The 121,141-nt window shown below is 39.8% G+C and overlaps 3 protein-coding genes across 16 annotated transcripts; all 3 read right to left on the bottom strand.

Moving 5' to 3' along the window:
* Positions 1–3,189: 3,189 nt before the first annotated feature.
* LOC121953223 (eukaryotic translation initiation factor 5A-1-like) lies at positions 3,190–15,268 on the bottom strand. The gene is made up of 5 exons (XM_042500181.1): positions 15,129–15,268; positions 14,000–14,170; positions 13,762–13,866; positions 10,565–10,696; positions 3,190–8,047 (listed from the first exon to the last, which is right to left on the bottom strand). Exons 2-5 carry the CDS (start codon positions 14,162–14,164, stop codon positions 7,988–7,990), a joined length of 462 nt encoding a protein of 153 aa, XP_042356115.1. The 5' UTR covers positions 14,165–14,170; positions 15,129–15,268; the 3' UTR covers positions 3,190–7,987.
* Positions 15,269–19,618: 4,350 nt separating this feature from the next.
* On the bottom strand, positions 19,619–29,893 carry slc2a2 (solute carrier family 2 member 2). 2 transcript variants are annotated; one of them, XM_042500204.1, is made up of 12 exons: positions 29,817–29,893; positions 29,143–29,238; positions 26,103–26,311; positions 25,069–25,193; positions 24,755–24,870; positions 24,489–24,651; positions 23,526–23,632; positions 22,572–22,652; positions 22,208–22,312; positions 22,022–22,123; positions 21,018–21,221; positions 19,619–20,920 (listed from the first exon to the last, which is right to left on the bottom strand). In XM_042500204.1, the coding sequence occupies exons 1-12, from the start codon at positions 29,829–29,831 to the stop codon at positions 20,720–20,722; spliced, it is 1,524 nt and encodes a 507-aa protein (XP_042356138.1). In that variant the 5' UTR covers positions 29,832–29,893; the 3' UTR covers positions 19,619–20,719. The 2 variants fall into 2 exon arrangements, with proteins under 2 accessions (XP_042356138.1, XP_042356139.1); XM_042500205.1 differs by lacking the exons at positions 29,143–29,238; positions 29,817–29,893 and adding an exon at positions 27,697–27,842.
* Positions 29,894–31,026: 1,133 nt separating this feature from the next.
* Positions 31,027–114,344, bottom strand: tnika (TRAF2 and NCK interacting kinase a). 13 transcript variants are annotated; one of them, XM_042500191.1, is made up of 35 exons: positions 113,936–114,344; positions 97,007–97,072; positions 73,162–73,218; positions 71,689–71,814; positions 69,965–70,075; positions 68,075–68,165; positions 67,366–67,496; positions 67,216–67,270; positions 64,792–64,870; positions 64,486–64,661; positions 62,792–62,858; positions 62,480–62,678; positions 61,041–61,154; positions 59,783–59,869; positions 57,400–57,624; positions 55,725–56,270; positions 51,477–51,641; positions 50,927–51,229; positions 50,231–50,337; positions 48,827–48,942; positions 46,818–46,915; positions 45,745–45,813; positions 44,361–44,467; positions 44,057–44,159; positions 43,676–43,825; positions 42,934–43,033; positions 42,632–42,802; positions 42,385–42,528; positions 42,143–42,277; positions 40,776–40,876; positions 40,227–40,376; positions 39,417–39,434; positions 36,979–37,138; positions 35,789–35,928; positions 31,027–34,710 (listed from the first exon to the last, which is right to left on the bottom strand). In XM_042500191.1, exons 1-35 carry the CDS (start codon positions 113,990–113,992, stop codon positions 34,627–34,629), a joined length of 4,608 nt encoding a protein of 1,535 aa, XP_042356125.1. In that variant the 5' UTR covers positions 113,993–114,344; the 3' UTR covers positions 31,027–34,626. The 13 variants fall into 13 exon arrangements, with proteins under 13 accessions (XP_042356125.1, XP_042356127.1, XP_042356124.1 ...); XM_042500193.1 differs by having other exon boundaries at positions 50,969–51,229; positions 61,041–61,157; XM_042500190.1 differs by having other exon boundaries at positions 61,041–61,157.
* Between the last annotated feature and the right edge of the window lie 6,797 nt (positions 114,345–121,141).

The following is a 121,141-nucleotide window of genomic DNA, read 5'->3' on the forward strand; positions in this document are numbered from 1 at the left end:
ATGGCCCATAAAACCTTGGCCAATCCCCTCCACAATCCCTGCTTCTAACGCCACACTGACCCTTGAAAGAGTTCAGACGATCCCAGTAAAACACTGTAGGAGTAGAGGAGCACTAAGGGTTTCACTGTAATGGCCATGAGGGCCTTAATGGGTTTTGGAGTCTGTGAGGGCTGTAGTTTCATGTCCCTTGTTCACTGGGGTGCATGGGAGAGCAAGTGAGACCTGATGAGCGCAGAGAATGTAGAGTTTCCTTCACAACATATTTTCCAACATAAATGATTTGCATAATTTGTAAGAGGCAGGGCTGAGAGGAGACAGCTGTGTTTGAAAAGGGGCCCTGTGATTATTGACGCAGTCCTTCCTAAATGGAAAACCTGGATCAGAACGCTGTATGGAGGGTTTCATCATTACTAAAAGTCACAAACACTGCATGATCACCAGGTGCTTGAGTCAAATTATCGAAACATTTCTAAACTCTTCTTGCCACCAGTGAATGCTATCATGCACAGCTGCAATCCACACGTTACTCCCTATGCATTAGATACTTCAACGTCAAAGCACGTGCATGGCTTTATGAACCTCTTTGACTACCACTACTGTGCAAGGAAAAATCAGAGACCAAAGATTTGAAAAAAAAGCATTATAGAGAACAAACTCAGCAATCAAAAGTGATGCTCTATTGCCACCTAGTGAGCATTTAACATCAGTGCATCTGGTAATTACTGACAAATTCCAGAAGTTTCTTGTAGTGGTGGTGCTCATTTTAATTATTTTATGTACTGCTGGCTACCTTAACCTAGAGAATGTAATTCATAAAGTGATTTATATTTTGCATAAACAGCATAAATCTGCAAAATAACTAGCTACAAAAGCTATTAAACAATACACTTTAGCAAAAGGACAATATTTGCCCCTAAATGTAATGGAAGTATAAATTAACATTCAATGGAAACACTATAGTAAAGTACAAGTACCTCAAAATTGTACTTAAGTACTCAAGTAAATGTACTTAGTTACTTTGCACCACTAGAAGAAAGTGGTATGAGATTAAAATGCTCAAATTAAGAACAGGTACATCTATTTTTTAAGAACAGTAGTTGCTTATTCAATGTACTTAGTTACATTCCACCATAACATGATGTAGGCCTGCACAGAAATATTAACTCTAGGATAACCCAAACATAAACACGATTTGTGGGCCTGTATTGGCCTTTAATCTGAAAAACATAAATGAATAACTGGCTGCAGCTAGAAGCCAAATAACAAACCAGAGTTAAGATCAATGTCATTTCCGGGGGGGCAGTGGAGCAATAACTACTTTAGACAGATGCAAAACCAAAAATGGCACAGCGTGCAGTTTGACAGTACCTACGATTTCACACAGGTGTTAACAGGACTGGGGCACATACCTGTTCTCCTCCATTTGTTGTTATGTCACAGCAGTTTCGCCACGTTGTCCTGCTGCTTTCATGTTTAGGAATCCTCTCCAAAGTCTCCTTTTGAACTCCAAATTAATTCCTCCAAAAAAATAAAAAAAAATTTAAAAAAATCGTCTTCTCTTATGTGGTGGTGGTTTCCCTGGAGACCCACTCAGTAAATCTCACGTGTTTTTCAACGAGCGTTTTGGTTTATAACATTATCCGGCGGCAGGTGGACATTGACGTGTCCAGTCTTGAGTTTTTCTTCAAGGGGTAGACTTTCACATTTGTATTGTGAAACATAATCCATGTTGTTCATGATGGCCAGCGCCATCTTTTCACAAACAAATAACAACTTCCGTTACCTGCAAATGACGTCAGCAGCCATTTGGTAAATAACCAATCAAAATGCAGCTGGGTAACAGCTGGCATTTATTTTGCCTTATTTGGTAAATACTTTGTGGGCACGCTGTTGTTTTCTAGAAAGTAGAATTAGGGTCATATTAAAGAAAAACAAATCTTTTCTTTTTTAAAATATATTTCTAAAATAAATTCATATTATTACGAGGATAAAATTTTAATTTCGAGGGAAAAATGACATAATACTGCGATATGAGGGGTACATTTATGAGAAAAAAGTTGTAATATTATGTGATTAAACTCATAAATTTACAAGAAAAGAGTGATAAAATTACAGGATTAAACTCGTGAATTTACAAGAAAAAAGTTGCAGATTTAAACCGACAGAACCTTCATTCTCATACAGTTACAAGTTTAATCACTTAATATTGTGACTTTCTTTTCAGAAATGTCTAAGTTTAATCTCATAACATTATGAGCTTTTTTTCTTGTAAATTTACATGTTCAATTTAACATTTTTCTCAAAATTATGTCATCGTATTTTTTTTCCTTTAAAGTACGAATTTATTCTCATATTATTTTGCTCTAAAAACTTACTTTGTTGTTGTTGTTTGATTTTTAGAATGGCTCTGATCTTCCTTCAGAGTTTTTCCCACTATCTGGAAAGAATACTGAAAAATAACAGCAGCCACATCCGAGGATTTTTACGTCACACATCAGTAATATATCAACTGCTAAATGACTTAATGAGTATGAGTAATGAGTAATACTGAGTATTACCTTTGTTTTCCTCAACGTGCCTCCACTGTGATAGCAATGGAAAACTTATAAAATTTGTATTTGTATTTGTGTATAAATTAGTATATCCAAAGTTAATACATTTTGGGGGGTTTTTTGTTGTTTTTTTTGTATTTTTATTGTCCTTTGTAAAATCTAACAGAAAGTTGTTGCACTATTCCTAGTTACTCTATGATTATGGAAATCAGATTCTAAATACATATTCCACAATTGGGGCTTCATATATATCTCAAGTGCAACATTCATTGTGAATTCTTCAAGTTCTTAACTTTCTGTTGTCACAAGCGAAGTCACATGTTCAGCTGGACTTATAAATGTGTGAAAACAGGTGACATTTTTTAAGTTGTTTTGTTACAGTGCCTATTCCTCTGAATCCCTCTGTTGGTATAGATGCTTGACTGATAGCGACACAGTTCAGGTATTATAAAAACATGCGGTTCTGCTTAAAGTCAAACATAACCAACCCTCACTGCTTTGTTTAGCAAATAAGCTCACCTTATTATTTTCATGACTATACAGTAAATGGCGCTGCTGCTTAATGGTCCATTTTATCCCCGGCGTGGAAGCCGTTTGCCATTTTGGACAAAATAAGAGAGAACAGCTGACTAATGTAGCCAGTAACATCTTAATGAACTTTATTTTGCCTATACAATAAAAACAGACAGTTGTGATTTTTAAGACAGCAGCCATACATTAGTTAGGATAGAGGAGCCTGTGTTTCTTTATGTTCTAGAAGAGGCTCAAGGTAACATTTTCCCTCGAAACTTTAGCTAAAACAAAACGAAAAAAGAGCAATTCACCTATTCCGTTTTTACTACAACACACTGTACCTGTGGTCGAAAACATACAAATAAACCAGTTTCTTGTAAGACAACTGAAATAGCAGATAGAAGTCAGAGAAAACTTAACGCTGACGATGTCTGATGAGAGGTAACAGAGATGATTAGGGGCAAAAAAGAGGAAATGTAACTCTCCAATACCAGAATATTATATATGTGTGAGGCAAACTACTCAAAATAAAATAATTCTAATCTCATTTCGTATCCTCACTGCTGTCTGCTATTTGGAGCCCTGAGAAAATCTGCCCTCGTGTGTAATTTTTGCGGTTGTATCCCGAGCAGTCTCTGATCCCTCCTCAGCATGTGAAGCCAAAAAGGACAGCACATCTTTCTTACAGTGTAAACGTAAACAAATTCAGAGGTCAGTCCTGTTACTCGTCTCCATGTGAGAGACAGCTGAAGGTAGAGGATCATCGGCAAGATGTGTGGTCGTAATCAGTGCTACATGAGAAGCAACGGGCAGTTTAATAATCGGAGGGTGAGAAATGAGTCGAATTCCCCTGCGTCTGACCTTGGCTAAAGACACATGTAACAGGGCACCCATATGGCTTAAGGAAGACATTTATCTTCTATTAGGGAGAATAATTTCAAAACCTCATACCATTAAAAATGAAATATTGATTAGTAATTAGGATGAAGATACTTCTGGAAATCTAACCATACGTGTTAGGAAGCAGTACTGTAGAAACTAAATGTTTGCAATCAAAATTAAGGACGAAACACAATGCCACAGTGTGTGTTGACTCACTGGTCAAACTGGTTTACCCAAAAACAGCATTTCCCGCACTTTTTATGCAAAACGTTACACACTCCTTAGGCTCATTACTCCCCCTAAAGTGGTAAAATCAGATTGAGGCGCTATGAGCTAAAGCTGTAAGAGGATTTAAGTGCTAACAAAGGCAGGCAGGGACCCTCTTTTGCAAGAAAATGCTGGACATTTCAACTGCATGCACGGCACAAGGTTAGTTTTAACTGTACTGTTGCCTTTAGAGCCTTCAAAGTCAGCCAAAAGCTTTTTCCTCCTGCTTATAGAAATGTATACTCAATAAGAAATTTAACATTAGTACACTGAGTGCAGTTATGTGGCTTCTACCTTTAGTTTTTGCAGGTCTATTATTGTGCCGTTTGGTACCATAAGTGAACATCTAGATGGCCAGGAGAAAAGACCAGAGTTGTTAATGCCATAGCTCCTAATGTGATATTTTCAGGGAAAACACCACACGTTGAACAAGAACGGAATGCTGAGAAACAAAATTGTTAAATGCATAAAACAACATTGACTAGATTACTTTGGTGTCTTGACAAAATTAAGAAATACATGAGCTGAATTTAAGTCAGAACAAAAATAACAGACCGGCTGCTGTTGTACAAACTTGAAAGCTGGACACAATACCTTCCACTGTCAACATAAAATCAGTGTTTACATGCATTTAACCAATCTGATCTGATGTTGTAAAATGTCATACAAACACCACTTGCCCGGTGTACAGGACTGAGAAATTTCTGCTAAAGAAATCAGACTTCTCAACCAATTATACGCTTAACTGTGTTTCTAACAGGGTTTTTACACGAGCACAGGTTCATGACCAAAACTTGAAATAGGAAAAGTATTGCTATGACAACAGCGCAGAAGATCCAAGAGCCAAAATCCAAAGTTAGACTTAGAAACCCCCCCTCCCAAAAAAAACCTAGTCTAATAATAGTATTAATATACACAGCTAAATAGCGCATGCATTCTTGAAAGACTTCACTACAGTCCATCCCCCTCACTGCACCAGCAGTGCAAATGCTCAAATCAGAAAAACAAGAAATATACTCAGGCTGCAGCGCTTCAAATATATTGCAAATACACTTAAAATTGTTTTACAGTTTTAATTTTTATGGTAGGAGGTAGGGGAGAAAAACTGACTACCTACATGTAAATACAGTTTCTACAGCAACCGCGTTAACGCAGTGCATGTAGATGCATTCTGATTTCCTTGCAATTACCCGATGTCTCCCAGTAACAGTTTTTTGTGGAGGTAATCAAAGAGAACCATTCAGCATCATTTTCTAAAAGTCCACGTGAACCACAATCTGTTTTAGAGTGCAAAATGCACAAAATGCTTTAAAATCCCATTAATCTGCAAACAGAGCTAACACCCTTAAATTTATGTTCTACAACTAGTTTCACCCACCCGCAACCCAAAACATAGCTCAATGCTAACACTCATCTGTTCTGGTCTTGGGCACCAACATCTCCCATGACTCTAATAACCCACAGCGACACTACCATCTAGATTTGGCTACGCCTTACGAGACATAAAAATGGTTTGTTGTTTCCACTATTGTGTGCCAAGAAGTTATCATGATCTTTAGTATTGTGATGTTGCTAAAAGTTAAGGTTTTCAGTGTTTGTTCTTCCCAAATCATTTTCTGTACATTTGTCAGCTAATAAAAGGCCTCAAGTGAAAGGAAAAAAAATTTCTTAGCATAGAAGAGAAAATGGCCCCACCCAACTACCCCTGTCCAGGCCTGTTCGGCATCAGAACAGCTGAGACACCACAGTTCCCTGCTACAAAGGACTGATGTTATAATCATCTTGCTTGATGCAATAGAAATGCAAAGTAAATCAAATTCTGCTGTTTACATAGTGCTGGGCGGTATACCGGTTCATTAAGAACACCGGTTCTTATTTCCGGTATGATATGAATATTTCAAACACCAGTGCAAGGCTGAATCTTTTAATGTAACTTCTCTACAGGCAGGAAAGAGCGCTACAGGCGGTGCAGGCTGCGTAGAGTGAAGGAGGAGACCCCTAATAACTGCACACCCATCTTACCAAGTTATATTTTCATAGCACAATTAATAACCCGCACCAGCTCTTAAACAGGGCAAAACACCATGGCACCAAACAATTCGTGACACACAAAAAAAAAACCTATCACTTACTAATTGTACACTGACAAAAATACACAGCTAAACAGCATTGTGGGTAGTGGTACAAGAGAAGCTGACCGTGTCTCATTATAGAGAGTTTTTCCAAAAACAGAAATCTGATGTAATATTAAGTTTGTCGACCTACTGTTATTGCCGTGCGCAGCACTAACAATTTAAGCCATAATCTCAGCAGGAGAGATGTGGGAATACCACAAGAATGCGTGCAATTAGGATTGTCAAATTTGATGGTGTCACTGTGTAGTGCCTGTGAAAAAGGGAAGCCAAAGCGTCAGCCATTGCTTGAAGTAGCGTATGTTCGGGGCACTACATATGACAGGAAAAGCTGGTGCGACACTACGAACGCAACAACAATCCACCTTTGCAGGACATGATCCCTTTACATAGTCCACAAAGACTGGTTCAGAGTGATGATTAAACACTGGATTGGAAGTACGTCTTATCGGGGACAAAATACTTCATAACATATTGTGAATATTAGACTTGTTTCTAACTTGTGCATTTGAGAAATCTCTTTCAATACTCGAATACGCTGCATATAAAAGGTTTGTAGTGACTTATGGTGATCTATTGTCAGGAGTACATTAAATATAAAAACATTTTAATCCAAACTGAGATACAACACTCTTACAACAATCTTAAAATGTTCTTTTTAAGCCAAGATTTTTGGCCTATGTAATAATTTTTAAGTTCAGTTTTAACTATGCTGCAGTTTGAACAACAATATTTTTTTTTTAATTCTGCAACTGATTCCAATTCCTTTATTGGTGGTTTTTGGGCAGCCAAGCATAGAAGGGCTTCAACAGCCTTCAGCGTACATGATTACATTAAAATATTTTTAGATTTTATGTTCTGCTGTCAGAAGAATAAGCCATTATAAACCCATATAACAGCAAAGCCATGAAAAAAGTGATATACCATGAAAAAAAGTCTAAAAAATACCACGAGACAAATATTTGGTCATACCGCTCAGCACTATGTTTATATAAAGTCATAGCTGCTTAGGCATGTTTACACGAGTCAATTATGAGTGTGCATGCATATGTTTTAATTGTCAGAGGCAGAAAGGCATATTCCCACCATCAATGAAGTTATGTTTTTAGATTCTCCGAGTTGTGTACCAATTAGAACTGGCGCTTATGTGTGACGTTACATCAGCCAGTGGAGATAAAATCCTTTTGGGGAGAATTTCAATTGAAAGCAAGGTGAAGCATCTAAACTGTAAACAAGTTCACAGCAACAGCTCTGCACTTCATTAAGAGAAAAAGGACAACAGGAGAGATTTAAAAAGGAATGAATGTAATTAATTGCAAAAAGAAAACCCATCGCCCAGACTCTCAAAAGAATGTAATGGATAGCTGGAATGTGTTAGGAATTCCTGGAACAATATTAGTGGCCATTGCAAAGTTAAGCTGTGGTGGCTTCAGGTGGATAACTTCATTGATTGAAGAGAATGCCAGTCAGCCCCAACTCCAAGGTAAGGTTGTCGAAGCTGACCCAGTCCAGTTTCCGCATTTCAGTTGAGCGGCAGGGAAACTGGTGGAGATGTGGGGTGAAGGCCAGTAGCTTTGGTAAGGCTTCAAAGCCATGCTGGAGAACAGGAATGTGAGGTCTCCAAGCACTGTCCTGGACATATTAAGTCAGGGCCTTCACGCCAACTACATTTTCTTCGTCTATAGCTTTTAGCACAGTGACCTGAAAGGGGGGGGGAGAAAAATAAGATATTCAATCAGTTTTCTCACATCACATTGTTTCTGCTGAGAAATCATCCCTTTATTCTGCCTGGGCCTGAATTTCAATCGCTAACTTGCTAAATTAACTTGTCAACAGGTTTCCACTTGCAAAACACAATTAAAGACGTCTCATTTTTCTAAACAAACATTTTCTTTGCACAACTACTTTTATTTAAAAATGTTCTAGACTCCAGGAGCCGGTTGCACCATCTAGTCTTAACTAAGCCTGGTCCTAACTGTTAAGTCTGTCTTTAGCTGCATTTACACTGCCTTTTGTTCCAAGGCTGGAATATCACGCCGTTATGCCGCTCTGTATATAATGTCAAATCATGGAAAGGAGGGACAGAGTGGTCTCGCCTCTGAACTAGAAATGGATGTAGTAATAGAACTGAAACAAGGTCTGTGTAAAACATTAAGCCAGAGACACATGACCACAGGCAGAACGGGCGTGATGTTTTGATTGCGCATCATGTTGGCACCCAAACTGCAGGAGACTAAAAAGCAGCTGTTGGCAAGTAACCACTAATTCAAAAGGAACAGTGGTCGCAAATATAGACAAACTGGGACAACAATGAGATTCTGGAGCTTCTTATCCTCCGAACAGAGGACGAGATCAGCTGCCACATACAAGAAGGTGAATGATTGTGATTGACATGTTATGCAAACGCAAATGATGTATATCACACCCGAGACTGATGCTGTTGTGTTATATGTCACACCCAATCTGCCTCTGTTGATTAAAAGGTGCCACGACGCAGTGTATAATGACACACTAGAGTGAAATGATGCCGTCATCGTTTGGTTCTGTGTGAAAATGCAAGGGCGGTATAAAAAAGGGACTTTGTTGCAGTCTCATAGCGTGACCTGATCTGTGTGAAAGCAGCTTTTGCCAAGACCAGGCTTCGGGACAGACTTCACGTCATTGCACCAACCAAACGAATACCTAGTCTTAGCGATGCACGTTCAAGTGAATCCTCAGAGACTACGGCTGTTGCTGATCAGCACATTTGTTGCTAGGATACATCAACTTTTTCCTGCGGTCTTAATATGTAGCTCGTTATTTAATGTTTGCAGCAATCACGTAGAATCAGAAAAAGAAAAGTAAGTTTCACACTTGTAGTTTGTCTACTGTGTAGTAGAGGTGTGTCTGTGTTCAACGAAAAGCAGACGGCGTGTAAGGAGACAAAATGTAAACAAAGTTGGCTTGCAGCTCATGGACAGACATTGTGTTGTTAGCAGTGGTATCAAAGACTCACTGAACGGACACAAAGTGACATTTGCCAGCAAGTTTATATTATGCTGCTTAATGTGCTCTAGCTAATTAGCCAACATCTGTCTTACCTGATAACATACACTATATGGACAAAAGTATTGGCCCACCTCTTAATCATTGAATTCAGGTATTTTATTCAGTCCCATTTCTGCAGGTGTATAAAATCTGGATGAATGAACAAAAATTCCCACTGACACACTCCCAAATCTTGTAGAAAGTGTTCCCAGAGGGGTGGAAGCGGTTATAGCTGCAAGGGGGGGACGACTCCATATTAATGCTGCATATTTATGCATTTAGAATGGGAAATAATAAAACCTGCAGGTGTAATATGTAGTGTACATTAGCTGTGCACTTTTCACCAGTGAACCTTGTTTGGCTGCTCAGTGAACAAGCTGAGGTGAAGGACAAGACGTGTTTATGTTTGTATGTTATCTAGATAAAAAGATTGTCGCAAAAACGCAAATGTGGTTCGCTGTTCAACTTTTGTCGTTGTTGGGCTGTGAATCAGGCTACTGAAATATAGAAACAGCTGAGATACTGACTTTACGCCTGTCCCTGACTATGCATAAGATTTAGGCCAGGTCTTATTAAGAACCCTTAAGCCGAGATGTTGCAAAAAGCATAACAATGAGGGCACGTTTAGAACGCCGAGTTACGAACAACTTAGCTAAGACCAGGCATAAGACTTGTTGAAGCAATCGGCCCCAGATGCCTTTGTCACAAGCCCCAGTGAAAGGCAGGACTATTGTCTAGAGAAGCTGTCTGGAGTTAAAAGGTATGATAACAGATTTTCATAACTTAGTGGTTTCAGTAATGCCAATACACAAACTGAGCAGATAACTGCCAGCTTTTATATCTTCTAGTTTTACCTAAAAAGACTAGACAATGAAACTGCTTTATCAGCCTAACAGTGCTTTCTGCATACAGTTGTCCATCTCAGTTTACAGAAAGCACAAGCCTTTAAAGAAACTAATGTTATATCAGCTACAACAAGACAAAAAAACAACAAAAGCTACAACAGGCCAACAGTTTGAGGTTTGTGTACTGTCATGGGCATCTCTGGGACACTGTCAAGGTTTGAGTAAATATTAGACAACACAGCATATCTCCAGATATTTATGATATGATTACATGGAAGTGCAACATACGAAAAGATAATCAACTGTTTTCCCAGCCACCATTAATATGAATATTTTTTAAACTCACCATAAAAGTCTCATCATCTTTGAACTTCTTCTCAATTTCTTTGCCCAAGTCATTTTCTGGCAATTTAAGGTCATCTCTGGTTCCTCCAACGTCATCCATCAGGGACAAGAAACCGTCAATGATCCCTATCATCTAAATGTGCCACCATGCAAAAAATAAAAAAATGCTAAACTGTTAAAAACATTAAACACATGCACATGATATTTGCAATATATGAAGAAGTTGCTCAAGTCTGTCACAACAAATCTGGTGAGGCTGCTTTCCGTTTTTAATGGCCCTAAACTGTGGAACTCCCTCTCCTTAAGGCCATGACACATCAAGCCAACGGTCGGAAATCTGACCACGTTGGGTCGACGGCCAGTGCCTGCAGCCCTTGTCAACAATGATATTTTTACTGTTTTTTTTACTGGTATCATTGTTAAAGTTTTGTTATATTGTTACCAATCTTTTTTTCTTTTCCTATCACTTACTGTTGTAGTGATATTTGCCATTTTTCCTTTCCTTTTTTGCTACTGTTTATATTCCTCTAATCTTGTCTTGTTAAGTACTTTGGGATGCATGAAATGTGATATATAAATAACACCTGTTTTCAGTTTTTTAATCATCATAATTATTTAGACAGTTTAGTTCATAGGGTGCATCAAACTGAGGGTGACCTATACCAAACCCCCTGTATCACATGTGTACAGTGTGACACTTCTAACTTATTAGCAGAGCAATTACTTAGTGCACAGCAGACTACAGGTCAGTTAGATTTTTATCTTGAAATATTGTGCTCTATCATCACAATTTTCCGAAAAATATTAGGACACCAATGTTCAGACAGTTTTGAAAGGGGGTTATACATTATTTAAAATGAATTTATTTATCTTTGAGTTGAACAGGTGCTACATGCACATTTAAAGAGGTTACTTCCCCAAACAAAAGACACAAAAGAGGAGGAAAGAGTTAATCATGCAAACATGTGTGCTGACTAGGGCAGGATAACCTCATATGACAAAAGTTGATCTACAGGAGAATATTCGAAAGCAACAGAATATCTGCCGTTCTTCGTTATATTCAGTATTATGTTCTGAATTGTCAACTTGGGGCCTGTATTGTATTGTATTGTTTTCCTTTTAAAGTTGCAGCGGATTATCGGATGAACATTGATACTGCCCTGTCACTATCGCCCTATCAGCAAAACTAATGAGCAGGTACAAGAAGAATACAATAGCTGTTTGGCAAACGAGCTCTGTGATCTCACTTTTGTGTAATGAGATTGCTTAAAGCAGCAGGCATGGCTCATCCTGGAAACAATAGAAAACATGTCTGGGACAAACAGATCACCCCCTGGGACACCATCAGGACAAAAAGAAGCAGTGAACACGCAAAATGGGACGCACTCTATCGTTTCCCTGATAGTGTTACATTTCAAAATCTGTGTTAAAATCACCAGGAGCAGAGCGAGTTAACGTTAGTCCTGAGCAACCAGTGGGCGCAGCTTACAGCTCACGGAGGTTGCACTGCGTTACATTATGATGCGCCTTAGCTCTATTAATAAAAAACAAGTATTGGGTGAAGGTAAATTATAACATTCTCATGAGGTGCTCAATGTAATCATGTAAACTTTTTTTCCAGAAACTTGAATAAATACAGTCGTTTAAAAGAGGAAATATATATTATATATGTTAGGGGTGGGAATCTCAATGCAACTCACCATTTGATTATGATTCAAAGGCGCTCTGAACTGATGTCTCTAGCAATGGAGAGCAGCCTCTGTGCTGCGCATTGGCTCCAGGGAAAGCCAAGACTCTAAGTGGGTTGGACACTGGGTTTTTAGGTGAAACAGACTGAGCATAGTTATTTTCTTCACTACAGAATTGCTTAATGCTGCAGCGTGTGTTGGTCAGCATTTCTTTACATTACTGCTAACAGCTACTTTACTCAGCAAACAGTCTCTGAGTGAAGGTGAAGAAAGTATTAACATTACACTTCATGTTCGCCTCAACTGTAATTATATAGACATTAAATTAACAAGCTTGCAACCGCTGCCTTTTATGAAGCTTAATTTCAAGTCAACTCTATTTCATCCACACTGCTCTCGCAGTTGAGTTCTGCTGCTTTTCTTATGTCACAATCACATTATTAATGAACATTTAGATAATCAGTGACAATTGTGAATCAATGCCAAATCATCCACTCCCGCATCACGATGCCTCTAAGAATCGATTATTTTCCCCTACCCCTATATATTATATATAGGAAAAATGCTTTTTAATGTGAAATGTTATTTTAAAAGGTTTTTTTCAGAACACGTGTTTGACTGAAAACGTCAGAATTAGTAATTGACCTAATTGTTATTTTAAACATCTGTATCGGCCCAGAATTTTAAAATCATTGCATCCCTTATTTTTTAAACAAACAAAGACATTTCCACCATGATTTGGTACATTAATAAAAACATTTGATACTAAAAATTTTTGCCCTCCCTAAACACAACCTATGCCGTAGACACCACCCATTGTTTCCTTGTGTTGTTGAAGAATTGCTTCCCAAACTAGGCCTCTAACCAGGGCAGAGGAGACTGCTTATTGGCCAAGACAAAACCTGTCCAACCAGTTTAAAACCTGTATATCCTTTCACAACTACTAAAGAGACAGCTCAGCTCTGAAGCACGTGACACACCCATTGAGCAATCGAAAAAGCACTTATTTTTATGTGTCATACTTTTTTATTTGGATTAGGTACATGCACTATTTAAAATATTGTGGTAAATGGATGTACTGTTCATTTTAAGGTTTGCCAAAACACCCAATCCATAATAGGTAAACAATTCTTGGATTGCCGTATTCACTTGATTAACTGACACAATATCCAGTACACATTGAATACTTCTGTACATATCTTATTATTATTGTTATTTATTTTACTCTATTCTATTTTATTTTATTCTATGTTAAGGGGTAACGTTTCTGTGTGTTTTGTGTTTGTGTGTGTGTGTGTGTATATGTATATATATATATATTTTTTTTGCATTATTTTGCCCTTTTTAACAAATATTCATTCAGTCGCTGCTGTCCTCTTTGCTGCTGCAACAAAACAATTTCCCCCACAGGATTAATAATAAGTCTACTCTATTCTTTTCTACATTGCACATGGTACATACCCCTTGGTGCCCCTAGGTTACACCACAAGATCCAACAGCATCATCTCACCTGGTAGTCTTTTCTTTTAACACATGGGACATCCATGTTATGGGTAGAGGGGCAGATATCTTCATACTTTTTCCCGGAAAAGATGTCAATTCCGACAAGGTGAACCTGGGAAAACACCGTCAGTGAATACATCTGGCCAAGTAAGAATTGGGGGTTACTTGTAAAACTGAGAAACATCAGGATAACCACAAAAGTGCCTAAAGCTCTGCATTCCAAAGGATGCACCAGAAGGTTTTACCTTGGCATGTCCATGCTTGCCAGTCTTGGAGGTAGACATTTCGACGATCTTACAGGGACGTGATTTTATCATGACATGGCCATTCTTCCTCAATGCAGAGCACTGCATTGGAAATGTTGAGGAGGCCCCAGAGTCCCCTTGTCCGAAATCTTGATCATCTGCCATGATGGGCTGTTATATACCACCGGGATGAGCATAAGAACACAAAAACAACATGTGATTGACAGTAGTATTACTTATAGATCTGTATGGTGTTAAGAACAACATGTGCAAATACACAAGAGGAATAATACGATTTTTGTTGTGTGGTAATTGTTCTGGTGAAAACAGATTTGTAACACTGCATTTTAAACATAAAAACTAAGTCCAGCTTAGACTCCCAAACAGCTGTTAAAAGGGAAGACGATAGTGATTGGGTTAAGTGCTTCAAAATCAATAACCTGAGTCAGAGATGGAGATGGCTAACAGAAGTACTTTGCTGAACGCTGCTTAAATGTATCTTTCAAAGTTAACACACTTTAAAATGTTATTTCAACATTAATTCCCCAGCACACAAGTATCCAAGGTGGGGCAACCATACCTCGCTCGCCAACTATCCGAAAAGCTAACAGCTAATTGCTAATGTGTCAAATTTACTTGTACGCCATGTTGCTGCCATCTCTATTTTTCTTTCACACACTGTCACACAAGTTAGTTAAACGCGTTAGCCACCTCACGGCGTTAACAAAGTAATCTTTAAATGGCTCAAGTTGGCGCTAGAGTCTCTCGAAAGCTAGCAAACATCATTAACTAGTTAGCTCTGTTACGTGGCAGCTGGGCCAGATGGGCATCTCTCAGCTTGAAGCTAAGTTAGCTTCAGGTCCCCACCTCGTGTGTTTTCTGTTACTGGTAGCCGAATTAGCTTGCTAGCACGATCCACACCCATTGACACAGGCTACAGTTGCTAATGTTAGCTAAAGTGTTGTGCTAACTTCCCTCATCAAACGCCGCCTCACTACGTAAGAAGTTATTGATTAACTACCGCGACGACAAAAGCCTCTCGGTGTTACACAAGAGGAAAGGCCTCGCTACACCGCAAAACAACGGCGTTAGCTTCTTTGTGAAAACTTAGCTCCTGCGTTTCACTTACCTGTGTCTTTCTTAGCGTTAGACCAAAGAGGAAGAGTCTTTTCGCATGCGTAGAGCTTTTGTACCGCAGGAGGAGCAGACAGGGCAGGTACGAGCTCCGGTGACGAGGTGCGCGTGGAGGGAGGAGCTCACGAACTGTGAGAAGACCTCGAGGCTGCCTGCATGGGACGTCCGCACCGTCATGCACACCTGTTAGGGACTGTTCTGTATTTATCAGAGAAGAGGAAACACTTGGACTGTGACTTTGTTTTTTTTTCTCTCTTTGTGTTTGGTTGTTGTTGTTTTTGTTGTTATTTTACCCTGCCCGAAGCTACTAATATTTTTAACTCTACAAAAGTGTCAGGAGAACCGAAAGAGACGCTTATTTTCAGTTATGTTGAGCATGAACAAAGACATTAAAAACTATCAACAATAAAAAACAAATTACAGTTAAAACAGAAATAAAATCATTATATAAAAAACAACAACAATAGCATTGTAAATAACTAAAAAAAAAAAAAAAATAAGGATAACACACGTTATGGTGTAGAAGTATGTTTAAAACTGCTCAATAAAAATAAAAATAAATGGCAATGGCAAAATATGCAGAAAAGTAGTCCATTACAAATAGTACATTTAGATCTACTTAAAGCATTATAAAAGATAAGATAAGATAAGATAAGATAAGATAAGATAAGATAAGATAAGATAAGACACGATAAGATAAGACACGATAAGATAAGACACGATAAGATAAGATAAGATGTTTATTGTCATTGTTTAGGGTGTAACTTTGTTGTTTTTGTTAGTTTGTTTCTTTTTGCGTGATGTATGAATGTATGACCCTCCCTCCACCATAAATTATCATATTTTACAGTTTCTGGCTATGATAGCCTAAATGGTGTAATTTTGGAGATTTTTAAATAAACATGCTTTTCCAAACTGCTTGGAAAACCACAGTATGTATAAAAAAGTGATGTCACTCATTTGTCTTGGGACTGCCATTTTGAAGCCTCAAATTCAGCATAGGGCTGTTGCCATCTTGGTTTTTTTGTAGCTAGAAGTGACCATATTTGGACAAGAGGTTGAGGCTGTGGAGGAGCAAGGGGTGGATCTGACTCCCAAAATGCAACAACCTTGTCACTCCAGCGGCCCCACCTTTAAATATGCATAACATTGGGCCTTAATAAAATGTAAATAGATGACTTATAAAACAAATCATCCAACATACAGTTATCATGGATGCTGAAATTAACTATAGAGACCAAAAGAATCTTTGTACCAGGCTGTAAATATGTTTATTTCTGCTGTAAAGATGGGCATTTTGGACATTCGCACTGCCACTCACACATGTAAGGGACTGTTATGTACTTTTACAGAGGAGGGGGCTGGCTGGTGGTATGACTTTGTTGTTAGTTTTGGTATTATTATTTTAATATAGGTCCATAGAGTAGGCAGTGGATGGGTCAAAAAAACCCTGGGCTTTCATCTGGGAGTCTGCTGTTTGCTTCCCGTATGCCATTTTCTTTTTCTTTTGCCTAAACAAAACTCTTGTAGCAAAGTGTTTATTTTTAGCAGTTACTGCTTTTATTGAAGAGGATCCTCTTCCATCCATTTTCCCCTCTTTGAAGTTGGATATATAGTTGACTAAAATAATGATGTTGTTTTTAATTTATTCTGTCATTTTATTCTAAATAGAAAGTCAGGCATGTTATTTTTATCTTTAAGGCACAGAAAGAAGGCCAGTGTTTGTTTACACCAGAAAACTAAACAGATGTGATAATTGCACTGGAGAGACAGAAAATGTTACTGAAAGAAATTCTTTAAATTGTCTGCTTGGTATTTGTAATGAAAAAGACATATAAGACAACTATGACAATGGAAAAAAACGGTCCTCTTTAAGAGGTTCCTGTTTTTACCGTTGAAGATGAACAAAGACAACGCCTGTTTCCTTTGTTCCCACATGTGCAGCAACTCGCGGCTGTTTAGCTCAGAGCAAAAATGCAGCATTTATTGGCAAGGGCACCGCCACCTTGTAATTAGTCCTAAACTAGTCCGAGGGCGTTGCTGGGGGCTGTGTGAGAAAGACTGTATCTTTGGGTAAATAGACCCCTAAAGTAACTGTGAGCAGAGTAACTGTGCTCTGGTTTCAGTTAAACAGTCATTGCCACTCTCCCGCACTATGCTCTGCCTGATTTGTTTTTTTCTTACACGGATCTTCTTAACCCTTTGAAACCTGAGCAAACTGGTTTGATTTCTTTTAAAAACACAGAGAGAAGGCAATGAGCAACTTAACACATGGCCCAAAAAATAGCAAGAAGTTAGTAAAAAATTACAAGAAAGTTACCTGAAAATAGAAAATGATCCCCAAAACAGTGCAGAAGATGAGAAGATATGTTTACTTTTTTCCTGAAACATTCTTTCAAATCAATTATAATAACTATTATTATAATTTCCTGGACATTTTTCCTAGTTCTTGATATTTCTGAATAATTCTCCTTCCCTTTTTAAAAGTAATTTTCAGGTCATCATTTTTTGCTAATTTCTTGCTATTTGATGGATATTTATTGTAGGTCAGTGGCTTTTAATCTCTTTTTATCCCCAAGAAACCAAACCAATCTGCTAAGGTTTTAAAGGGTTAAATATCTAGTCAGAGGTGTCTGAACACAGCAAGAAAACTTCTGTTGAGTTAAGTTTTAAAGAGTTAAAGGCACTGGCTGTAAAGAAATAAGGATTCCCTAAAACTTAAGAAGATAAAAAAAGTTTTTGTTTTATTAAAAGTCCCTCTCACAGAAGTGATAAGGCAGGATACTCAACTTGCTTTGTGCAGGGGCTTCTGTTGCAAAATGACAGGAGGTTAGGGGCCATTTAATAAACAAACAGTGCTTATACTTATCAGTCAAAAATGAATTGCCTGTTTTGAACCTTTTAACGTTTGCTGTCCTCACTCATAATTGCCAAGAGGCAAATCCAGTTGCACAGGTCAGGTTTACACAGGGCGACTCTAAAGTTTGAGGACGTTCAGTGAAGGGAGTCTGGGAAATCTCCCTCTGGCACTTTTGTTTGATAAACAGTTTGCTTAGAATGAATGTCTGACATGTTAAAACAAAAATATGTCATTACCTTATTAGATTTTTAAAAATGAGTGAAATGAATTGAAAAATGGATCACGATTAGCTTCCAAAGTAGTTGTGATGTTAGAATGTTGTGCATACTTGCCTTAAACTACAAAACTAAGGTGATCACAGAGAAACTTTCCCCTTCAGCAGTTGAGCAAAACGCTCGCTGCACATCAGCAGTGTCAGGATCCCATAGTCCCACATCTTCCTGCTGATGTCTAACATTTTATTTCTCAGAAGTTCAGTTTTTCTGCTCAACAGCTTGTGAAAATGCACTTATGGATTCTTTATCATGTTAGTAGTGCATCCCCAAACAAATTTAGATTCAAGGTATTTTTGTGGTGTTTGCCAGCAGATGTTGATGACACAGAGTGACCATCGTGCAATACAAAGTCAGTGGAGAGTAATGAATTGTTTTCCCTGTCAGGGGCAGTGGGTTTTAAATGTGCTCTGTCTCTGTGGTGAATGGCATAGACATAATTGCTTTCTACTAACTCTGCCTGACTGTGCCTCTGATTGGCTTACCATAAGAGTAAGCGATTCTGTAACTAAATATCACTACAGTATAACAACGACTTTGCATAATATAAGAGCAATACTTCTCTTACATTTTGCAGTTTTTTAGCAATAAACCAGTAGAAACAAACTGTGAACACAAGCAAGATAAAATTGAACGCCAGAAGTTGCAAATTTACAAATCCAGCAGACATAGGACAAAGATAGCGCTTATTTAGAGCTGTGTGTTTGGGCACCTGATGTATGTAAGACCAATAAGAATTCTCCTTTTAAATAAGAAGCGATGATAGCAGTGAAAGTGAACCAAAGCAAGAAAGCCTGAAAGTCACACCACACCAAATCACAGATGCTGTAAATCTCAATAGAGCTGAGGGGAACATAACTGTCAGGTCATAATTTTTAACAGTACAAGCATCATTTCACTCCTTTCACATACAAATAGTCATGTAATCCAGTATTGACTATAGCTTCTTTAATTCAGTTCTGCAATGCATGTTTGTTTAATTCAATGTAAACGTCACTCCATATAACAGAAACACAATCTGCTGGTTTTGTGTAGTTCTCATATTTACGTTTTGACTTGTGTAAAAAAAAACAAACAACCAAACTCCTTAATTCATCAAATAATTATGATAATACTTCAATGATAAATGTGCATTACACTTGACTTTTGAAATACTGACATATGGAAACAACCTTGCACACACAAACAAACCGACCATGCAAATACACAGCTGTTATTTCAGTAAAGACTTCAGAGATTAAGTCTGAAGAGCACACAGACTGGAGGCAACACACTTTATTTAAGGTCCAGTGTGTAGGATTTAGGGGGATATGTTTGCAGAGATAGAATATTATAAAATAAGTATGTTTTCTTTATTATATGAGCACCTGAAAATAAGAATTGTTGTGTTTTTGTTACCTTAGAATGAGCCGTGTATATCTACATAAGGAGCGGGTCCTTGTCCACAGAAATCACGATGTTGCATCGTTATGTTTCTACAGTGGCCTTGAACAAACAGACCAAACACTGGCTCTAGATAGGGATATTCACATTGTTGCAATGGCCACCATAGTTAGCTGCCTCTTCGCGATGATACTTTTTTTTTTTTTTTTTTTTTAGCATGGAACTGTTTTATTCTGTGTTTTTACCTGTTTAAATCACAGAGTCCGTTTGTTTCAGAGAGAAAGGCTTCTATGGGTTATTTGGCGGTAATTTAGAGAAAAAAGTGAGCATACATTAGCCTGCGGTGGGGGGGCACCCATCTCTGACATGCCAAATAGTTTCAGAGAGACACTATTCAGCATTTTCTAAAATACAATTCCCAGTTTAAATCAACAGGTCTGTTTGTTTGTAACAGGAGGAGACCTCTGCCAATAATGTAGCGCTGATAAAAACCACCTGAATGTTCAGCACAGATTTGCAGGTACTGGGCAAGCAGCCCATCCCCAACATGCCAAACAGCATTGGAGAAACACTGAATTGTAACATGAAACTGCTTTATTCAGTGTTTTTATTGGTTTCAATCACCTGGTCCATTTGCTCTGGAGAGGAAGAGACCTCTGTGTATAATTCGGCTCATGGTAAAAACCTTAACAATGAACACTGAAGAAATTCTAACCAGGAGAAGTTTCAGCTCGTTGCAATATTATCAAATATTATCAGATATTATCAAATCCTCACCACTAGAGGCCAACAAAAACCACTAAATCTTACACATTGATGCTATAAAAAGACAAATGTTAAGATGCTAGATGTGTCTTTATTAAAGACGGATCTGGCTTTTCAATGTTTGGTTAATTTTTTACTAAAGTTTGTTGCCTCTAGTTTTTGTGCGCTAGTATACCTTGGACTCAATCTCTGAAGTATCTCCTGATATAAGACACCCTACTTTGAAAACACCGGACAGGCCTGCCATTCCCTTTGAGGGCGGATGAAGCACACTACACCCTTTCCTTCTTCTACATGGCTGCTGTTTTAAGCATCTGTAGTTTTGAGCTGCTGCAGTTCAGTTGCATCTTTGGGGCTCTGTGCCGACTTTTTCCGGCCCTTTTGGAAGACGGCAGAGATCTCCTCAAAAGTTTTGCCCTTGGTCTCAGGGACCCGAAGATAAGTAAACACAGTGAAGCCGAAAAGCAGCACAGCAAACAGGATAAACACATAACAATCCAACCAAGCCTGAAAAGAAAAAAAAAGAAAGAGTCAGGAATGACAGAGTGATTCTGTCTGACTTTGTTATTACAGTACATACAGTATGCGTGTCCCTTCTGCCTACCTGTATATATGGAAAGGTCATGCCTATGATGAAGTTGCTGGTCCAGTTGCAGCAGCCAGCTAGAGCGATGGCTGCAGGCCGAGGTCCCTGACTGAACAGTTCAGCAACGATGAACCATGGAATAGGACCAGGACCAATTTCAAAGAAACTCACAAAGAGGAAGATAGCGGACATGCTGACGTAGCTCATCCATGGCTGTTCAACCTGGAGGCAAGAGAACATCTGATATTCAGGGTTGTTTCCTGATTATTGAAATGATAAAATGCTGTTTGATGAAAAGAGCAAAGTTTTGGAAAAATGGTGCATGCCCCTTTTCAAGCAACTGTTACATTAAACTTGTGCTCAGTTTGCCTTGCTCTTATGTGAGCATCACTAACTATAGTAAATATTTGCATAAACAGTTTAAAAGATATTTTACACTTTCGCATCTATTCATACTGTTGTTTGGGTCTTGAGTGCATAGGACCCATACATTTAAGCAATGCAGATTGATAAATAATTTACTTTTGGGGGGTGAGCTACTGGATATTTTACTTCGTGTGCATTTTCTGCATTTATAGACTTAAGACATGTCAGTAAAGAGAATAACTTATTCTGAAAGAAAGTTTAGGGGGACATCCACGCTGATGTAAGTTTTAAGCACCATATATAACTGAATCATGATGGGAATACTGTGGTGCTGACGCTGTGGGATGCTTTGTTAAACTTTCCCAACTTCCCTCCTCACTTGGTAGTTATATGGTCAGGGAGACAGAAAGAAGGAAGCGGTGGGAACAGAGAGAGTGCAATGGGTTTGTATTAGGGTTGTAACAATACACATATTTGTTTTGAACAGTTCAGTACAATGCTTTTGGTTCCCTGCCCTTTTAAAAATGTTTTCAACAAGTATTTTCTGATATAGATAGATAGATAGATAGATAGATAGATAGATAGGACCCATAAACAGATGAAAGTTCGGCTCTAGATTCTGACAAACTAAAACTCCTAGACACAATAAAACAAACCTGGAGTTTGAGGCCCACTGTCATGGCAACGGCACAACAGCACATCCCTCCTAGACCAGCCAGAGTCAGCGTGCGCCTGCCAGCCCTGTCCACTAGAGCAACCTACAACAAAGAGAACACTGTTTATCTGTGTATATATATGTGTGTGTGTTATGCACCTGTATACATGTAAATGTAGCTACTCACAGACACCAGAGTGAAGACGGTGTTGATGGCCCCGACTCCTATAGTGGCATAAACCGGCTGACTGACACCAGCCAGAGTGAAGATAGACGTAGAATAATAAAAGATCTGAAAGCCAAAACAAATATAAAAGGAGCAGTTAGTTATTTTACAGTCATTTTAAAGCAGAGGAATACAGAGTATAGATATAGCTATATATTTTTATGCGCATAAATAAAACCCAGTTACTGCTGCACACATAATTTGCTCTGACAGAGAAACCATGATTTCCCTGATCTTATCATGCCATCAAAATCACTTTAATTTTAATTTAGCAAACTGACTGAGGAGCAGAAAAATGCAGAGTTAAAATTGATTTGCTACTCACCGCATTGATGCCAGATAACTGTTGGGAGAGGTGCATCATGAGGGCAACAAACAGCTGCTGCCTGTACACGGTGGAGCGGATCTTGGAGATAATACAGAAGTGTACAATACCGTCACTGCAATGGTTTTCTAAAACACACGACTGAAATGCAAATACATTATTATCTGACTTATGACCAGATGTGGTTTTCTTGTCCTATCTCTCCTGTCTCGCTTTGTTTTAAATGATGTAGTATGTTGTTGTATGGTGCTGTGTATGAAATAAGTATTTTAATGTGTTTTGCAGACATATTTTGGGTTCATATTGCAGCCAACCAGGCTGGAATGGCTTCATCTGCAGCTTTTTTTTTTTTTTTTTTTTTTTTTTTTGTCAGTTGTTTTAGAAAGTGTGTTTTGCATTAATTCAAAGATCTTATAAATGAACAAGTTATTAAGAATTAGTATAACTTAACATTTCAAAATAGTGAGTTGAGTTTAAAATAAATATCAGATTCTTTAGCAATTTCATTGTTACTTTACACATTTTGCCTCGGTTTATTCATATGAGTATTTAATGATGTTATGGTTATTTAAATGTAATACTCTGAGTCTCCAATCTTTCAAGGTTAAAGTCCAGCACTTAAAATTTCACCAAAGCCTCAGATGCACTGTCTGTTGGGACACTGCTTGGAGCCTTTCTAACTATTTAACTAATGATTTAATATTAACTATCACTGAGTCAATACATGAGATCATCAGTGTACTTTGGTTGGCGATTAGTCAGGACGGTTAAGAGAAACTCAGGACTATTATAATGTAATGAAACTGTTTTAGTGTCTCTATCAGCTGTTTTATTTTAAACCCAATTTTCTCCAGAATTGTCGATGAAAAAGGTCAAACAAAACACACAAGAAATAATAACTAGGCAGCTGTAACAATATATTCCAAGGGAACTTCTTCATGTGCAGAGACTCACCAAAGAAAGGATAGAGACCCTGGGCTCCCTGTCTGCCTCTTCTTTCTCTCGCTTCATCTCCTCCAGATCAGGAGTTGCATCATACGCCCCCTTTAGACGATACAGACCTGCAACACAACACAGAGCAAAGGGAGACAAGAACAAGAATCTGTAAAAAAAAACCAAAAAAACAACTTATTTACAGTGTTGGAAGCTTTGGAGTAGTTTTGCATTTTGTGAAATGTGTATAATTGCTTTCTTTCTGACAGGTTGATGAAAATATAGATACCATTATTAGTGCCCCTCTCAGTTAGGTTAGGTGTATAAAAAGAATCATGGTTGGGCATTGTTGTGTTATGTACTGTTCCATTTAAAGTTATGCAAACATCAAGTTACTTACTCAACATAATGTGTGGATGTGACAACGTACCTTAGATCTCAACTTAAAGATCACTTGCTGTCACACAGCACACAAACACCAATCTCTTAGGGGAAAGTTGTGTGTTTGTTTGACCTATCACCACCACAACATGCCTGCTTACACTGACTTTTGCGCTTATTGTGTGTATATCTATATAGATATAGATATTATTACATTGCTATACACAAATAAGTGGTTCAAGTTTGCGAGGGTTGTGAATTCTAGTAGATTTCTTTTAGTATATAGATAATAAGAGGGCATGAGAACAGCTTAACACATCACATCTCATAACATGATATAACTTGTTTGTTTACTCTGACTATCTGTGGACATATTGTTAAAGTGTTTGTATGTGCAGTGTAATGAGTAATGCTAGAACTGGTATTAATGGCATGTTTTCCAACTTGTTGCACTGGAATGCAGCATTATATTTAGCAGCAGTCAAATATGAAAGTGGTATTGATAGAATGGTATTACTGGTATTTCTGAATGATAATGTGTCAATAAGAAGGTGTTAGAAAGAGAGTAAAAGGATGAGAGAGTTGTGAGTGTGTAACTCTTACTTTTTTGAGCCTCTTGCTCCTTGCCTAGTAAAATGTAAAGGTAACGTGGGCTCTCAGGGCATAGAGGCAGCAGGAGGGACTGTAATATGGCTGGAGCTCCAGACAAACCAAGCAACACAGGCCACATATCGTCGTTACCTAATACAAAGTCCAAGCCTATTACCTACATTCACACACAAAGACATACACAGATACAGTTTATGTACTCAGTGTATCATCAAGCAAAGATGTGGCAGAACATATGTGTGTGTGTGAGTGCACCTCACCTGGCTGATTAGGATGCCAATAACAATAGCCAGCTGGTGTAAAGTACCCAGAGCTCCTCTGTAAGCCTTGGGTGCAATCTCTCCAATGTACATAGGAACTAGCCCAGATGTCAACCCTGAAACATACACATCATGAGGACTTTAAACAAACATTAGCAGTTGGATATGTGACAATACAGGAAGGCAATACATTTTGTGCAGTTTAGTAACCCTTTGTAATTTCCTCCTCCTCTTAAAGTCTACAACTCACAGACACTGGAATTCCAACTAAATGATGTGAGCATTACTTGAAGGTTATATTTGCTTTATTGTACCACAGTAAAAGCCCATAACAGCACGGCCAGAGATGACCATGATGTGAGGTTTCCACATTCTGCAAAGACCCATCAGCAGTCCACCTGCTACAGCCAGAACATTGACCATTAACATGCCCTTTACCCTGCAGGACAGACAGAGATAGAAAGGTGGCAGAAGGGGATACAGAAAAAAGATAGACGATAGATAAAGGCATGAGCGCCATGGCATTATTCAATATGGATGCTGGTTTAAAGGGACAGAAATGCTTTTTCCTTTTACCTGTAGTGATATTCATCAGTCTTGATTTTTTTGGTGTGAGTGGCCAAGTGTTGGAAATATACAGCCTGATTGAGCACCACACGCCGCATGCCATAATGTTCCAAGCAAAAAAATAAAAATAAAAAATAAACCACCCAAAACAAATCAAAACAAAACAAAACAAAAAAAAACAGCACTTTCTCTTTCCAGAAATCATGACCCTGTTACTCAGTGTAGGAACTACTAATTTTCTTTCCAACTTACTACATCCACCAACCATATCACCACCCAGAGGGACACACACATCTACAGCTAGCTCACCCAGCACTAACTGAAGTAGCAAACATTACAGCTCAGAAGAGTAGATGCATGCTTCCTTGTGTGGTGATATTGTTGGTGAATGTAGTTCGGTAGAAGAAAATGGTTCCTACATGAAACTGCTCATAACAAGGTCTGCAGATCTTCTCGTGTAACTGGGTCATGATTTCTGGAAAGTGACATTGCTGTCAACTTTTTCAAAACTATTTTTTTGGTGCTTTTAGCACCACAAGCCATCTAGTGCCATTGTATTCGAGAGAAGTTAGACATCTTTACCACCCATATCTCCAAAACTCTGCAACTCACACCAGAACAACACTGACAGCATTGATGCTTCAACTTTGAACATTTCCCCCATGTCCTTTCATCAACTACTTTTATCATGTTTTATACTCCATATTTTTTCCTCCTTTATCTGCCAAAACGTTATTCTTTCATTCAGTGTATTTGTATTGTTTTGTCCATCCTCTCTCACCTTCCTCTCATGTCTCCCACAAATCCCACCAGGAAGGAGGATAACATGCCACCGATGGAGAAGATTGCCACCGACAATGACCAATACATGATAACGGCAGGGTGCTTCCCCGCCTCTGAGAACTCCCCTTCCTCTGTGCTGTTTTCTGACAGGACAGCAGCCCTCTCTGACCACACCCCCAGGGACCGCGCATAATGCTTTTCAATGACCTGTGACACAGACACATTTGTGGATAAGCAAGAGGTTCAATCACAGCTTTTCATACACATACACACATCAGTCCATTCTGCTAAAATCTCACTCACAAATATGCATAGTTATGACAGTCATTATACAACAACACATTTTACTAGAAAATATTTCAGTTAAACAGAATGTCAACAAAAATAGTGTTTATTTTGCCAATTAAGTTCAATTATATTTCTTGATTGATTTGATTAATAGTTAAAAAAAAATAGTTATGCATAGTATGCAACAGCAGGCTAAAGCTAAATGTACTTACACATACTCCACCATTTAGGAGGGACCTCATTTACCCTATGACCCCTTGTCCTATACATAAGACCGCCAACATACAAGAAGAGACAAAAAAAAGCTTGACACATTTGCTAAGCAAACAGCTCTCAACAAACACATCCAAAACTCCTGTTTTAATAACTGGGTCTGTCGACAACGTATGTAGGCAGCTTTGTCAGAAAGACAGAAGGAGACAGAAGAACACAAGGCAAGATTGCAGAAAGTCCAGGGAAGAAGTCCAAACAATACAAAGGTCCATGTGTTTTACAGAAAAAGTTCTTCATATACAGCTCTGAAAGTCAGAGGGAAAGAAAAGCTAATATAAAGAGACTCAACATTATCTAAACAGCCCCCTTCGGTTACTGTTGTCAAGCCTGTCAAGCTCTCAGACACATGTCAATATGGTGTTTCCAGCAATAACGGAAAATAAAAAATAGCATATTTCTGTAATAATAGTGCTGATATCAGAAAAAAGCGGACACTAAGGACTACAATATGCATTTGAGAGCTACATTCACAATATAATTTGTAGGTGGAGTATTGAATGAAGAGGGAATTAAAATCGACGGAAAAGCTCACCGATTCCAATGTAAGTGTCAGGCACAGCAAATGATCAAAACTCATGTGAAAGACAAATTTGTACAGGAGCAATAAGGTTGCACAGCAGAGTAAGTCAATATTCATTATTTAGTATTATGTTTTAGCCCATTGCTTGCAACAGTAAATAATCCCACTTCTCCATTTCTTTAAAGTGCTCTTTCACTAAAGACATTTTGACATGTCACAGTGGTCCCAACACAGGTGTAAGTAATGAAATTAATGATGGCTGAATTACATTTAGATGCTCTGATTTCAGGATCCTTGTATCCTGCATGCTTGCCCACCATCTCCCTTAGTGGAGCACGTTAACACTACAGAACCATCGTTAATGTTATTAGTGACACCTGTGCTTTGCCCATGACAAGTCAAATGTTTGCTGAGAGAAAGGCCTAACTACTTAACTTAAAGTTAAAACATAAGCAGTTTATAATTTAACAGTCTCTGTTTGCTAACATGCTAATGACACTTAGTGTTTTACCTTGGAGCCGACAAAGAAATTGTTGTGCATTCAATACATTTCATTAATTCAGCTATGAAATATGTTAAATCCATATCTAATGCATCTCCCCTTGCATTTTTGGCTTTGGAAAACCAAAATTACAACACCCCTCTCAAAACAGGATATCTGCCATTGAACTTGCAGGGTCTATATGGTTCTGCATTTTCCCTTATTCTGAAAGCTTGACACACATCTTGTGCCTAGTTAAGGCTGCTAACAAATGACAGGATAGTGGCTGTTCTTGGGAGGAGCTTAACAAATGGGCCAACTGAGTGGTACTGGAATTACTTTTTTTTTTTTTTTGCCGAAGTCAACTTCAACCTGGTTCCCATGTCAAAAAGCCAACGGCATTTCCTTTATCTATGTCATACAACAAAACATAAGTGTTTTAACCTTGTGTTAACCACAGACCCTGTTTCAGGCATCTAACCAAAAACCCATCCAAAACAACTGACAAAATGACTTCAAGACCAGGGAACCTGGAGTGCTTAAATGCAAACTCATTTCCATGTTTTGAGGACTCATTCCTGCACCACTCTATCAAGACCATCCACAAGTGGATTCCCGAGGAGACTTTATGGCATCTTTTTGCTCAACAAGGTCCCAACCTTTGAATTATAAGAAAATCCAAAAAGCAGGAATATCAATGCTGCCAGATGCAAATGTGATGGCTTAGACATTTGCATCTGCTGTATACCCTATGTCCTGAACACTGCCCACATAAGGTAGAAGTTTTAATTAGTTGATTCTATGACAGAGATGAGTGTAAACAGAGAGGACAGCATGTCTTTTGCCTGCCAGAGTTTTGATTCCAAGTTCCTCTAGTCCGAAATGTATTCCACAGTGGGGCCAATCAAGGCAGACTTCATCACTAATGCTGGCTGGGATAGAAAGGACATAGTCTGCAGGGGCAGTAAAAGAGTACAATGCCATCTGAACAGCACCATACTGGAGGATGTCCTCATCAAAGCGATCCATGGTGGGTTTAGTGTTGCCTTTCGGCAGGGATTGAAGTTGTGCCAACTGCTTGCAGCAGAGAGAATTTCTGACTTCTCTGCTGCTCCATGAGACATGTTTGGTGGTGAGGCACTCAAAGTGTTGTTCTTTACAGGCCAGAAAATTTAAGACAGCTTGCAAAGTTTCAGATGATCCTCGGAGGGCTAGGCAAGGAAACTTCAGGAAAGTTTGGGATGAAGTTGTTTCTCTAGATACTGAGAAAAGGTAAAACTGTTCGTTGGTGTCTCAGAGTATTATGTCATCTTCAGTGCTGCAGGAAAGTGTACACAGAGAACTTACACCAGTTTTAAAGGACCAGTGGCCAGAGGGTGGAGTAAGCTCATTTTGATTGGTTAATTTGCATGCAAATATCAGTGTGCAGCAGCAAGTAGATGGTCAAGAAAGGAAGCAAAGTCTATGTTTATGTACCTTCTGGGGTGCGTTGATGACTCCAAGACTATAGCCATACTGCAGAGACCCGAGAGCTGCTGTGAACACAGCCAGGGCTAATGTACCTGTTAGCTGCTGCAGGAGTGAGAGGTAATCATTTAGATAAGGACACACACATCAATGCATGAGCAACACTCACACAAGCAAGACCATGAATCATTCAGCTGTACTTGCATAGTACATAGTTACAACTAAAATCCCATATAAAAGTGAAGAAAAAAATACTTTATCCATATTATTGATAGATTTCTTGTGGAAATCTATCAATAATATGGATAAAGTTTATGCATCATTTCTGACAGTCAAAAGAATGATTATATACATAAGTTAAAAACTAAGGATTCCCACAAAAAACATTTTGCATGTGCTATAAATACGTTTTGATTTTGTTATGGCACATAAGATTTAAGTCATTACAATCTCCTAAATGACAATGCAAACACAGAAAACACTGATGAATGAAGAGCTGGCTGTTCCTTCAGGTCTGTGTGGGTAATGTAATCCTGAGTGTCTAAAGCTTCATATGTCAGCAATATACAGTGAGCAACCGCCTATTTGCAAATATTTCTTACATAATTTAGAATAAAGAGATAGAATATACAACTGTTTCATGAAAAACATGCAAAGAATGTATTTGCCAAGAATTATCTTACCTTCCCCGACTCCATGATGGGTCCAGAGTGTCAGCCAGGTTGGTAATGATCAATGAAAGCAGCATGCTCGATCACGCTGTGTACACGAACTAATCAACAAACACATGCATGCACACACGCACATGGACACACACACACATACACACACTCATAGATCGACAGTGCTTAAACAACTGTTGACACATAACTGAAGCAATTTTTGTGTTTATTTATTAAAATGATAATCACAGTGACCAAACAGTTTGACAGTCTGGATTCTAATTCTGGATAACACTGGTTTCTCGCTGGTATGTGGGGAGTTTCATGCTAGAATATAATGGACAATTACATACCATATATTGTAGGCAATAATGGTATGCAAAATTACTGCCAAATAGTTGATCAATGTTGGGATTCTTTGTTAGTGATATTGACATTTAGATACTGTTCTCTCCCTCTCTCTCTTTCTCTCTCAAACACACTCACACTTGCTGTTAATGATATACTTAGAGGGACGGACAAAGTCTGAGGGTCAAGGATGATACAAATGTGCACACTTGCAAAAAAGACAGACTCTCACAAACACATCCAAAAAACTAGAATTACCACCTCTGAGCTGCTTCCACAAACCAGTAAAGTTGAACTTAAAGTTTACATCCATAAATGTGAAAACATGGATGTTTTAGACACATCTTCAACCCCCCAACACAGAAGATCTATGCAATCAGTACAGTTGGACACCCAAGATTAGTGTCACCTATTCAATATCTGACCAAATGTCTCCCTTTGTTTCTGACATTTGTGTTTAATTTTATCATAATAAGCATATAAATTATTGAGTTATGGCCAAAAACATGTTTTGTGATATCACAATGACCTTGGCCTTTGACCTTCAACCACCAAATTCTATCCAGTTCATTCTTAAGTCCAAGTGGACGTTTGTACCAAATTTGCGGAAACTACCTTGAGGCCTTCTTTAGATATCATGTTCACAAGAACGAGACAAATAAAGTAACAGTGACCCAAGCTTTGACCTATGACCACCAAAATCTTATCAGTTCATTTGAAGAAATTTGCCCAAGGTTTTTTTTGAGATACTGCCTTCATGAAAATTGGAGGGACTGATGGACGGATGGATGGGCAGACAGACGGGCAACCCGAAAACAAGCGCTGAGGCATGAAATAAAAAAAAATAAACAAATAAAAACGAAACACAACTCCAGAACCAGCATAATTCTCTAGTTTCATTTATTTCTCTCTTACAGCATCTCTTTTACAAAACAAATAAATCCCAAAACAGGACATTAGTAATGCTCTTTCAAAATAAAGAAAACAGGAAATAAACAGAATAAAGAATACAGTGGTTTCGTCTTTGAAAGGAGAGTCCTCAGTGTAATGACCGTCAGCCTTTTCCAATGGGAAGAGTGGATTTCGTGATGGACAAACATAGTAATAATGCCCCATTCACACTTGCTCAGTAACCACAAGTTCAGATGCATGCGTGCACACACACACTTAGGGAAGACAGTGGTTTTCTTCAGCTCGGTTTTTTATTGCTAAAATGTTAGCCTGCTCCCCCTAACAGAGATTGGTGGACCTAACATACGGCTGGCTACTGTGTGGATGCGTAAAAAGTATTTGAAAATGTAACTTAAAAAAATAATTAAATTGACATAAACTTGATTGAAATGATCATTACATCATCAGGGAATGAGTCTATTTTTTTGTTTCGCCTTATGTTTGTTAACCATAGGCAGTGGCAATCCTTGAGTCTGTGGGCGCCAAGCAAAGAAGCCCATGGAGGTCACGCAGTGACTAGAAGGAGCCCCACTAAAGGTTTTTGTAGGGAAGCAGTGCTGCACTGTATAGTGCTTTTATGGGAGGTTATTGAGTTGTCATTGCAAAACTAACCATGTGAGTGGCCATTTAAGCACCTTTTCCCAAATGTTTTTTGGGGGGGCTCAAACATTTGCCTGGTCTGCATCTCCTGTCGGTGCACCCCTGACCATAGGCCAACATGCCAGGCCAAACCCACAGTATATCAACCAGAAAAAAGACTAATCTGCATTACAGTGCTCTCCAATGTGGATGAGTATGCATGAACTAGTCCACCCTCAAGCATTATAAATTTAACACAGTATGTATTTATGATCAAGTTGTATTTAGAAAGAAATGTTTTTTTTTATATTAACTTACTCCTTTCAAAGAATAAATCAAGTCTTAAAGGGTAACTTCAGTACTTTTCAACCTGACCCCTGTTTTCCCATGTTTTTGTGTCTAAGTGACTAATGGGGAAACAACAATTTTTGAAATATTCCAGTATTGAGTGAGACAAGCTGCAATGTAGCCATATGTGCTCCATCACTTTACAATCACATACAGTGCTTGTTTTTGCTACTGCTGGACTCAGATTAAAGAATAACATCCCTTTTGTTGAATCAGAAGCAGCCCCAGAACTGCTATCGGCAAACTCACCAGACCCCATTCAAATACACAGTAATTTTAACATGAATACAGCCAGCACATTTTCACATCTAACTGAGAGTATAATGAGTTTATTTCAACCAAACCAGAGTTGGTGATTTTTGGAACAGTGGAAAGACAAACCAAGATGCTTTGTGTGAGTTGTATTTTGTTTCAGTTTGCTTTGAACAAAGTGTAGTTTATGATGGTAAAACTACTGTTTATTTAAAGGGAGTCTTGTGTGTCTAGTGATAGCCATTTTGGGGCTGGTCTGGTTAAAAAAAAGGATCTTACCCTTTAAAAGAAATGTCTATCTGTGCATGATCCTTTCTATAACGTTGTCAGCCTGTCAATGACCAAAACAAGCACTTTTAGTGGACCTAATTTTGAACGTGCATAATTGCCCCATGTGGTTACATTGCAGCCTGTTTTTCCATTGCTGGCTGCAGCACTCTAGCTGGACACTGGACCAGTTTTAAGAATAGTTGTCTCTATTAGTCACTTAGACACAAACACATGGGAAAACAAGGTCCAGGTTGAAAAAACTAATAAATACAAAAGTTACCCTTTAAATTTGTTAATGTACATCTCTGTTAGAAGAGACAAGAATTGGCAATGTGTTAAACGTAGACATCAACACTCACAAAAAAAATAAACAGTGTAAATTAACCATATAGGCAATAAAATTATTAATTAAAACGTGAGCAATAATATTTTGGCCTCCTTTTTTTGTTTTGCTTACATCATGCTAGGCACTGTACAAACAGTTACGAGCCAAAAATCAGAAGAACCAATCAGGGAGGAGCATGATTCAAAAGGACACCACAGCTTTCAACAATGAGTGCTTCCACATGCACACAGTATTCGGGATCGTAGCTCAAATCCTGTTGAGGTTGTATTCAGGATCTTCCCAACAGCAGCATAGCTGTATTTGTGAATAGCCAAAACACTACTGTGTTAAAAGGAAACAGAAAAACACTCCAAAAAACAAAATCAGCTGTTAATTTTGCCTATCTTTAAATGCTAGGTGTTCACACACACCAACTCATAACATCAGACTAAGAAGATAATATCATAAATCTGCATGTAAACACACTCAGTGTTGCATTCAGGTAAAAGTTCACGCACAGACTGAATTATTTGACTCTTTTTTCTGGCCATAGATTTCAGTGTCCCGCTTTGATTTAACCTTGATTTGAGCGGGACTCATTTCAACATGTCACACACACACAAACACACACACTTATGCACACATTCACACACACCGACACACGCTCCTGATTTCAGAGACACAGATGTGCTGTACATTTCATCACGCTTCAAAGACTGACCGGCTAGGTCACAGAGAAAAAGAAAAGAAATCAAAAGAATGAACAGAATGATGCTCTCATTGTTCATTTAATATTACAGTATATCTGATGCAGCACCTTCAGAGTTTAAAGAGTGAAGACAGAAAGATGAGAGTGAGGAGGGGGAGAAAAAAAAGGATGGACCAGTGATTTCATTTTAAAGGGACACAGAAATCATCTTTGCATACTGTGACAACCCGCCTGTGACAGATCGTCTCACACGCATCTCTATCAGCCAGATGCGATCGAACACTAAATCACAACTCTGTTTGCTCAGGGCTCGAAAAGATGGCGAGAGGAGGAAGTTCGAGGAGGAGGAGGAGGAGGAGGAGGAGGAGGGGACAGGGGAGAAAGAAAATCAATCAGGCTGTCTGCTTTCACTGCTGACATCCCGAGTAGATTTGTCATCCCTCGGCTGCCCCTGTCATATTCACAAGTATATATTTGAATTTATATTAAATCTTATTCATCTATCCCACCGACCTTTGAGGTGTTAAGTTCTCCGGGAGTGAGCCCAAACATGGCAGATAGGAGGGAAGGAAAATAGAGGACATGGGTGTCGAAGGATTGAAAAAGTGATGACTAGATCTGCCGGGAAGGACAGGAGAAGAGGATTAAGACGTGGAGACAAGAGAGACAGAGGGAGGCGGGTGTAAAGTGTATTTCTACAGCTGCTGAACACTTGAATGCACTGGTCCGTTTGGAGACAGACAGAAAGGGAAAAGTTACAGAGACAGAATATTTGGAAAGTCAGTGGCACCAGTTTGCCAGTCAGTTGAGTAACAATGGCTTCTGCACGACCCGACGTAATCTAGGGTAACATGTCTCTTCATTTTAGAACAGGTCTTTGTTGTTTTTCTCTACGATTACTTTTTTTTTGTTTGTTTTTGTATGCGGATTTAGTCTCTCCTGTGTTAAAAGAGTTCACTTGTGGCCTCGCGGTCAATCTGGTTCGTTTGTGAGATGTGCATGGGCAGGCCAATTGGAGAGTGAGGCAGAGAGGACAGTGGGAAGAGCTATCACCAGTTCATCATCGAGCTTCTGTTGAGGGTCATGAAGAAAACTTGGCTGCTACCCCCAGAACGCACCGATGCGAAGAATACCTACAGAGAGAGAATATTACAAACATACATAATTATTTTCTTTTATAATTATATCACAAATAATGATGCTTTTCTTAAATGTTATTTTTAAGTAAATTATGTTTTTTTTTAAGAATCAAATAAAGGGACAGTTCACCCCAAAGTCATAAACACATATTTTCTACTCTTACCTGTCGTGCTATTATTAATCTAGATTGTTTTAATTTGAGTTGCCGAGATTTCTGCCTTCTCTCCAGTATAATGCAACTAGAAGGCATTCAGCTTGTGGTGCTCAAAGCACCAAAAAATACATTTGAAAAACTGCAGTGTCTCTTTCCAAAGCTGTGAGCTGTTACTTAAGATGATCATCAGACCCTGTTGTGAGCAGTTACATGTAGGAACTATTTTCTATTTTAAACTATACCCACCAACCGCATCACCACAAATTTACCGCTAGCTTTGATAACCACAAGCAGAGTGCCATCTAGTTCCATTATACTGGTGAGAAGAGACATCTCTATTACTGATATCTCCAACACTTGGCAACTCGCACCAAATCAATATTGAGTGATTAATCGCACTTCAGGCAAAAGTCAAAATATGTGTTTTTGAATTTCTGTGCTTACATTTGAATAAACAAAGTTGTATCTAGAAAACTCCTCATAAAAACATAATGTACATTGTCAATAAGCTTTTCTGAGCTTGACAATTATAATAATTATAATAATAAAAAGATAGACAATAATTTTAAAAAAGTTTAAAAAATAAAAATAGATTTAAAAAGTTATACAACATGGGACAAAAGGAGAAAGAGTACAAATTTAAAAAAAAAATAAAGTGTGTAGTGACACAGCATCAAAAGTTTGCTTTTTGTTCTATGGGCCTGATTGATTACAAGAGGTCTTTAAACAACATGTGTCTATGCGTGTTTTTTCAGTATTTTCTCACACACAAACAGCAATCAAGGCAATAGAGGCCAAGCATGTTTCTTTTTTATTGTGTAAATTATTATTATTAATTTATTGTACTCCAATAATTTCCCAGCCACAGATAGACAGAGAATAACTGATAATCAAAAAGTGTTGTTTGGTTTGTTTACCTTGTCGTTCCGCTCACAAAGGAATTTGAGTCTCTGGGCTCTCTTGTGCATAAAGACTCCATCCAGATGACCTGTTTCCACAGAGCGGATCTCTATGGCTTTCTCACCCCAGCCCATAATCTGATTAGAGTGGATGTAGGCTTTGCAAGAGAAAACACAATATATCGTTAGAACAGGCATCCAAACACACAACACAGATTCCAGATTCCTTCGAACAAGCCTCAATAATGGCAACTTTAAAAGTGTTACACCACTAGCTGTCACATGAGGGCAGTAAAGCACAGCAAATAAAGCGCTATTCTCTCTTCAAACAGACCATGCACTGACACATTTCTTTGTTAGACCTTTGATCTTTGTGTTCCCCCCTATCTCTCTTCATATATACTTTCCATCTTTCTCACATAAAGTTAAATAGAAGAGTTAAAATAAAATAAAGTGCTGTCATAGAAAGTTAAATAAAGTGCTGCTATAATATAAAATGTAAAAATAAAGTTAAATAAAGTAGCAACTGTCATACCATAAAGTTAAACAAAGCGCTCATGATGAAATTAAATAAAATATTGATATGATAAAGTTAACTGAATCACTTATAATCAAGTTCAATAAAGTGCTGTTATAATATAAAAAATAAAAATAGTTAATAAAGTAGCTACTGCCATATTGTAAAGTTAAATTAAGTACTTACTATAAAGTTAAATCAAACCCTGTTATGATAAAGTTAAATGAAACACATATAATCAAGTTAAATAAAGTGCTGTTATAATACCCCCGCTCCATCCTCTGGAAGCATTCTTCTGAAGACTGATGCTATAAACTGATTTTTTTATGCAATTAAACCTCAAATGAACCCCCACAAGCACTAAGAACACTTTTGATCTGTGCTGCAACACACACACACACACACACACACACACACACACACACACACACACACAAACACACACACACAAACACACACACAAACACACACACAAACACACACACACACACACACACACACACACACAGAGAGAGAGAGAGAGAAATGGGTACAAGCATATAGTCATTTAAACGTCTTAACTTCAAGTTTGGTTTATCATTAATTTACGTCTTTGAAGTGAGTGTTTCCCTGTGATGTTTTAATGACTCCAGTGTTGATAAAAATCCATTTAGATCAGCTAAACTCATAAAAATAAGAGTGTGGGACATACCAACAGAGGTAGGCATCTCTCCCCACTGTAGCACCACGTCCTTGGTGATTCGCCCGTAGGTGTTGACGTAGACGCCCTCGTCCTCGTAACACAGCAGCATCTCCATCCCATCAGTCTTAGGCAGCACCACGATGGCATGGGGCGTCACCTGACTCTGGATCTGTCGATGATACACACATGCAAACATTTAAGGGACTTTAATTAAATCTGTCAAATTTAATCATAATCTACTGTAGATTAAAATATTACAGAGGGTTCATCACGGGCGTTTAATGCAAGAGAATTTGGCATGCTCTTTGGCATTTTTTGGATCGGCCCACACGCTGTAATCCTCTAAAGAGCAAGTTTGCCGACATTGACAAGGCTGCCAGATATCAGGCATCAAAAGGTTCAGACTTTGGCTTGTTGTCTGAGAACCCTTGTTATGTGTAATAAGTGAATGGACAAACTGAAGCACTTTTCTTTGACCTTAATTAACAGGAAAAACATCAGAAGAGTCAGGGACAAAAACACACAGACATAGCTTGAATCAGTGCACTTTACCCAAAGTGTAGCCCAGAGACCAGCCCCAATGTTAGTGCCGGCAGTCTCCTCAACAGTGCAACTCAGAACTACACTTCAGGAGCACAACAACAGAACATATCAGTAGAACGAGTGAGTGATAAGGTGGTGAAAAAACTCATCTTAGCCCACAATAAACTGCATTTATTGCACATAAGAACTCTGCAAAATGGAGCTCACGTTACTGTCGCTCTTCTGCTCACTCTGACCACAGTAAGGAAGCAATTTACACATTGTATCAGATATGCAAACAGTAGCACTATAACCCAACAAAACCACTCTGATTATATCACGCTGTGGTGTTGGTTGTTGGTGAGAGACAAGTGCAGTTTTTGGAATATTTGCATCATGGCTCCAAAATGACTAAATATCTCACTGGTGGTAGTACAGACCAAATCACAGTGTTTGTTTACAATAACTTCTGGTTAGAAAACCCTTGCGTCATGTACATTCAGCGAAACAGAGCTGAGCAAACTCTGTCCACACTGATTAGTTTTTAGCCAAGCCAGAAAAAAAAAAAAATATCAGTTTATATGTACACTATAATTAGAATATTTCAACTGCCCAAGGTTCCAACATATTTCTACAAATGAATTTCCTTAACTTTTAAATGATTTTTCCATAGAATTTCACCTCATTTCCATGACCTAATTTAAGTAGTTTAAATAGCATATATAGAGATACAACTACAGGTACATTATTAAACATGCACTTTCTAGCATTTGCGGCTAAGCAAACCATAAGTACTTTAACTTTAATCGCTCATTAGACATTCCCGCTGTAACCTAGCTGCATAATAGACCAGACTGGCACAAACAGGTACCTCACAAAGCCTTGGTTAATTGGCTACATTACAGCTTTTTGGCATTTTCTTGTTTCTCTCCTGATTTGGCAGAGTGTTTCTGTCACCCAAAAGGGGGACACAGCCTGGGTAATGATGCCATGCTGGTTTGGTTTTTGGGTTTCACATGATGTGAGTGACATTTCAATAATCAGCAGTGCAACACTAGATTTTAAATTAGTAATACAAGGGAAGTATTTTTGCTTTAAAGTAGCCATGTTTTGGGGATTTTAACATATTTTAAACAATGGCCAAAACAATATATATTTAAAACATTACCAAAACATTCCGGTAATTCCAAACCATTTCCAGGTCTGGGAAACAGTTTTTCTAATTTCAAAACTTTCCCAGGATTTTCATGACCGTGGGAACCCTGACTGCTTTTTTTACAATGCTGTCAGACAGCCCTTTCTGACTTGGAACTGAAATTGAGTTGTTGCTCTACCTCTGCCAATTGGTTATTTATAAAATAAAGCCAAGAAAACATTCCAAATAGCATACATGTAAACTAATATTGATTATTTTTTTTTTGTTTTTAGGTGGCAAAGATATGTTTTGCTGCAGCCCCATCCATAGCAATACCTTGTTTAGTGTCCATACTGCTAGATTTGGATCATTAAAGTCTCTAAAAAAGCAACACAGTACATAAATAAATGAGCACAGCAGAAACGTCAGTTGGGTCTGACCCACCGTGTTTAACTAAACATCTTTAAATGTTACGGGTACAGTAAAAAAATGACAACATAAATAAACAAGTTTGCAAATTTCACACACAATTGCCAGTTGTCTACCCCGAAGTGATTGTGTTTTAGTCACAGTGATTCGGTCTGTACAGCTTTTCAGAACCTCGTTATGTCTCATGTGGGTAAGATGAATTGATTCATGCAACCTGTGTCTAGCTAAAGTGTCCATTAATCTCTACTCTAATGAACAGTACTGCACACAGACACATGTAGTACTTCTGTGCATCCACTATGGGTTGGTTTTACTAAAGGTCTACTGGTTTAGTCTAAAAGGGTGGATGGCAGGATGTCACCTTCGTCAGTTTGGCACACTGGAAGAGAAGTTGGCAGGGAAGGAGAGAGAGAGAGGAAGCATGGATTAAAGGCAAAAATCATTTTTAAAAAATTAAATAAGTCTCACGGTGCACTCACTGTAAAGCACGGACTCAAATGAACACGGGCTGCTATTGCGTGCCCTCGCATCTGTATCCGCTGGTTTGTATTTACTGAAAAATTGCCACTAAATCAAGAGTTTGGCTGGACTGTGTTTGAACTTGATTTGGGTAAGAGCGTGCGATTAGTGAAGCCACCACGGAACAAACTAATCTGCATGCAAGTACCAAAAAATTATTTGCATTTCAAGCACGCACATGGTCAACCACTGAGTGTGTACCCAGCTGCCATGAGTGATTGAGAGAAATTTATAACTGATGGGTATAAACAGGTATACTTAAAGAGTACTTCAGTAATTTGAGCTTCCTTCTGTGTGCTGTGCATAGATAGTCTGAGTCCAATGCACCAAATTTAGCAAACTAAAAAAAGTATCTGATAAAAGACTTGAAACACCCATCAATCTTTTACTTGCCAGACAGCAAATCAATCAAAGAGGTAATTTGTCAAGAAAAGCCATTGTATTTGTAGCAGCTATTCCCTGTGAGACACAGCTGTTTGTGAGTCACTGTTGACCTTGGGACAGGAGGAGAACAGCAGGTACTACAGTAGGAGTTGGGTAATGGGTTGAGCCATTCTTCATTTGAATTCATTAGACATTGAGACAAACATGTTGACTGAAAATTTACAAAAGACAAACACTTGGATCTACATGAGCATAGTCCTGCACTTACATGTGAGGGGATGTAGATGTCGTAAGGGTTGCCTGAGTCCACGTCGATGACATGGAAGCCCACGCTGGAGCCGTAGATGACCTTTAACCTCTGACCCTCCTCCACCGTGAGGTCAACCAGCTGGGGACGGTGCTGTAGCTCAGTGAATGACTAAAAAAGTGAGGAGGATGAAGTGAGAAAGACAAAGTCAGAGGGATTAACAAAAAGACAATAAAATTTGTTAACTGTCAACAGTTGATAATAACTGCATCACAAAACTTCTTGTTTGCTTGGGGTTTTTTTTGCCGCGGCAACATCAATAGGTTAGAGTCGCCACATGGTTCACAGCTTTAGACTATTTTTTCAGTGTGATGCTCACGCTGTCAGCAAAAATGGCAGTAAAAATAGTCTTTTGATAAAAATATTTACATCATACCACCTTTCACTACAAAATATCTGCAGGGCGATGTTGTTGATAATGCATTAGCTTTTACTGATTCATAAATTAGTGAAGTGCTGTATGAATCTTGTTAATATGTGTGAAGTGTGTGTATGTATGTGCTTTCATACCTTAAAGGCCATGAACTTGTGGTAGGGTTTGGGAGCCCAGGCATAGATTTCCACAGAGTTCTTCAGAGCAATCACCAGGAACTTAATCCTCTCATATTTTACTGGACACAAGACAAAGACATGACTTTTCATTTTGAAATGTCAATAACATTTTTTTTCCTAATGTTATTAAAAATGGTCTCAAATATCAATATTTATCAAGGTATTGTTTCAAAGTTAGAAATTCTAGTATCATGACAGTACTATAACGTACATTAGGACTGTTTTAATTTTATAATAAAGATACATCTAATATATTTGATTCCTCATAATTAGTATCATATTTATCATAAACCTTGTCACTACTCTCCTCACTGGATTAAATGTCCGCATTTAATGTGAAGAAAAACATAAAAGGCCAGAAAATATTCTTGGGTTTGTACATTTTTGGTGCATCAAGCAACCTCCCTTAACAGCTTTAAACTGTCAAATCTGTAAGATGCAGTTGAAAAATCAAAAATAGCTTTCAAAGCAACTTTATGGTTAAGTTTTACAGCCTACTGTAATATTTTACCTTAAGACTACCTTTTTTTTTTGTATTACATTGTATCTGCATAGCACACGTCACTTGAATATAAAATGTTATCCTCTCCTGTTGAAATTTTCCCAGCTGTGTTGGGGAGGGACTTAAGAAAACAACCTGTCAGACAAAACCTGCATATCTAACCTTATTTGTCCCTACAGAACCTTTAGGCCTTCAGACCAAGTCAGAATCAGGCATAAATTTCATCCTCTGAGTGTCTAATCCAAATCAGTGTATTTATTATAAAATGCACACACATACAATACTGTGCAAAAGTCTTAGGCCAATGTAAATTTGTTGTTTTAGAATACAGAAAATACAGAGAACATGTACAAAGCATTATAACACCAAAAGAGTCAGAATAAAATGACCTCTTCCAACTGAAGTCAAGATTTGGTATGAAACATAGAATTGTGCAACTGTGACAAAAGGAAGCTCAAAAAATCAATACTGAGCTTCAGACATGTCTTGAATGGAACCTGGTGTAAATACACCAGAAAAGTGTAGTATTTAGAGTATAGTATTGTAAATATCATGTTGCCTGCTCAAGAGAGTTCAACACATGCCAAGTGGAAAAGGGAGTTCAAACTAAACACTTGCAACTTTAGCCTATCGAAGTTGTTTTATTCTGAAATATTTGCATTTGTAATGCTGTACACATATTTCCAGTATGTTGTTGTTTTGTTGTAAAGAGATTACTGAGAAATACATTTGTACAGTCATTATAACCTTGCTAAAATAACAAAGTTTAAGGTGGCTGAGGACTTTTACACAGTACTGTACATACAAACACCAAGGACCTTACCAACTTTATAATGCACACAGCCCTCCAGTTCCCCGACTGTAATCCAGCCCTGCTTCTTCTCAACTTCTGGGTCGTTGTGTAATATTCTGTTCCTCAGCCAGGACAAGTAGTAGACACGCAACTTATTCTTTTTCCCTGAGAGGGGAGAGATAAACAGGTGGAGAGAAATGAGATGGGTTTTACAGGAATCAAATCCTAAGGGTTAAAAATGTGGTGTATGTGTGTATAAATATTAGACCTACCAGATATGGTGACGAGCACATTGAGCCCCTCCAGCACGTCCATCTGTAGGAAGCGCCGTCTGGTGATCAGGTTGTAGACTTTTCCCTGTCCACTTCGGTCAAGCAGCATAAGACCGTTCTCTGTCCCCACCAGCAGGTTCACACCTAAACACATACATACACACAAGAGTCAGACACACAGAAAGATGCACAAAAACAGTCCAAATGTTCTTGTTTTGGAAGGAAGAAGAAGGATGTTCTCTCCTACCCCAGAGAGCAGCACACAGGATCTCTGAGTTGAAGCGTTTCTTATATTTGCGGATCTCTGGTGTGTCGCTGTGGGGTCTGATGTTGGTCGGGTTGACATTGACCACAGAGATCTTCCTGGCTTCGTTTAGTCTGGCCTGCTCTTGTCTGAGCAGCTCATTAGCAAACATGGCTGGGATACCATAGAAGTGAAGAGAGATGGTGAAACAGAGAAAAAGATAAATTATTTGATTTTTTCTGACAGTGCAGGTTATAAAGTTAGCAAACAAGAAGTTAAGGTTAGATATATTATGCTTTGCCGACCTGCTGCTGAGTTCTCATCATCGTTTTCACTTGGGGAGGTTTGATAGACACGTGGATCAACAAATGGGGTGAAGGACGCTTTGGACCCGCCGACACCAAACTGTAAGATAAAAATTAAGAAGTAAGAAGCCAGCAGCAGCCTACCCTAACATATTACTCAGAGTTGCTTGAATTTATAGCAAGGACATGTTTGTGGGGTACTTAAAGGGACAGTATGTAAGATTTAGAGGCATCTAGCGATGAGGACTGCAGATTAAAACCAGCTGAAACTTCTCCCATGCATGAACTCAAGGTTAGGATTCCTTCAGTTTTCATTGTTAAGGAGGTTTGCGCTGGAAGCCGAATTATCCACAGAGGACTCTTCCTCTCAAAAACAAACAGCCCCATTCATTTAAACTGTTAAAAACCCTGAATAAAGTGGTGTCAAGTTAAAAAAGCTGTATTTTTCCAAAGCTGTTTGGCTCAGGCCGCTTTCCCAGCACCTGTTAATGTGTGCTCATCTTTTTTTCCTGATAATTTAAGATCAAGAAGTTGAGGAGGTTTTTAACGGTAGCCTAATTATCCACAGAGGTCTCTTCTTTTCCGAAAACAAACAGGCCCGCTGATTTAGAGGGGTAAAAATACTGAACAAGGCAGTTTTTGCAATGCTGTTTGGCACCTTGGCATTTATTCAATCTACATCCATGAACAAGTGTGTGTGTGTGTGTGTGTGTTTGTTTGTATGTATGTGTGTGTGTCTGACCTCAGCCATGTCGCCCAGTTCCTGCAGGGCTGAAGTGGGTGTGGCTGAGGGAGAGTTGCTCTGCTGCACCAGGTCAGGGAGGTTACCATGGTTACTGTGATTCCCGAACCCATTACTCTCAGTGTGGCTACCTCTCCTCCTCTCCTCTGCCTGAGAGACAGAAAAAAGGAGAAAAGAGTTGAAAAACAAAGGAATGGAGAGATATAATGTTGAGAGGAGGGTTGAGAAGTAAGGACAAAGAGGATAAAGTGGCGATAAAGAAGCAAGATGAGCTGAATTTAAAGAATTATAAGCAAAAAAAATGATTTTCTCTGTTTGTTTTTATTCCCTTTTCTCTAAATCCTTGTGGCTTGTGTGTGTGAGTGTGTTTACATTCATCACCTCTCTCATCACCAGAGTGCCGTCCTTGGAGCTATTATAGGCATCTCCCAGAGAGTCCTCTGTCAGCCCTCCATACGACTCATCGCTGCTCTGCACTGCTGGCCTGCAACACACACACAAAACACACACAGAGACCCGATTATTTACAAAGCAATTCTGCAAAAACTATCCTGACAAGCTGCTGGCATGGCGCATATTCCAAAGACATGCATATCTCAACACAAATGAAAACTGACAAGTCCAGCTTGAAAAAAAAAGAAAACAGAGCGAGAGGGGTAAAATAAAAACAGAGGGGACAACTTACATGATGCGGGGGATGTCGCTAACAGCAACAGTTCCATCATGTCCCACCGTCTCCCCGTCCTCATCGCTGCTCTCCGAATCTTCACTAGAGGACGAGTAGTCTGTCACCTTTATTAGCATGCAAGAAGCAGAGACAAAATCAAGAGAATGAGTCAGAAACACCACTGTGAGAAGACCAGGTACTCCAATTTTCAAAATCTTGTGAGTGAAGTGTTTATTATCATTGTTAAGTAAAACTTCCCTGCAAAATGACCATAAGTGTATCAATTATGGTGAACAAGGAATAAAAAAAACAGCTCTCATTCTTGATTATTTGAAGTAACAGGGGACCACACTGAGTATGTGAGAATATGAGTTATGTGGGCGAGCATGTGTTTGAATTCTGCTCATGCATTCATTTAAGCTGGATTCAAATGCACCAATTTGCCCTGGCATGCTACTCGTCCATGAGTGAGACTGTAAATGCAGAAGTGTTTTTATGGTAAAGTTTTAGCCAAAATGCATGTGTCTGAGAAGCACTAAGCATACAACTGAATCAGTGAGTCTTGGAATACACTGCATAGAGTTTGTAAAAAGATGTTTTGATATAGTTTCGCTGTTTTTAAACTCAGTCCCAGTTTACCTCAGTTCATCAAAAATGTTAGCCATTTTTGGATTATTAGTTTACAGTGAGAAATGCGAGAAAAACAATTTTTTTGTTGTGAAATAACATAACACACAGTGAGTATTTGATACATAAATGATCATTTTGTGGGAAAAGTATTCCTTTGAAGGTAGTGTGATTCATTCTTAAACACTGCTGTGGTTCACTGAGTTTTTTCATATAGTTGATTGTTTTTGCTTTTTTAACCTGATATGAGGATATATGATGATCAAGTATTACATCAAGTATTATATTATCCTTCTAATGAGGACCACAGGAATAAAAACAGCAAACTTCTTGTTTTTAAATCTTGCATGTGTCCCTTTTTCATTATTCGGTGTCCCCTCTCTTCATTCAGATGTTTTTGCAGGTCCTTTAACACAGCACAGGCAGAACTCGTCATTAGTTGTTTTTTTCCTCTGCAGCAGTTTGATGCATTTGAGTCACAGGGTGGATAAGTGATTAGTCAGTCAGGTCAAAGCTGAACAGATTGATGAGAAGATGAGTGAATGTAATAGCAATTAATGTTTAAGTTTCACTCTCACTGCACCTGGCATTCTGCTGCTCTGTCCAGAGTGCACTGTGCGCTCTGAGAGTGTGGTGCGCATTAATAAGTAAACCACATATTCTAGTGCCCCTAATGAATGGTCCAGCTCCAAATGTGATACCAATCTGTGACGGCAGATGTTTTAACTGTAGTGAACCACCACAAATAAATGAATGTGTGCAAAACCCTGCGTACCTTGACTGGAGGTCTGCTTCCCTCCTCTACCCTCAGTTCTCTGAGTTCCTTAGCCAAAGCACTTAGGTCCTAAAGAGAGAAACAGAAGAGGAGAAAGAGACAATCAGTTCATCAGCTCTGTATCATCAGTCTAAGAACCCCGGGAGACCAAAATTACATACAAAGACGAGGGGAGCAGAGAGGGACAAAGAGTAGGGCATCAGCATCATGAGAACAGGACAACTGATTTGTTGTCACACAAACTTTCGGGTCTGTAGGTGACCAGGAACAAGACTGCTGATCTGAGGTCACTTATTTCTGCTGAGCCACACTAAAATTTTATTTTGTGACATAATAAGCGACCATAGATCAGCACTTTTATTCGCTCACAATAGTATATCAACTACGTGAAGACGGGTCGTAAGAAGAGAAACAAAGAGATTCAGGCTTGATGAGGAGCATCAATCTGCCCCCTCTACCAATCACCCCCATGCCAACTGGCCCGTGGTTCCTCCCCTCCCTTCCCTCCCCATTCAACCCAGCCAATGGATCAGACCAAGTCATGCAGACGGGTGGGGGAGGACTGCCATATGCGGTGGGCTTACCAGCTCCTCCTGACCAGTAACCGTGACAACAGAGAAACAGGAAAAGAGATTCTGTTCAGGTGCTTGGCAGTTTAGGTCACACACACTCGCGCTCACACATGCATACCTCGCTCAAGCACGCATCCACAGACACTCTCTCAGGTATGTGTGTAGAAGCACACATGCACTGCCATTGCCGTTATACTCTGATATTTTAAAAGAAATCATCGTCTTGTGAAACTAACTCCACCATGCCGGGGGAAAAAGAGGGGCTCTGAAGACCGAGGCAAAGGAAAACCGGGAAAAAATAAAGGGAGACTCGAGTGTCACTAACCTCATCTATGGCTTTCTTATAGCTCTGAAGAATGAGGACAAAGAGAGGGAGGCAGAGAGAGAGAAAGAAGCAGATGAATAGCAGGAAAAAAGGAGAAGAGGCCTGAAGATTCCTAGAGAGGAGATAGATGCTGTGACAGGAAGTGAATGTTTTTGTATCTGTGTTGTGCGACTCACTGCAGGTCTGCTGGGTCTGGCTGAGTCACGGCCCTCCTCCTGTTTGGGCTTTGCCTCCTGATTGGCTCCTGGAGGAGATCCTTCCTGCTTGGCTTGACCTATCAGAGCAAGGAAGTAACAAATACAGTTTCAGTGCTGTTTTAAACTAACATAAGAGACACTATTACATTTACTACTGATATGATTTACTAAACTCAGCTTAATATCAGCCTAACTAGACTAACATGTTCTAGTGAGCTCCATGCATGTTTTGATACAGTATAAGAGCGCTAAGGTTACTCAACGGCATTAGCCTGTTGTGACGATGTGCTATAATATCACTGTGCAGGGATCTGCAACCTCATGACCAACATTAAAACTGCACAATAATCGAAATATTATAAATATTACAAAATGGCCAAGTGTAATATTCACATCTCAGGAGGTGCAATTTTTTTGATAAGGGTAAAATGTGTCCCAACATAATGTCATGAATGAAGCATTGCAGTTCTACAGAGATTCCCCATACTACATATGATATTTGAAACTTAAGGGACCGTGTCTTCTGGGTACAGACCCCAGCAAAAATGACATAATCATCCTTTTTTCATTAAAAATTTAATGCAAAAATTACCAAAATCGTGTCGCATATTGCTATCGCGATATCTGTCAAAATAATCCCAATATGTTTTTTTTGCCTGTTGTGCAGCCCTTAACTACAAGTCCTTGAAGACTCACTTGGTTGTTTTTTTAACAGTGGCTAATCAGTCCTCGGACGGATAAAGCTTTACATCCTTTTTGTATAACTAGAAACAACTACTAAAGCGCCTTAACCAAACCTGTCAGACTCCATGTAAAAAAAACCCCCAGCAACTTTAGTGTGCATAAAGGCAGCATATTTTCACATCTAACAGAGTGAGTTCAGGGTTTATTTCTTCCAAACTAGAGTTGGTGATTGTTGGAACAGTGAAAAGACAAACAGAAAGATGGTTTTTGTGAGTTTTACTTTGTTTCTGTTGACTTTAAATGAAGTGTGTCTTCAGATAATAAAATCACTGTTTCTGTAAATGGAGTCTGGTGGATGTAATGATTTAGACTTGGGGGCTGTTTCTGGTGAAACAAAAAGGATCTTACTCTTTAACAAAAATGTCTAACTCTGTAGGAACCCTTTCTATAAGCTGTCAGATACTTCAAATAACAATCTGAGGCTGTCAGTGGCAAAAACTACTTTCAGTGGACATAAATTGACAGTACGGACATAGGTTGAGTGTTTACATTTCAGCCTGGCTGCTGCTCTTGAACAATACTGAACCAATTTTAAGAAATGTTGTTATTAATCACTTTGACACGAAACATTGGAAAGCAGGGCACAGGTTCAAAAAAAATTCCTTTAACTCTGGATTTTTATGTTTATTTGACGCACAAAAAGCCACGCAGCAACTCTTCAGTATGGTAGAAAATGATTTTTTCCCCATCAGTGTATAAGAATGTCATGGATAAGAGCACATTGCTAATCATCAAATAGCTTTTAAACAATTTTGCATTTTTCTAACCCTACCTTGTTACTATCTGTCTCATTTTTATATTTCTGCCATATGAACCTAACTGCAAAATAACATCCAACAAACATGAGGGAAAACTGATCCTCCTGCACTTCACCCACTCTCTGCCATGTGTTTGTCAAGGGGAGACCCATGCATATCTTAGATATCCCTCTGGCCTGTTGTTTGACACCTCCCCGTACGCCTTTCTCTATCTCCCTCTCTCATTTCCTCTCCTCTATCTCTCCAGAGGCTGAGAGTAACGGGGCACATCAGACAGGTTGATCAGAGCAGAACTGCGACTGACATTGTCCCCACTGATAGCCTCTGAAACTCGCTGAAGCCCTGTGAGCATATGTGGTTGTTAGTGCGGCGCGTTTGCACATTTACAAGAGCAGGTGCATGCAACAGTTTTTAATTGTTTGCTTGCAAGAGTCTGTGCATGTGTATATAAGTGTGTTTCTGTAGCTTCTGTGGGAGTGTTTGTACCTCTCCTCTCGGCTGAGCCTCCCTGAGATGAAGGGGAGGAGGAGGATGACGAGTTGGAGGAAGTTCTCTGCAGCATGGCGTCCAGAGAGAGCTCTGAGCGCCGTAGGTCTGGGTTACTGAAACAGGAGGAAAACATTTCACTCATTTTGAAGATCTTTAAAATTATACAGCGTATTTAAATAAAATATCTAAAATGTATTGCAGAATTGCCATGTTTTTATTAGATAACCCTCAGCAACTCCTGCAGTACAAAAAACACCCAAGTATAATGGAATTTCTGCCATCAATAGTTTTTGCTCACCAATGTAGAATCTTTATCTACTTCAGCAGCTGCCGTGTTCTTTGTAAAAGTATTTACTGTACAGAGGCACTTTGTGTAATGACACTAAACAGTGTTTTAAAATCAACCAGTAAAGTTGCATTTACAACCAAGTCTGTCCAGACTCATACAATATATGCAGTGAAAACTTTGAAGGAGTTTATCAAAAAGGTATTAAGTGCATTTGTTCAATACACACTTGCACACATTTTTCAACTGGAAGCACAGAAGATCTATACAGTCATTAAAGTTTCAGTGTGGACTTCCAAGATTAGTTTCACCAATTCAGTTTCTGACCAAATTCGTTCCCTTCTGTTCCTGAGTTATGATGTTGAGTAATGGCCAGAAACTGTTTTGTCAGAAAGTGTCAGCACCTCATCATTATATCCTATTTGACATTAGTGTAAATGAATTCTTGAGTCATAGCCAAGAAACAAAGTTTTTCTGTGAGGTCACAGTGACCTTTGACCACCAAATTCTAATCAGTTCACTTTTGAATCTAAGTGGGCATTTGTGCCAAATTAAAAAAATAAAATAAAAATTCCCCTTTGGCATAAATAATAATGCAAGAGTTCTACAGGATTATCTAGACCAGCAATTCTCAACTTGTTTTCCTCCGGGGCCAGATTGCAACATGACAGGAGGCCAGGGGCTAGTAAAAAAAACAAACAATGATACTTAGCAGATAAAATGAAAAAACAAGGCAAATGCAGTTGCAGCAGACCCACACAGGTCAGGTGTATACAGAGGCATTTCTAGGATTTGAGGACATTCAGGGTTTAGCCCAGACCACGGATCCTCCTCGAGTACTTTTGTTTTTTTAATAATAGAGCTCTACTTTGATGCTTTTTTATGCACTCTGGCACCTTATTACATTCAACGTGCAAAAAAAATTGCCTTCTGTGACTGAAATTTATTTTCATTGTGAATTACGAAGTATTCATTAGGCCAGTGGGCAACCTTTCTTGGGCTAGAATTAGCCCATGGGTTGTAAGTTAAGAATTACTGATCTAGGCTATAAAGGTAACCTATCATGTTTCATTTAAACTCCAGGAGAGCACACATTGTACTAATATGAGCTTTACCTCGCCCGGATGAGTTGAGAGCCTGTGCGAGGGCCGAGACCCACTCCTCCGTTAGGGGAGTTCTTCCTGACCAAGGCTGGAGAGATCGAAGTGGTCCTCTGGGGGACCTGGACACACAAACAAAGAGACAGAGGGTCATCATGACTTGTACAGTGTAGCACTTAATCCCCTAGCACGGCAAGGGTTATTTTTTGATTATGATGTTATACACAACATCAAATAATGCCAACAAAGTCTCATTAAAATGAACCCAGTGTTATGTGAGTGGCGCACGTCACATCATGTTTGTTTTCTCTTGTATCAGAGTCAACAGTTTAATTCCAGCAGCTCTTTTTAAGTTTTGCAAAAGCTGATTAAACCAAACAAAACAGTGCCATGTGTTGTGGTTTCAACATCAGTACAGCTACCTCACTCGACTAGAGAGGGCAACATTGTGGCAAAGTAATCAGCACTGAAATGTGATCTGCATGGCAACATTTGTTAAATCTAATAAGAACAAATTGAAATCGTACAATAAATTTAAAATGTTATTCCTACAAGAAAACACATCATGTAAAGGTGTCTAAAGTCAAATCATCTTTTTTTCTTACACAAGCATTACAGATATATAAGAATACAGATAAGTAAAAGTATCAGTAGCATTTGAAAAAAAGAAATTAAAAGATGAATAAATGGAATTTAAGACTTTTTAAGGACCTGCAGAAACTCTGGATTGCCAGTCTTCCTTGATTCTCTGACCTTTGGTGGGATGTCTTCCTCTCTCAGCCAGGCAGTCCGGTCCCGATCCCTGTCTCTGTCACGATCCCTCTCCTCTCTGCCTGTGACACGCAGCGGGGCTCCAGGGGTGTCAGAAGTAGGGTCAGAGTTCTGGCGGGGCATCTCGGGCCTTGGGGAGCCCACGCTGATGCCCTCACTCAGAACTGAGCCTGTCTGATCCTGCAGAGACTGAGAGCCAGACATGGAACCAGAGTGGGTCTTTACTGGAACCAAATGGGCCATCTGTGACGGGACAGAGAAAGATACAGGGAGAGGTGAGGAGAATGAAATGAAGAACAGTAGGGAAATGATGACGAGATGAAGGAAAAAATAGAAAGAGAGAGTACAAAGGGAGATGGAGAAATGAAAGTGAAAGATTGACTTATATGGAGTCATGTACTTGGGTGCCAAGAAGTCTGTCATCATTAGTTATAAGGAATCACACCAAACATTTCCATGCCTGCTTTTCCGTACACGCACTCACACACACCTGTGGTTCGATGGAACGGTGGATGGGTGGGGTGCGGGCAGGCTGCATGCCCCCGCTGCTGAAGGACTCGGAGCGGGGAGGGAGGGAAGGGTCGGAGATGCGGTTGGACACTTTGTGCTGCAGCGCTGGGGAGCTCTGTCTGTTCAGCTTAGATCGCTCTTCCACCTGGGACAGGTCACATACCACTGTCACTCACAGCCAAGCACACAGCACAACCAATCACCACGCTTGACCTGCAGTGGGTATCATGCACCCCTACAAGCCACCAGACAATCTGAACATCACACCGTGGGACAGCTGTGTTATGTAACATCACGTGCTGTTTTTATTTCCATGAATCATACTACAAACAGTTGCCCTGAGAGATTCAAAGGAATCTTGTTGCTCTTGTCATAACATGTTTCTGTCTGCGTAATGTCACAGTTGACTTAAAGTCAGACTTCCACAGAAATGCTCAAGGAAACCTGGCAGTATGCAGGTGCTTAACGTCTCCTTTCACTTTTTCTTTCTTTGTTCCCACCGTCTAACTCTTTTGTTTGTGTACAACATACAGTTGGAATGTAAGAACGTCTGATGGCTGTGGTGAAAGGTCAAGCATTATCTCTAATCTTCTTGAGCGGACCCCACATTCAACTCAAACACATCACAGATTCGAGGACATGCAAAGGTAACATGTGCCCACACATATGAAACCATGTTTGATTTGTACGCCCACAAGAGTTTGAGTGATTCTGTCCCACTGACTTGTAGGCATATGCGTCAGCACCACCAAATATCTATGAGAGAGGAAGGCAGAGAGCGCTCCCTTTGCCAGTGTAATCAGATTATCAGATTATCTGCTGTGCAGTGAGAGAAGGTTCCGAGGAATGCTCCCAGCTGCCCAAATCACACTTTTCCACTCTAAACAATCTACTCAACGGTTTGGTGGAGGGTTGAGTCATGGCTCAGCAGGGCATAGTGTCAATTGCCCCCCAGGTAAACATGCGTGTGCAATGAGAACTATCCCCTTTGGAGGCTTTCTATAATTCCACATGAGCTCATAATCTAGTCGGATTATTCAAGATTATGACCTGGGTCGGAACAACTATGCAATACTGTGTCATTCCTCAAATCTTTGTTAGTTGCCTGCAAGGGAGATGACTACAGTGAGACAACTAAGGCAGAAAACTTTAAAAAATGTTGTTAGTTGAGCTACTGATGAAGGAAAGAGTTGTAGACAAACAGTAGCTACTAAGAACCAATGAAAAAGAAATATTTAGTGATTCAGGAGAAGGACTGCATGATCCAAGTTTAATCTGTGGAGGCAGTACGTGATCAAGGTTAGCTTAAACATCAACCGACCTTCAAGAGACAGAGAGATTACTATCAGAGGATCTCTTTATAGAAGAAAAACCTTTTGGGTAGTGCTGCTTAAAGGGACAGTTCGTCGCCAACCAAAAAACACATTTTGCTCCTCTTACCTGTAGTGCTATCTATCAGTCGGTTGTTGTGCTGTGAGTGTTGCAGAAATCAAGACCCGCTTACTCAAGATAAACTACAAACCTTGTTGTGAGCAGTTTCATTTAGGAACAATTTTCTGCCAAACTACACCCACCAACCATATCACAATGCAGAAGGAAGCTCACAACTACTGCTTGCTAACCTAGCACAACTGAGCCAACTAACTAGCTAAAGAGGACGCCATTAAAGTTTACATATTGCGCTGTCACGAGCACAAGACTCTTGTCCATGGGTGGGCACACACTTCCTTTTTTTGGCAGTTTGAGCACAACAAGCCGAGTGCCATCTAGTTCCATTATATTGGAGAGAAGGCAGACATCTTTGCAGCTGATACCTCCAACACTCATTAACTCACACCAAAACAATCTAAACTAATAAATAGCATTACAGGTCAGAACAAAAATATGTATTTTTTATTTATGGGGTGAACAGTCCCTTTAAATCAGCCAGCCTACCCCCCAAAAGCTCTTTCTTCCATGTCAGAGATGCTTAGAGGTTAGAACAGAGCATCAGAGGTAGTTAATTGTGGTCAGTGCCGCTTCTACACTAGGAAAGGACAGAGAAAAAGATTAGGGAGGACAGAGGGCGTCCTCTGAGGGTCCAGGTTTGATAGAAGGATCCCATCACCACCACTTGGCCAGCACCCATTACCAAGCCAGGATTTGATTGACTGGTTAACTGACCTAAAGAGAAGTTGCGGTGGGTGGATTTCCCAGATGACATCAACACCAATGTGGCTAGGAGCAGGTTTGTAATGGTGCTTTGTGGGACACTGGGTGATAAGGGTGACAAGGTGGCGGGGGTCGGGGCTTGGCTGTGGTTAACTAAGCTCCATATGGATCAGGGTAATAATTAAACTTTCCCTAAATATCAGCACCTCTCCTCTGGATCTCAGTCCCAGTAGGGAACATTATAAGAAAAATCATAAACAAAAAATATTAATAATAGACTTAGAATTAAAAAAACACCCTTTGTAAAGATAAATGAAGACATATTTAAAGAGCTTAATGTACATTAATATTTGTTAATATGAATGTGTGTTCCTGACTTTTATCTTTGTGAGGACTTTTTTTGACTACAGTTTAATGTTTAAACTCCCCCTCCAGACATTTTTAATAAAATAAAATATATTTACTAATTCTTTTGTTCGACGTAGTTATCACAATGATTCTTGTGGTAGTTTTTTTTTTTTAGTTAGCGTCTGAATTTTTTTAACGTTGTTTGTTAGCTTGTTGGCTAAGTGGCAGTGGCTGACACAGTGTAAGTGACTGTGAAACATATAATAATATCTACTGTGATTTTACTTTGTGTTTACATTGATCTGGTTTACACCCAAAAACTCAGATTTTAGGGAAGTGCACAGACATCGTCCCCTACAATAGAGGAATGTGAAACACCTCTAGTGACAAACTTTGCACAGTTTTATAATCAAGTTCAGACATTTTAGGGTATTAAAACAGAAGAAGAACATATCTTTGAGTGGAGGGGGCCTTCTTTTCCCATTTAGATTTTACAATGAATTTTTCCAGGGCAAGCAACCACACATAAAGTAAATTTTTAGTTCATCAGATATCAAGCAAATTTGATACAAATTAATTTGATATCAATCAGTAACATATGCGATGCAAGTTACTTGATATGGGTTGGAGTTTAGCATGTAGTTGATATGGTTAAACTCATCATTTGGGACTCAGGAATGTATTATTTTATTCACAAATAGAGAAGTTAAAAAAATGTGTGTGTGTGTGTGTGTGTGTGTGTGTGTGTGTGTGTGTATTTTACTATACATGTGCTTTCGACAATGGTCTAGCACTCAACAGATCTGACATTAATCTGGGTCTGGGATCCAAAGGGAGAGCCATAGCAGCGAGGAGTAGAGGCATTTGAGATGTGGAGGGGAATGGGGGCCTGGTTGTTGAACACAAGAGTGTCTGGAGAGAATACAGGGGAAAAGGTATCGGCAGACCACGAGCCTGAGGATGTGGGGGAGAACTGTGGAGAGGTGTGGGGAGAAAGGCTGGACTGAGAAGCTGAACTGGTCAAAGAGATGGATCGCAAGCCTTCATAGGAGCAACTACTCATTTTTCTGCACTCAGCCAGGTTCTGTTTGAGTATGTCTGCCGGAGCAGATGCACTAAGGTCACACATAGAGGAGTTACCTCTTATATTCTGCACCATACTCCTTCTTCTGTGACTATCAGAAGCAGGTGTGAAGAATTGCTTGGGATCAGGGACCTGAAGAAAACTGGAACTGTTGGAGGTAGGTGAGTAGGAGCTCCTTTGTCTAGGTAAGGCGGAGTAGGGAGTATGGTCAGGGAAGGATTGAGAGAGAGGGTCAGTTGGGCCAAATGTTGGGACCTTCCTGACCGAGGGCACCATAAGGCTCTCATGGCTGACAGCTGGCCTCATCTCTTTCCACCCTTCCTGATACTCTGGTTCTATATCTACATCTATTCTAAAGCAAGGTGAGTACGACCTGCTGCGACGACGATCAATGCATCTGTATGTTTCATGTGAGGGGGATCTCCCGTGTCTAGGTAAGGCGGAGTAGGGAGTATGGTCAGGGGAGGATTGAGAGAAAGGGTCAGTTGGGCCAAATGTTGGGACCTCCCAGTCAGAGGGCACCATTAGGGTCTCTTGGCTGCCAGCTGGCCTCATGTCTTTCCACCCTCCCTGATACTCCAGTTCTACGTCTACGTCTACTCTACTGCAAGGTGAGAGCAACCTGCCGCAAAAATCATCACTAACCAGTTTGACTGCAAGGTTAGATCCAGACTGGGGTCTCTGGACCTGTCCTGGGGACTGAGGGTGAGGTTGGAGGACCTGGATGGCTGCCTGACTCGGGGCAGAGAGAGGCCTGTCTCTGGGTTTCTCTTTCTGATTGTTAGGACCCATAGGATATTGGTTGGGCACTGGAATTGCCTGGCTGACTGGCCCTTGATTGGAATTCTCTTTATGACTCTTACTAGGTCCTTTACTGGGCCCTTGGCCCTGTTCCTGGATGGGCCCCGGGCTGCGGCCCCTCTGACTGAGTTTCTGAGCCCTGAACTCTCTGACTTGCTGACTTATCTCCTGCTTCAGCCCCGGATCAAGGGGTTCTCCGGGGTCTAGTGAGATACGGATATGTGGGAGGTGGGTGGGGAGGAGCTGGGCACCATGGGACGGGGTTCGCCTAGGTGCCTGAGCTCTGTGTTGGCCTTGATGGCCTGGGGATGAAGCCGGTTGGTTGAATGATTGGTGATGTCGTAGTTGAGGGCGGGGTGGGTTACCCTGAACATGCTGCTGCTTCAGGACCTAGGAGTCAGAGTCAGAGGAGGGTAAGCAACAAAACAAACAAAGGAAGGAGACATCACACTGTGATTATCGAAGCAGCCGTGTTAAATGTCAAATATCTTCCGATACAAAAAATGAGGTCTCCAACAGGACCGCTGCTTCTAGTACGACCTGCTGAATAAGATATCAACAACACAAGAAGGCCACTGGGTGTTTAACATACAATAGGGGTTGAATTCCAAACCACGATCACCACAAATACATGTATATATTTAGAGCACTACAGAGCTGGTACTTTTCCTTAGCCTGGAAAGACCATCCTGATCAGGGAGCTCAGCATTGTGTTTGTCTCCCTGTCTCAGTTCAGACTTTCTGCCAAGTCAAACAATTTCAATTCACCACAGTGTAGTCAGGGCAATCATGGATTGAGTTATAGTTGATGATGTAGCGTACAGGCCGCTGCTCTCAAAACAGTACTGGCGGCTCGTGCAGCAACAAGCACTAACTCTAACATAAACAGACTAAACACAGCAACAAGTGAAGTTAATTCAGAAATAGAGTTAATAACAACAGTTAAAAAACAACAAGAGGATGCACTTGCAGAGTTTTGACTTGCAAAAGATTTACTACTGGTTCTGTTGATGATAAAGAAGATGTTCCTCATACGAGGGGCTACAACGCTTAGGAACACAGCCATGCAAATCAGTGTTCACAAATGCTTTAGACACACATGAAGACGCTGCCAGTTGGTATTCAGCGGTCCAGAGGCAGCTGGTTGCTGAATGAGAAATGCCAAAATATGCAGACACCACAAGTGTATCGTAAAAACATCATGGGGATTGTTGTCAACGAGGTACATGTCAAATACAAACGAGAAATGGAATTACATTGTATTTTTTAGATCGTTACTCTCTAACTGAAAACATATTTGTGTAATAGACGAGCAGACGCTAGTGTTAACATCAGGATTAGCTGAAAACGTAGTTACTACCTCCCACTGAAAGTTTTTGGGGCAGCAGAAAGTTCAGACTGATACAGAGAGAGAACCATAATGCTGAGCTCATGTTATCAGAATGGTTTTACCAGGGTAACTCCTCACATCTTCATAACTGCATGCATGTCTTTGTCTATCATGCATGTTTGGACTTACCTCCTTAGCCCAGGCAGGCTTGTCATTAGGATTGATGATATCTTTGTAATGGTAAAGCTGTTTCTTCTCTGCTTGCCTCCCCTCCTGCTGCTGCTGCTGCTGCTGCTGCTGTTGCTGCTGCTGCTGTTGCTGTTGTAGAGACACCAGATAGGCTCTCTCCTGCTGGAGCTGCCTCTGGAGCCGCTCCGCCTGACGCTGCTCCTCTACCTGTTTACGTTTGTACTCCTGCAGGGAAAGAGGGAGAGGGGTGTGTGTGTGGAAGGGAGGACAGAGATGAGAAACAGGAAAGAAAAATGAAAAGACACAAGGTTTGGTATAGGAGGAATGATAGATAAGATAAGATGATAGGAGACACAAAGATTAACAATAAAACATGTGAGTGATTTTTGCAAAAAATTAAATTAATCAGTGATCAGCGGTGGGAAAATTAGTAGTTGCATATAATTCTCAGCATTTATTGGAACTTTCCAGATTTGCTACTTCAGGACGCTCTAAATGGTTATCCAGAAGAGGAAGCTCTTATTCTGTTTTGTGTTTATTTGCAAATACTATGTGTGCAACCTCATTCTTATATTTGAGACATGCATTAATCAATAATGTGGTAACACTTCATAATAATCATCATTAATAAATTGCAAATAAATGGTTGCAATAACACAATTACTAATCATCTTTAATAATGATTAGTAACAATTAATGTTATTTTAACAGCTTATTGTTGCACACATAATAACATTTCATATATCAAGCATTTGTTTGGTTAATAATTGTGGAGTTACAAAATACTGTGTAGTGCACCATGTTTTATTTTTATTTATTAACCATTACAGGTATATTAAGCAGGATTCTTCTAAAAAAAACAAAACTTGTGTGGCAGTAATCCCTCCCAATCATCACTTATTACCCACTAGAAGTGTGTGGCAGTGTATTTTTTGGCAGAGGTCTTCTGCCTTTATTTTCTTATTTTCTGTTTTCAGAAAATTAATGGGTGTGTACCCCCTACAGTGCTTAGGTGAGGTCAGGGTAGAGCTATGATCATGCCAAAAAAGGTTTGGGCAGAGAATCAAAGCTCTAGGCTGGACTTTAAAAAAACAATCAGATGTCAGACAGTAAGCAGCATGCATCCAAGAGAGAAAGTGCCGAAAAAACATATATTCAACAGTGAAACGCCAAATGACAGTGAATCTGCGGTTGGCTTTTACCTTCACTTTAGATGGCGAGCCAAAATCCTGTGCAGTATACATTTATGAAATACTTAATATGGTAATATAAAATGATACAATGTGTGCAAGAATATACTGTTAAAATGACATAAATCATAGCATTACTTATGACTGTCTTGTGATTGCTCACTCTGTCTTTTTGCTTTTGTGTTGCATTTTTATTGTGAGGCACTCTGAGCTGCATCCCTTGTATGAAAACTGCTCTATAAACAAAGTTTACTACTAATAATTAGTGAACATGTCATTGTTAACACCTTTTTTCAAAGTATATCAAATATTGATTTACCATTTATTAATGTTGTTTATCATAAAGCAAGGTAAAACAGAACTGATAAACACAAATACTGCCAACTGGAATCATGGGTATACAAAATTAACACACTTTTCACAATTATGATCACAACTGGAAGGTTGATGATGGATAAAGAGGATGATGAATTTACCTTACTGACATAAGGTTTAGTAAATCTTATAAAAGGGGGGAGAAGAAGGAATGCGCTGAAAGGGAAGGAAGGATAAAGGCAGCAAGGAAGGAAGGGGAAGACGCCATTTTTCAGACAATAACACATATCTGGGTTTTGGTGCGTGAAGTCATTGCCATGGCCTCTGGAGTTTTCATGGCTTGGATCTCAAAAGGTTTCCTTTCATGCTCTCCTTTAATAGAGTCCCTTTCAAATAGGATACAAGGAGCAGCGGACAAATACTACAAGACATACTACAGATTCCTCGCAGTAATAAAACACAAAACTGTTGCCCTAGATAAGACTGGGGCACTGAGAGAAACCCTCTGTGGGAAATAACAACGTCCTATTTTTCACTTGGATGTTCCCACTTTGTGTGGGCCAACATGATTGGGGCTGACAAAACTGTTTTTCTGCACCCTCTGGGGAATCCTTTGAGATCCAGCCAAACTAAATGGTACGCTTCATGCAATCAGTGAGATGAATAAATGCAACACAAGCATTAGAGATAAACAATTCATTGTTTTCTGCTTCATGTTTTGCCTCAAACGTGTAGCTAACAGGTTGAGTGACTCAGACTGTGGATCCCCTCACAGTCAGTTTCTCTGTACAACTGCCACTCGGGTGCATGCAAGGGGGATGGGGGGCCGCACAGCACAGATGGGGAGCAGTAGTAACACGTGGGAGGGCTGTGGTTACCAGCAGTAATGCCTGTTCCTGTAGTAGCTGCTGCTGGAGAATCTCTAACTGCCTCTGTTCCTCTTCCAGCTGTCTACGGATATACTCCTGAGCAGCGTGTCGGCACAAAGAGATGGAAATAGAATCAGGAAATCTGAACATCCGAACACAGACAGAGTGAGAAAGGCAGAGATAGAAAGAGATACAGAGAAGATAATCTCCTGAGGTGGCTGTGAATGAGGAGAGAAGATGAGAATCAGAAGCCAGATGAAGCTAAGGAGGCGGCGTTCTCGAACAATTGTAATATGTTACAAAGAAAAAATGACAAAGAGACAGGGACATAAAAAAGGAGGTTTGAATATATCTTTCCACAACACTTGAAAAGCGTGGGAGGAGAGCAGCAGAGCCATAAAGAGAGACCAGGACAGACAGAAAATACACAGCAGAATAGCAGTAAGTTCAATGTGAGGACGAGGGAGAGATTTTTCAAAAGAAAGCAGGAAAGATACAGAACGATCAGAACAAAAGTAGAAAAAGGAACCGCCATACAGGTCCCATTACAAAATCTATTATATTTAGATTTCTAGTGCGACAACAGTTTTCAGCCTGACAACAGGCGTTTTCGGACAGCAGAACATAGTCATAGTTCTAAGAACCATCATTTTTATTGTGTCTGCACCACACGAGCTAGAAATTATCATAGTTCTTAAAACAAAGGTTTGAGGGATTTTTTTTAGCTATTTCAGTCTTAGCTCTATTTTTCTTAAGATCTCTCCTTTAATTTTCTTTAAGACAACTGATGGAGAAAAATCCATCTGTTTGTGTGTGGGTTTTTTCTGCAATATTTAAAATTTTGGAATAACCTTTTACTTGATTTTGACTGAAATATGGTTAACAAAGGATGAACATAATCAGAGAGAAAGGATAAAGTAGTGTTTTTGGATGTAAGATCCAGGATCTGAGAGGAAGAAAGTGACCTATCGAACAAACGGGGACAAAAAAACAAAGCATAGCGCGACTGTTAAAAATGTCTGAGTTCTTTGTGTCTGAAACTGAAATTCTAAAAAAAAAAAAAACAACATTAGAAAGTAATTTAAGGAGACAAGTAGAATCAGAGTGACTCAGGAAAACAGCAGAAGATGTTACCATAAAAAGAAACAGAAAGGGCAAATTAGGGATTCTGGACTCGAGTTGTCCTCATGTGACACATTTTTGTGCCACCAAACTGTCTTCATACAGTTTGTGTGTTTTAATATAGTGTTACAGTAAGCATATGAACCTGTTCTCTCTCTGCATGCCTCCTCTCCTCCTCTCTGCGGAGCTGCTCCATTTCCTCATAGCGCCTCCTCTGCTCCCTCTCATGCTGTTTCCTCAGCTCGCGCTCTCGCTGCTGCTGCTGTCGGTAGAACACAAGCACGAGAAGATTAAGGATCACAACACCATGTTTTCACACAAATTAAGAAACTGTGTCTTCGCAGAGATTCTCACACACATGCTGAATCTTTGATATGTGCACTCATTTGATCATCTTTCTTTTTGCATGTTTTTCTTCCCCAGTGCTTCATGACTTGTATTAATAATGGAGGGAAACGTAATAGCACATTCACACAGGATACAAAAATACAAACATTCACACTTGCACAAACACACATGTGTTTGCTCACACGCAGAGTCACAGACACACACTTGGCCCTGAGTGGAAGGGTCATGTTAGTTGAGTCGAGTCATGGTGCTTAGCCGTGCGTTGGGAGGCAAACCCTGGTGGGAACCCAGAGAGAGCGCACAGATTATGGGCTAAGGATTTTCTTCTATAAGCCTGCTCTCTGGAACTAAGAGAGGGACACTGGGGAAAGGCTCTCTCGCTGTGTGTGTGTGTGTGTGTGTGTGTGTGTGTGTGTGTGTGTGTGTGTGTGTGTGTGTGTGTGTGTGTGTTTGTCTGTCTGTCTGTACCGCTCCTTCTCTCTACTGCAGCCTCTCAAATGGTGAGTTTGTAAGTTTGAACTGCCAAAACTGGACAAATTATGCTTGCAAATACACTAAAAAAGTGTTTAAAAGACGAGAGGATGGAAAGCCAAACAGAGAGCTTCTATTGGCTTTTGGTGTGTAAATGTAAGTTTGGGCAACACATGTTAAAAACTTATATACTCATGCATGTTTGCTACGGCTGTAGATGAATGTTCTTAAAAAGGTCAAAGTTATGGTGGCTCCTAAAGGCAAACTCACCACAACGGTCCTATTAGGAGTAACTTGCTGCATTCACGAACACATACATGGAAAATCCAAAACAATTACACAGGACACTTGCAGCAAAAGAAAACGTTCTGCAGAAACACTGGTAAGAGTACAATATCAGCACTACTTCTTTTATAGTTAAGTTCAGTCCCACCTGGTTTTTTAAAACATGTTTTAACGAATGAATAAAAAATATGTTGCATTTGGGGTTCTTGACTTTGCATCATTTCCGTATTTTCAACTTGTTTGCTGTTACTGTATGTGTTTTGGCCGCATGTGTTTTTCAGTAGCAGCATGTTTCCATTGTTGTTTTTATTTTGGATTTTCATAGTTTTCATGTTTTTTAAAATGGCATCTCTTCTGAAGCTGTATCACATTTCTCCTGATAAAAATGTGTCATTTGGCTCACTGGTGCACATTCGCCCTTGCTGGCCACAATACAAAGGTCATGGTAAATGACCCTTTCCTCAACCACCTCCAGCTTACCTCCTCCAGCCGCCTCCTCTGCTCCTTCTGTTCCTCGATGCGTTTCTGTCTCTCAGCCAACAGTAAGCGCTTGTGCTCCTCATTCTGCTGTTGCTCCAGCTGTTGCCGCCGCTGCGCTTCCGAGCGCTCCTTATTGGCCAGCTGGAGTCGCAGGAAGTCCCGCCTCAGGGTGGATTCTCCGGGGATGTTGATGATGGAGCTGTGAAGGGACAGGTGAGAGGGCAGGATGATTTTGAGTTTGTGAGGAAGAAAAGTGGAAAAAAAAATTTTAAAAAGTGGAATAAAAGTTTGTACATTATTGAGGACACTCACCTTGGTTCACCCATGTCTCTTTCTTCATCTTCCTCTTCACTGCCACTGTACTCATACTCTGTTTCATCTGATGGAAGGAGAGGAGAGAAAATATTTAAAAGATTAAAAATCATAGAAAAAAATAAAACTAAAGTATGTCAGGTAATAACCAGCAGAGAGCAAAGCCATTCTACTTCACGTTTTTCTTTTTTTTAATCAAACTACCTTTGTTCATTGCTAAACTGCTCACGATTCTGGCATTCCCAGATCCTCACTCCTTCAAGGCATTTTCTTTTAGACGCTTTGAATAACAGTATAAATTGTAATTTTACTGTGTGTAGCGAGGTGGAGAACATTAGCTCGGAGCTCTTTCAGTCAAACGGGGCTTAAAGCATAACGATTTTTAAGGCGGCCCGGCTCTTCCTGAGACACATCCACGCAGACCTGTCCTCCGAATGTGACAAAGTGACAGCTGGAGAAAGCCACAGTCTCCACAATGACAAGACATTTCTATACATCATCACGACGTCCGCCCTGCAGTGGGTTGTTTCTTGAAGCGGTTAATGTGGTTCTTACAGACGCAGTCCTGTGTGCGAGTGTCAGTCCATCACTCAGACAGCATGTGTTTGTGTGTTGCGGTGGAGTAGAATGGAAGTCTGTCACTTTTATTTCCTGCCTCACTGTGACGGCACATGTGCATGAGAATTTGCATCTGTGTGCGCATCTGAAAGTGTATTATGTCTGCCCCTGCACCCTTGATGAGTTTTGTGGGGCTTTTTTAAAGTACAATGAGTGATTGTGTGTGTGTGTGTGTGTGTGTGTGTGTGTGTGTGTGTGCATGCGTGGGTGCAAGAGAGCGAGAGAGAGAGCGAAAGAAAAGCACTTCAGCCGCAAACTGAATGTAATGTAATGAGTGGGCCGGCTGCACTTGCTGTAATAATTATCATGAAATAGAAACCTGTTTTTGATACTAGTGGTTTTCAGTCATTCAGTGGGGCCTGGGGAATATGGAGAAAATCAAATGTGTGTAAGATTTAGCATCTACAGGTGAGGTTGGGGAACTGAAACTTCTGCCGTATGCCAAGCGTGTAAGAGAACTACAGTGGCCGACCCAAAAATGCAAATGGCCCTATTTGAGGCAGTGTTTGGTTGGTCTATTCTACAGATATAAAGGTAACAAAACCACAACAATTCTTATTCTCAGGTCATTATAAACTATTTAATAGTATTAATATTTTATGCCAATAGATGCCCCTAAATCCTTCTAAATGAACCTTTAAGTTATTGCTAACGCATACCAACATTTCCTACACCGCTGCTTGACATTTAAAGCTAACAGGTGAAAGATGGGGTGGCTTTAATTGTTAAACTGTCAACTAAAACATGCATTTGTCATGTAGAGGAAAGTTAATAGTAATTTAGTTCCTTTTGGGGTAAGGTTAGAACTGAGTTTCAGCGTCACATAATCCAAAGAAACACTGAGTTAGAATTACTAAAATGATAACATTTTCGTGATATACATTATCATTTTAATGACTGTATACATAGATGAAATTCGCCTTTAACGACAGCTAACTCCTACCAGCTGCAATCTATCAAGCCTAACTACTCAATAAATCACTCACTCCACCTCCTCCGCCATGTGTGTGTAAATCAACATGTACATCTGCGTTTAAATCCATATGTGCACGTCTACGGCACACATTCTTCCTCACCCCTCTCTCCTCTCTTCTTCTTGGTGCGGTCGATGTGGTCCTTCAGCTGGATGCGGATCTGCCTCTCGTTGGGCAGGTCTCTGATGAACGGGTGTTTGAGGAGCTGCTCGGTGCTGGGTCTCTGGCTGTGGCTCTTCACCAGACAGCTCTCTATGAATGACTGGAACTTCTTCGACCTGAAACCACACACACACACACACACACACACACACGTACAGCAAAGAAGCAAATGAGAAACCTGCTGGGATCAGATGTATGTCTGAGCTGATTTTCATGCTTTTGATGGTGTTGGAGAAACACACTCACCACTTCTTTGACTTGAGCCTGGGGGCGGGGTTGCGCGGGATGAGGAAGAGGGCTCTCATTGGGTGCATGTCACACAGCGCTAAAAAGTCATACCAGATAACAAACATAGGTGAGTTAGGATGAATTGGCCTCAATCCACAATATCCTACTATGAAAACACAGAAAGATGAGTGTTTGCTCTGTAGACTGTAACCAAATATAGGTCACACACTTGTATGGAAAACGGGAACCAACAGGAATAAACAGGAAGGAAATCCAGGCACTCCAAAAGGGTGAAAAATGAGGAAACGTAAAATAATGAAAAAAAAATAGTAAGAAAATATAATAAATGCTAAAAATATGATTGTAATTTAAATCATATAATATTACTGAACTGTAGAATTAAACAAAATACAGTAAGTATTTTGCACAATCATATCTGCACTAAAATGTGTGTAATTGTCCTGAGTGTGCGTTGATTCTGAACTTGCCTGAGAACAAATCCAAGATAAGAAAACATTGGTGAAAGTCACAGTCTTTGTGACAACTTGCATGAGGGTGCTTTTTTATGAAGAAACTTCTTGAGAACGTTGGGTGAACGATGCCAAGTGTTTCTAGTTAATTGTGCTGAACATTATCATGGCATATAGTCAAAGCCAGCTGGAGTAAGTCCTCACCTGATCAATGTTTGCTGTCGATACTGATAACAATCTATTAGATTTACACACACTTCGGTCTTTTCTTCTAGAACACCTACATTGTTATCCATCTCACAAATAGGCAATTGTGTATGTACTGATATCACGTTTGGTTATTTAGGATCGTCATAATCATAATTTCACACTGTCAGACAGCCAGGGGTTAAACAATGACCATAATAATAATTCTCTGTGTAATGTGACTCACAGTTTTCATAAATTGCTAGCATCTAATTAATGTGATTACTATACGTTCACTGAGTGTACATTCGTATATGTTCATCTTGTAAATCACAAACTGAATTAGTCTCATCTAGTTTGAGGTCTTCATGCAGCAAGATATTCTGGGAGTAGAACTAGAGCTGAACAACCTTTACAAAAGTAAACGATGTCCTTCATGATTACTGCCAATAACTGGCTGTAGCTAAGGCAGACTTTCACCAGGAGTTGCTTTCTAACTAAACACAGTGAACTGTGCAACTAAACTGTGCAATATCAATACCTACTACATTCAATAATGTGAATTCAACCATAGAGTCAAGTCTTATTGTACTTTTCTTTTTCTTACTATGTACTTATTCATTATATCTTGCTGATGCTTTTTATTACTGCACCATCCCCTCTGCTGCTGTAACAGTGCAGATTTCCCCACTGTGAGAAAAATAAAAGATTTTCTTATTTTATGACTGTGTACAAGCTCTTGGCCCAAGGTAACAATCTCGAAACCCATCGGCTATCGTCTGATAGCAATAAAGCCACCAGGGCCAAAGGCCAATATCTCCAGTATACCCAGTGGATATCCAGGCTAAGACATCCTCTTCCTTGTGCCACTAATGGTTTACAGGTGGAAAAACAACTTAAGACAGGTCCAGAAAAAAATACAGGCGATCTCTATAAACGGATATCTGCATAATGAATGCATAAATTAGAAAAATTTTGGTCGATGCGTTTTACCTCTTTCGCTCTCCACAGGGATTTTTACCTGCATCATACAACCAAAGTACGCTCAAATAGCATTGGTCACCCGTAAAAACACAAATAATTTTTTAATGTCTGTGTGTCCCTTTGTATCATTCTGTGTCCCCTCTCTAAATTCAGGGGTTTTTGCAGATGTGTGAACAGAGCGCAGGCGGCGCCATCTCTGAGTTTTTTTTCTTCTCAGCAGTAGTTTGTGACTCAGGGGATGGATAATTGATCTATCAGTTCATTCAGAGCTGATAAGATTGATGTGTGGGAGGAGCAGCTGTTTGTGAAAGAAAGTAGACTTTTAGACCAAGCAGAAAGAACGGCTAAGTTTCACTTTCAATGCACCTTATTGTTCTGCTCCAAGTGTGCTCTGCACTCCGACAGGGTGTTGCTATGTATAACTGAATGGTATATATGTAGTATATATATTCCTATAGAGCTCCTTTTGAATGATCCAGCTCCAAAAATAGAAAATCCATTTGTTGCGGCAGATGTTCAAATTGTGGCAGCCCTCCACAAATAAATAAATGAGTGGGAAAAACTGCTGTACTGTTGCAGACGCTGCATTCATAAGCAGATATGTGTTTATCAACATTAACAAATAGGAAAAAAAAAGAGAAAAGTAATTTTACAACCAATTTCACATCTTCTTCTTTGCCATCATTAAAATTATGGCTACAGATGAGTTGCATTGGCCTGGACTGAACAACTGACACCTGATTATAGTGATCTTCTGTAGTAGCACTGAGAAATGACGTGTAGCAGAAGTGTGTGTACATACGTGGTGCTCCTTCAGCCATCTCTATCGCTGTGATTCCCAGTGACCATAAATCACTCTGTAACAACAAAACACACAGTGAGTTAACACTCAGGGTGATCACAAAATGCCCAGAAGACAGACAATTCGGCAGATGGGAGGTTGCTGAAGCACCTTGAAGTCGTATGTGGCGTCAGGGTTCTCGTCACAGGCGATAACCTCTGGCGCCATCCAATATGGCGTCCCGATAAATGTGTTCCTCCTTCCTACTGTTCTGTCCAGCTGGGCTGAAACACCAAAGTCCACTGCAGGAAAGACACACACACACAAACACACACAATACTTCAGGGTATAGTCTGCAGTTTATTTAAATATCTGTGTGTGTGTGTGTGTGTGTGTGTGTGTGTGTCTGTGTGTGTATGCATGTGTGTGTGTGTGTGTGTGTGTGTGTATGCATGTGTGTGTGTGTGTGTGTGTGTGTGTGTGTGGGCTGACACCAATGGGTTTTACTAAACTCCATAATGGACTCTAAAAAGGAATGAATTGCCCAACCTGCAATAGCTTGCCCAATTTACAAACACACATAAGCACACACAAGCACACACACACTCTCTTTATAATCCCCTCCCCACTGGGCTTTAGGGGGAGAGCGAGAGAGCGAGAGAGAGAGAGACTCCCTTCTTCAGCAGTCTGCACCATGAACAGCGGCAGAGCTACAGAGAGATGAGTAGGCTAGTATTCAGCATAAAAGAAGAAAGAAAAGCCTCGTGCACACACAAACACACGCACACATACACCTCTGAGCCATCTGAAATGTTATACCTCCTCCTGCCCTCGCAATCCTAAAGTCATTTTGTCAAGTGGAGTTGGATGACAGACTGACCTAGTTTGACCTCTGCGTTCTCAGTCAGCAGGACGTTCTGTCCCTTGATGTCTCTGTGTATGACCTTGTGCTGATGGAGATGAGTCAGACCCTGCAGACAGCGACAGAGACACACAGTGAAGGAACGCCACCGCAGCGATGAGCCAAGTCATTATTATTATGATTATTATTGTTATTATGATGTAAAGAGATCATTTCCAAAAGGAAGCAGCTTCAGCTACTACTATGTAGCTGACCTTGACCTCTGACCTCGCAGAGCTCAAAAAGACTTTTTTACAGGGAAAAATGATTTCTGCTTTAGTTGTCTGAGAGGTTGATGTGACAGCAGTTTTCGATGAAAATTCACAGTCTGAAATTCATTATTTCTTGCAAAGCCTGTCATTTTAGGGGTGAAACATTCTGGTGAAATCTCAAAAACAAGTAAAAGACAGAGATATGAGAGACAGTTGGGAGAGTACAAATGTTAAAAGGGACTACCGGAGGACAGGAAAAGGACAGAAAAAGACAAGATTACAAAAACAGTAAAAAAAAGACAAAGGGGAAGAAGACAGAGAGACAAAATGTAAGGGGACAGAGAAACATAGGAATAAAGAAGACCAAATCACAGCAGGAAGGAAGCAGAGACCATGAAATAAGATGAGAGGTGTGGGGTAAAAAAAGAGAAATAAAAGTGGATGAAAGGAATCATTGCTGCCTCAGTTCAGAGCAGCACTGTGTATAACTGACTCTGTTTGAGGCTACAGCCCTCAGCACAACAACAACAAAAAAACGCACAATAACAGATAGCAGAGATAAGCTGTGGGGGGAATGACTGCCATTCCCCGAGAAGATTCAATTGATTGCTCGCCATCAGTCCAAAACACTGATACCAGGGACACAAACAACTGGTGATTGCTATCAAGGAGCAGGTCAATTAGATCATACTGATAATCTGAGAATGCTTTAAAATTATTACACTATATAAGGATTAAATAAAGACCAAATATATATTGCCCCTGCCATTAGACTGTTTAATATACAGAGTTGAACTGTGGTGTACATATATTTATATATTAATACAGGTACATTTGACATTTTATATCTTTAAATTTTTAGGCATGCTTTTTTTCTATACTTTTATTTATTTATATGTATATACTTTTTTGTTATTCAGTTTTTAGAATAAGCCACATTTCACATTACACACTGTGAATTTGTTTTTATCTTTATTATCCATTACATATACTTTTTACTGCTTTATCAGCAAATTTTGGGGTTCTTTTAGTAATTTATTTTAATTCCTTTTTCTAGATGTGAATGTTGTATGTTTACATGTCTCCTGTCGTTGTGTTTGATTGTGAATGTAGCTACCGTATAAAGTAATTTCCTGTAAGGATCAATAAAGTATCTATCTCAAGATCATTAATCAATATTTCAATTAAGTAAATAGTGTAAGAAGCGTAAAAGCTTTAAACTATGGATTTAAAACATTTTTAAAACATTTTAGAAGCTGCTTAATAATGAAAACCCTGTCTTCCTATGTCAGATGTGGTAAAATGCTTTAAAATACATTTATTTTATGGAATAATCCTCGATTTTAATGAGGACAATTGGGAAAACATATTCTATCTTCTTTTCTACTATACTACAATAATACCTTGAGAATTTTCTTTTAAATAAATCATGTCTGATCTTTCTTGAGGAGCATCTACAAAGAAAAATGTCCTGAATGCTTTCTTGTGAAAAGCAATTATAAATCATCACACATCTGTTTTTCTACACAGTGTTATTTATGCATTCAGAAGGAAAAAAAGATCATCAAGGATCTGTCTCTTTCATGCTATAATGGGTTACTCATGGAGGATGATGGGTGCAGGACTGAAACAATGACTTTGCAACACGTCCACTTACCCTGAGAATCTCTCGGCAGATGTATGCGGTCCACTCCTCCTTTAGAGAGTTGCCCTTGGTGTTCTTGATCAAGTCTGTCACTGAGCCGGCTCCGCAGAACTCCATGACGAGCTAAACATAAACGAGGTTGATTACTGGTTGTTCTGCAAAAGGAAGCAATTTGATCCAGGATCTGCTACAAACAAGTAGTTAACTCACAGTTAGAAAGCAACTTGTTGAGATAACCAGGGAGTTAGCTAACAAACTTATCAATGTACGTGCAGTATTTTGCACAAATCTTTGCCTTCAAATTGCATCTTTGTTCCAACAAACAGTCCAAAGACTCTTCATTTAATATCAAAATGACAAATAAATAGCAAGTTCTCACATTTAGAAAGCTGGTATCAGAAAATGTTTGACATTCTGGCATGAAAAATGACTCAAAAATTTAAACAACTATCAAAATAGCTGTGATTGATTTTCTTTCGGTAGACTAATTGATTAATTGCCCGATCGTTGAAGCTCTAAAAGTTAGGTATATCTTAATCACGAAAAATATCATCTGATATATTGTAAAGTCGATGTATATTATTCAAAAATCCAGTATGGGTCCAGCTCTTAAGTACTAAAAGTCATGGTAACAGTCTCTTGGATGTATTCATTTTCATAGAGCGCCAATGATGCATGTGTGCAGAATAAAAACTGCTTTCTTCAACATGATGCACATTAGAAAGAAAATACACAGAACCCATAATCACATTACTGTAATAGCATTACTAATACGCAGAGCAATACACATTAACAACATGAACAGACAGCCATGTTACAGACTCTCTTTCACTCCACACAAACTTCTCCACAAACTGACTCAACGGGGTCACGGCGAGATCACATGAATGAATCAAGTCCATCTCTTGACCCAAACACAATGTGTCCATTCTGTCCACCCCGTCTCCCCTCTCCATCCTCAGCTGCCTCATGCCTTCATCTCCCCTCTACTTATTCATCCACCCCAGCATCACATCCGACGAGATTTGCGGGCAAAGTTTCAGCTGGTCACTTCTGGCCCTGCTTCAAGCTCCTCTCATCATCGCTCTGGATTATAGCGAGAGAGGAAGTTGGCAAGTAACGGCCGAGCCCTCTCATCCAGGCTGTGCACGCGTTCTCAGACACGCAAAGACAAAAGAAACATGTATGCATAAACAAGGGGACACATGTCAAAGCACGCAGACATGCACTTACTAACACGCACACACATGCAGGGAAAACAGGCAGCTGTCCAGTCAGGAGGAATTATTTCGGCAATAGATCTGGCTGCTGTGTGCATATGCAGATGTTTGTGTGTGAGTGTGTGTATGTGCGTGCGCTCCCATTGTTGTGTGATGAATGCTACGGGATCAGAGAAGAGAGAGCTCCCTTAGATCGCGTTAACACATGATTTATTGCAGCAGCCAGCAAGCCACACGACAATTCATATCCTTTATATATTTCACACACGCACACACACACACACACACACACACACAATAAATACGTATACATATTACAATGTACACAAACCTGCAGCCGCTGCCTGCATGAGCAAACTACACACACTTCTTTCACATACAGTAAATGTAACTGTGAAAAATGGAAAGTCCCTTCGTCTTGTTCTGCTCTGTGGCTCTTTAAGAGACTGCAGCCATTTTTACACACACACATGCACAGACTAGCAGACAAAAAACACACACAAATACATGGCGTACCCAGAGCTGGTCGTCTACGCCAGGGGGGTTTTTCTTGATGAATGCTCCATAGTAGGTGGCGATGTTTCGATGGTGACTGTATTTCTTCAGCATGTTAATTTCAGCTTTAATCTCCTCTTCCTCATCCTGGCACACACAGGAAGACAAACATCACAAGCATTAAAACACAACCTCTATATGTGACCCCTTGACCCTTACTTACTGTTCATATTTTATACCTTCATAAAAGTGTCTATACCAAATTGTGAGCCACAAATCTATTTAGAATGTGTAAACATAAACAGCCTGCAATTAATTCTTTAATAGTGTTTCAGAGAGCAGGGAGTGTCTTTTTTTAGGGCTTACAACACTCATTTATGTCGAAAAACATCTACTATCACACAATATCATTTTCAGATTTTAAAGTATATTTTCATTTTTGTGCATTTTGGGTCATTTGAGGAGATGTTTTCAAATTCGAGGGTTAAAGGATTATATTAAGGCGGTTTTTACTGCTGCAAAATGTCAAAACGCGTCACATTTGAATCAAAAGGTATGTAAGGGTTAAACATATTAATAGGATGGTGATACGGCTAAAGGAATGAAGTTGTTGATGAATTTGCGGTCTAAAAAAAAAAAACTGTTGTTGCAAAGCACACAGCTGGGTGCTAAATTATCCACAATTGTATTACTTTTTAATTACTTTTCTTTTTGGGGGTAACTGCCACAAAGCCAAAAGCAGAAAAATGTTGTTGTGGTGGCAGTTGGTTACTTAAAAATGTCATTCCTTATTCATTATTCACAATGACAGAAAATTATGCCTTGATTACTTCAATTTAGTGTTCATGAGCCATGAAAACAAAAGCACTTGTTTTAGTAAGCTGATTTTGTACAGTAGCTCATTAAGTTTGCAATTTGTTGATTCAATTTCCAACCATCAATTAATACAGCCATTTATTTTTATTGCATTTAAGCAGATTTGTTCTTGCAGAGTCATTAGTACACAGTCTCATTTATTTTATTCACTGCACATACTTCTGTTGCTTTGCTAATTTGCTCATTCATTCATTCATCCCCATACACCTGCATATATTCATGTCCTTATTCAGTCATTCATGCTCCTTTTCATTCATCAGTTCCTTTGTTGCTTCATTCCTGCACTCCTTCATTGTTTCGCTGGCAGCCGAGTGCTGACAGCGAGGCGTAGGGTGAGAGGATCTCTAAATATAACTGAGATTCCCTCCTGCTTTACAGACACGCCTGAGACCACACTGCTGTCCTAATACCTCCAGCTAATATTACCATGGCAATAGGCCTGTCCTCATTTCCTCTCTGCCACATCACACGCACACGGGCCCGCACGCACACACACACACGCCGGCACTGACTCATCGCTCATAATTAGATGACACGGTCGACGGCGGTATAATCACTTGAGATGATTTGCTGTGCGTGTGTGTGTAGTGAGTGCATGCATGTAGGTGTGTGTCTTACCCCGGTGACATCCATGACCTTGATGGCTGCCAGCTGCCCTGTCTTAACATGGCGACCCTGGTGGAAGGAGGAGAGGAGAAAGACAGTCAGATATACGGAAAAAGACGGAGCAAAGAGTTAGGAAACAAAGAAGAGAGGAAAAATCTTCATGTCTATTTAACAGTTTTCTCAGTAAAGCACTGCATAAAAACAAAATCAGTAAATTTAACTCCCAAATAATGATCCAATGCATCTATAAGCAGCAAATACAATATGTGACCTTGACTTTTTTAAGTAAACATAATTGTTTCCTTTTAAAAGACATAATCCTGAGTGAAACAAGTGTCACCCCACCATCAAAATAGTGGATGTTAAGCTGCTATTATTCCCAAACTGATTGACAAGTGTTTGAATACAAAAACGGACAACAGAGAACAACTAATGTTTTCTGATGACGCTGAAGCCCCTTAATTACAAATCAAGTATTTCTCTAAAACCTTCAATAGTCAAAATTAATTACAGAAAGCAAAAGTTAAAGGAATTGTTCACCCCCCAAACGATCATTTGTTTATCAGTTGTTCACCCCGTGTAATGATGAATTCATGAAAAAAGTGTAGTTTTTCCTCACATGCCTCTTCAGTGAACAAACAATCCAAAACACAACAAATTTTTTTGATGAATTGAAGTCATAGGGGTCCATGTTTAACAAGAACAAAACTGTATCAAAACATCCGTGAGTTGCGCAGTATAATCCAAGTCTCATTTATCCATTCATATGCTCAGGACTTCCCCAACCGCCAACCCTTTCAGATGGGAAGCTAAACCAAAAGTCAAACTCATTTATTTGTTCTTCAAAGCCAGACTCCATTGACAAAAACATTCATTTGACAGTAATTTCAAATAAATCAGGATTTAACACTGCTGGTCAACCACTGCCTTGATCAGTTTATTTTTTAACCTCATCATCCTTTCCTCATCGTCATCCTTTCCAAGTTATCTGAATAGACTTCACAGTATGTGGTCAAAAATGGGAACTAATGGGAACTAGTGAAAAACAAGGTTGACAGTGTCTCAGAAAATGGAGGAGGGACCAAACAAAGACAGATACCAATCCACAGACTTGGCTGTGTTGTGTAATATCGAGGCTAGGCAGATGCCTGGGGGAGCTAGGAGGCGAGGAATTGGGAGATTGGAAGCTGAGGGGCGAATGGAAGACCCAAGTGGTTCGTTTGCAACAGAGCATCTGTGCCTGTGATTACCTAATGAAGCTAACCGGGCTAGAGACGCTAAAACCACTGACGGCTATTACTTCCACCTGTCTGGAATCAACTGATTAGCATGTTACAGTCTGAGCAGAACAGCTTAGCAGCACTGGCACAAACAAACAAATATTCAAGCGCACACACACACACATTCAAAACAAGGACAGGATTGTTTTCTTGGTGGAACTGTTACAGTATAAACCAGATGGCATTAAGGGTCTGGCTCGAAAACTCCTCCTGAGGGCTTTTAACGAAGGGCCGTTCTTTTAATGAGAACCCAAACAGAGGCTGGGAACGCTAAGAACACAAGTATATTATGGCAAAAAGTTGGTGGTTTCCCAACTTTAAGTTTAATTTGCAAGAGAGATTTTACAGCAGCAGGACTGTCTCTGCACCTTGCCCCTGGTCATTAGTCATTCTCACCGCTTCATATTCTATTTCTATGTCGTTTTAACAGATCAATTGTACCCACCAGCTCACCAAAACTCACTTTACGTGATGGATTGCATTTGAGTCTGGGGTTATTCAATAGAAACAGTTATTAGCTGAAAAATAATGTAGGCGGCTCAATAGCTTCCTTGTTCCTTTTTAGTGGTTTTACAAAGCAGCAAAACTGGTCAGCAGTCAACATGATGATCTGATCGCATCTCCATTACAGACAAAAAAAGGGTTGTTTTTACAATGTAAAATCCGACAAGTTCATCTAACTTTAAAAAATCTAACCAACTGCCCTAGAAAATGTAAGTTAACATAACTATTAGTCTTAATTTATGTTTATTTCATATTTAATTGTTAAGTTTACTTAATATTTTGTTATATTTGTTTGGTTTTGTGAAGTTGTTGCAACCTCAAAATGACAAGTGAAAAGTGACAAGTGCTAAATTCTAGACTCTGCTTAGACTGGCGAAAAAATTCGAAAGACAAGAAAAATACAGCATTACATTACATTACAAATATACTCATTATTTTGTCAACAAACTGCTTAACTTGCTATGCTTAAAACATCGATACAGTTTGTTTTAATTGGGTGGAGAAAACATGTTCTCGGAGCAGCAAGTAGGAAGAAATCTCCTCACTCAGTGGGTTCCCACAAGATGACTGGCAGTATGTTGTAACATCAGCTGACATCCCTGAATGAGCAGGATTTAAATTCATGAGTTATTTTTCTCATTAAACAGCTCCTCCTCAATTAAATAAACAACAACTTTAAAACTTGCTTATTTATGGCTAAATGAAAGTTAGGGATTTAATATGACAATTCATTGTGTCACAATCCAGCACTGCACAATGCAAACTGAGCACCAGTGGATGGTTGAACACTGTGATCAGTTTCTCTTTTTTCTCTCTCTCTCACACACACACACACACGCGCACACACACACACACACACACACACACACACACACACACACACACACACACACACACACACACGCACACATATATGCACATGCATGGTCCAGCTTCTGTGAGAGTAAAAGAGCTGGAAAGATTGAACAGGGATTTCTCATTAGGATCAGACTGCCCCAATTCCACGAGCACAAGGACTGGCTTTGTTGGAGACCAACAAAGGAATTACAGCCACTTACAAACCAGAAACTCTCGCGCACACACACTTACACACATGCACAGAATACAGAAAGATCTCCTTTTTTCTCCACTACTCAAACAGACAGAGGAACTCGTGCAAACACCCACACATGTGCACACAGAGACATGCAGAGGGAGAGCGAATGATTGAGGGAGCTAGAGAGTGACTGCGAGAGCATGAGAGAGAGAGAGAGAATGTGTCAAACAGATATTGGACATGGACATCAGAGCTGGATAAAGATTCATTACTCTGAACCACCTGACAACCTCCCTCCATCTCTCCTGCCCTCATAGAGCGGTAATGTCATTCCGCCTTATTAAATGACCAAGTGTGAAAGGAGCAGCAGAGAGGAATTAGCGCTGTCTGTTCATCTTTATCTCTCGCTCTCTCTCTGTCCGCGCCCTCTTCATTTATTTGCAAATTCAAAGAAAAGACGGGGGTGGGTCTTTGGTTATAGGACTGTGAAGTTAAATTGTATTTCCAAAGCAGTTAACAGGATAACGCCTGTAACGATGATATCAAAACAATTCGGGAAGGCAAATGATAAAATGATTATTGTTGAAACCAACAGTCAATTAGTCTCATCAACAGTCATTTATCAAGCTAAAATGCCAAATATTTGCTGATTCCAGCTTCTCTGATGTAAGGCTTTTTTTTCTTGGTTTCATATCATTGCAAATTTAATTAATTTAGGTTTTGGACTACTGGTTGCACAAAACAAGCAATATGAAAACATTATCTGAAGCTCTGGGAAGAGGGGCATATTACACTGCTATCATAGCGCTCAACACTAGGGTTGGGTATCTTTTTGTTTTTGTTTTTTTCCCCCGGTGGTGGTGCTTAAACAGTGCCTGAACCAATACTTATTTCAAAATAAAGCAAAAAATTGTTAATGACACTAAATCATGGCTTTTTCTTTACTTGCAAAGGCAAATTTAAACTTTAAACTGTTAAAGTATAGTTAACAGTTTAAAGTATACTTAAATATACAAGTATAAATATGAATGAATATGAATCATTATTAACAAAATTACCTTATAACCACCCACCATTTTTAGAAAGCCAAGCTATGGTCAAAAGAAATCGCATTTTTTAAATTCGCTCTACCAAGGTTTTGAAAAATGGCAGTCTGGAAAACAACATCTTACACTTACACATACGTTACACTGTACAGTTACCGAGGTGCATGAATTGTTGCGGACGAGGAGATCAAGTTATCGTCGAGGCAAAGAGAATGCTACATCAGTTACATGCGGCATCTCGATCAGCTCAAAATCAAATCTTAGAAATCTTAGGAACTTAGGAAAAGGATCCGGTGTCAAAAGTGAGTTGAGTTAAGGTGAACCATGCCGTGAAAATGAGGCAGAAATATTTTCTGCAGGTCTGTGAATGTCAAACAATGAAAAAGAGAAGATGTCGCACAGTACTGAAATAATTTTGTCATCTTCCCTCTCCCTGTCTTCTTCCTAAGGATGTCCCACTCTCTCCCTGATCAGTCCCATTCAGATTGAGGAGCTTTGAGCCTCACAGGCCTGTTCATCCCTTCCTCCACTCGTTTGTTGTCTGCTTTGCCTCTCTGACCTAGATCTGCATTTTCTCTCTCTCTCACTCTCTGCCTCACTCTCTTATCCCTCTGATTCTCTCTCTCATTATCTAACCCTCTTAACTTCTCACAATCTCCTCTTTATGCCTCTCATTATTTCTGCACTCCCTCTAGATGTCTCGCTTCCTTCTCCCCGTCCCTTGTATTTTCCGTCTCCATCCCTCTCATGCCTCACAGCTCAGACCGGCAGACCTTGAAAAGGGGGTCGTGCATGAACATGACGGAGTTGAACGCTCACGCCAACGAAACAGTGCTCAGCTCTGAGCTCGACAAGCAAACATGACACAGACCGAGGGCTCCCTGCAACCCTTTCACTCTGCTTCTGCTAATGCATCTAGCGCCTTCTGCAAACCACAACGCACTGACATGGGCCTGAGCGTCTCTGCAAAGAAAAACAAAACACACATACTGAATACTTGTACACACAAGTGTTTTCATCTAATACTTAGGGACGCACAATATGGGATTTTTGCTGATATCCAATATGCCGATATAAACAATTAATTCGGCCGATAAGCGATAGCAATATCAATATTTCCACTTTCATCCCCACCTAATTTTAGTGATCATCAAGTCTCTTCATCAGTGATATTAACATTATATCATGCATACTCTTATCGTGATGGTCCATCAGCAGATAGACATGAAATACAATGCTTTTCTGTGGATGTAATATTCAGTCATTACGCAAATTTAAACAAATACTTCAGCTTAGTTTTGATGTTTTGTACATGTTCACTTTGTCATGTAAAAAAATGTATTAGATTGTGATATTGGCAGAAATCAGCATGTTGGTGCCATTATCTGCCAACACCGATGACGTGCCAATTTTAATGTGCATTTCAACTAATTCTTCCTAGTTGTCAGTATAGTGAGCATACTGTGGATAACTCCAGTCATTGCAGGAACATTTAAATGAGGAAGTTATCCTCACATGTCCAATACACCATTTTCTTTCCTTCTTAAATGCTGTAGAAGTATTATTTTGACCGAATATGATGGCAAAACATCTGTCTTTCTCTCTCTCTCACACACACACACACATATATACACACCCACAAGGAGCCGTGATGCTGCCAAGCCAGGTGTGTTTGAGCGATAACAGACCAAATTGACTATGTTTGTTCCGCTTGGATGGTCGTGCTGTGATGGAGACAGCCAACTGATACTGAACTGATCTCCAATCAGCCTCCAGGCGGCCGCATCATGGAGGAGTCATTACTTGGCGTCATCCCTGCAGGTCAGTCTGTCTTAAAATTGCAGTATGGAAAGGGAGAGTAGGTTTATTTCTGATGGTTCCACCCAACAAAATAGGAAAATGTGTTCATTAACTTGGATTATTTACACTCATTTAGTTTATGCTCACAATAATTGTTTCATCTCTTACACAATAACTAAAAGTAAAAGACTAGAGACTCCTCTCTCCTTTTATTGTGTGATGTTTCAAAGTTAACCGATTAGATTTTAAATAATTCAGAGGCAATAAGGCTTCTGTTTACTCTACTCCAGCATTTTGTGATGACCAGTCCAAAAGAGATGTGTTGATTACAGGCTGTAAGACAGAAGCTGGACACAATATCCCAAATGCCTGCAATTTAATGCAATTAAACGAAATAGCCTTGCAATAAATGCTACTTTATGTAACGTTTTCTAAGACTCTGTCATACAAGTATCGATTCATCCCTTAGAAAGTATTTCACGGCTAGAAAGTCGGCCTTTTCATTAAACTGGGTGTCTATGCAGTAGACATAACATACTTTTGTTTTTTTGTGCTACATCACCAGAAAAAAAGCAAAGGAAAAAGGGCTGTGGCATCTGCGATTACTCAAGAGGTAGAAAACCTACAATATACCAGAATGCACTGCGTCACACCGAAACCATTAAACACATATGGCAAGCTTGTCCATTTTGACACAGGAAACAATATAATGACCTGTTGGTAACAAACGATCTTAAATTAGTTAAAAAGTACACTTAAATATGCTTCTGCGAGAAATAGGTAACATACAATATGATCTGAATCTTTCAGCCTGCATTTTTACGATACAGAAAACATCGGTGCCCAATTCCTATTCACAAGTTCTCTTAATACAGCCAAACAGTGCACTGAAATATATTTCTGATGAAATTTTAGGTGAGAAATGGGTTTTTTAGATGCATTTTCCACATTCGTCTGATTTATACTGGGAATTGAGCAGAGAGATTTACTACTACCCACACTGTACTGATACAAAGTGCAAGGTATAGCTGCAACTGCTGATCTTTATTCATCTAACTAGAGCTGAAAATAACAAGTATTTACATTGCTTGTTGTGGCAAACTATCATTCCCAAACCAAAATTTTAACATATTCATTACTACATAAGATGAAGAAAAGCAGAAAGTCCCTGTAATTATGAGGCTGGAAGTCTGTAGCTTTTGGCATTTTATTTGAAAAACGACCAAAGTTATACATTCATTATCAAAATATGTGGTGATTTTTTTTGTATAAAATGTCCAAATGTACTGTGCATTTAAACGATGCATGTATTGTCTAAGAACTTGCCAAAACCAAAAGTTTTTCAACTTATTGAGGAATCACTTATCACAGTTTCTATGGTTTAATTTTCCATCAGTCAACTTATCTGTGAACACAAGCATATCATTCGTATGTATTTTGAATTCTTTATTGCACAGCACCCAAGCTAGAAAAGTAAATACACACTAATCGGAGCTGTCACTGAGGAGTAATGCAGCTGTAATTTAGATTCAGAGACCAATCATCATTTTGTCTATGTAAGCTCATACTGTAATGAAACGTAGAGATGCATAACAGATTTAGGTCCGATGTTACGGCGCAGTGTCATATCTCATCTCATCTGTCCCCATCCGCGTGCACCATGAGGGAGGCATCAGACTGACACAAAGTACGCCTATTCCAGTAATTATCATCAACATATAATTATGATTAATTGCACCTGCCAAGTGAAAGTAAAACACCAGTAAAGTGCTTGCAGGTAAGCACTGGACTGTGTGTGTGCACCTTCAGATGAAGAAGAGGAGGTTGTGTGTGTAATGATTCTTCTTTTACGATTTTGCTGCTGCTATATGGAGACGGATGTTGAGGGGAATAAACACACACACACACACACACACACACAGGCGAGCGCCACAGGCTGCAGAGAAAAGCATCTCTTCATCATTCTCAGCTTGCAGCTTCAGTTAGGCGAGACCAACCTGCTGCCTTAAAACAACCTGATGCTGGATATCATGACACCCAAAGCGTCTGAGTGTGTGTATGTTGCGAGTAAGAAATGCTTCTACAGCGTGTGTGTATTTTGTTTGTTGTGTGCGCGCCTGTGCCCTTGCCAAGTCAATTACACAGACCCCCCCACCCCCCCCACCCCTCCATCCCCACCCGGACACATTTACTATGCAGGACACTTCCTGTCGTAGCCTAGCAACAGTCTTGGCTGGCCAGAGTACAGTGGGCACGACACTTAAACACACAAACGTACGCACACATACAAAGAGAGGGAGAAGACAGGGAATAAGAGACTATTATCCTGATGTGGGAGAGTTGTTATTTGGAAGTAGGGTGAGGAAAGCTGTGGGGGGGTGGGGTGGGGGTGGGGGGGGGCTGTGTGATTGACTTGTACCAACCCCCCCTCAAACTACAACCTAAAATCCCCCACCCACTCATCACTCTATCACACTAAAGCCCCTTTTCAACCCCCCCTCCAAAACCATCATAAATCCTACAATTCCCATAACCCCCCTCCCTATTATTTTATTCCCATACTCCTCTTACCATAACACCCCTAACCCCATCACTCTCCCTAAAATTCTGTTAAAAGTTCTTATTCCTAACCATATACTCCCAATCTTCTCATTCTCAATCTCCCACCTCTACAAACTTCTCAACGAAAATCTATCCCTCATACATAACCCCATATCCAGAATAACCAATATATTTCATAACTACTATTCCACCAAACATCCCAACCCTAATTCCCACCATATACTCCAAATACAATCATTCTACCCTCTATATACCATCCAACCCTTAACTCTAAACCCCCCTAATCAAAACAATAATAAATCAAAAACCTCCACAACAACCCCCTAACCTCCCCCCCCCCCCCCCCCCCCCAAACCATTCATTCCACATCCATAACCTTTTCACCACTCATATTACCCACATACCCCCCTCACAATCAAATTACTCCCACAATACACCAAATAACCCCTACACCCAAATTCCCACCAAATAACACCAACCCCACATGACCACCTCAAATCTCCAAAAACCACCAAAAACAAACCCATTTCCTTACATCAAATAACCCTACCCCACTAATACCCATAATCCACACCCACACAACAACCAAATCTGTAACTTACTCAACCCACTCATAGACCCCCACACAACACAAAAACTCAACCACATACCATAAACCGTTGTAACAAAACAACAATTAACCGTACCCACAACATTACCCCCACAATCACTACCAATCACAACAACCCTATCAACACCCACAAAACCCCAACCCATGAAATACACTAAATCCAAACTATACATTAAACCACCTCCCTTAACTATAAATGACAACAAACCCAACCATCAAAACAGAGGATCAATACCACACCACCTCATCCCTTTCATAACTATCATACTAACACCATTCTCTAATTTTTCAAAACCATCCTCCCACCCCCCACCTTAACATCCCCAAGTCTATAACCAACATTCAACCCCCAATATCCCTCAACCAATAACTATTTTTGTTCCAATAGTTTCACAGATAAACATCACATCTTATCATCTATCGTATGACACCTCCATTCCCTATATCACTTAAAATGCTATTAAAGTAATAACACTTACTTGTCATAATAACATTTTCTATTTACCTCACATCAACAGTACACCAAAACCATTCCCCAAAAAATCACCCTCGATACACAACATATCTACCCACAAAAACCCAAAACCCAAACCAACCTACAAACCAAATTTCCTAAACTACTAATACAGTCTGCACATTTCACTCACCCCATATTTTAGACACCATCCCAACTACCACTGTTCTACCGCACGCTAAATTCTGACATCCCAAATCACTCTCTGAAAACCATAAGATCCCGAAAAACATGATCAAAATAATGTCACATATTTGCATCACTAAAAAGTACCCCCCACACCCCATACCAACCCCCCACTCACATTAACCTACGCCTCCAAACATGCCTAAGTGTTTAATGTGAAACTAACACCGTCGTACATAAAGGATGGGTCTTGGTTGGCGGGGGGGGGGGGGGAGGCGGGGGGGGGGGGGGGGGGGGGGGGGGGGGGGGGGGGGGGGGTGATTGAGAAATGAGGGAGGAGATGAGCCAAAGAGTACTTCAGATAGAGAGAGAGAGAGAGCTGTATTTCACAGTGCATCTGTCCTCAGTGTGTGCTTACTGTGTGGCCAAGCTGCAAGGTCAGAGGAAATCATCCAAATTTGACTTCAAAATGGCCGAGTGAGTGAGCTTCCAGATTTAAAAATAGATCCTTGTTTGATTTGAAGCCTATTCTTTACATCAACCAAAATTTAAACACCTACGCTGGTGGTTCTGCATGTTTTAGCCCATTAACTACAAATCTCATTACTGGGGACAATATTTAAAGGCTACCATATTAAGATTGATTTCAGACTTTCAGGAAAGCCATTGCTTTAAATCCATTTCACTAAGCACCTTTCAGAAACTTAATTATGATGCTCATTATGGCAGACTGTTCAAGTTTTAAGGGTTTTTTAAAGGCTTTTCCAAACTTCCTGCACTTTTCTGCCACATATTCAATAACTGTGGCTATCAGACTGTCATCTAACTTAACTGATAATAACACATGGCATGAATCTGGGTGGACCACATGACAAAATATTTCTTGCTTGTGTAAAAGAAACCTTGCTCTACCTGTTAGTGTGTTTAAGGCAGCTGCAGCATCTGATATTTTAAAGTTGGCTGCCAAAAAAGGAGCCTTTATACAAGCAAAGCGATCCTTTTCCCAGAGCCATGTTTGCTTATTATTTGTCATCTACTGTAGATTGTTTTAAACTTGGCTCGCTTAAAGGGAAACTTCTGTATTTTTAGACCTAGACCCTGTTTTCCCATGTTTTTGTGTCCAAGTATCTAATGGCGATAGTTATTTTTGAGATTGGTCCAGTATAGATTAGGAGTGCTGCAGCCACAGAGGCAAAACAGGCTGCTATTCAATCCCCACGGGCAATCATGCAACGTCAATTAACATCCAGTAAAAGTGCTTTTTTTTGCCACCGACAGACTCGGATTGTTAATGAATGTGTCTACATATGGAAAAGACCCTACAGAGAAATAAAATGTCCTTCCTGACATTTTGCTTGATCTGGTTTATTTGCTAGTGTATGTCACCAAGTCTCGCTCGAAGGAAAAGTCTTGTGCTTAAATCTGGTGGACTTTTTCACATTTATGAAATCAGCTAAATATTCAGCCACTGAATTTTTTTTAGATAACACTAAACTACGCTTTCTGTACTCCAGCACAACACACTCCTACCAGCACTCCTTTCTCAAGCTTTTATAAATGTTTAACTTGTTTTCCTGCAACAAGTCACCTCCCACGAGGCTTCTCCTCAAGTGAGACTTGGTCATAATAACAAACAAACCAATGAACGGTGAGGAAAAACATTTTATTTCTCTTCAGAATCTTTTCCAAAATGTTGTCAGACACTTATTGAAACAAAATGATTTGTTACTGGCAAAATCAAGAACTTTTAATGGATGGAAATTGATGGGGCACAATTGCCCATAGGGATTACATTGCAACCTCTTTCACTGCTGTGACTGGCGGACTCTTACTTCATACTGGACCAAGTCAAAAATTGTTCATCCTGTTTGATTTAGCATTAATATGGACCTTTAACTTTCCATCTAGATTTCGCAAGAAATAAGTTATAAATATACAAGTAAAAAATGAAATTTGTCCGGATCAGTTGTCAAAGACAGCAAGCATCCTGTCCTACAACCTACATCAGTCTGTATTTGTCTCTTGCTTATAAAAAATGAAGACAAAAGCAAAGACACACACTACATGCACACACACACACACACACACACACACACACACACACACACACACCAAACTAGGAACAGATTGCCAGATTATGTTGCCAGCTCTTTGTAAAAAGGAAATGGGTCACACCATAATCCTAATCTGCCGTCATGGTAATCCATGCAGACACAAACATACACAAACATCAGGCAAGAATTGACTGAAAGGCATCTAAGCATGCTCCCCTGGCGCCTGGCCTGTTGGCATGGTAACAGTATCCTATGGGGAAAAGTGGGTTATGGGATGTGCCCCTGGGCTTTCAATCTATACATTTTTCTTTCTGTCTGTCTCTCACTCTGACAGGCGGGCCTACTGTCACATACACCAAACTGTAGTTTAGCTGTGTCAGGGTTGAAGGATTTCAGACAAGCGGTGTTTCAGTCTTGTATCAACACCCGCTGATTCTAGTCTGTAGCCTTACAATCCCAGCATGCTCAGCAAGCGCCAGAGTTGCGATGCAGAATTAAAGCTACTTCCAGCTAACAAACGATACAAGCGCAGTTCTGCTCAAAAAAATCCAAAGAAATAAGGGGGCAATACTATGAGACACACCTCATTGCAGTTCAAACACCTGCAATCATTCCGCATTCACACGTGCTTACACACACACACCCTGACGAGTGCACGCACACGCTGTTGTGGAATCAGCGAGGCAGTAAATAAAAGTGACAAAGGCCTCAATTCCAATCTACCACTGCACTGCCCGGGAAATATAGAAGTACCCTGAGGCTGCTCACACTCACACACGGGGAAGCAAGAGAGGAAAGAGACGGATTGAGACAGTGCGAGATTTAAAAGGAGAGGCGATATAACGAGAGTTGGTGAAGGGGGAAGAAACAAGCAGTTTGTGTGAGAAGGAGGTTGTAAAGAGAGAGAGGCGGAGGTGATGAAAGAAAGAAAGAGGAAAGATGAGAGGAAGAGAGATGAGAGCAATGATCTGGAGAATAGACCAGGGGGCTTTTATTGACGGTTGAGGTGGTGGTTTGCAGGAAGGAGACGCTGAATTTCACGACAGGCAGCATTCAGAGTGTTGATTCCACTCTGAATGAACTGGTGTTATCTGCTAAAGCCTATTGAAACAATAATCTATCGGCAGGCTGAAATGTAGCCGTTCATTAACCTGCCCGCTCGCAGTACAACAAGCTAATTAACAAGCTGGTGGACACACAATTGCACGAGAAACAGACTAATCTGGGGTCAGGGAAAGGATTTGGCGCAGTGCTAAGTAATCACAACACAAAACAGTTTAAATAAGGGAACCAGAATTTTGCAAACAGGCACACGTTTGATCACAAAGCACATCTGTCACTCCCTGTGGTGGTGTGATGATGCTTGAAAAAGAAGCGACAGGGCGCATACACAAAGCTGCATCATCATGCACCTGCAAGTATGGTTTAGTTTGATGTTATATATGTAAAGAGGATCTGTGGGCCTGTGCATGCATTTGTGCATTACATCAGGAAATGGTAAAAACTTGTCCTTATAATTACACATCCGCTGATGTGATGGAAATAAATCAACCTAACAGGATAACTACACGCTGGATGGACATGTGTGTGTGACCAGAGCTTATTTATGGTCGCCATTTGATGCTGACCCAGATTGACTCAAACTTACATATAAACAGACACATTAACGGTGCTTTTGCAGTTTGTTGTTGTTGAAATCCATCTGAGAAGCTGTGACACCTCTAAAACTGGTAAAGGACGAAACTTTCAGGAAAATCCTTTTGATTAGTGACACCTCTCTCTGAGGCTGTGAACAGCGGTATGAGCAGCTGTTTGTGAGACAAGACACTCTGGACACACGTAATGGCACATATCCTTAGGATTTTTCCATTCATTATGCACTGAGTTTGTTACATAAAAGGTCAGTCAATGGGCCGAGGCATCCCACTGGACCAAATCCCAGAAAATAAATTCACAATGATCATAATTACATATTTAAAAATATGTTACAAAATTATTTGCTTTTTTTTTTACAGCTCTTTCAGGTCATTTCCTTGCTTGTTTTTTTTTTTTTTTTTGTTTTTGGGGGGGGGGGGGGTTAAAACTAATTTTAGGTCATTTTTTTGTGCTTTTTAACAATTTATTGATACTTTTTGGGTAATTTTTTTCACATTGCCTTCTTTCCATGATTTTGAAAGACATCAAGCCAATTTGCTCAGGTTTCAGAGAGTTAATAGTGGTAAAAAGTTACATACAGAACCTTGAAAACTACCCAATCACAGCAACGATCCCCAAAATAACATTATCTCAGTCGGTCCCTGGCTCATTTACTCAGGTTAACTCACTAATGCACTTACCAACTAATTCACTCTGTTAGCCACTGACCTGCCTACTCACCCACTTATCTCTCATTTCAAATCAAACTGCCTCTTCACAGTCACGACTGAAAGACACAAGCGCACCCCCCTGACGCTGTACGACATCTGCAGAACAAGCAGACGCACAACTGGAGGAAGAAAGAACAAGCGAGTTGGGAGAGGGAGGAGGAGGGCTGCGGCGAAGAGGCAAAGCGGCAGGTTCAGCACATCAGCATCACGCTCCGGCGGCTCTGGAGGTCAAACGAACAGCCGGGATTATTTACTGTACAGACTAGAGGTGAGGGAGGCAAAAGAAGAGGGAGAAAGAAACAGCTGAGCGAGGGCGAGGAGAAACAGAAAACATGACTAAAAAGAAGCTGCTCAGATGAAGGAGATCAGTGATGGAGAACAAAAATGAGGAGCTTAAGGTTGTGAACAAACACATTACAGAGGGAATGGGGAATAATAGAGAGTCGGAGCTGGTATAGGTTATTGACTTCACTATTGATGAGCAGTAATTCACACTGTGGGAGAAGAAACCTTGGCTAAATAGCTCTTTACAGTGCACACAATCAATTAGAGAGTGGTGAATCTGACTGGAAAACATACAGCAGAGAGAGAGAAAGAAAGACAGACAAAGAGAGACTGAGAGATTGCTATTGACATCAGGCATGGCTAATTGACCCTGGTCTGGGTGGCAGGAGTGCATTGTGGGTAAGTGGGGCGTGTGGCCTTGGGGAAGATAGAGAGAGGATGTAGGCTAATGAACACTGCCAGGTGTGAGTGTGTGTGTGTGTCACTGCATGAGGGTGGAACGAGCATATCTGCTGTTCCCACGGTAACAAGCAACATCCACCTTGGTCATGGTTCACAGTTCATTCATAACGGGAGACTGAAGTGTGTGTAAGTCAGTGTGTGTACACAAAAAAAAAAAAAAACAGCAATAGAGAGGGGCAATGACAGGCTGTCGAACTGTAAACAACAATGCCCCTACACCCGGGACGTGCACTGTATACAGCAAAATATCCACTTATTGTACACACAGATAAACACAAACCACACCCGCGTCCTACAGCTTGCAGACACTCCCAGCTGAGACCTTCTGGCAACAACCCCATTAGCACTAATGCTACCATATAGTACTACATTCTTTATTCATTTACATTATCAAGCTAACTGCAATTTACTGATACAGCGAGCATATATAGCCTCTACGTTTCCTTGGAGAGGCTGGAAATGAGTAATGTACTCCCCTCGTGCACAAAGCACCACTGAGGTGTTGTTGCCAACAGTGGGATTACTGCATTCTGGTGAATGTTTATACACTATAAAGTAACTGTGACTGTATCTGACTCAGTCCAGCAGAAGTGAAGTGCTGTGATCTACTCTGCTGCTATATAATAATTATGATCATCATTCAGATTCATGACCCCGTTTACAAGAATATCTCAGTCGAATATACGACACTTGTGAGATTGTTGTTAGTTTTATATCTCTAATTAAAAAGACATTTTGCACTTGCAGCCCAGTCGCCAGAATAAGATGTTGTTATGGTATGTCTCTGCACACGACAGATAAGTTACATTTGCACATTTTACGTTTTTCTAACCATAACCAAGTGATTTTTGCAATGCTCTCTAATACCTAATCAACAGAGTACGATGGTTTTCACTGACTTCCAAAATGACATAAATGACCATCCCCCCCAAAAAACATATACTCCAGTCCCAATGGTTGCATTTAAAAAAAATCATTATATTGATATTTAACAGATAACATATACATAACAAAAAAAATACCCACCAAAGCCACAACAAATATTAGTTTATAGCTTTAACATTCGTTACATATGAAACGTATAAATTAATCATATCCATGGTTTGCAGAAATGCACAATGGCAACATTTATTCTAGCGACAGTATAAACCTAAAGTCCACCAAAGTGTTAATTCAACTGTATGGTCATTTTGGAGGCTGCAGTTTGTGGTGCTCTTGCATTATAGTGACTGGTGTTTCTCTTATTTTGTCCACCCTATTTGTGTCAGTGAGGATAGTCAAACAGAAACATCTTCATATAATGCAATACAGTTCAAAAGCACCACCAAAATGATAATACAGTTGAATGTACCCTCATGAAGGTCACATTTATTATAGGACTATAATAAAGGTAACAGTAAAAGGCTTGTTCTCACTGGTCAGCTCTGTCAATCACTTCACCATCAATCAATGAAAATGCTGATACAAAGAGTCTGAGTGACAAATGCAGAATTATTAATGGTAGGATTAAATAAAAAAGGAAAAGTTAAACTGTAATTAAATAATTATTATGTACAGAGGAAGAAATACCACAAGAAATAACAATATAGTACAAAATGTTATGTCAACCTCTGATTTGTCACATTACCATTTTTATTATGATCACTGACTACTTTCACAGAGATACACATTGTATAATGCCTGCTTGTTTGATCTCGTATCCTGCTGAGAAACACACTCGCTGGAGGAGTTAAGAACATCAAACAAAGAGGCAGATATGACGTCATTCTATCTTCCTTTTGCGACGTCTCTTATGCCAGGCTTTCACACTTCATGCTGCTTCTCTGAGGTGTGTGGATATGTGTGTGTTTGTGCGCAGGCACATGTGTAGCTGAGGCGGGCATGCGGGGAGAAAAAAAATCTCCCACAGTCCTTTGCAGCGTGACTTCCAGCAGATAAGGAAGATAAAAAACAACTTTGAAGTTTTATGCGGTTCTTAAGAGGGCAGAGGAGGAGGAAGGAGGAAGGAGGAAGGAGGAGGAGGAGGGAGGAGAGGATGGCCTGGGCGCAAAACAGGCAGGGACACTGCAGGTAAAAGCGATAAAGAGAGACAGAGAGACAGAAAGAGACAGGTGTGATTGGTTAACAAGATAAAGCGTTTCTCTGAGTCATAATCCTAATCTGCATCCCGTCCGTTCGTTTATATCCAGAGACCCCGGATAACCATGGCAACAAGATTATCATGACATCAGCGAACGTGTGAGGTCATAACTGCATGCGCCTTTGTTTTGATGTCTGGTCATTCATTTTAATGGGAGACACCATCAGTGACTAAGGCAAAAAACTGAACATATGACATCATTGTGAAACTTCCCCTGTGGATTAAGATGTTTATTTTTTAGAATTTTATTTTTAAATATGCAGATCATCCATTACCTAATTTATTATGCACTCATTTGTGTACACATTCAGAATAAAATCTGAACTTATTTAAAATGTATGAAATTTTACAAAACAAATCGTATTGAAAATAATTATACATTTTTAGACAGTGTAAATTTCTGACTAATGACTATCACAATAAAACTTTCCTAGCTGATGACTTGACATTAAAACATTTTTTCTTTTGTATTACAATTTTGATGTTTAAATATGCAAATGAGGTCATATCTGATTAAATATGTGCATTTGCCTCCACTTTCACAACAAAAAACTAAACTCAAATAAAGACCTAAATGTATATTAGGTGTATATTTACCTTTCACTAGTCTAAAAGAAGACATGTAATGGAAGCAAAATTAAGATGTGCATGAAAAGCCTATTGCACCTGAGTTGTCTGACCTCAAAGAAACCAATGGGAAGACTTGCATACAAACACCACCCTCACTCCTGCATCAACCACACACAACATGAACGCATGTCAACACAAACGTGCTCCTCCTTTAAACCCTTGTTCGCACACATTGGTTTAAACACACACCAATGCAGTAAAATGGAAAGCACACAGCTGCTCTTTGTACAGAGCGGCTGTCACAGTGGGTGAGCATATAAAAGCCCATACGGCCCAGGTCCCCAACCGTCGCTTTGTGTGTGTCTCAGAGTGACTGGTGAATATTTAAAGAGTGTGGAGCACTTTGCCTGAGGAGGAGCAGAGTGGATGTGTGCTGTCATCAGAAAGAAAAAGATTGGTTGCCTCCTTTTTTTCCCCTGTCGTCTCTCTCCTGCTATGTCGCTGCATGGCGACAGCAGAATCACAGTGAGAAAGTATGTGAAAACAACCCACACAGAAACCCACAGAAACACAGGAAATGTTGTGTTGCCGCAAAAGCCGAGGAGACAGTCGATGGGCAGAATGTGTCATCCCTCATGTGTCTGTGCTGTGTTCATATGACCGAGATATGATTAGTTGCCCTCTCAACTTGTCCTTGCATCCATCACAGAGAAAAATGACTTGTCCTGCGGGAACTACAAGGAGCTGCGATCAATCAATTTGCTGATCAATAAGTCTGTCAGTCAATAAGTCGTCCTGTCAGTCAGTTAGGGAATGAGTTCGCCAATCAGTGGCTAAGAAAGGTCCTAGTTCCCGCCCTCTGCCGTGGCACTGTGTGAGGCTTCCTCAATTCTGAGAACTGCAATTCCCATAAGCCCCATCAAATATTCACAAGCATCAGAAAGAGAAGGGTGAGACAGAAAAGAAACAGAAGCATGATAAAATAAAAAAAGAGAGAGTAGGGGAGGGAGAGAGCGAAGGAGAGAGACGTGGCAAAAATATAGGAAGGAAATACCAATGAGGGAGCGGACAAGGGGAGATGGAGAGACGGAGGGAGCTGAGGAAACAGAAAAGAGAGAGGATGACGGAGAGGCAGAGAAGTGGAGAGAGAATGTGTTTAATTATTCAGCATACCCGTGTTCTCTATTTATGGCCCTTTTAGAGCAGCCAGTAGAAGCTATATATACACATACTGTAGGCACAGGCTGCTCCCTTAAGTAAAGCTCACCAGGGAAGTTTCAACCCAAAAAAACAGGGGAAACAAGAAGAAAAACGTGATTACATATTGATAAAAGAAGTGTGCTGAAGCGAGGGATGAAGGGGATGATTAGACAGAGGAGGGAAAACAAGGAAAAAGAACCACCACGGAGATGTAAGATGAGAAAGGGAGCTAAAATTGTCATTTCGCTGCAGCCAGTCGTCTATCACGGCTCTCAGCACCAAACTATTTTTTACTGACAGGCGAAATGCAACAAAAACAACAACCTGGAACAACTTTTCAAGATATTGTTTTTAATTGAGATGAGATGTTGGGTGTGTGTGAGTGAGAGGAGAGAAGAGATGGAGAGAGAGGAAAGAGCAGTGTGGAGCAGATCTGTATCATTTAACTAGATGGGGTAATGGAATTGTTGATAAAACCCGTTATCTCTCTCTCCCAGACACACACAACTGCAGCAACATGGCACATTACCGGCCCTCTAACACCAATAACATAAAACACAGTGCTGGCCAGTACTATCACACACACAAAAGGGTGCATGCATGGGTACACATGAACCTACATACAGTATCTCTAGCTTCATTACACATAGTACAGCAAGTAAAAACTACTGCAGCAGAATGCAGAAAGACTGGTTTTATAGTCGTTTTTTTGCCACAGCGAAAATACTGGTGTATCTGATCTGAGAAATGGTTTTAAAAAATGAATGTTTTTCACGAAAGGTCCAGTGTGTAGAATTTAGGAGGAGATGTTGGCAAAAAGGGTATATAATATGCAAGTTTTCTTTAGTGTACAATAACCTGAAAAACAAGAGTCGTGTTGTGTCACTTACTTAGAATGAGCTGTTTATGGCTACCTAGAGAGCGGGTCCTCACTCACAGAGTCCGCCATGTTGCACAGCCATGTTTCTATAGTAGCCCAGAAGAGAGAAACCAAACATTGACTGCAGGTAGGGCCATTTCCGTTTTTGCATCGGCCATCGTAGTAAGCAAGCCAAACAGCATCAGAGAAACAGATCTTAAACATGAAACTGCTTTACTCAGTGTTTTTACAAGTTTTAATCACCTGGTCCATTTGGTTTGGAGAGGAAGAGACCTCTGCTAATAATTTGGCTTATGGTAAAATACCTCTGAACAATGAACACTAAATGAATTTTAAACAGGAGTTCACACTTTGCATATGGGAAAAGTTTCAGCCGGTTGAAACCTGCAGTCCTCACTGCTAAGGGCCACTGCATCCTACACACTGCTCCTGTGTGATGCTTTCAAGTCATATTTCTGTTGCTCAGGAAGCTGCTCAGGAAATTTGGCTTGTTTTTAGCTTCCACCTGATGCATTTTTCACTTCATTTGCAGACTTCTTAAACTTTCAATAAGCCCAAGTGTAGCATGAATTGGTCTATCTGCATATATGAATTATTCATTTTCAGTGAAATGAAAAGCTGCAATTTTGTAGTTAGGACAATTGTATTAAATAATAAACATTTCTGCAAAGATTCAGCAAGGAACATAATAAAGATTGCTTGGGTAGCAGAGCTGCCTAAAGATTCTTAATTCTCAAAACTGCTGCAGCAAACACTAGTGTGAAGGAAAATATCAAGGCACAACTTGTTAACTTGCAGTCTATGATTGCAGATACATTAGAGCAAAACTGGCCCCTGGCCACTGAGCAATTGGCCAATTGAATGTATTTTTGGAATCAAAACGAGGAATAAAATCGTGTTTACAGCCTGCCTGACTCTAATCTTTACATCTGAAAAAATTCAAAGTCCACCTCCACAGCACACAGACAAGCATTCATTGATCCAGACTGCAGATACTACAGTCCAAAGCTATCTACAGTATGGCATTTCTATGTGTCATTTTTCTGATATAACAGGTGTCTAAAAATGGTTCAGAGAGCGGGAGCAATTCCAGTTCACTAATACGCACCAGGCTGAAGGTCAATTTATCATCTCAGTGACTCTGAGATTCACCTGCTCACAAGAAGTTGATCCTCTTCATGCAAGCAGTTTGCCTCAACCGCATGAGGAATTTTAAATAGATGGCATTTTTACTCAAGTGACTCTGCCCCTTATCTGTATGTATGAATCCAATATTTTCCAGATGACACGTCTACAGCACGAGAGGAGAAATATTTGAAGCATTACAAAGCATTTTTAGCATATTTTCTGCCTTTGGCACAATTATTTCCAATTAGTCTTTTCATACTTAATCTTATTATTACTTTCTCATATAAACATGTGGTTTATAATATGGCAGAAAACAGTAAAAATTACATTGTTTTGTTCACACGGCCCAAAAACCAAAGCTATTTGGTTTCCCATCAGACAAAAAAGTGGCAAATCTAATGAATCAAAATAGTAACTGCTCAATTTATTTTCAGATATTCATTTTCCGGTTTACATGAACTTTGCTTTGAATGTGCAATACATTTTTAATGAGGTTTCTGGCCTAAAGGTTTACTATATTGGGCATCTAAAGGAAAATTTGAGGATAAATAGTCGAGCAAAAAACAGGCAATGTGCTAAATAAAACAAACTTTTCACTTTACAAAGCTTACCTAAATTCTATGCATTTCAAACTTCATAAGCAGTCGGCGATCTGTTCATTTTTAATGTTGGAAGGATAGCCTCTCAGACTCAGTAGCTGAGTAGCATTACATAATATGATTATGTATGAAGTTATCATGTATTGAAGTATTTCACCAATATAACGAGGTTCCTCACATAAAACTAAGCCATTCATTTGGTAAAAAGGTACAAATACTTTTGAAATTGGTGCCACATGATCAGAGAAAACACAGAAAAAGGATGCCTTTGCTCAAGAAATAGAAAGCTACCTACAGCTACCAGAATTTTATGCACCTGATAAGACCAATAAATGCTCCCGCTGGTGTGCGATGTAATGTGGAATGGACCGTGTGAAAAAATTGCGGCCAGCCGTCACTCATATTACAGTTAAACAGTAAGCCAAACTTATTACTGAAAACATTTTAGGGGGTGGTTATGCAACGCAGGAAGAGAATCTTTGTTAATATGTTGATCATTTGTTGATCATTAGTTCATATTTAATTTGCTCAGTTTTGTCATTTGATCTGTTTTTTTCAGCCTGTTTTCACTGTGAAGAAAACTGTATTGCACCCACTTCCTTCCCTCTTCCTGTTCACTGTCTCTCCTTATTGCAGCTAAATCTGTCATTAAAATATGTGTCAGAAAATACATTAGAAGAGAAAGTCAGTGAAGTGACATAAAATTGATTTCTGACATAATATTGATCGCTTAATTGTACCATTTGGTCAGATTTAGTCTGAATTTGGGGGAGGGAGGGGTGAGTCTCTTGATCAGCTGTACACTCTTTGTGTCAGTGGTGGCAGCATGGTTGGCGGCCAATACGCAAATGCCGGAGTAAAGCCTTTATTGCAAGTGACGGCTCCAACAGCCAGCCAAACCGGATGACGTATTTGACATCATTTGGCAAAGTTTTGCCGTGGGGGGAGGAGGGATATCTAGGCACTGGTTAGGTGAAGGGAGGTTTACCACAGTTCATCTACACATACTGCATTGTTTTGATACAAAGCTGGTTAAATAATTAGCAAAGTGCCTCTTTAAGGCATGACTTTTGTCTGTGAGTTTCCTGGTCACTAAACCGGCGCTACAGATGCTGCACCAGTTAAAATATAAATGCTCTATCCAACTTGAATCATTCTAAAAGATTTATCAGCCATAGGTGTAGGTCCTGTAAGATGACATCTGGGGTCCAGACTCCAGGGTTGGAGAGGGATGGCAGGTTAACACACAAAGTGTCTCCCCTTGTCATCCCTTAAATCACCTACATTTCATAGATGAGTCACATTTGGATCTTTTGAACCAAAAGCAGCAACAGAATCATTCTCGGTATAGACTCCATTGACTATTACACACTGTGTGACACCCGATCACAAACCCCTGTGGATCAGCTGTACAGGCTGCAAACCCAACAGGCCGGTGCTGTTGCCATAGGCGCTCTGTGGCTCGGTAATGTATAGGAACAGACTGGCTGAATGTCAGCCAGCAAATGAGCCGTGACTTTCACCAAGACAGCAGAGTCAGCAATAGATGGATACACATAACTCTCCTGTTCTCCATTCCTTTTGTGTTTTTTCATCCTTCTGTCCCTTCACACACACAGACACACATACACACACACGTGAGGATGTCAGATTATTTCTAGAGGCGTGAAGAAGTATGTCCGACCTCTGCCTGACCTTTTATCAGGTCCAATCAGCTGGAAGAACAGCTCCTCTCCATCACCACCTGACCTTGACTCTCCGCTCCATTACACACATTTTAACATACAAAAAATACATGTGCTCACAGGGGCCTTCACATGTCCACACCTTCACGTATTTGAGCAAACACATGTTTGTCCCAGCTTCGGGGGTTAATAAACAAAGTGTCACAGGCTGGTGCCACATCCTGCAGAGTGTCAGGATGAAACAGCAGAATCAGGAAAAGGAAGCGAGGACCAGAGAACGGCGGGCCATCATGGAGGGAAGAGGAAGTTAGGACAGTGACATGGAGGGAGAGATAGTGTTTAAATGGCAGCAGGGAAATAGCTGAGTCTAGCTGAGTCCAGCTGACAGCGAAACCCTCAAACACACAGTGATGTCACAACGTCACACCAACTGAGCACAGCACTTCCTGTGTCACAGAGAAACTCACTGAAATACCTCATCTGGAATAGGTGTAGACTTCAGGGAGGACACAAGCCATATTTAGAACATGTGCATCTGTACAAGTACAAAATAGTGCATAAAAAAATTACCAAGAAATCCATTATTAGATGCTGGACCTCCAACACCCTTTTTCATATGTTCCCCATCCAATATTGAAACAAAACGTATGTCCTTGTAATCTAGTAAAGAAAATATAAATCCTTTGTACAGGTTTAGAGAGTGATGCAAATACAGCAGGGAAAGAGAGAGAAAGTGAAGAAAAAGGAGTATGGGAAACTCTCTTAAAAGCACTTTAATGTGCCCCAGTTTCAGCGTCTTCTCTCTGCATTTAACTCTCTCTTACATGCGCTCCATTTCTCTCAAGCTTGTGCTGCGCTGCTTTTATCTCCTGTCTTCTCTGTTTTCTTCACTCACAGTGCACATTTCTGTTCTTTATTCCATATAGGAGAGAACGCTGATAAGAGAGGGGAACGCGCTTTTGCAAAGACAGACAAATGTGCATCAGAGTCTGTTTATGTGCATATCTTACCTTGTACACCTGCCCATAGGTGCCATTTCCCACCAGCTCAACCAGCTCAAAGATGCCAGCAGGATCCTGGAACAACAAAGGAAACAAAGTTGGATTGTTAGGATGAATCAGACTAACAGAAGCATTTATTCATACATTCAACATAAAAACTTTTTCAATGCAACAGAGTACAACATACTGTATGTAGAATCAGATTTGGACAACAATCATATGGATGACAGAGCATGACACTTTCTAAGCTACACCAATGATAGAGCACCAGTGATGGCAAAGTCAGCAGACTGATCAATCGGGGCAATACTTTGGTCCAGACTGTAATATCTGTAATATTTTCACATCTATTGGATGAAATGAAAGACATTTTGATCAGACATACACATAGTTTCAAGAGGATGAATCAGAATGACTTCAGTGATCCCCTGATTTTCCCTCTAGCGCCACCAGGAGGTTGACATTTTTGGCTTAGGAGGCAACATTTTTTTAAAGGTATACTAGGCAGGATAATGTCTAATTTCTTTTTATCTTGCTATTTTCGGGATGTTCTTCATTTTAAGGACATAGATATAAAAATGGTCTACACAACGCTGAAAAACTGTAAATGAAGTGAGGCACAATGCCAGTCTGGGGTTGTCTTTCATTTTCGCTGGCAATACTTTTTACAAACACTAACAGAAAATTCCTACATAGTATACTTTTAACTATTTATACTTTTAACTACTTTTAACTTTAACTATCTTGCTCTCACTCCCACTGCGTCAAAATCTGCCGCCTGGGTAGTGTCCCTGTCATCACTGACATACTTAAGCGTTTGTATGAGACGTCCTAGGCTTTCAACTAAACCCATGTGCATCATTATTAGATGTCCAGAACAAATGATGCAGTATAAAGAAGACTTGGGGTGGGTGGGAGGGAGGGGAGAGTTGGATGGGTTAAACAAACACAGAACTTTGACCCAGGAGACTGGTGTTTGTGTCCCATGTGAAACTAAAAGTCGGCATTGAATTATTTTGCCTCATCAGTAGCTCAACACTTCAGTTGTTGTCAGTCATCGTATCATCAACTACAACCTTTTCTTTCCCTACTCAAGTAGTTTTGTTGCCCAAACCTAACCACCAGTCATTCCATGTGACTTTCCACCAACCCCTTCTGCATCATCAATATCTACTGACCTACCATGTCAAGATACAATGCAAAAAGCTGTCCCAAGCCTCATTAAAATAACGCCAGGGTCAAAATAAGACAAGTAGGGATGAGATCACATTGGCGCTCTAACAATGGTGTGAGCTGGAGCTCTAACGCAGGCAGTGCTGATGTCTTACTCTACCAGCTGAGCTCTCTGGGTGTTGATAAACTGGTCTGAAATGCAGCGCTGGATTGTTTTAGGCTTGTGTCCAGACTAGCTAATAATTTAAGCCCACTGTCGCTAGGTTGCCAACACAGAACCCGACGCATCTCTGACAAGGAGCAACTTGAACAGAGCATAAAACCCACTGACCCCCGAACACACACACACACACACACACACACGCGCACACACACACCTCCCCCTTCCTCTCTGCCGCGTGTTGCTACGGCATTCCAACAATAGCTGGTATTCACCCTCTCTTTCCTTCTCTCTCTCTTTCACACTCTCTCTGCTCCGCCAGCTTCTGTTCTCCAACCAGCCGAGGTCCATCTATGTCTCTCTCACTCTTTTATCTACACATGCTTTCTTTCTCTCCTTCATTCCTGACAGTGTCCAGGACAAGTCCCTCTTTTCAACGCTCCTCTCATTCCAACAGAGTCGCAGAAACACTGAGGCCCTTTTAACAGCTTCTGTTTCGTCTCTTTTCTCCCAGTGCATCCCTTTGCTATTAAAAAGTTTTGTAAATGTTACATGGCACATTTTATTTTGTGTCTGTCTTAACTGTGTTCAACTTTGTGCCTCTTTTTTTTGCCAGAGGTGCCTGTAGAGATGTCAGAGCTCATTTTGGGCCCTCATTTACTCAAGGATTCCATATCTGAAGTTTTGCAGGGTTGTACAGCTCCCACTCTGTTGATTTTCACTCTTAACTTTCATGGATTACCTTGAATTTACAGCCACTACTGGGTCAGCTAAAAATATACCAATAACCAGGGTGATTGCTGTCATTTTTCATTCTTTTTTTCTGAAAATGGCTCTTCAATATCATCTAGGGACAAGCCAAATATGTTTTAAAATGAGATCTTTTACAGGGGGCAAAGCTGGAGGTTTATTTTATTTCGTTGCTGATTCACAGAAATAAACTGTGGCATTGTGCAGATCCGCAATGGGACTCACGCAAAGCTTGAGAACAGACAGTATTACACGATACCCCCTTTTCACAGACATTCCCCTCTCAATAAAGCATCTTTTTATTTCCGTTCTGAAAAGCCACACATGCACTCTATTTCTACCCATCTCGTCTCTACCCTCGTCACTTCTCTCCCTGTGTCTTTCGTTCACAGTCTGTCCTCAGACCCTCTGTTGCTTTCTCTTTCTCACATCCTGTACTTCTCTTTCATGTCCTGTCTTTGAATTTTTCGGTTGAACTTTCAGCTGACTTTCATGGGGAAACACACAGATCAAAGTGTGCTGCCACAATACATAGGGAAGGAAATGACACGAGATGATGGCTAAATGAAGAGAGAAAACTAAAAGAGCCTTCTGGGACGCAACAGAACAATACTGTGTAGGCCTGCTTTCTCAAGGTGCCACTTGTATAGTCCTATACAACCCTATTCGCAAAAGACTAGTATTACCTCATGTGATTTAAAAACTACCTCCTTTGTCTGTTTCATGCAGCGCATTCAAACAGGATAAGCAAACTCTGTATTTTACTTGGATATACTGATATTATCCCATGAACATGATGAGCACAGACATTTAAAACTCCACTCCAGAAACACAGAAACACTACACAGCACCACTTGTGGTGACGTATGGTGCTAACCTCCCTTTATCTTTTAAATGGTAAAACAACCAAAGGATTTTGCCACGTTTTGCGTCTCATCATCTTTTGAGGTTTCGCTCTTCTGATTGATTTGAGCTTTTGTAATTTTAATTAGGAAAACTGTCATAGTATAAAGAACACATCAGTATTTGCATAAAATCTGAGTAAAAGAAAGTTAACTTGCAATCCAAACAGTTGTTTTATGTTAACGCTAGGGCTGAGTGAAAAACGATGAATATCTCTATATAATTTTCCTCAACAGAAATATAACAAATGCTCAAAAACTGTATGATATGCAAGTTTTTGTCGTGAGGTAGATATGGCTCACAGGTAGGGTGGATTGTTCAGTAATCGGAAGATGGCTGATTAGATTCCCGGCTAATCTAGTCAACATGTCAAAGTGTCCCAGGGTAAAATACCACACCCCAAATTGCTGTCAATGCTGCACCATCTGTATGTGAGCGTGTGTGATTGTTTACTGAGTAACAGATGGCACCCTGTATGGTAGCCTCTGCCAATAGTGTGTGAATGGGTGAATGTCGCATGTAGTGTGAAAAGTGCTTCAATTGGTCGGAAGACTAGAAAAGCTCTATAAAAGTGCAATCCATCTGCAGTACATTCATGTTCTACAAGTAAAGAATAGTTTAAACCACAACTGGATGTATCGTTTCTTCCACTTTCACTCAGGAGCAAAATTCTACCTTTAAACTTAAAATATATAATTTTTTGACATGTATCATTGTAGTTATCGGTATCAAATGACAAGAACATTTTTATGGCAATACATTTTTGCCCATATTACCCAGCCCTTATTTACGCCAGGGGTATGTTATGTTTAAGTGAAACAATCAAATAACTGAATATGGATAATAATACTAAAGAATCTAGCGATGGGAGTTTGCCACAAATCTTTGCATGTAACCTATTAATTAAAAAACAATGGTGTTTTTGAGAATTACAGTATCACAAAACATAACATCCCCATACTCAAGTATATCAATATTTTCAGCCTACTCTCTTCCCCAGATTCTCTCCCTCTCTGTTTCCCTCGTTCTGTCTCTATATGTTTGTTTCTGCGGGTCTCAGCAGACCTGTCAACCTGTCACCGCTTTCTGAAGACGGGGCCGTTTCTTGCTCTCGCCTTCCTTTTCCTGTCTTTTTTTTTTTTTTTTTTTTTGCACCCTTATTTCTCTGCTGTGCAGCAGACACTCACATGTGCACTTTACCCCTCACATACGAAAACACACAAACTCATTCTCTCACACTTGTCTCAAGTACATCCTCCCGTTGTCTCGCTCTCTCGCACTCTGATAACCACACACACACTCACATAGTGTGCCAAAAGCGCACTCCTACACAAGGGCTAGTGTTCAAATGTTCTAACGAGTATGAGTGGGCTCAGAATGAAGAGTATGTGTCTAACTAAACGTGTGTGTGTGTGTGTGTCTGTGTCTGTGTGTGCGAGAAAGGGAGTCAGAGAGAGACTGCAAGCCTTTTTCAACAGTGCAGACGGCAGCACTCTGCAAGCTCTGCAACTGTTTCCTTGCTATCAGGCCTTAAGCTTATGCAGGTAGATTTTTCCTCCCTCACTTTCTTTTTCTCTCTGTAAGTGTGTGTGCGTGTGTGTGTGTGGCAGCTGTGTGAATTAACTCTCAGAGCTGCATGCAAAGTTCTGACAGCAACTCCCAAGACACACTGAGGGATGCACTCTCTTTCTCTTTCTGTTATTACACAACGGAAACATTGAAATGATTAAAAATCCATGCACACACACATTGCTGTAAATGCAAATGTATGTAAGGACCACAAACAATGACAGACACATGATACAGACATGCATCTGAAGCTTAACCTCCATGCCCAACATACAGAATGAGTGCCGTGGCTGAAGAAACTCAACATTTTTGCTGCTCCAGTTCATACATGTCCTTAGGCTTGCTGATAAAAATATAGCACGGTATCATTCATATTTTATAGGCCACTTGCAGAATGAGCTCTCAGTGTGCGTTTGTCAGTGCCTTTGCATGTATGTGTACGCATGTGCACGTCTGTGTGTTGGTGGTTTAGAGGTTTTTGTGACTGAGCAATTTTGCCCCTCCTTCCCGTTTTTCTCATTTTGTGTTCCTCATTGAGCGTTTGCCAGCGTCACATGACTGCCACATGACCTCACTGGTGGCCGGTGAATCAGGGTGTGCTCCTCTGTCTGTGCAGAGCTGCTGGTTAAAAGTAACACATTAAATATAGCTTCTTAAACAACACAAATGTTTTGAGAGAAGTTAAAAGGGAAATTGCAGCCTAGAAATCAAAAATACGTACTATCCAGATTGTTTTGGTGAGTGAGCTCAAACCACCAAAAAAATAATTATTTAAAAAACTCATCAGCAATGTCTTCTTTTCAAAGTCATGACGTGGGTACTCAAGATAATCTATAAACCTTGCTGTGAGCAGTTTTATGGAGGAACTATTTTCTTTCTGCCAAACTACACCCGCCAACTGTACCATGCACAGAAGAAAGGGTGCATGCACTGCTAACTCACCCAGCACCAATTAGCAAGCTAATATTACAGCTCAGTCAAGGACAGCAAACTCCCTGTTTTTTTTTCTTTGTGTACGTCCCTTTTTTTCGCATTGTGTGTCCCCTCTCTAATTTCAGAAATTTTTTGCGGGTCCTTGAATACAGCTCAAGTAGAACTCTTCATGAGTTGTGTTGTTTTTTTGTTGTTCATTTTTTGTTGGTGTTTGAGTCACCCAGTGTAATTAATGTTTAAGTTTCACTTGCATTGCACTGACATTATGCTGCTCCGTCTGTGCCCAGAGTATGCACCGCACTCAGAGAGTGTAGCATAAAACTGAACTGTGTAAAAAACGTATACATAAAATTTAGAAAATGTATAATAAATTACAACAGCACTCCTACTAAACAGCTCCAACAACATAAAATCAATGCATGGCAGCAGATGTTTTAATCACGGGAATGTGTGGGAATCCCATGCAGATATCTCTATCTCTAATAACCGATAACACAGGGTAACACACCAAAACAAAGTAGACGCTACAGGTAAGAAGAAAAATATGTTTTGGTTTTTTTTTTTTGGAGTGAACTATCCTTTTAAAAATAAGATTTAAGATGTGACAAAAATCAAACAAGCACACATGAGGTCTATCTCAACACTGATGACGGTGCAATTCTTTTTACTTATTCAATAGTTTTTAAAGTCATGTCTGAGAATTTTTCAAACCCACAAAGGAGCCTTTAATTTCTGTGAGAAAACAAAATTTGACCCGCAAGGCTTTCACACAACAGCAGCAATGATATGTTTATCATTATTGTCTTTAGAAAAGGACACACTTCTCCTGAACTCAATCACCACTAATCTAGAAGTCAGAAGAAAAGCAATGTTATCTCACTAGCATTCAGTGCAACTGAATAAAGGTGGGTTATCTCCATTTTAATTCTTTACACACAACTGGTACAAGATACTACAAGGAGAGTGTTTTTCAACATACAAAAATTCTTCTTTGGTTCTGATTATTCTGCCTCCATTTCCTCTCGCTCATTCCTTTCCTATGTCTTCTTGACAGTGTATTATTTTGTGTGAAAGTAGAATGTAGTAGGATTAACTTTGGGCACGAGGACACTGAGATGGATGCAGCACTGGATCCACTCTTTCCTTTGAACAGGGGATATTGGTCCATGAGCAGCACAGGCCATTAGAAATAATGGGTTTTAGAGTGCATGGCTGCAGTTCTTGTGAAAGCCACTTTACAACATATGAGAGGACTTTTACTGACTGCATTCATTCTTTCATTCCTCAACCTAACCTTAATCCTTTCCACTGCATTCCTAACCTTAACTCTTACTCAACCAAAAGCTTAACCTAGTTCGAACATTGACACTGAAACCCTGAACAAATGATTTACATTAGAATCAGGTGTAAACACTTATGGGAGGCCTGGAAAATCAATGGAATGAGTCAAAATCATTGTAAGTTTCAGAAAAATCACAGAAAGTTTGTTATGTGTAATTAAACTGCAACAGTAATCTTGTGCGGATGACCTCTGACAGATTTTAACATGATGGCAAATTTTTCTTCTGTAGCGTTCAACGTAACGTAGCTCTCATATGCGACAAACGTTTTGTTTACCCTCACGTACATTTCTTAACTTTCTCCAGTGGTTCTGTCTCTCCATTCATGTATGCCAGCTAGCGGAGATTATGTTTGCACAGAATTTACAGGGTTTAACCCACATTTATTTATCTGTGGTAGCAGTCCACAATTAAAACATCTGCCTGCCACTAACTGATTTTCTATTTTTGAAGGTGGACTGTACATTAGGTCTGCTGTTGAAATATATATACAGTTTGGGTATTCAGTGCATCTCACTCTCAGAACGCTAAGAGGACTCTTGGCACGAATGGAGCACCAGGAATGTCATTAAAAGTGAAAATTAACCATTTATTCAGCTTCGTTTAAAAGTTTGCATTCAATGGCAGCAGCTGCTCCTCTGATCCATCTATTTAATCTGTTGAGCTCTGATCAACACCCAAGAAAGTCACAAACTGTTACTGAAGGGAAAAAAATAATTCATTGAGAGTATTGCCTGCGCTGCATTCAGGGACCTGCAAAAACCTCTGAATATAGAGAGGGAACACATAATGATACATAGGAACACATGCATTTAAAAGAAAACTGGTTTGCTGTTGTCACCCGCCTGTTGCACAATATAAACTCTAATTCTGTAAGAAACACTCTATGGGTCCTTAAAAAGTCATGGAAACGTTTTGAAATTTTGTCCGTAAAAACGCATGGGATTCCTGATGCACACGTGACACAGAACGCCATTGACTGTGATGCATTTCCTTATAACACTGGACCTCAATTGCTGGGAAGTTATGAGTACACACTCATGGGTCAACAACATAATCGGAAGTGTGACTCATCTCATGATCACCACATACAACAATAACTATAATGGGTCATTGCGCACAACTCCTTCTCTAATGCTGTTATATTGTGAGTCGACTTGACCCATTTAAGCTTTGAAATGAAGTTTCCTCATTATGGCACATGATCATGTACATGACAAAGACTGACGAAGTCGTCTGAATTGAAACTGATATGGTGACCATGTCTTAGTAAATGGCTTAATTTACATCATACATGACCTTGAATTTCTTTGAATTCACAAGTTAGAATATTACTCTTCATTGAGGAAGCTGAGTTGTTAATATTAATGATTGACCTGCTGTCATTGCCAAATTCTGAAGTTGACTTTAGATTATTCTCTACCTTTAAACAACCACTCTCCATCTTCGTTTTGTCATCTCTGGCTGATATTTAACCTTTCCAGATAACTACAAAAAATCAAGTGCCTGAAGGACAAACACTTAAATACAGAGAAAACAAAACCACAACTGGGATTCTCATCTGAACCACTTTGACTCTGTATGTTTGCATCAGGTCTGTAAATCTAGACATCTGTTTTTGTCAGCAATGTCAGCTTTAATCACAAAAAGAACACAAATGCTACTGAGTGTAAAGAGAAAATGGCAGGATACACATAAGCGGGCTGTAACCTGCAGATAAAAGGAGGTTTTTTTTTGCAGGAACATGAAATGTATTAGCCACACAGGCCTTGACATGAGCCTGACATTATCAGTTAAAAACCAAACATTTCTATCTACATCTGTCACACACAAATACAATATTTAACAATATTAACATGTGACGTGTGAACTAGGAGCAAAAAAAAATGCATGAGTATTTTTGTAAACATGCTTCATCTTGCAAAAACATCAACAGTGCAATATTTCCACTTGAACAGAAATAAATTATTGCAGAAGCAGCAAATCTAATTTGTGAGACTGTATTCACACAGTGGCACAAATTAATGAGATAAACTACATTCTCAAAACATACTGCACTCATTATAGACAGAAGAACAAAGCAATATGTTCTGTGTTCATGCAAAGTCATGAAAGTAACATCTTAGACCTGCTACATGCTGTTCGTTATCTATTTCCTTGTGTACAGCAGAACTTCAGCTGATTTTGTCATTATCAGTTTATCTGCTGATCCTGTTCATCATGCATTCCTTTAGCTAAAGAGCAAGACGAAAAGTACTGCGTTGTCCTTACTGAGGAATTCAGTTATGACTAAATCAACCAGATCTTAGTTAAAAAATTACATTCATGCGGTCACTTTTATACTGTAGCACACTTAGCTAAGGATTCATGGGGTTTGCAGCAGAGTGATGTTATATCTAAAAAGTTAAGATAATTATAATTTAACAGCAGTACTCGATATCTTAGTATTAACAGTGACTCACATTACTACATGTAGTGTGGAATGTAATATAAAAGAGGTCGCTCATACTGACAAATCTACAGGGAATCATGACCCGACTGTGAAGCTCCCGTCACTACAGAGCATTTTAAACTCCTTCAGCTCATCTTCACTCCATTCTCACCAAGCTAGTTTCCAATGGAGCTACACCTGGCTATTTTTTCATTACAGATTACTCTGCCATTTTTTTTTTATTTTATTTTTTTTTTTTTTACAATTAATCAATTAATCCTTCAGTCTATGAAATGTAAAAAAAAAAAAAAATGTTAGAGGTACTGTATGTAACTCTGGAGAAAGATAGGTGATTGCTGAGTTTCATTCCAAGGTCATCAAATACCAATGCTTTCCGTTTTAGAAATCTGAATCACCAAATCAAAGCGTTGGTATTTTAAGACCTAGGAATGAGACTCAACTATCAACGATCAACTAACCATATTTCTCCAGAGTTACATACAGTACCTCTAACATTTTTTTTTTTTTTACATTTCATAGACTGAAGGATTAATTGATTAATTGTAAAAAAAAAAAAAATGTTAGAGGTACTGTATGTAACTCTGGAGAAAGATAGGTGATTGCTGAGTTTCATTCCAAGGTCATCAAATACCAATGCTTTCCGTTTTAGAAATCTGAATCACCAAATCAACTCAACTATCAACGATCAACTAACCATATTTCTCCAGAGTTACATACAGCACCTTTAAAAAATGGCCATCACAGTTTCCCAGAACCCAAAGTGAGTCTCAAACCCAAAGACTCATTTTCTATCACAAATGTCAAAGAAAAGCACCACAATTTCACATTTAAGAAGTTACATCCAGCAAATGTGACATTTTCAATTAAAAAAATGACTGAAATGATAAATCCATTATCAAAATAGTAAGTAAATACAGTTGGTGTTATTATAGTTATTATAGATGTCTGTTTATTCATCTGACAACTGCTATTTGCCATTTTCAGCAAGAAGTTCTGTTAAACTGACTGTATGCTACTTGCCCAACACCAAGTGGCGAACAGACAATATTAGCACCTACATGTGGCTAGTAGTGGAGCATTTAGCAGCTAAAAAGCAAAACATTTCATTCAGATAATAGTGGACAGCTGAAGAAGCTAAAAAGAGAAACTTCCCCCTGTTACTCTGTGTCTGCTGGATATGTAAATAGGCAAGTGTTTTTTTTAACTAATGTCTTGATGCAGTAAAATGCCTCTCTGAGACTTTGGCTGCTCCAAATTATGCAGATCTACTGTGCATCTAAAGTATATGTTTCACTAGGCAGCAGCAGCCAGGTGAGTGCAGTTAGTGTCTATAGAAAGTGAATTACAGAGAACTGAGGTAGATTGAATTAGAGACCCTAAGAGGATGATCGGAGTCATGCTGGGGCCGGGTCTGCCTCTTATAAAAACCACTTACACTTAACAACATGGCTCACCACTGCTTGCTTTTACGAGTAGATACTGTGGTAGCCTAATTCCCAGAACGTCTCACCCAGACATGTACAGTACATTAACAGGAGTCAACTCTTAATCACAGATTTACAGCCTGCCAAAGACGATGCACGCCGCAGAGTCTGTTCTGCGATGCTAATGAACCCATCCGCTCCTCGCCTCTTGCCTTCCATCAGTCTCTGCCACCTTGTCATCTCACACCTTTTCCTGTCATCCCTCCGTCCATCCCTCCGTCCCTCTCATCACTCATCCTTTCTTCTCAATTTTTGCTTGCCTGTTCTCTCTCCCTCTGGTGTTTCGATCCATCTTTCTTGACTTCCTGCCCAGCACCATGCGAGGAAGCCACAACAGTGGGATTCAGCTCCTACTATGGACTTTGTTTACATGCACGTGATTCCTCCAAGCACTTCAGATCTAGTGTGTGTGTGTGTGTTTGTGTACTTTCTCTGTTACAATGTGAGAGGTAAGAAAAAGAAAGAGTACGAGCTAGGGAATGTGGTCATGTGCATACTCATCTTTTAATGTGTCTGTAAATGTCTTAAAAGCACGCTTATGCATTAAATTAAAAATACTGATGTAGAAGATCACAGCATTTGTTTATTTTAGCATCGTCTTTGCTGTGTTGTTTTTGCACAGCACTTGAAAGACATAATTTGTAAATCAGCCAGGGTGGCCGCTACTCTGAAGTGTTCTTCCTTGAATTTCATCGACTTTATCTGCTCAGAAACTGTTTACAATAACAACAAACCGCTAGTGTTTTTGCTAGAAAGATAAAATGCATCACTGCTTGTGCATGAAAGATATTTGCAGGAAAACATGTCCTCAGTCTAAATATTCCAATACTTTACACCAAAATAACCATTTGTGTATCAACTCAACCCATGTTAGGTTGTATTTGTGAAGAAAACTTTGTTTTTCTTGCCAGAATACAAAAAACGAAAAAATAACTGAACCGAAAGTGAAACTTAACTATCTTTAAAGCCAGACTCCAGCGACAAAAACCGTAATTTTACCTTGCTAAACATGGGAGCTGCTGATCTAACAGTGACTCCATCCAATAGCTTGACTGTGTTATTGTGCAACTGTGGGGAATCTGATCTAACCCTTTAAACCCAAAGTCACACAATAACACAAACAAAGTAATATATTGAGGGAGTTCTGGACAAGCAAGTCTTGTGTTCAGCAAGGTAAAATTACTGTTTCCGTTTGTGGGGTCTGGCTTTGAAGAGGTAAAGATAAGTTGCATTTTCTGTTCAGGTCCTCATCAGAAAGGGCTATCCATTTAGAAAATACAAAGCCAACAAGATACTTAGATTAGACAAACTGAGTTGTGTGAGAGTTTGTAAAATGATTTTTTATACAGTATTGCTGTCATTGAATGTGGACCCCTATGATTTCAATTCATCTTTCTTTTTTGGGGTGGGGGGGTGTTCTTCATTCACCATGGAGGCATGAAAGGAAAACAAACTTTTCTTCTCAAGCTCAACATAAGACGGAGTGAGTAATTGTTAAACAAAAGGCAGTTTGGGGGTTGAAGTAATCCTTTAAGACAGCAATTCTTTCCTAGATTTGGCATCGGCTGAATCATTTATTTCCTAAATCAGCCATTGAGAGCAAGTATCATAAAGGACACTTCCACAGTAAGTAATCGATTATGGATTTAATTTTGCTTTGGAGATTTTGTGCATATGGAGCCAGCTTACATCTTAGTGCTTGTGTAAGTGTAGCAGAGAATTAAAGACTTTATGTGGCTCCACCAGTGACTTGGGGGGAGAAATAGGTCAACTAGAAGCAGGCAGGCAGAGTGGAAAGGAGGGTGGGAGGGAGAGGGGCATTTCTCAGCGACAGACTGCCATACAGTATATAGACTATTCATGAATAAGCTCTGTGTAAGCCTTGGGCACTGCTGTGGCCCCGTTACTATGGCGTCCATGGTGAGGGGCCGAGGAATGCGGCCTTACTGGGCAACGGGGACAGAGAGGGAGGGAGGGAGGAGATCTGGAGAGGGGTCTTTGCTTCGCACTACTTTAGTCACTGGTCACATCTCCACCTTTTCGCCCGAGCACAGCAGCCTCTGTCACTTTCTTCTTCTTTCTGCTCTCTGTGTCTCATTGTCCCTCTAAGTCCCTGTAAGCTCGATTCATCTTCACACGTCCCATTTCTCTCTCTGGATCCATCGCCCCGGCTCTCTCCCTCTGCGTCCTTTTCTCTGACCCTGTCACTAATATCCCTTCATCCTCACCTGCTCTCTCGCTTTCATCTCAGATCTCACACCTGAGTCCCTGCACAGCACATTTGTGTATTGCCACAAAGTGTGTGTCTGTGTGTGTGCTAGTGCGAGTGTCTATACTTCCTGCTGGTTTGCCATCTGTTGCTCTCGTCAGCTGACTGGATGAACCCGTGCTTCTGACGCCTCTGACCCGCGTGTGTGCGCACGTGTGTGTATCACTTTACATAAAAACCACTGTCTGTATCAAATCTGCAGCGCTTCGACCACTTCTGGTCTTTTGGTTGTCATTGTGAGTCACGCACAACGACGGGGACATCTCCACATCTGCCTCTAACTCTGGCCTTTCCCACTCGAGTGAAACATGCGGCATCTTTGCAGGTGCTGAGGGTTGATGTGCGACACCGCAGTAAATGTCCCAGGGAGCTGATGAGGCACGAGAAAAGCAAGTGAGAGAGAAAGACAAAGAGGAAAAAAGAGGAAAAAGTGCAGAGACAGCAAACATAAAAAGCCACTTCTCTCTCCACTCTACTTCCCACTCAATTCTGTCTGTCTCTTTGTATCAGTGTGTGTGCGCGTGTGTGTGCAATGGTCAGTGTGCCGAAGACCGGCCGAGTGCAAGAGCAAGCTCTGCACCACGAACCCCCTCCATAAACACACACAAACACACACAAACACAATCTCCATCACCACCACCACCACCAATGCCAGTATTATAATCACCAACCCCCCACCCCCACCCCCTCCACCTCGTCAGAGCCAGCTGACCTACTTCCTGTCTAGCCAGTCCAGTGGTTGACTGTACACTCATCTGAGAGTGTGTGTGTGTGTGTGTGTGTGTGTGTGTGTTGGGGGGGGCACCATGATAAGCCAAAATACATGATGGAAAGATGGAAAAATGTGAAGGACAGGAACAGAAGGAACAGGAGTGGAACAAGACAGAGATTGGGGCAGTTAGAGAGACAAAGAGTGCATGTCCCAGCTTGGTATGTCAAGATATTAATCTTGTTTTCTTAAAAACTTAATCTACATCTTCCTTAAGATCACAAGCTGTTGTTCTGTTAAACACTTCTCTAGAATTTGGCTGACGTGTTTGCAGATGAGAGACAGCAGAAAGACACTTTTTAGGAATAGCTACATCATTGCATTGTGTACGCTGCCAACGAAGCTTTAACGCATTTACATCAAGTTTTAGCCTTTTATTTCCCTTTAACTATCCAAGACTGAATGTTTTTATGTTGTTGTTTTGTTTTTGTTTTTTTTCGCACATTTTCATGGATGGAAAAATATTTGGGTTTACACACAATATACTCACCAGTAGAAATGGTGGTATTCTAAATTTCTGTAAACCACTGATATATTTGTAAATTTCTTGTGTATTACAGCAATACTGACTTTTTCATCAGGAGGTGGAGGGGATGGTAGATGACGCAAGACCTTGGCAAGACGACTGCCAAGCTGCAAACCATGACTGTCCCAGACCAACAAACAACAAAAGTGGTTATAAAAACTGTGATTGTGGCACCAAAATCAGGTATTTTAAGCCAAAACATGATCTTTTCCGAATCACAACCAAGTGCTCTGTGCTAAAAGTTTCAACTTCTACTAAATAACTGTATACAAATGTTACATATCCATGATTTGCATAAATGTGAAATGCCGACATTTATAGTGATTGGGTTGTAGCACACTGCTGTCTTTAGCTGAATCACAAACTTTTAGTCAATATTGGAGATGACTGTTGGGATAGCAATGTTAGCCAGATGTTTGACAGTGAAACATTTAATCAACTATAGGATTGACTGCCAAGATATTTGGCACAAATATTCAAGGTTCTCTGAGGACAAATCCAAAATGACTTTGGGGGTGACAAACTGAGTCTGAGATGTCCCAAAATGGCCACTGCACAGAGGATAAATCCTTGTGATTTAGTTATCCTCAAACAATTTCTTGCCGCACTAGTGGCAAAAATTAATGAACAGCAAAGTCAGCTGTTCAGTTGTCCCAAATTGTTTTTTCGTTCAGTTCTTTTGGTCTTGTTGAATCTTTGAGCACAGGAGAAAATAACTGACTCTCCGTGAATCCACAGCATTGTTGAAGCATAAAAAGAGTTAAAGTTTATATGCTACATAATAATGTTCAAATGCTTCTGTGACTGTGAATCTGTGATTTGCAGAAACATACGATGCCAACATTTATTCTGCTGATTGGGTTCACAAAAAGCTTAGATCAACTGTAAAAGTTTGAAGCAAGTGACCTATTAGTGGTATAAAGGGTTTCTCTGAAGGCTCTTTATTAATTCGAGTAAGATTCAAACAAACCATGAGGTTCTTTTAGAGTTTCTGTATGACCGTGCACATATTCACGTGCAAACATATAACATAAAAATAAAAGAGAGGTCAAATGATTACTATTGATACACTCTCATACAGCATGACCAGTGCATGTAAAAACAAATGTGAGCATTTGTATGTGTCCTTGTAGCTGCAGTGCTTGACATCATGCCTCTGAAAGAACAGGACATGCATGGGCTGACTCCCAATGCACAGACACTTCCCTCCTCTTCCTCACTCCTCTTCATTGTCTCCTCTCTCTATCTGTATCATTCACCTCGTCTTCCTCTTTCATGCTCTTTCCATTCTACCTCTAATTCCGACACACACACACACACACAGACACACACAAAAACACACACACACAGTGAAAACATGCTGCAGGTGTGAACCTCAAAAGTAACATTTGTTCTCGACATTCATTCACCTCCCTTGTGAACATCACTCTTCATGCAGGCAGGGCAGGGAGTCGGGCAGAGACAGATAATGCTAAGAGACAGGGCGGCTGGCAGATAGACGGGGAGGTGCATTCAGTCAGTCAGACAGACAAGACGCCGGGACAAACGGGCGATAAAATTGATAGGAAAAGAAGACAGAGCGTGAGGGTGGATGGCTGAGCAGCTGTGACTTTAACAGAAACACAGAGACAAACAGACTGACATGAAGAGACAGAAAGAGACAGAATGAAAGGGATAAAAATGGACATGCGGGCACAATAAAGCACAAACAGGTAAATACAGGCAGCAACTGCACTGTGTGTGATGTTTCTCAGCTCTTCAGCTGGAGCCCTGTTCTCATGTGCAGCATCCCTTACTTGTCTGCAGCTGACTATCAGCCCAGCAGACACCCACACAGAATAACACACACCATGCCCAGTGAAGCGAAAACATGGGTATCCACGCATAAACACAAGCGCAGGAGGCTGTTTGTGTCTGTCTGAGAGTGTGTGTGCTGTGGTTTTACAGCACCGGATGAACAAAAGAACTGGCTATTGCAGCATGCAAAGCTTCAGCTCTAAATGAGAGCAGCTGGCTACAGGTAGGCTGGCACACACAGACAGAGTAGATAGCTCCAATAACAGCACCATAAATGAGAGAGAAGGGGGGGGGGGGGTCAATTAGGGACTGAAAACGAGGAAGTTTTCATGTCTCGCTCTCAAAAACACACACACCACACAGCAGTGTGTGGGAGAAATGGGTTAAATTCCACTGCTGTCTGGAGGCTGATGGGCCTATAATAGCTTGGCCACAGAAAAGAAAGATACACAAACCCCCCTTATCCAGGTCAGCAGAATCCCAGCTACAACCTCAGCATCTCACACACACACACACACACATACATACACACACAGACCATCAACCTTCCTGTTTAGTGCCTTGAATGAAGATGGGGCTTCAGATGCGCGAGGCAGCTGTCAAGTTAGTTAATGTCTATATATAATTTGATCTATAATTTGACACATTGTGGCGGCCTGGCTCCCACACATCCGCCTCTTGCAGCCTCCTCCTGCCGGTTACTATTCAGGGAGCGCTGTCAGGTGCAAGAGAAGGAGAGACACGCGCGCGCGCACAACACACACACAGCTCTGTCAGCTTACACTGGAAAGACGCAAAATAAAACTGTCTTACCCTCAAAGCGGACAGGTCGATTTCATCCAGACTCCGAGCTGGAGAGTCACTCGCCATGATGGAGGACACAAAAAGCTCTCAGCTGCCCCCGATATCCTGAAACGGCCTTTGCTGTCACGACTGTGTGGTCCCTCTTCTGCTGCTCAGTCTCCACTGACCCCCCACCCACCCCACCCCCTCTCTGCTGCTACACTGATGTTTTAGAAAAATAATAATAACAGTCCGTTTTGGTGAGCGGCGGGACGAGCCACGGGCCGGGAGCGCACAGCTAAAGCGCAAACTCGGGCTGGATGGCAAGCGAGAGCGCCGCATGTGTTAGTACCTCCAGATCCATGTCTGCCGGACGGAGACGGAACAGAGAAAGGTGAAGCGCCGTGGAAAGTGGATCACTGCTAGTGTGTGCTCGTCCTGGAGCCGCTGCTGTGACAGCCAGTGTATATAGAGAAGGAGGGGGAGCGCACTGCCTCCTGCCTCAGCAAACCACGCCTGTTATTGGGCGGGCTTTAGTGAGGCAGAAGGCACTCCCAAACTTTTCTTTCATTACCAACGAAGCTTATAACATTTCTGCTGAAGGGCAGAGCGTGTTATGTATCTGTGTATGTGCATATTGTCACCCTGTATGCAATGTTACTCAAAGAAATGTATTTAGGATGCTTCTTTTATTGATTTATTTTGAGAAAATATAAATCATCTGTCTTTTTATTATGGGTGTTTTTTTATTTCATAAATAAATATATAGAGAAATTAAAAGTTATATGTGTAAAATATTATTTGACAAAAAAGTGTAAGAAGCCCCCCACCCCTGCCTTTGTGCAAGATGTCACTCATATTAACACATACTGCCCAAAAAGAGACTCAAAATTGCCACAAAGAAATGAAAAGGAACTGCAAAGAGACACAAAATAACTACAAGGAGACACAAAATGACACTTGAGTATATAATGCAATCCCATACAAATATAACACAACAAAACACATTAATGACACAGTCAAAATGAAACTGTTATGAAAGGTATTGCAGGGTCATTGGTTTGGACTGCTGGTGTATCCATGGATGGATTACTAAATAGGCCTACCAGGCACAGGCCCAGGAGGCCCAAAGTGTCAGGGGCCCTTTGGCCTTACTCACATTAACATGTACTGACCAGGAAGATACTCAAATTGACTAAAAAGATGACAAAGGGATGCGGGGGAACTGCAAATAATGACAAATGACAAATAATACCTACAAAAACAAGAGAAAGAGCCACAAAATGACAATTAAGAGACCTAAAAGTTCTGTACGACATTCACAGCATTAATATAGCAGCAAACCACTGTTTGCAATGTAACATCTAGTGCTGTCTACAAATGTATGAAACACACCCAGTACTTCCATTAAAAGTCCTTTCACAGTCAAGTACGCAGGTATTGAAAGTTGTCACTTGTGATCTGGCACCTAACAGCAGAATGTGGTGAAACTGGTGCTGCACACAGTAAAACTGTTTACCAAAGAAATGTCAACGGACAGTCAGCAGCCTTTGTCAGATGCCTTTATTCCAAATAAAGTGAGAGAGGTATAAATCAGTCGATTGGTTGCCTAAAAGTTATGTACCTTTCTTCACAACCTTTCTTTGCAACTCAATTTATTACTTGTGACTGAGCAAGAATTTACTTGCACTGTACCCTGTGAGTTTTTCAAAGCTAAATTTTTATATATCTTTATAAAGTAGCACTGCAGCAGCTAATTCTGTCACTGTATTGTCGATTTCTCACCTAAAATGTCTTCAGAAACATTTTACTGCACAGTTTGGACATAATACAAAAATTTCTTAACAAGAAATGAGCGCCACATGGATTTCTGTATTGTTACAACAGAGGCTAAAAAAACAAGATAAACAGTAATAACTAAGCAGTGGTATTATAGCTCAGATAAAGTAAAAACCAAGATTATGTTACTGTGTTGTCTATTTCTCACCTAAAATCTAAGAAACATATTTTAGCTTACCGCTAAACTGTAATCCAAAAATGTTTAGGTCCAGCCAGCTGCTATAATGTTTTCAGTGGAAAAAAACAGACAGGCCAAGAATGCCTCACCTGCAGTGCATTCTGGTAGTTGTAGGTTTTTTTCCTCTTGAGCAAAAACAAATGCCGTAGCCCTTTTCTTCTGTTTTCTCTGATCTATAAATTCTAAAGTCTTTGTGTTTTTCTACTACATAGACAGTCTCATTTTATGGAAAGAACATCTGTTCAGTTGTGAAATACTTTTTTTAAGCACAATTTCAAGGCACTTAATTAAGGTGCATAATTTAGTTATATTCTTTTTTATTTTATATCATAGGCCTACTTCTACTTCACTACATTTCAAAGGAAAACACCCCTACTCTTCACCTTATTAGATTTATCTGACAGCTGTAGTTACTAGTTGCTATGTTTAGGCCTTTATATTTTGATGAATATCCCAAAATACTGCATGCTACATGTCCCATTGTGCATCTTAACAGAGTCTTTCTTTATTATCATTTACCCTTTCAAACACCCTCCATTTGTAATGTACGACTCCTTTTAAATATTCAAAAGTTACAAGTTCAAGCTAAGATAAGCATTTCCTAATCTTCTCCTCAAGCACCACTAGTCCTGCATGTCTTAGACCTCTCCTACAACACAGCTGACTCCAATGATCGACTCATTAAGGACTCCTGAAGCTGCTTGGAGCAGCGTGAGATCTAAAACATGCAGGAAAAGTGGTACTAGAGGAGAGGTTTGGGAAATGCTGATCTAGATGACATCATTAATGTAATGACAATTGATAAGAGTTTAAGCCAAGATTTAACCCCAGGGTTCCTGCGGTTTTAGGTATGCAAGATTTAAGATTATTAAGACTTTTTTTTTCTTTTTTTACTGCAACTCGGAATGAAGTTTAAGACCAACTTTGCAATAATCAAAACTGAAGAAAAATAAGATGTGAACCAAAATCAATTACTTAGGATCAAGGACAATATTGCCCTAATATTTATTGTTGCATTAATAAAAGACTTTTTGGGTGGTGTTAATAGGAGCGGAATTGAAAGAAAAAGATCCTGACAATTATTTTGAAATTTTACAATTTAACTACAGAAAAAAAACATTCATTAAGTCCTTCCTCACGTCTTTGCATTTTTGAGACTTTTGAAAGATAAAAGACATTTCAATATTAAATTAAGGCCTTAGTTTTAGATTATTGAATTCAGTGCCTTTAAGGATCCACAGGAATCTTGACACCTTTAAAACCTGGAGTGACAACACTTTTCTTCTTTCAAAGCCGTTCCAAAGTATTCAAACATTTGAACCCTGAGCAAATTGGCTCAGTTTCTTTCAAAAATATGGGAAAAAGGCAGTAAGCAACAGAATAAGAAAAGTTCCACAAGTTACAAGAAATTATTAGATTTAGAGATTATTTCTTTTAGAAAGCTAGGAGAAAAGTCTTGGGAAAATATCTAGGGAAAATAGAAAACAGATGCCAAATCATTTTTAGAATTTTATTAATTGAAATAAAATTATTTTACAATTTTAAAGCACTTTTTTAAAGTCTTGTTTGCCTTCATTTTTTAAACCTTCTTTTCTTTTGAAATTTCTAGTTAGGTTTTTTTTGGGGACATTCTTAGGTTAACTCTTGTTTTATTGCTTATTGCCTTCTCCTTCAAGATTTTGAAAGAAATCAAGCCAATTTGCAAAATATTCATACTCAGCCAATGATAAAAAGAGGCTTTTGAGGATTTCTGCATCCCCAGTCCCACTTTAGGAACCACTGAATTAGAGTAAATGCAAAGCAGTGCAGTGAGTTACCTGGTGCATGAACACATATTTACACATGGCTGAAACACAAAAATGTCAACAGACACTTGACAACAGGGAGACATTTATTCCACAATGAGGATGAGATAGTATACTCAGTTCATAAATTGCTCTCAGGTTATAAGATAACCAAACTTGGTGTGGTTGCGTAACTCTAGACAGGTGTTTACCTTGGCCAACATAATTCATGGTGGTCTGTTCCTCCTTAATTTCCTTGGTACTGTGTTTCATGATCTCAATTGTCTGCGCTGATTCAAAAGCATTTAGAGTAAACTGCCTGATTAACATCAAAACTTGAACCTTGTGAATGACAACACTAGGTAAACAATTCCGATCCAGTGTGATAAATATCCTGGTTACGATACAAAATAAAAACCTGTTGGTCTTGATAATTACGTAACAGTGGATTTCATGGGAATCAGCAGCTTCTGTGAAATTCATAATGTGCCATGTCACAAATACCAAAAACTAAGTGTCCTCAGGCTTTGCTCAGCGTTCCCAGGATCAAAAACAAGCAAGGTAAAGCAGCTTTTAGTTTCTCTGCTCCCCTGTGCTCCTCTATACTCTTAACTTTTTCTTTCATCTATAAATATTTGTTTTCTCTTACTTGTTTTTATTGTCTTTTGTTTTTTTTTCTTTTATTTATTTATTTATTTATTGTCTTTTAAATGAAATGTTAATACTTTCTTTATGTCTGACATTTAATGTATTTCTATGCCCCTGCAAAGCACTTTGTATAGCCTTGTGGCTGAATGGCAGAGGTGGAAGTAAGTCACACAAATGTAAGCCGCAACCAAGTTTGTGGTGAGAATCAAACAAGTGCTGCCGGGTCAGTGCTATAAGTCAAGCAAGACAAGTCAAGTCATTCCTCAGTTTCTCAATATTGAGAAAATGATTTTTTAAAAAGTCTTTTCCAGTCATTTGTCTCAACTCATGAATGCCAAGTCAAAGTTGAGTCTTTTATCAGTGTTTGTGGACTTGAGTCTGACTCGAGTCAAGTCATGCGACTCACGTCCGCCATCTCTGTTGTATGGTGCTACGTAATTAAACTTGCCTTTTACATAATCACAGCTCTTGTATTTGAGACTTTTGCACTGACTACATTAAACTTGCAGAGCTGAACAGTAAAATAATATGGAGCAAAACACTGGCAATACATATGTTTTCTTTTTTTAAAAATCTTCCATCAACTGCAATAAAAATATTCAATAAAATAAATAAAAAATGACATTAACTTGTGTTCAATTTGTGGCTGAAAGAAACAAAAATTTCCAAAGATAATTTTATTCGTTAGCCATTTAAATTATGAGTTACACTGTGTTATATGAACAGACGAAAATGAGAAATACTTTCAACTGTACAAAAAAGCTATTGTACATAAACAGTGGAAGCAACATCAGCTGAACTGAGCCAAAAGGGGTCGAGATAGTTGAAGGAAATGTAGAATGCTGTATGATGGTTATGACAAAGAAACACAATGTAGGTTTAGTTACAAATCCACAACCATCCATACAACCATGCCATACATTTAAAAAAATAAATGTTTAAAGAATTTCAAATGATTTATATTCCACAGATAACGCTATGACAGATACAGTGAGGATAACGTGATGGCAAAATTCATACAACTTAAAAAGCAAAATGCTGTTATGTTTTAAGTCATCACTTCAGTTAACATTCATCAATTTCCTGGTCCCATAACAAAAAAAAAAAATCAATGTTACATAAGAGACACAAGGCCGTTTTTGTTGTTGGCTTCAATCATGATGACAGTGGTTCACATGTTGGGTGTGTGACTCTGACATCAACGCACAAGTCCCATTAATGATACGGAGGTTCTCTGCCAAATGAAACTGCTCATGTTGTTCATTTACAAGAATCCTCTGGCAGCTCCAAGTTCCACCGTTATTGTTTCATAACCTCAGTAACGATTATTAACCAATTATTTGATCTGACGGAGTGGTTCTTTAACTTCACATTAAAGGAGGTTGGTGATCAAACAATATATTGTGACAAATATTAAAAATGAAAACAAATCAGTGACACAGAATCCGTACATTCAAATATACAAATCACGACAATTGCTTCATAGGTCACATACCTTAAGAATTCCCAGGAAAAACTTAGTTTCCCCTTCATAGATAGAGGCTGTGTTACAATATTTAAAAAAAATCACTTTATTTTCACTTTGAGTAAAAAGCTCCATCAAGAAAGCAACTGGAACTGCCAGGAAACATCACAAGGAACTTCATTTTCATATGGCAGTTTTGTCTCTGGCATCATTTGCATGCTATATTGAATATACTGTTTTATTGTCATTGTTAACATAATTTTCAAAAACTGAACTTCTGCACTTTAAAGAAAGCTGTCGCCATGAGACTGTGGAAAAAAGCAGGGAGAGCTGAGAGGCTCATATTGCTGCTGTACACAAACTGAACTTTTAGGAAGCTAGCACCATCTGTTGAGCAAAGACGAAATAACTCCTTTGAACTTTGGTGCCGATTGTCTCATCCAGCCTCTGAAACTTGCCACTGGCACAACCATTTCACACTGTAGTCAAGGGTGTAGGTTTCATTTTTAACCTTTGGGAGGACACATTTTAAACGGGGAGTTTTGGGGTCCTCTGTCACAAGACTTGGAGCACCAAACACTTAATTTCCCAGTAGACCTCAAACACCAAAAAGACTTAAACTAACGTGCAATTTAACACAAGGTGCAATTATTTTCCATGCAAAATTGGTGTCAATATTTTGAGTTTGAACTGTTGAATTTTGCATCTTTTTTTTTTTACTATTTATATTATTCTTTTTAATTGCTTATCTTGTACATACCTTGCTGTTGCAACAATGTAAATTTCTCTGTTGTTGCGTAATAAAGGATTATTTTATCTCATCTCCTGCACTTGGTGAATTTCTATGAACTAATTTGTGCATTTTCTGCATCTATTTATGGTGCAAATGTCTTAAATTTTGATAAATAAAAGTATGTTTTTGTAGAGAATGGGAATCACGGAGCATGACGGGAGCAACAATGCCATCTTGGAAGGATAAGCATCTGTAGCTATGGTAACTGCCAATCTAATCATTTGTCATCTCTGAATTGTTCACAGGTTTTCCCACACATTCATTTTTGGTGGCCCGTCATGATGAAAACATCTGCCACCACAAATAGATTTTCTATTTTTGGAGAGGGACCGTTCATTAGGAGTGTTGTTAAAATATTCTGTTCAGTTATTCATTGCAATCGACCCTCGGAGCAAATAGCACACTGTTGTCACAGATGGAGCAGCAGAAGGACAGACACATTGAAAGTGAAACTTGACTGTTCTGTCTCCTGGGTCTGAAAGTTTGCATTCACTTGCAGCAGCTGCAAACTGCTGCTGAGGAATAAAAG

The sequence above is a fragment of the Plectropomus leopardus genome, chromosome 14, assembly GCF_008729295.1.
Source record: "Plectropomus leopardus isolate mb chromosome 14, YSFRI_Pleo_2.0, whole genome shotgun sequence".
Taxonomy (NCBI): domain Eukaryota; kingdom Metazoa; phylum Chordata; class Actinopteri; order Perciformes; family Serranidae; genus Plectropomus; species Plectropomus leopardus.

Coding starts and splice junctions, on each gene's coding strand:
- tnika (XM_042500190.1), bottom strand. CDS start 113,992: ATGGCGAGTGACTCTCCAGCTCGGAGTCTGGATGAAATCGACCTGTCC. Junction 64,662..64,791: donor AGGCTCAAGTCAAAGAAGTG/GTGAGTGTGTTT, acceptor GTGTGGTTTCAG/GTCGAAGAAGTTCCAGTCAT. Junction 43,826..44,056: donor GCACTCTGGTGATGAGAGAG/GTGATGAATGTA, acceptor TCTGTCTCTCAG/GCAGAGGAGAGGAGGAGAGG.
- LOC121953223 (XM_042500181.1), bottom strand. CDS start 14,164: ATGGCAGATGATCAAGATTTCGGACAAGGGGACTCTGGGGCCTCCTCA. Junction 13,867..13,999: donor GCAAGCATGGACATGCCAAG/GTAAAACCTTCT, acceptor GTGTTTTCCCAG/GTTCACCTTGTCGGAATTGA. Junction 10,697..13,761: donor TTAAAAGAAAAGACTACCAG/GTGAGATGATGC, acceptor TGGCACATTTAG/ATGATAGGGATCATTGACGG.
- slc2a2 (XM_042500204.1), bottom strand. Junction 23,633..24,488: donor GGAGCAAGAGGCTCAAAAAA/GTAAGAGTTACA, acceptor GTTGTGTTGCAG/GTCTGTATCGTCTAAAGGGG. Junction 21,222..22,021: donor CAGTGGGCCTCAAACTCCAG/GTTTGTTTTATT, acceptor TCTTGCCTCCAG/GTTGAACAGCCATGGATGAG.